The sequence below is a fragment of the Coffea eugenioides genome, chromosome 9, assembly GCF_003713205.1.
Source record: "Coffea eugenioides isolate CCC68of chromosome 9, Ceug_1.0, whole genome shotgun sequence".
Classification (NCBI taxonomy): Eukaryota; Viridiplantae; Streptophyta; class Magnoliopsida; order Gentianales; family Rubiaceae; genus Coffea; species Coffea eugenioides.
In genome coordinates, this window is record NC_040043.1 from 5,879,205 (window position 1) to 5,993,120 (window position 113,916).

General features: G+C 35.3%; 10 protein-coding genes across 15 annotated transcripts; 5 read left to right on the plus strand and 5 right to left on the minus strand.

Annotated features, from left to right (window-relative positions):
- Positions 1 to 10,393: 10,393 nt before the first annotated feature.
- LOC113783541 (phospholipase A(1) LCAT3) lies at positions 10,394 to 21,155 on the plus strand. The gene is made up of 11 exons (XM_027329702.1): positions 10,394 to 10,837; positions 10,967 to 11,058; positions 11,868 to 11,995; positions 12,176 to 12,311; positions 13,506 to 13,557; positions 14,098 to 14,198; positions 14,441 to 14,623; positions 16,064 to 16,221; positions 18,525 to 18,579; positions 19,022 to 19,075; positions 20,763 to 21,155. The coding sequence occupies exons 1-11, from the start codon at positions 10,618 to 10,620 to the stop codon at positions 20,934 to 20,936; spliced, it is 1,353 nt and encodes a 450-aa protein (XP_027185503.1). The 5' UTR covers positions 10,394 to 10,617; the 3' UTR covers positions 20,937 to 21,155.
- A 9,571-nt stretch (positions 21,156 to 30,726) lies between these two features.
- On the plus strand, positions 30,727 to 34,616 carry LOC113782061 (AP2-like ethylene-responsive transcription factor BBM). Its single transcript, XM_027327974.1, has 8 exons — positions 30,727 to 30,973; positions 31,155 to 31,740; positions 31,996 to 32,078; positions 32,408 to 32,496; positions 32,702 to 32,775; positions 32,878 to 32,928; positions 33,425 to 33,501; positions 33,735 to 34,616. The coding sequence occupies exons 1-8, from the start codon at positions 30,727 to 30,729 to the stop codon at positions 34,604 to 34,606; spliced, it is 2,079 nt and encodes a 692-aa protein (XP_027183775.1). The 3' UTR covers positions 34,607 to 34,616.
- A 1,530-nt stretch (positions 34,617 to 36,146) lies between these two features.
- LOC113783093 (ycf20-like protein) lies at positions 36,147 to 38,551 on the minus strand. Of its 5 annotated transcripts, none has more exons than XM_027329126.1 (4): positions 38,377 to 38,551; positions 38,030 to 38,087; positions 37,754 to 37,938; positions 36,147 to 36,650 (listed from the first exon to the last, which is right to left on the minus strand). In XM_027329126.1, exons 2-4 carry the CDS (start codon positions 38,033 to 38,035, stop codon positions 36,206 to 36,208), a joined length of 636 nt encoding a protein of 211 aa, XP_027184927.1. In that variant the 5' UTR covers positions 38,036 to 38,087; positions 38,377 to 38,551; the 3' UTR covers positions 36,147 to 36,205. The 5 variants fall into 5 exon arrangements, with proteins under 5 accessions (XP_027184927.1, XP_027184925.1, XP_027184929.1 ...); XM_027329124.1 differs by having other exon boundaries at positions 38,030 to 38,163; XM_027329128.1 differs by having other exon boundaries at positions 36,147 to 36,635; positions 38,030 to 38,178.
- A 952-nt stretch (positions 38,552 to 39,503) lies between these two features.
- Positions 39,504 to 44,447, plus strand: LOC113748451 (putative metallophosphoesterase At3g03305). 2 transcript variants are annotated; one of them, XM_027292009.1, is made up of 5 exons: positions 39,504 to 39,879; positions 41,017 to 41,258; positions 41,908 to 43,470; positions 43,693 to 43,825; positions 43,916 to 44,447. In XM_027292009.1, exons 1-4 carry the CDS (start codon positions 39,543 to 39,545, stop codon positions 43,807 to 43,809), a joined length of 2,259 nt encoding a protein of 752 aa, XP_027147810.1. In that variant the 5' UTR covers positions 39,504 to 39,542; the 3' UTR covers positions 43,810 to 43,825; positions 43,916 to 44,447. The 2 variants fall into 2 exon arrangements, with proteins under 2 accessions (XP_027147810.1, XP_027147808.1); XM_027292007.1 differs by having other exon boundaries at positions 43,924 to 44,447.
- Positions 44,448 to 45,636: 1,189 nt separating this feature from the next.
- Positions 45,637 to 56,938, minus strand: LOC113783104 (probable E3 ubiquitin-protein ligase ARI8). Its single transcript, XM_027329141.1, has 16 exons — positions 56,869 to 56,938; positions 56,581 to 56,758; positions 53,853 to 53,977; positions 53,613 to 53,715; positions 53,387 to 53,477; positions 52,640 to 52,812; positions 51,717 to 51,821; positions 51,474 to 51,562; positions 50,416 to 50,523; positions 50,024 to 50,114; positions 49,825 to 49,914; positions 48,524 to 48,571; positions 47,170 to 47,241; positions 46,996 to 47,095; positions 46,787 to 46,913; positions 45,637 to 46,439 (listed from the first exon to the last, which is right to left on the minus strand). Exons 2-16 carry the CDS (start codon positions 56,740 to 56,742, stop codon positions 46,166 to 46,168), a joined length of 1,758 nt encoding a protein of 585 aa, XP_027184942.1. The 5' UTR covers positions 56,743 to 56,758; positions 56,869 to 56,938; the 3' UTR covers positions 45,637 to 46,165.
- An 881-nt stretch (positions 56,939 to 57,819) lies between these two features.
- LOC113783555 (gamma-soluble NSF attachment protein) lies at positions 57,820 to 64,801 on the minus strand. Its single transcript, XM_027329720.1, has 9 exons — positions 64,710 to 64,801; positions 63,782 to 63,849; positions 63,589 to 63,673; positions 63,357 to 63,515; positions 62,180 to 62,317; positions 61,122 to 61,200; positions 59,550 to 59,629; positions 58,778 to 58,907; positions 57,820 to 58,368 (listed from the first exon to the last, which is right to left on the minus strand). The coding sequence occupies exons 1-9, from the start codon at positions 64,751 to 64,753 to the stop codon at positions 58,270 to 58,272; spliced, it is 882 nt and encodes a 293-aa protein (XP_027185521.1). The 5' UTR covers positions 64,754 to 64,801; the 3' UTR covers positions 57,820 to 58,269.
- An 829-nt stretch (positions 64,802 to 65,630) lies between these two features.
- LOC113783020 (CMP-sialic acid transporter 4-like) lies at positions 65,631 to 77,302 on the minus strand. The gene is made up of 15 exons (XM_027329026.1): positions 76,735 to 77,302; positions 75,621 to 75,737; positions 74,244 to 74,300; positions 73,764 to 73,841; positions 73,089 to 73,133; positions 72,062 to 72,121; positions 71,730 to 71,852; positions 71,283 to 71,360; positions 70,616 to 70,685; positions 69,574 to 69,681; positions 68,109 to 68,242; positions 67,824 to 67,903; positions 66,776 to 66,824; positions 66,621 to 66,682; positions 65,631 to 66,130 (listed from the first exon to the last, which is right to left on the minus strand). Exons 1-14 carry the CDS (start codon positions 76,909 to 76,911, stop codon positions 66,632 to 66,634), a joined length of 1,227 nt encoding a protein of 408 aa, XP_027184827.1. The 5' UTR covers positions 76,912 to 77,302; the 3' UTR covers positions 65,631 to 66,130; positions 66,621 to 66,631.
- Positions 77,303 to 84,741: 7,439 nt separating this feature from the next.
- Positions 84,742 to 91,450, minus strand: LOC113782886 (phosphoglycolate phosphatase 1B, chloroplastic-like). Its single transcript, XM_027328831.1, has 11 exons — positions 91,072 to 91,450; positions 90,334 to 90,401; positions 90,067 to 90,159; positions 89,926 to 89,997; positions 88,617 to 88,688; positions 87,296 to 87,355; positions 87,068 to 87,120; positions 86,647 to 86,744; positions 85,747 to 85,846; positions 85,226 to 85,329; positions 84,742 to 85,137 (listed from the first exon to the last, which is right to left on the minus strand). Exons 1-11 carry the CDS (start codon positions 91,334 to 91,336, stop codon positions 85,031 to 85,033), a joined length of 1,092 nt encoding a protein of 363 aa, XP_027184632.1. The 5' UTR covers positions 91,337 to 91,450; the 3' UTR covers positions 84,742 to 85,030.
- Positions 91,451 to 93,534: 2,084 nt separating this feature from the next.
- On the plus strand, positions 93,535 to 98,924 carry LOC113783330 (INO80 complex subunit D-like). Its single transcript, XM_027329432.1, has 2 exons — positions 93,535 to 94,246; positions 98,459 to 98,924. Exons 1-2 carry the CDS (start codon positions 93,708 to 93,710, stop codon positions 98,721 to 98,723), a joined length of 804 nt encoding a protein of 267 aa, XP_027185233.1. The 5' UTR covers positions 93,535 to 93,707; the 3' UTR covers positions 98,724 to 98,924.
- Positions 98,925 to 106,844: 7,920 nt separating this feature from the next.
- LOC113783675 (omega-hydroxypalmitate O-feruloyl transferase) lies at positions 106,845 to 110,391 on the plus strand. Its single transcript, XM_027329881.1, has 2 exons — positions 106,845 to 107,348; positions 109,176 to 110,391. Exons 1-2 carry the CDS (start codon positions 106,890 to 106,892, stop codon positions 110,097 to 110,099), a joined length of 1,383 nt encoding a protein of 460 aa, XP_027185682.1. The 5' UTR covers positions 106,845 to 106,889; the 3' UTR covers positions 110,100 to 110,391.
- The last annotated feature ends 3,525 nt before the right edge of the window (positions 110,392 to 113,916 follow it).

Below are 113,916 nucleotides of genomic sequence, written 5' to 3' on the forward strand. Positions count from 1 at the left end.
GAAAATTAATTTCCTACACTAACGTATGCAGTGGCATAATAAGATGAAAAGACGGTTAAGAACATATTAAAAGAATGAATTTGACAGCACAATTTTAAAAAAGCAATGGCATTCTAGTAGTATAATTGTTTAAAATATTTTGGTGCTTTGGTCTCAGTCCTTAAAAAGTTAAAATTAAGAATGATTAATGTTAAGAGGACACCTAATGTGCGTGCAATTAGAAAATAATTAAAATGAATCAATTTTATATAGATTTTATTTGTTACATTAAAAAAAATTACATAAAATTTTCATGAAAGAACTTTGTTTTTATATAATTATAGTAATTTTGTAGTTACAATTCTTGGAATGGTTATGAGTAGTTATATTGGCAAAACATGGGCCCCGTTTGGAAACTGGTTTTTTGGAAGTTTGTCTAAAACTTTACTGTAGATCACTGTAGAAGTTGTAGAAAAAATTTTGTAAGATGAAAAACTTTTTTTCCTTTTCATTTTCTTTCTCTCATTTTCTTTTTTCTTTTTTCTTTTTTCTTTTTTATTTTTTATTTTTTCTTGCTTTTCTTTCCTCCCTTCCCGCTTCTTCCCCTTTCCCTTCCCCCTTCCCTCCCCTGTTCCTCTCTCGAAACTGCATCAAGCAGTCTGCAGCAGAATTTTTTATTTTTATTTTTTTTTTTTGCATTTTCTCTCCCCCATCTCCTACCTGCCACCCCTCTCCTCCCTTTTACCCTTCCCCCTCCCTCTTCCCTCGCCCGGCAGTCAATGGTCAGCAGAAATTTATTTATTTTTTTTGCATTTAATCTCCCCATCTCCTACCTGTCACCCCTCTCCTCCCCTCTGCCCTTCCCCTTCCCTCTTCCCTCGCCCGGCAGTCAAGGCGTAGTCAATGCCCAACAGAAACTTTTTTTTTTGCAATTTTCAGCCTTTCCCTCTCCTCCCCTACCCCGCCACCCTCCCTTTCCCCGCAATCTGGTGCAAAGAAATGACCCCGGTGCGATCTAATCTCGCTACCAGATCAGCTAGAGAAGAAGGAGAAGGGTGGTGGAGGAGGAGTGAGGGAAAGGGAGAGGGAGGAAAAACAATGGGTCATACAAACTGGGTAAAGGGGAGGATGGCGGGTGAGGATGAGGGGGAGAGGGAGAAAGGCAAAAAACAAAAAAGACCCCGACGTCGGAGGTGGTGGCCGGCGACGAAGGTGGTGGTGGGTTGGGATGAGAGAGGAAGAAGAAGAAAAAGGGGAGGGAATTTGTGAGGACATGTAAAATCCCTCATTTTTTTTTTCTTAAAATTCCCTTTTATTTGGAATTTATTCCTTTATAATAGCCTTACTACTCATTCACTCTCTCAATAATTGCAATCAAACATAGAATCAAGGGTTTTTCCTTTCGTTTTCTTGTTATCGTAAATTAGGGTTTTGCTTCTTTTGGTAGAGTGAATAATCGGTGTGGAGTGTGTACTCAATTTGGTGATTAAGAGTGAGTTTTAGATAAGAAAAAGTATATGTTTAGAAGTAATAATCATAAGTGAGTGAATCATAAGTTAAAACCCTAGTACACGCGATTTAAGAAAAATCGATTTGAACCGACGTGTACCGTTCACTACCGATTGAATACACCACTTGAGCACCACTTTATTACTTTGATATCCTTGTTATTATTTCATAAATATCAGCCCTTAATCAGCCTTGAGAGGGCCAAAATTGTTGACTAAAAATAAAGGAAAAAGAAGAAAACTTGAAGACTTAATCTTGGAGTGACAAGTGGCAACCATCCAAGGGTTGTTTGACCAACCAATTTTCTTCATGTTTATCACCAAATTCACTTCATTTCCTCTTCATTTCTGCATATTTTGGCAGAGCTTGAGGAGAGAATAAACAAAGTGAGAAAACTCCAACTTCCACCTTGAATCATCTTAGTTTGAGAGAAATCACCCAATCCAAACCGATTAAACTTTCATTTTAGTACTTAGGAAGCTTTGTGTGGTAAAAGTTGTGGAAGAAAGAGGTGTGGTTCTCACTTACAAGCACTTTTTGGAAGATATCTTGGCTGCCTTTCCTTTTTCTCTTCATAATCTTGCTAAAGTTTGGATACAAACTCTTAATCTTAGTTTATGACGGTTAATTATTGAGTTTTGCATGATATGGTGGAATGTTTAGCTAGGATTTGATATTTTCAGTTGTGATTATTGTTTTTATCTAGTATATGATGTTGATGAGCTTGGATAGGGACTTGGGGTAGTGATTCAAGACATAAATATGATTTTCAAGCATTGAATCATCAAATTTCAGAAATTGTAGGCCAATCTGTCCAGTTTCTGACCTGTATATTCGAGTATGATAGAGGCTGAATCAGGTCTAGATCAAAATATAAAAATTGTAGGGAATTGAGTTATATAGATGCCTGTAAAATTTTAGCTCAATCGGAGCATTGTAACATGTGAAATGATAGAAATACTCCTGACTGCTAAATGCCCTTTTTGAGCGGGCAGTGTTCCGTTTTCTCTGAAATTGCACATTTTAACCTTGAAAATGAATGAATTGGTTGTCGATGTCTTCATAAGACTTGTAGGTCTATGTCTTAGATTCGAAACAACATAAAGTGTACCCCAATCTGATAAACGTAGTTTCAGTTGTGACCAAAATACTATAAGACGTCAAATATGTTGTTTAACTATTTGCCTTTAAAATTAGTTTTCGGTCGCATTGCTAGACTTGTCTTGTAATTGTATGACATTGAGTCTATTTGAAGTGCTATTGTGTTAAAATTATTTATGTGTGAAGTTGGGGTTGAATTGAGGAAAATAATGAAGCAATAAATGACTGAAAAATAACTAAATACAAATGGCGTGCCGCCCAAATTTTCACTCGAGAGTTAGGCGTGTGTACCCGCGACTTGGGCGAAAATTTGAGGACGACTTGAATTTGATTTGTTTAGGGTATTCGACTCTACTTTCGTAGAGATATATAAGTTGGAATTTGACCGAAACTCGTACCCTTGGGAAAAATGAAAGTAACGACCAATAAAAATACGTTATTCTCGTCTTTTTGACTCAAATGGGAATTTCAACGTTTTACTCACTTTATTACCAAAACTAAAAGAACGACCATGAGTTTTCTAGGACATGAAACCAAATGAGTTTCAATTACTTGTTTTTCGTTAAACGAAACGCTTAAGTTTCGAACCTTAGTTGATTTCAAAACTCTTAAACGATGTGTTATCACAAATTTGGACTCCAAACCAAGAGTAATACCTGAACGTAATCCGAAGAAGCACTAAATCTTTGGTGAGTGCTTCCAAATACCTGATTGAATTTAATACTTGTTTTTAATACTTGACCAATGTGATCGAATGATATGTGATTGGTTTGATCGGATAAGGGTGTATTTTATCGCACTTTGCCTAATGTCCTATATTCTTGTTCATTGATTGAAAGTAACTTGATGTATATGCATATGATTCGTATCTTGTCTGGAATTTCAGAAATCCTGTGGCTAGTTAATCGAGTCGAGCCGACCTGGGTTTGGTCGATTCGATATTGAACCCTGGGTCTTGAGTTTTGTCGAGTGGAGTGTTATCTCATCGACTAATCGGTATACTCGAGTATTATCACCAGTGTTTATCTTGGAGTTCGGGTCCGGTAAGAGGTTTGGTTGGTGGACGGAGATTGGAGTTAAGTGGTGTACTACTGGACTAGTTACCTTACTTGAAAGTTGACGGAGTGTCAACTACTATATGATCAAGTTATGGTGGAGCTAGTTTACAAGAGCAACTATATCCTTTTACATGAAATACTGAATATTTAATGTTTGGTCATCCGAAATGTTATTGCTCATTTTCTTGATTTGTTAATGCTCGTTACTTTACTATTATGCTATTGTCACTTGTACTTATTGGTCAACTTGCCATTTGGGATCTCACTAAATTTTAGGTCACTCTATTAGTTTTGTTTTTCTTAGAGGGGGTACGAGCGAAGCGTGAGACTTGTACAGGCTAGCGTAGTATAGTTTTTTGAAATTTTGTAATTGTACTCACACTAGTCATTCGATTAGGGTTGAATGTATTTGGAACTTCAATCTTTCGATGTATTTGGGATTATATGGAAGTTTGAGACAGAAATGAATGTATTTGTATATTTTAAATTTGACAACTGTTGATTTATTTACATTAAGAAGTTGTGAATTATATTATCCGAAATAGTGAGTGAGTCCTGGCAAGAGTTGGGCATGCGGTCTGCTAAACCCTGGGATACACCCTAGGGGAAAGTGGGGTCGTCACATAATTTATTTATTTTTTTGTAAGTTTTGGGTATTTTAAAGTGTGTAGGTTAAAAATTTTGATAAGTTTTTTGACTTCATGTAGCAAAAGTTGTTAAAAAACTAGTAGCATACAAACTTGTGAAAAAACTGAGCTTCCAAACAGGCCCATGATTGGGTGATTAGACTAAAAATTAATTTTTTTAAAGATAAAATTGAAAGTTCAAAAGATGACAAAAATGTTTACACCAACTACTATTATCTAAAAATTATATATTGTATAGATATTAATTCATTTGAAAGCAATTATTTGCAATTCAAACGTTTTTACGCAAAAAAAAAAAACTTCCAATAACTTTTGACAATTCAAAAAACTATCCATTTTGGATTAAATATTTTTTGGGATCTTTTTTGAAATATTTTACTATAGTAGTGTATATGAAAAATTTTTACTATAGATGTTTTTGTGGTGTTTAGGAAGGAGTTTCTGAAATATATTTTGAGATATTTTTAAAAATTAAAAATTTTTTAGAATAATTTTTAAAAATTAATATTACCATTCACCACTATCACCACCCATTCCCTCTTCCTCCTCCTCCCTCCCTCTCTTTCCTTCTTCCTCCTCTCTCTTTTCCCATCCCGCTTCCTCCTCCATTCGCTTCCTTGCAACCCCTACCCCTTCCCTCTCTCTCCCAGGTCTCGACCAGATCGTGGTCGAAACCAGATCTTAGGGGAAGGGAAAGGGTGAGTGGTGGCGGAAAAGGGGAGGGAAGGATAGGAGGAGAGAAGGAAGAAGAAAGATGAGAAAGATGAGAAAGAGGAATGAGGAAGGGAGGGGATTGTGGCAGTGATGGGTAGGGGGGAGATGTGGGTGGTGGTGATAATATGTAGAAGATATTGTAAAATTCATTTTTTTTATATTTGTGACTTATTTTTGATATATTGTTTGGATGAAATATTTTCAAACTTATTTTTGTAAATATTTTTAAAGTTATTTTTATTTATGTATTACTATAATATTATATTTAAAAAATTAGTTTTTTAAAAATAGGTCAAGCAAACGGAGATAATCGATGTGTTATGACAAAGTACAATATAGGTAAAGATATATGACAAATTCGAAGCTTAAGGGAGAGGCAATGGCAATGTGAGTTAATACATCAATGGAAGGAAGGCAACGTGAGTGCGGATTGGCTAGCTAAGAGTGGATTGAATCTGGAGGAGAGGATCCAAGAGTTGGCATCTCCACCAGAGGAGGTGAGGAAATGGTTGGCATATGATGTAATAGGCGTTACAACGCCTAGGTTAGTTGCCATGTAATGGGTCTAAAGCCCTCCTACCAAACCAAAAAAAAGATATATGACAAAGTACAATATCTAAGGAAGGAATGAGAGGATCCGAATCTAATACAAAACTCCTACCTGGTTCAAAGATGTAGGTGAATAGCGAGTATTAGATGCTAAGGCCCATAAAAGAATATGAAAGGCACATCTTAGAGGCCCCATTCTTTGACAAGGGCATATGGTTCATCTTCCCATCAAAGTAATCGATCACTCAAAGATCCTTCTTGCCTCCACCCATGCCCTTTATCTTATAACATTCCCAAGAGTCTTGCATGTATTCACTCAGATCACAAATAAGGTCCAAACTTTAGTGCAAAATGTAGTGGTGGTTATGCGATAAGTTTGTATTATTATTTTTAAGTAATGATTTTATGGTTATTACCAAGGTTTGTAATTGTACTTGTTACTTTCCATGTATCATGTGTGTATGTGTGTGCGTTTTTTTTAATCTTGAAGAACTCCTTTACCAAATTTGAGATAGTATTGTACCTTATCTAGAGAAAAAATATATCATAATGTATAAAAGCAAAAATGAGTTCAATAAATAACCAAGTGTTATACTCAATAAATTTCCCAAATGTTGAGGTCTGAACAATTTGCACCTAAAATTTTTGGTGTGACATTTCCTCTTCTTTTACCAAATCTACTCAACTGATAGGTGAACGCTAGCTCTTAAAAGTAAAACTCGTAAACATGATTAGCATATTAGTCATAAAGAATGAAAGTACCCCCGACTTTATACGGTAATAGATTCGTCAAGTTTCAATAATTGATGTTTAATCGTGAAATTTTATTCTTTAATAATGAATAATTAATCGCTAATTTAAGCCAAAAACATATAAACGTTTATTAGGTACTCAATCATCACACGTACAAAATTATAGCTAGTTTGGAAGATTAGATTTGATAAGAAAAGAAAGGAAATGAGAACAAAAACGTTCTTTCTGCCGTTTGGGAATTTTTGAGAGATAGAAAAGAAAGGAAACCAAAGGATTTGGACGGATGGTATGTTGATGCTATGGTTGTTATACTTTTCCGTCCAAACGTGGCCGAAAAGCAAAAGAAAGTTGAGAAAGCCTAACAAAATTTTTTTAAAATGTTCATTGTGTATTGAACAAATTTTTATTGACATATATATCACGAATCATTCCATTTCTTACCTAAACTTTCAAACAATATTAAAATATTTTTCCTTCTTTTCTCTTCCTTTCTTTTCTTTCATAACTTAACATTTCTTTTCTTTTCCTTCCTATTCTAAACTCCCAAACTAGTTATAGGGACAAAATGTCAACACTTTGAAGGGAAAAGTGAAATTGATTTTGAATTATCCTATTCAGGGAAGGATAAAATCTAGGCCGCATTGTGGCATTGGCCACTAATTCACTCGAATTTTTTTTTTTTTTGAGTGAAAAGATTTGAATTCAACATTTTTTAACTACAACTCTTCATATCTTATCATTCAACCTAATCCTCCCTCCCATTCACTCGGCTTCCAAGAACATCAAACATATCAGAGAAAAGGAAATTAAACTTTTCATAATAAAATGACAAGTGAGAAATACGCGTATTTATTTATCTCAACATATTCTGCACATTTTATGCCAAAACAATACAGTAGTGTTCCTATTTATTGTCTCTCAAGTCCAAATCACAAATTAATTTTTCTTTAATTCATTTTCGGGCTCCAACTAGAACACAGAAAGAGAACATCGAGGATGAAGTCCTCGACAATTTGAGACCACAGAATCAATAATTGATATTGAGCAGTGATTAATTCAGCTCTAGAAAATCTACGAGCGATGGTACCAATTGTCATTGTGGCCGATCTAGCTTGCAACGAATGTCAAAGAAGGTTGAGACCATTCATAACAACATTGTCAGAATGGACGCCAAGCATTCAATGCCACATAATTAAAGCCATGCAAGAAAGTCCATGGCTGGAACTGGATGTCAAGATTCAAGCAACCTTGTTTGAATTGCATTTTTCTAGATATTTTTAGAAAAAAAATTACTGTAGTAATTTGATATATGTGAGATAAAAAGATGATTGGAAAATATGTTCATGAAAACGTAACAATTTTTCTTTGAAAAATTGCTGTCCAAACAAGGCCACTTTACATAATCAACTCAGATAAAAGCCATGCAAGAAAATCCATGGCTGGAAGTTAAAGATTCAACTCAGAAAGTAGCCTGCAAGCACATGGACCTTGACTGGCTCCATGGCAACAGAAATTTGGTTGGTGGAAACCTTTCGTGTGGTTGGCGGATCATTGCACGGACGAAATTTATTCAGTGCACACTCTCGGGTACCAATTGCGAGCTCCTTGTCAACAAAAAAATTAGGTTGGTGGAAAACTTGGTTGCCACATTTCAGTTCTGCCAAAAGTTTCTGGTGGAACGTGAAACATGTTGATAAAGAATTTATGTGAAATAGCACATATTATCTTTGAATGCAAAAAAGCTACCAAAAACTCGGTTGAGGACTTTTGAGCTTGGTTGCCTCTAGCCCTCTACCCATCTGTAAAACTCTGCTTAGCTCAGAAGGTAAAATATATATTCACACAATTGAACATATTTTTTAAAAAAAATCACTTAACAAAAAAAAAGGGAAAAAAAAATACAAACAAAGACAGACACACACACACAAAACAAGACTTAGAAGGTTTAACCAGTCGTACACAAAAAAAAAAAATCTTTTTGCTCAATATCATTAAGGTATAACAAGCAATAACCAAATGCAACTCACAGAGGAGTGGAATGGAATGAATTGTACTGTTACTTGCATGGCTGCATTTGTCGCATGTAGTAAGGTACCAAATATCCTTTTTTTTGGTTTGGAAAATGGTAATTGTTTTTTTTTTATAATAACACTCGCACTATTATTTTTATCATATGATTTTCATTTATTAGATTATATGATAAGACAAATAGTAACAGTACCATTATAAAAAAAAGTAGAGGACAACTAATATTTTCCTTTTCATCATTTTAGTAAATAGTTAGTTCTTAACCCGTTACTTAAACGAGACTACAGATAATTTGTTGAAAGATTTTAGATAAGAAAGACTATAAGTTTGATTGATAAAATTAAATTTAATAAGTCATAATTGATACAAATATATACATATAAAGTTAAAATTAATAAATTGATTGAAAGTTACTATAAATAAAGAATTGAAAAAGGAAGGGAATTAGTAATTGTTATGAAACATATTAAAGAATCAAAAAAATACAAATATTGAAGAGGTCCACGTGATGAAAGATATACAGTTTATTTGGAAGAACGTGGACATGTCTAGCTCGACAAACTATCGTATAAGAATTGAATTCATTTTGCAAATATGTTTTCGAGTGGATGGGATCACCAATATTCTTGATCTTTCTTTAGTTGACGTCCTTTTCTGATTGAAAAGTGAAAACACGAAAGGGCGAAAAAGGATCCCAAAGGATATCCCAACCCTGATGCTTTCCCAGTTTCCACTCGATTAACACATCTTTGTCCTTCAATCAGTATCTACCAAAATGATACTTCAGACCAGGTGGACCTATACAGCGTGCCCATTTGATTGAAGGAATTGAGAAGAAGATGGTAGAAATTCCTTGCACGAAAATGTAACTACCCACCGACCGCCACCACCCTAAAATCAGCCTAATCCTGATTCTTGAGCTTGCTAAAGTTCACGTTTTGCAAGAAAAAGAACAATGACCACAACGGGCAAGACTTCTTGTATGTTCAACCACCATACCTGCTACAAATGTCTTGCAACATTAAATGTCCCATCCCTTCATTAGCACTACCAAAAAAAAAAAAAAAAAGAGTGGCATGATATACTAAACAAAGAACCAATTGGTCACCACTATAGCCTTTTAAGGTTTGGATGTTTGATGGGGTGGAAGGTTAATGATTCAAATCTTGTCTTTTATCAATTGTCACTATATATGACTTGTCACTTTTAATTGTTTAAATCTATACGGGTGCATCCGTCTGGTCCGATGGTAATTCAGTTTCCGTCGGTTCCCCAATAGACCAAGTCGGGCCCTTTTCTTACAATAAGTTAGAATAGAAGTAGGAGTAGATGTAAGGTAGACAAGTGCCAATTAATCAAAAAAAAAAAAAAACTAAACAAAGAGTAGGCATGTTTGTCCATATACCAAAAAAAAAGGAATGCAGAAAAATGGCCAAAAGAAAAACACATCCAACAATTTGTAGTGGCTCATCACCATCACAAGAGTACCAATTACAAATGTTGTTACGTGTTTTCTGTCATTAGTGCAGCTTTCTTTGTCAAGTAAATCCTGACGAACGATTCAAAACTAGTTTATTATTCCAATAATATTGGTTTTTGTTTATTAAAAATGCTATAGCTGAGTTAAACAATTCACATGTAGTCAAACTTGAACCCACAGTCTAAGCTGATTACTGAGTCCAAGAAATTAATTAATTATTTATGTCCTAAAAGCTATATATATATCTGTGACATATTTTATGTATTTTTCAGCTACTAGTGTAGCTTTTTTTTTTTTTGGTTAAGCAAATTATACTGAACCATTTTCAATTATTTTATCAATAATATTGGCTTCTGTTTATTAAAAAAATATATATATATACACTATAGCTAAGTTAAACTTGAACCCACAATCTACTTGATAAATAGTCCAAGAAATTAATTAACTATTTATATCCTGCAAGCCGAAAATTGGATTTGACTTGCTACTAACCATGCAATGAAAAGGAAAGGATCCGTCAAGATCAACAGTGGATAAGGTGACTGAAGAAATCATCACAAAAATTTGGACAGATAAGCAGCAAAATCAAATTTCTCTTCCAAAAAGTCCACCCTGCCCATGCTCTTAGGCACCCATTTTTCAAACTTCCATGATAATACACACTGATCACAGTTCATAACCACATTGCCTACCCTTCCCATTCTTCTTTTAACAACTCCCTCCAAAAATTTCCAGGACCAAACCAGACCCGCCCGAAACATCATCCGCCCGGCTTTCCAACGGCACCGGTCACTGAAACATGCTCGACAGCCCCTTTTGCTGCTGCTTCAATGGCCAGAGATCTGACGACGAGCCTGCCGACCGTGATCCCGTCCTTCTGGTGTCCGGCATTGCTGGCTCCATTCTTCACTCTAAGAAGAAGAACTTCTTCGGGTTCGAGAGCCGTGTCTGGGTCCGTTTACTTCTAGCTGATTTTGAGTTCAGGAAGGAGATTTGGTCCCTTTACAATCCTGAAACCGGTAATAATTCTTTTATTTTTTAAAAATTTTTGGTGGGATTTCATATTCAATGAACATGGCTTTTGTTCTTAAAGTTCTGATTCTGAAACTTTTGCCTCTGTTTTCTTACTCGGGATGATGTTTTTACAGGCTATGTAGAATCTTTGGATGATAGTATTGAAATAGTCGTGCCGGAAGATGATTATGGGCTGTATGCTATTGATATTTTGGACCCTGCACTGGTAAGATTTTGCAAGTTATGGTCGCCTAAGTTGCTTGATTTGAAGGTATTCGTTGCTTGTTTTCAGAACTAAGATTCAGCTATGCTTTATTAACCTGCCTAAAATTGGATATAGCACAATGGCTAAGGTTCATTTAATGCTAACTGAGTTGGTATGCTCAAGTAAGTTACTTGACTCCGGAATCGAATATAACCAACGGTTAAGAACCTTTTTACTGGCTTGGGAACGAGGGTTTAATTCTCGCTGTCTCTGTTCCTTTTTCAGCTCCCTTTCCAAAATATTTTAAAAGGAAAATTTGATCAATTTAGTAATGTTTGTATGTCTTAACAATATTCATATAGTGCTCACTTTGCTTGAAGACTTTTATATTTGTGAGAAAAGAAAAAAAAAAGAAGAAGAAAGATGCTTAAGTGTATTAGTAAAGGAGCTTTTTGGTAGTGCATATGCCTACCTAGAATGCCAGAAAATCAGTATTGGGTCTGATTTCTTTAACCTGGATCATCGAATAGGAAAAAAAGTTTAAAAATTAGTTCTCTTATAGTAAAGTTCCTCTGGATATATAAGAGGACAAAGTGTGGTTTTGCAAAATTATGTGCAAGTTCATTAGGTTAAAACTTATAGTAGTTGTTACCACATTTTAATCATCCTTCCCCAAAATTATTATGAGTAAATGGTAATGAGCTATTGAACTTGGGTAATTCTCGCTGTCACTGTTCCTTTTCATTCATGATTGATTGCCTTTACTGAGTAGTCCAATATAATATGTTACTTGTGTATGTAACTCATATGCAGTTGCTTTACTGTTGCAGTGGGTGAAGATTCTACATTTGACTGAGGTATACCATTTTCATGATATGATTGATATGCTTGTTGAATGTGGGTATAAGAAGGGAACTACATTGTTTGGCCATGGATTCGACTTCCGACAAAGCAATAGGTATCTTTTGTCAGCAAGTGGAAGTTTCAGTTGTCATAAAACTAAGATTGTAAAAGTGTTTTTCAGTTATCTGAGTACTGTAATCAGCCAATTCCAAGATCTTCTGTTTTCAGTTTTCAATTTGTTCTTTTAAAGCTATGTGAATTCTTGCTAAATGCTTCCTTATGTTGTATATTGCAGAATTGACAAGGCAATGGATGGCCTCAAAGCTAAGCTAGAAACTGCTTATGAAGCTTCAGGAGGAAGAAAAGTCAATTTAATTTCACACTCAATGGGTGGATTGCTTGTGACATGTTTCATGTATCTTCATAATGATGTATGTAAAGCTTCCTGGTGTGCTTATTAGCGTAGAGGTTCATTATTTACCTGTCGAATCATAACTTGCATGGAGCGCATGAAAAGATAGCTATCTGTCTAATCCTACACATTAGACAAGAAAAAACTTATATTTCTTCATATGCATTTTTTGCAGCTACAAGAGTGAAAGGGCGTGGAGATATGAATGTTTTATTTCCGTTTTGGTCCACTTTCTTGGATTTCCCCCTTGAACATCATTGTTTTCACATAAAAACCTCGCAATGAAAGGTTGTGGAGATATGAATGTTGTCAACGATCTCTTTTTGTAATCTTTCCTCGAATAAAAAATATAATGGTGCATGCAGTTCGAGTTATCTTAATGTTTACCTGTTCTTCTTTTAACCACTTATGAACCCTTTACTAGGTCTGGATGTTAAATAGTATATCCCATTGTTGTGAATTTTCAAAGTATAGCTAGAAAATCAATAAATAATATATAGAATATTGGTGCTAGTCGTACTGGATAACCATGGGGAGTCTTAGCATCATTAGTACCAAATCTGATGTTGGAGCTTTCAAGCTGACATAATAATGCTGACAGGATTGCAAATTTTGAGATTGGGACAGACCAAGCACTCTCAGAAAGAGGTCTATATGACCAAATGATAACTTTAATCAATTTTCAGCGGTTATCAAAGTATGCATGTATAAAACATGTAAATCTTGTAGTTAGAATGTAAAATATGGTTGGCCAGATTAGGAAGACAAAAATGTTAACTGCATACTTCTTGAAAGTTTGGACTTTCTTCAATATTGTTTTAGTTTCGATACCCTTGAACTTTCTTTTGTTGCATTACTTTGGCTATCATTTTTGGGAAATATGGCTGTCATACATCTAGGGGGAAGGTTTGTGCCAACTTTCAAGAAAAAAGGATAAAGCTGGTTAAAATCCCTGCGGTGAGACCAGGTTAATTTATCATCTGTAAGGACATACAATAGATTTTGTTTGAAGGAAAAAATGAAATGGCCTTTAATGCCAGAACCCTTGAAAATCTCCTAAATGAGATGTTATAGAAACTTGTGGATCATGAATATTCAGTACAAAATTTAATTTCCTGTAATAAATCAATTATATCAGTTTTTTGGCCTATTAGTGATAAATCTGCATTCATATCCTGTCTGCTTATGGAATCTGCTCATATGTATCATGTAGGTGTTTACCAAGTATGTTAATAAGTGGATTACCATTGCAACCCCTTTTCAAGGTGATTTTTTTTACTCTGCTTTTAGGCTTGCTAACTTGCCATATTGCAATTATTTGTCCCTTTCCGATGCTTGTCCTACATTTCTTATGACTGGATTTCAGAGCAATGCCTAGTAAAACCAAACACATCTAGGAATTCAGGTTAAGAAATGGATTAATTGTTTGCTACTTTTTCTGGTTTCTTTGAGTTCTGCCCTTGATCTTCATTTATTATCAGCTTACTCCAAATTGTAAGATTGAAGCTCAAGAGGATAATTGCTTTGTTTTCTTGATGTTCAGAATTTGGATTCCACGGTATATACTTGCAACTACAAGGTCTCTGAAATATTTGGAATTTGTGTATCTAGGATAATCAATTCACATTTCTTCGCTCTAATTGTCACTGATATTAGAGATGGATCTGAACATTTACTCCATAACCCGGAAATATGTAGATCAACTTAACATGTTCTATGGTCTGAATACTATTCAATTTAACTATCTTTTTTTTTTTGGGGCTCTCAAGTCTGCTTGAATACTTACTCTAAAACATGATAAATAGGTGCACCTGGCTGCGTCAATGATTCTCTGTTAACTGGATTGCAGTTTGTTGATGGTTTTAAAAGCTTCTTTTTTGTATCGAGATGGTCGATGCATCAATTGGTAATCTACCTTCCTGGTCTCAAGTCTTCTCCATTAGCACAAGATTTTTAACAACCTCTAAATATTAATAGCTAGACCGGCTAATTTTGCAATTACATCTTTGCCGAAATGTTTTACATTAAACCAATAAATTTGCTGTAAATAAACATCTCCTGATTGAGTTGACATTTCCTGATAATGTTTGGCTACAAGTGTCTGGTTCCCATTAAGATGTAAATTAGAAAAGTTTCTGTCATATATAGGTAGTGGAGTGCCCTTCAATCTATGAGATGTTACCAAACCCATGGTTCAAGTGGAAAAAGCAACCTGAAATTCTGGTTTGGCGATCAAAATCAGAAGAAGGTGGGGAAACTTCAGTAGTTCTGGAATCCTATGGTCCAACTGACAGTATGACTCTTTTTGAGGAAGCATTGAAGCATAATGAGGTAGTTTCATTTGACTTCATTTACCTGCAACAAATTAAATTCTCCTAGATTTAATTTTTTCCCCTTTTTTCCTTAAGTTTCTCGTTTATGTTATTTAGCTTGGAGTTAATTGAAGCTGGAGTCAGAAATAAATAATATAATCTATGTACTGACTAAAAATGTTTTCCAGATCAAAATTGATTGATCTGATGATGAAGAAGAGTCACATTTCAAGCTAATTTAGCGTAAAATACTCTGCACAACAAGATTCATGTCATCAGGACGTTCATCAAACTTTCTTGACTCTAGATGTGACAGACTAGGAATAAAATCTTTAAAGAAAGAAAAAACTGTTTTATTTATAAATGCAACATGTATTAACAAAACCTGATAAGACGTGGTAAGACTTAAAAATGGCATGGCATTATAAGACAATTTCATTAGTCTATGTCATTCAGATATAACATATAACCACTTAATAGTGTCATTTTTTTTTACCAGCTTTTGGCAAGTAAGCATATTGAGATGGTGCGTCGGTTTAAAGTTAAACACACATGCGACAACATTAAATTTACCAAGATTTTGATCTTGTTGATATTTGCAATTGGTAATTTACTTAACTAGTCTTTCATTTTGCCCAACTTCAAAGACTTTTTCATACTACTCGATATCATTTACAACTTGAATTAAGGACTAAGGCTTGTGCTTTGACTCTCTTAAGAGAAATTCTGAGAGTTGGACAATCTGTTGAGGGATCAGGAAACTTGATTGTTTCTTCTCAACCTCTTTTCTGCTTTATTGTCTCCCTTCTTCTCTTATACTCGATCCTTACTAATGCTGCACCAAATTAGTCCTGAAAGCCCATTCTGTATATGCAATTCCTTCCATGATCTTCTACTTGAGATTATTTACCAACTTTATCTCCTAAACAATAATGTCTTTAATCTGTTATATGATTTCTCATATAGGATGTTGTTGTAGGATTGTTTGATATACCAATAGATTGTGTTAAAACTCTTTGCTTTTGCCCTAATTTATGTCAATAAAGTAGATTTGTTAGTTCAAAACTAGTAGGTCCAACATCATTCAAAGACACGCAATCATACTCGTGCCTCTTAGCTGGTTATCTTTCTGAGGCAAAATTTTGGTTTTATAACTGGCGCCTTGATATTGTATGCTAGATTTTACTATTCTATGGAAGTATTCTCTTCTGGAATTGCAAATGATGTTCCATTTCCTAAGTGCTGTTGATGTAGTGATCTGCCAGCCTGGTTGTCATTTTCCTGGCGGTTGTAGTGCCCACTAGTAGAAAGAAACTTTTTTTTTCCCAGTATAATAATTGAACTATACTTATCCTCGAATGGTTTGTGACCTTTGGCACTTGCACTTAGAGCTCATCTATGTGTTTGCTGGCTTGGCAACCTATGAATCATTTACAGAATTCTGTGTTTGACATTGCAGCTTGATTATGAAGGCAAGAAATTTGCTCTACCTTTCAACTTTTCCATTCTTAAATGGGCTAATGGTACTCGCCAAATTCTCAATAGTGCTCAACTTCCAAAAGGCATTGCTTTCTACAACATCTATGGGATATCTAATGACACGCCTCTTGATGTTTGGTATGTGATTCATAGCATCTTCTTTTCCAGTATGAGTGAGATTTTAAAAGATGGAAACTGTTATTTTTTCTTCTTGCTGATATTTAATGTCAGACTTTTATGATTTGCAATGCTGACACCAATAAAGATAAATCTATGGGGTTTGGCTTAGGGCGATTTTCATTTTTTTTTTGAGGGAGACGGGGAAGGATTGCGTTCAATATTGCATTCAGGGAAAGAAGAGCGCTGTGAATTGAGCCCATGATGATGAGTTTTATGGATGGTGCCTTTACTGAGGCTACAGTTTACTCTCTACTCCAACCTACTTCATCATGTTTATATTTCTACCAGCAGATTACTTCTTTACGTGCTAGAGTAAATATAGACTGGATAGATTCGTAATATTTTGATGGTGATATTTCCCACAAATATCTGTTCCATTAGCAGAAATTCTGTTTAAAGCTATTAGCTAGATTGTGTCTGTTCCTTGCAATTTGGTATATGCATTCTGCTTCTCTTTTAATGCTACATATCCAAATTACACCTTACTTAGATAGTCATTTATCTGGGAAGAATGAATTTCCAGGTCATCCAAGTAGTTGTAGAATATGCAGAAGTACGAGTGAGTTCTATGGATTTAGATATTCTTTCAAAAAAATAGCTTGTATTGAACTTATCTTCTGCTGGGCCAATCAAAGAGTAAATGCATCTTTTTCCTAAGATTTCTACATTCTATCAAACTATTGGGATCTCATTAGATTAGTAATTTTGTATCAATGTAATCACTAATATCCACCAGACTAACTTTTAATGCTATTACTAGGACTTGTCTTTGTAAATCCACATTTCTTTACCTATTTACTTGTAACAATAGCAACATGAATTAAATGTAATGGATTTTGTTTATTCATTAATTCAAAAACCGCGAAGAGTAAATAGAAAAGTTAGTTGCACTAATAGAATAGCACACTTTCTGATCCATGATGTTAGATTGTAGGTGTTTGCGCAGACAGTGCACTGCTTCTGGTAGTTACCAGCATTTTTTAATGTGCTCCTATCCTTACTGTATCTAAAGGATTTCCTAGAATGAAGAAAATCAAAACTTCAACGTTGTTATGCAATTAAGAAAACTTTGAAAATTGACATGAAATTCATATTCTCTGACAGCTATTTTATCAACTCTCTCTTGAGAATTTTCAATTTCCAAAATTAAATTCTCAATGGTGTTGTGCACTACAAAAATTTGAAAATAAGTTGAAATTTTATATGAGAAAGTTTGTGTATTAATATGTCACCTAAGCCCAATAAGCTTGTATTAGCTTCCGTAAAATTCTTTAGCATACCAGATAGCAGTATTAAGATAATTCCTCATGCCACATGCTTGATTAGTCTGAAATTCTAAATGAGATTACTTTTAATCAACCTTAGTTGTTCCAATAGGAGAACATCTCTAGCTCAGAATTTTGCTGTTGTCCATCCTCCTCACCAAAAATTAGTATCACTCTTTCTGAGAAAACAGGTTTTATAGGATTGCACTATTAGATTTTGCCCGATATTCTTTTCCAGTTGTTGCATGCATCTCACAGCAAGATCAGCTTGAGAAATGGAAAATTCTCTGCAATAAGTATGTTGCCTAGAACACTCCAAAGTGAAAAATGAAATTCAACTTTTAGCTAGAGAAACTAAAAGCAATGGGGATGCAAATTTGTGACATCCAAGCCTCCCTCAGATACTGATCTCCTCCCAACTAATCCGATGCTTACGGGAATCTTCAGATACACTTCAAAAGACATTGCAAAAATTTGCCCTAAATTGAAAGAAGTGGCGGTGCGTGCAAAGGTATGGGTTGCAAATATGTTTGAATAACATTAAACGACCCCAGGGAAAAACTTATGTTCCAAACTCGGATCTTGCCAAAACCATAATATTAGGAAGCTGAACCAAACAAAAACAAATCTGCATTTCTAAGGAAGCAGCGGAAAGTTGAAAGAAATTTTCTTCGAATTGGTGCTATATCATTATGCTAATATATCATTCATCTGAAGTTTCTCAAGTTAGATGTGAGATCTGTCTGCAAAAGATACCAGCATGTTTTAGAATCCCATCCTCTGTGCTTAAGTAGAATTCCATGCTAGGCTTTTAACTCTTACGTTGTAAAATGCAAACTTCATTTGGTACACCAGAATAAATATTTTCATTATTTTTTGGTTAAAATTAGATAATCTTCATGATGATGAATCATGGCAAAAAGTTCATGGAATTCCATATTTCTGAGACTTATATTGATGAATTTCTTGTGCACATTTGTTTGCATCCTATTGCAGCTATGGTACACAAGATTCTCCAATTGAGGAAATGTCTGAGATATGCCACACATCAGTAAGTGCATCAACAATTTGCTGTGCTGTCTCTTGATAGTCTTTTTTTTTTGAGGGAAATGTCTCTTGATAGTCTGATGCTCAGATTTTGTACCGTTTCTGCACCTTTCTCCAAATCTTAATATAATTGTCGCATAGGTTTATAAAACCTGTAATTTTACTATGATTTAAAGTATAAGAAAGATAAGAAGAGGGGGAAAAAAAAAGAAAACTTGTATCTTAGATCCTTGAAATTCAGGTTTAGCCTTTGTGGTTAACTGGTTTCTTTAATTTATTTTCACTGCGAAAGAGTACCTTTGACCTCCTACCGCGTGGGTTCATCATCACCATAGGCTTAACTTTCATTTTTGGGCCATTAAGTTCATGAAATATGACTTATTTTCTTTCTGCTTCATACTGTTTCTTTATGAATATGTATTTACTTATTTTATATGCCTGTTCAGCCTCAGTACTCGTATGTGGATGGCGATGGAACTGTCCCAGCGGAATCAGCGAAGGTGCAAATTTTTAACTCTTCTATTGATACTTTAAGATCCTGAATTGGACACGGAGATATCCAAGAATCCATGTATCTGTGCATGCGTTCCTCATTGTAGTTTAATCAGTTATTAAACCTCGGAAGGCTTAATTTAACCTAGGTGGGATATGCTGACCTATAGACATAAAGCACATGGAGCTTGAATGTCAAAAACTAATTATGATCCACCTTTAAAGGAAACTGCAGTTTATACGAGTAATCTTCTGAATATTAACCATGGGTAGGGTCAGTAAAACTTAATTTAAGTAAAGATGTGGAAATAATTCTGGCTAACTTAGTTAAGTATGCACAGATCATCCAAATGCAGTATAGGAGGAACTGAAAGAAAGGAACACCTAGAAAACTTGAAGCTAGTGAACAGTCCTCCATCATCATTATGATTGGAAAAGTAATTTATGAATTCTGGTATGAGAAAACTAGTCTATCCTTCATAAACTTAAACTGGACACGCACTTGATTCATCACTGTTCATATGACCACTGCCAATTGTCAAACATGTTTCCAAAAATGAGCATAAATACAAAGCTAAACACATTCCTGCTGCCCCTTTCTTGTCTGACAGAGATAAGCCCTTAATAATTGAATCATAGTCAAGTAAAGATTTCCAATTAGAGAACTTTGGCAGTTCAAAGATTTGTTTCCTTGGCCAGGGGAAGAAGTAGGTGAGACTAAAGAAGAATTATAAAAAACAGAAGTCAAAATGTTTAGGTAACAGAAGCCAAAATGTTAATCTCAAACTGAAACTGAAGATCTTGATGATAAGGTAATTAATCGGTTTTTCCTGAATTACCAACATAAACACTAACAATTATAAGAAAATGAATGTAAATAACTGGATAGGAGAAAGAGAACAATGCAATCTATTGGTTAGTAGTTACACCAGAGGTACCTCTAACAAACAGTCCTGAAATTTTGGCATTTTACCTTACCTCTCCCCATATAACTGCTCCATATTAGAAGATCACAGATGCTGAAATTTCTGCTAATCCTTGACACAACACAGAGATGATAACTGTCAATAATGATTTGGGCTTTTTTTTTGGTGGGGGGGGATGGGGGGGTGGGGCGGGGAAGGGGAAGGGTGGAGGAGGTGAATTTTGAGCTAATCTCCACGTTTTACAATTCTGCAAATGACAACGCATAGGAAGGTCCTGAGTTAAGAAGAAGAGTATTACAGGGACCAAATTCCACATCTCATCCTGTGGATTTATTTTCCTTATATCAGAGGCAATATAAAGCGATGGCTAAATTGCAGAACAACATTCTAGCCAGTATTTACGCCTGAGGGATATTATATGCATGACTAAATTACCAACATGATCAAGCAATATATACTTCCATGCTACAGTCAAAGAAGGCTTTGTTAGGTTAGTAAACTTAGCTCTTGTTTTTGTAATACTTAGTGGTAGTCACGATGATTTGTGTCTCTGAATATGTCCTAGGTTTAGTGGAATTGACCCTTTTGGTTGATAATTAATCAGAAGCAGCTGGCTCACCCAAGTATATTGTGCGTCTAGTGAGACAGCATACAAGCATTTCTTGATTTCTCTATAAAATATAATTCCTTTAATTTCTGCAGCTCATTACTTTTGTGTGTTGGGCACTCTTATCTGCTTCTCTAAACACAAACTTTGTACATCCTGCAGGCAGACAATTTTGAAGCAGTGGAAAGAGTAGGAGTAGCTTCAAGTCACCGGGCATTATTAAGAGATGAAAAGGTATTCGAACTTGTCAAAAAATGGTTAGGAGTAACAGAACAGGTCAAATCACATCCTAAGAAGACATCTAAAGTGATGGATGTTTATCAAAGTGAATGTTAGTATAAAGATCTATTTGTTCCACAATAAAGTGCGACTATCTTGTATGTAGATTACTGTTTCATTTCCTCGTACATCGGATAGCATAGTCTGGAATTCAACTGGGTTTTACAAGTTGAATGCATATGAACTAGAATTTAGAGTACAGAATAGGTGGTGCTTTGGATGAATGTACATGGACGAGTTGTATCCTGCAAATAAATCTAAGAAAGTTTCAAGTAATACTTTTGCCAAAAAGTAACTCGTGTTATTTTCCATCTGTCTTGTAATGTTCCATTCCTCCCATGCCCCAAAAGAGAAAAATAGAAAAAAAGAACAACAAAACAGAAAAAAACGAAAGAAAAACAAATAAAAATGTCCAGGTTGCAATTCAAAAAAGTTTGAAAAGAATGCAGATGGCTAATAAATCTGCCTTAGCTAGCATCTTATGGATGTTCTTTTCAAGAAACGAAACAGTAAGAATTTCCCACAAATTAATAAATTTTTGTGCTTTTTATAAACACATTTTTCAATCATTTTTTTTATTATACATACGTTAAATCATTACACTACACATTTTTTTACGAAAACTCCTAAAAATTGCAATTCAAACAAGTTCTTACATTGCATTGGTTAGTGACCAATACAGTGTAAAGTACATGAGCTTAATTACAGTCTCAACCATTCTCAACTCTAAATGATATTGCTGACGCCCAATCCCATTTTGGCCCCAAAAACCCCAGAATAACTAAGACCAGTCTAGCCTAAAAGCATTAGAGGCCATTGGTGTGCAAAACTGACTTGTGCTCATGGCAACCTCTAAGGAAGGACCTTTGAGTCCAAGTAAGTTAGAGCTCAATAAACAAAAGTAAGAAAGGCATGAAACTCACTCACAAAGTTAAGAAAATACAACTTTTCCATTTTTTTTGGTTGTTTAATTTGTCTCTACATCTCTCTCACTTCTTCATTTATTCCCCCACCCCCCCCCCCCCCCCATCTCCAAAGCAAAAAACAAAATGGGATTGGGAGGTCTGAAAGTCCAAGTCAAAGGGTTTGAATCCCAAGTTAGCATAGTATCCACTCAACCCTCTAGGGTTGGATTATTACAACACAAACCAGAGAGAGAGAGAGAGAGAGAGAGAGAGAGAGAGAGAGAGAGAGAGAGAGAGAGAGAGAGAGAATGAGCATTCCAAGGCCTTTGTTAGCTTATGAGATGATTCGATATTGTGAGAGAATACATTTTGATCACAGATACGCATGCATGGGGCTATGCTCCTTTTTATTTCTTTTGCATTTCTCCTTTATAGTTAAAAAAATATCGAATGAGCTCAAATCCCACTCTCTGCTAGCTAAGCTCGGGGCCGGTTTTTCATTCATCTCATGCAAACCCTAGTTTTTTGCTCATGACGACCACCATTCTCTCTGACATTATTAGACTCTCAGAGCTGAGATATGCAATCACACCTACATTCCCACACACCCATTTGTTTGTAGAATACTAGCTATATATGTACAGCTTCAAGTATACTACTAGCTACTTGTGATATTGCTTGATGCATGTAATTTCTCTTCCATGTATACATGATTTAACCAATCATTAATGTTTCTCATGAGTCATGAGTAGCTTTCCTCATTATTATTATTATTATTATTATTTTGGTACGTCTTAAACTCGGAATCCCAATTTAGATATGAATTTTTTAAGAATAAAATTTTATTTTGTAGAAGAGTTATTATTGTTTCTAAACAACATCAATTTTATTATTGTTATTCACACTCCTCTTCAACATTTTTTTTTCGCTTATTAAATGACAGATATTGAAGAGGAAAGAAAAAGGGTAGTGAGAGGATTGTAAAATAATTTTTGAATTGCTATTAACATTTCTTTTTGTATATATGATGATGAGTTACCACACTCATTGAATATGTGCCTATCCCTACTTCCCCCCCCCCCCCCCCCCCCCACAAAAAAAAAAAAAAAACTTAAAGTTGGTACCTCTATACTTTAACATCATGAAATTCAATAGGACTAGCCGGTGCAAGAAACTCATACGCATTACAACATTTTGTTTCCACATGAGATATACAACTAGTAGATGGCATGCGTAACCCCTTCACTTTTGTTTTTGACCTCTCAGCTCTCTCTTTGATTAATAAAGTTGATGGTACCTCTATACTTTAACAATCTTTTCTTCTTGGAATTCCCTTTGCTATGGCAATTTTTGCATGTAAGACCGTGCAAAAGGGAATTGGCAAGAAAACAAAAAAAAAATGATAATAGTTATACAAGTTAATTAAATACTAGTAGTAGTAGTAGTTAAAGGGTAGTACTAATACTAATATTTATATTTTCACTTACAAAAGGTATTTTTTTTCCAAGAAGGCACGGGTGCTCCGCCGATTTCTCCAAAGCAATCCCAGTTCCCACCATTGTTGCCTTCCTCTCCCTCTGTCTCTTTCCTTTTGAATTCCGTGTGTCTGTGTCTGTAAATAATTATTGTCAAAGTACATATTCTGGTCTTACTACCAGAGATCAGTCTCCCCACATCGCTTCCCGTGCGACACATGACCTTAAGTGATGGTCCTTGTACTCTTATGAATATAGTAATTGCTAGTAACTATGAACGTGAAATCACAAACAACATGTACGTATAAGGGTTCAATTATAATACTAGTAATGTGATCAAGTTATTTATTTGTTCCCATGCACAATTAATTGTGTGAGTTGATCAAGGCCCGGTTTGATAATTCAACTCAATGCCGAAAATTAAAAGACATTTTTTTTAAAAAAAAATGAAAGCATAATATTTGTATGATATTTCAGCTCAGTGATATAATTCAATTAGTTATCAAATACATATAATACCAATTCATCAACTTAATACTTTCAGCACTTAGTTTTTGGACTTCAAATTTCAAATTTGTCGAACAGGGCAGCCCAAGTCATCATGGATATAAGTGATTGAGAAATTTAATTGTTATGGAATGAGGTAGAATCACGCCTCACATAATTTTTTTCTATATATGTGTGTATATACATACATGATACTAAGTGCGTACATTCATCTATTTTATTGAAAAATGTTTTTGCTATACCTCCGAAATCCTCAACAAAGTTTTCCACATATTTGGGGAAGTTTACTTGCAAACAATTTTTTCCCTGAAATATTCAGCTTAATCAATGAGTTTCAATCTTTTTTTAATGTCGGATCATGAATAGAGTATGTTTTTGACTACTTTGATTTTCTGAGAAAATGAATATCATATCCGCTTTTAAATTATGCTTGCCTGTGTTTCTAATTGTTCTTAGCTTTGCCCTCTTAATTAGTTTAAGTACTGAGTAGTAAGTACAGAGGAGATATCCCTTCGCAACATATCTAGTCGTTGGAAGAATGCCCGTTGCTGTGATACTTTTCAAGAATAATTAATAATATCAAGCTCAAGATTTGGCAAAATAATGAACTAATTAAAGGCTTTAATCTTAATCATCCCAGGTATTCAATCTTTTATAGACCCTTTAAATTCTATCTGGGACAGGAATGAGGTCAAAATATTTCTCCTTGTTTAGAGTAATTAAGTGCAGAGATTGTTGTTTCCTCCAGTTTTCATTCTCTCTGGAGAGAAGGCGTGGCAAAAAGCCAAGTACTGAAAATCTGAAACTGTTTTTCTGTCAAATTTTGTTCTCTGAGTTCGTTATAAATAAAGTTTGCTACTCCATAATTGTTCTTCTTTAAACTGGTTTCTTGTTAAAGCTAATGCAACTGTGGTTCATAACTCCACCTCGAAGGAATTCTGATCTTCCTAGTCTTCGGGGTTGGCCACTATCGTTTTCATTATCAACTTCAAGCTTTAGCAAATGTTTTGCAAGAAAGAAGGAATTTGATCTTTGATAAATTCGCTGCACTAACCCCACCAAGTTAAGTGTCTTCATAGTTCCAGAGGTCGAACAAGCCTCTCTAATGCATGAACCTACCTAGGATTATTCCGTCATTTGCTCCTGCTTGTTACCCGGACCATTGTCTTTCTAACTTTTTTTTTTTTACCATACCGAAATCACTTCTTTGTATCCCCCCTCCCTCCATTTTAACTACAAGAAAAAAAAAGGGTTTTTATGCAGTGGATCAGTACATGTATAGGCTTTTAGTTTCCTGCTTGTCTTCTAACCTTTCAGCTTCACACGCCCATTCAATCTTATCCTGAGCCTCAATTTTAACTACATTCCTCATTTTTGTTAGGGTTAATCTTGTATATGCTAACCGTATATATATTATTTTACTTCGTTTCAACTTGAATTTTGATTTTTACGCATATAATATATTGTCATTGTATATAAGATCAGTTCCTCAGATACTTCATTCATTTCTTGATAATGCATGCTTATCCAGCTGGATTTCAGATTCACAGGAATATGCAAATAGGAACAAATTACATCCTGCAAATTAAAGGCAGCGTGATGAGTGAATCGGTGAGGGATTAATGTAATCACCAAATTAGAGTTACATGTGTTAATAAAATGTAAATTTGTACTCAAATTATACCATCTTCTACTAAAAGTTCTACTAAAAATTACACCAATCGATTTGAATTCGACAGATTTCAACTCATGGAACGACCTTGATCCAAGCGGTGAGGACTTGACTAGCTGTCCAGCCTGCATGACATTGAGTGGCCTTTTGCTAGTGGTAATTGGTACGGTTCTCCATGATCTTTGGTGCATGGAATCTGTACATATTTGCTTTAATCAACACTTTCTGGGCAATAAAGGACCATGCATGCATGATCAATGATAATATGTTATGCCCCAATTAATATTCCTCATTTAACTAACAAAATTCATAACATGATTCACATCATTAATACATCCATATCCACAAAATTAACACACTTAAAAAGAATATTAAACTGAGCCCTATACTATACTCCTGAGTTCATGATAGAAAGCATCCATAACTTGTCTCATCTACCACTCCAAGTCAAGACATGCAGCACAATTAGCCTTAGAAAATGCAATACAATACATCAAAGCTAGCTAAGTGAAGTGCTTATAAGGGTAAAAGAAAATTGAGAGCACACAATATAGCAAAGTTATTTAATTGTAAAAACAAAAAAAAATAGTTAACAAATTAATGTGTTCTGGCATTTTTCTGGTTGGAGCTATTGCTCATGGAAACCCATTTTTCTAAGTTTCTCTTTACTTGTGTTGGTGGCATATGGAACCCCATCTCTGTACAACACTTTCTTCCTTCTGGGCTACTCATATATATATATATATAATTTGTAGCAGCAGCTTCTTTCTCCAAATACACAGCACAAGTGGCTGCTTCATTCATTCATACTTTATCACTTATGGTCCTCCTGATCACTTTATCATACCAAATGCACATGCCAGAAGAGAAGGAAGAGGAGAGGGGGGGGGGGGGGGTTAAGCAACATTATTCAAGGGTTGTGGAAAGAATTCTTGCAAAACACGTGGCGTTTTTGGCGAAATATTTTTATGGGTACAAATCCTAAACTGGTTTGTAGCAATCTACACGTGGCATTGGTCAATATTAGAAAACCTAGATACTTGTTCAATTATGGACTATGTGAACTGTGTGAAGATCCAACTCAGCTGATATATATATATATATCTGTGGCAGGGTAGGTGAATCATTAGGGTCATTTGTGTGTGTATGTATCTCCCAATACTAATCAATTTATATAAAGACAAATCAGAACTAATATTATTGAATATAATCAAAGGTGAGGAATGAACCATATAATATAATCAATCTTCCTTTTGATTTGATTTCCAATAGTACGTAGTAGTATATCTCTTGAAGAATAGATCCAAACCAAAAGGGTATGATGCTAGAGCTAGCAATATTAAGGATTTCATACGTACACTAAATTAGAAATATGATTAAGTACATTGTAATCTTACTTTTAGTACTATTTGTCATTGGTTTTACCTAGCAAGACTTGTAAGGTTATAAAACTAACGCTATACAGATTAAATAAAAAAAAAAATAGTAAGCTACGAACAGGGTCTAGGAGAAATTTCTTTTTTGATATTTGGATGAATTATTAACAAACAAAGGTAGGATCTATATATATATATGATTAATCTTCTAATACATTGACAGTGTATACACTTTCACCATGAGATGCATGACACATAATTCGAATTTAGATGTGAAACTCAATTTTTGTATATGTATCGTAAATCTAATCGTGATAGTGTATGCATCGTCAGTATGTATAAAATTTACTCATATATACATATATATATATAATTGTGGTAATAGGGTCAAAAGTCAAGAATTCTCTCCTCCTCTTTCTCACTCAATGACAAACAAAAAACAAGAAAAGAGGAGAGGGCAAATGTTGGGTTGGGGCATGCATGATTATGCTGAGATTACCGAGAGCATTTATTTTCACAGCGGGGAGGCAGGCAGGCTGGCTGGCTTTTAATAATAAATAATAATAATAATATATGAAGAAAAACCTAATAGGGTTGGCCATGTGTACGTTTTACCGTCTTTTGATTCCCTTCTTGACGGTCAAACTTTCCAGTGAGTTTTTGCACCCTTCAAGATACATTCAGCATATACAAATATATACACAATACACAGATGCCTCTCTCTCTCTCTCTCTCTCTCTCCTCCTTTCTGCAACATTACTCCGTAAACTATTCACACTTGCCACCATATCCGTCTTTGCTTCCCTGCATTTGCAATCTTGAACACCATTACCATGTAATGTGTGCATTATTTATTTCTTTTTCTTGATATATATGGATGCTCGGTGATTTACCAACAAGTCCTAATTTTGGTTTTCAAAATTTGGAAAGACTTTTGTAATTTAACCTCACAGGCTAGAATAGTTGTCATGTGGTATAACTATTCATTTATTTATCTAGAATAAAAAGACCACAAGTATTACTTAGTACTCCCATAAAGAGTGTAAACATGATTTCACTCGTGGTCATCAGTCAAATCTCAAGCATGGTTTTTAGTTCCAGTTAGAGCTTTTGATGGCAAAAAAACAGGTGAATTCACTGACAAAACTTTTGATTACTTTTGACTTTGAAAATTTGCTGTAACCCTTCATGCATTAATTAATTAAGTTCCCATAGGCAACGACATTAAGATTTAAGGACGGAGATAAAATCAAACATGAATAGATCCTTTGCTAATTCATAGTAGTAGTTAGGGCATGATCATCGTATAATAATCAACTATATGTTTGGAGCACTTGATCATTCTCCAAAATTGGTTGTACTATTTATATTTTCAACTCATTATTTGTCATGGCCTAATTCGTTTTTATACATTTGACTTCGATACTTGAATTTAAGACATTACAATCTTAGAAACGACTTTATTTATTATCGCTAAACTTTAGTTTATTGGTCGGCATAAACTAGTCAGGGACTTGACTAGTTTTCACAAATATATATATATTTTTGTAGAGAAAAAAAATATGGAGATGGATGGGAGAGTGGACATTGGTGTTATAAAAGAGTTTTTGGCTATAACAAATAAAGATTAAAAAAAAAGGAGAAAAGCTTTTGCATAGTGAATATATAGTAGCTTGGATATAAAGATTTTCATCCAATCTGTCCCAAAATCTTGAGAATGAAATAAACCCCCCCTAAGACCCGGAAGACAAGGGTTAGTGTCCTCGTACAGGGGCACAAACAGCAAACCTATCTCTCCATTAAACACATAATTAATTTCTTGTCTTTTCAATTAAGCTCATGACATACATAAAGTCATATACTCTCCTGTATATGAAGCTAGGAGGATCCTCCCTCTCAATCAACTTTGCCTACAGTGAAAAGCAAGTGTCAGTCATGCATGGACGAATTATTGTTGTTGCGTTACATACAGATCGTACAGTAGACAATGAGAGCTCTAGCTCTTTTGGACGCACACGCACGGGGAGAGAGAAACAATACTTAATCAAATCACCATCCAAATATTCATTAGTATTATTCACTAACATGAAGCAAGGCAAAAGCCAAGTAAAAAGAACAAGAAAGGAAAAGAAAGGGAGTACTGGTACTAGTTGCAGTACAGGTAGTCCCCCGTTTGTAGCGGGGGAGCAGTTTGATGATTAGGATTGTAAGATAATAGTAGAATATAAGAGAATGGATGGATGGAATGTGAAGAAGTTATGGGTTCTTGAAGGCCGCCTGAGCCTGAGGGGTCTGTGGGGGGTAGCGAAATCTAAGCAGGAGAGACTAGTAAAGGAGTGTGAGATGAGCAGGAGGGATGATAATGAATGGAAGGGGGGAAAGAGGGGGTTGGGGTTGGTTAAGGGTTGTGGCAGAGGAGAGCAGATATCTGACACTGATATGACTTATTTCCAACTGGGCATATGATCAATTATGAATGGAAAAAAATTATGAATGGAATAAATTCCAGCCCATGAATAAATGGGTGTGGACTGTTGGGGGGGTTTTTACTGAATTAAGAGCTTTTCTTCACACTTTTTGTCAGACTCATCAGATTTTATATCTTCCTTTTCTCAGGTGTCTTTATCTACAATGTCTATACATCAAGATTGAGACTCTTTCTTTCACGTATCATGAATGTTTGGAGAACTTCAAGAAAGGAGAGAATGTTGTTGGTAAATTTATAGGAGCAACTATTACCTCATCATCAAACGAGCAAATAACTGTGTAATATTTTTTCTCTTAGCAAAGAGACTTGACTTATCACGACTCATATACTTCTCTAAACTGTGTAATATTTCTCTTTAAAAAGTTGGTTCGAAATACTGTACATGTAATCTATTTCCTTAACAAAAAAGATGATAAATTACGTTAAAATGGTGTTAAAAGGTCTAGTACCTAAATATGCAATGTAAGAAATACTACTTTAAGCAACGGTACAATAAGTAGGAGTTGTAATTATTTTAGTGTCAAATATCTTTGGCAGTTCAAACTTGAAAGGAGAATTCAGCTTGTTTTAAGGTTAAGGAACCGCATGCTGCTAGGGTTATGACCATGTCTTAGGGCCAATAACCTACCATTTCTACAGTAAGTAGTAATAGTAATATACTAGCACAAACTGTCCAGGGCATGAAGATAAGTTCAACTTTGAAATTGCTAGCTGCCTATTCTTGGATAGAAACGAAGAACTTTTATTACTATTGCTCCACAATCATACAGCAGGCCACAGCGCACGGTTTTTATATTCGCTCCCCGTGTACTTTTTGTTCTTTTTTAGTAACTGTGTGGTCTGGACTTTAGTTAGCTCTAAGCTAGAGTTTCCAAAGCAAAAGATACTAATAGAATACTGGAAAAAATCGGTGCTCTGGGCAGGAGAAATGATATTCGTCTACTTAGACGGGAAGGAAGAATATACTCAAAATCCAAGTACACTACTTCTACTAGTACATAGTACTATACTATTTTCCAACTCTACAACCTATTTTTTGGGCACACGATGAAGTTACAAAACCGCCCCGCATCAACCCTCAATTTGCTCCTCGTTGAAATCATATATTTTTTTGGGATTAGAGTCGTGACTGCCCTTTGGAGTAGAGGGCACCCCATTTATGACCAAAGAGATGGAGAGAGGTTTCATATAAATCTTGATTTTGCCTTGAAAGAACTGATTTCTCTTCCTCTTTTCCAGAGTTAGACCTTTCCTATTCTGCTTCTTCTTCTTCTTCTTCTCCATCAAAGGACTTGTTTGGGTTTTTTCACTTCACAGTCCCTCCTCATGCATGCACTTCTTTTTACTAGTTCTGTTTAACTTCTCTATCAAACCAGCAGAGTGAAGTTAAAATATTGTAATCTCTACATACAATTTAACTTCTTATGGCTTCCATGAACAACTGGCTTGGCTTCTCTTTATCACCTCAAGAAATCCCTTCACAACCTCATCAAGATCACTCCCAAAACACTGTCCCTCGTCTTGATACTTTTAGCTCAGAAGAACTCTCGGGTACAGATGTCTCGGGAGATTGCTTTGATCTTAGTTCTCATGCCTCAACCATCCCTTCTCTTAATCTCCCTGCCCCTTTTGGCATATTAGAAGCTTTCAACCGAAATAACCAATCACAAGGTACGCATCCTAAACTGGTTTTAACTTAGTTTTGGTTAAGTTCTTGAATTTCCTTGTATAGAACAAAAACTTGTTTGAGGACCTTTTTTTAGGAGGAAAAAAAATTCATTCACCTTCATGCAATTCAAAAATACTCATTTTTATTTTCTTTTGGGGGTGTCCCTTTTCACTCTTTTTGCAGATTGGAGTTTCAAGGAACTGAACATGAACTCTAACACAAGCTACAAAACCGCCGGTTCGGAGATGTCTATGTTGATGGGAAGGGCTTGCAACAACAACAATCACAACCTTGAAAACCAAGAACCAAAACTAGAAAACTTCCTAGGAGTTGGTGGACAAAACTCCTTGCACCTTCCTTCACAAACTGTTGAGGCTTCTTCTTCCAATGGTAATGGTACCATAGGTCTCTCAATGATCAAGAACTGGTTGAGGAATAATCCCAGTACATCCCAGCCTGAGAACAAGATCATCAATGGAAATGATGGGGTTGTGGTGTGCTCTAATAATGCTCAAAACTTGTCACTTTCTATGAGTACGGGGTCACAATCAACATCTGCTTTGCCCCTCTTGACTGCAGCAAGTTGCTCAGATGGTGAAGGAGGTGGTGGGGAGAGTTCCACTTCTGATAATACCAATACTAATAAGCAGCAAAACGGTGGGATTGGGATAACTAGTCTTGACAGCCAAAGCGGTGCAATTGAAGCGGTGCCTCGAAAGTCTATCGATACTTTTGGCCAAAGGACTTCTATCTACCGTGGTGTAACAAGGTACTTTATAGCATATCTCTAACAAGTTACACAAAAATATTCTTTACATTTTTTCCCTTTGAAATTCTTAATGATAAATTCTTAACATTCGTGCTATATGAAAGAATAGCTTGCCTTCTTTTTCTCATTCATTCATTCTTTCTTTCTTTCTTTTCTTTCCTTTTCTTTATTTTTATGGACACAAAATTTTTTTTTCCATATTTATTCTACAATGGCGGATGAGATTTAATGCTTTAGGGGTTTTTGTCAGTGCAGGCATAGATGGACTGGAAGATACGAGGCACATCTTTGGGATAATAGTTGTAGAAGAGAGGGACAAACTCGGAAGGGAAGGCAAGGTATGGTGATATATTGTCTGCCATTATTAGTTACTATTTCATTGCTTTTCATCTTTTTGTTAAACTTGAGTCTCTTAGTTCTAACTATTTTTTTCCTTGTCTCCCATTTTGCATATGTTTTGATGGGTGGCGGATACAATTGTTTTGCAGTTTATTTGGGTGAGTGGAAAGTGTCTTTTTCCATGGCTTTTCGTCTATTGCATGTTGCCTTTCCCATTTTAATTTAAGTGCCTAAAGGGCAATTTTGTGCATGGGATTAAAGCTATTGTTTCTTATGTTTGTTTCATTGTGGGCACTCTTGATTTTTATTGTTGGGGAAAAAAAATCAGGGGGTTATGACAAGGAAGAAAAGGCAGCTCGAGCTTATGATTTAGCAGCATTGAAGTATTGGGGTACTACTACCACTACAAATTTTCCAGTGAGTGTCTTGCACCATTTCGACTTTGTTTTTTGAATATTCTAAAGTGGTACAAAATTACATGACGACTAAATAATTTTAGAGATCGATCTCAAAGAGTGATAACTACTAAAAAAAATTAATAATATATAAGTATTCCTTCACTCCAGAAATTGAAGCATAAATAGCTCGAATAACTAATAATTTATCTTTTCAAACTTCTTAGATTAGCAACTACGAAAAAGAAATAGAAGAAATGAAACACATGACGAGGCAGGAATATGTTGCATCTTTACGAAGGTACTCTCCTGCAAATCTGCAATAGAATGAGTTATTCGTTGAGACAAAAATGATTATTAATACATGCGAATGCTGATGGCCTGGATTCTTTACTGAACTCAGGAAGAGTAGTGGGTTTTCCCGTGGTGCATCCATCTATCGAGGAGTGACAAGGTAATTCTTTTTCTTCTGTCTTTTGCTTTGATGGGGGTACTTCGGAATGTCGGTGGAAGGAAAGTTTTGAACCATTTTATTTTATGCCTTATCATGAGGCAATTATTTCATTTCATTATTAGGGGGTTTGAAACTTTTCAGTGGAGTATTTGATGTCTTTTATATGTTCAACAAATTCTTGGGTACTACCAAGGTTCAATTGTCACGCTTTGTTAGACTTATCAATAAGATAATGGCATATGGTGTTACTGTTTGACATGCTTGATTGATTATTGTCTTGAACTACCATCGTAACCAACAAGCACATCACCAGTGAGGAACTAATGCCTTTGTTTACTTACTATAAGATTGGAAAATATGTCGTTTCATAGGATCATGTTTATGTTGATCAAAATGGCAATTGAATCTAGGCTTCTTCTGCGTTAGTAAATGCTGATCAATGACTCCGTTTCTTGCCACTCTTCTTAAATTATATGGTTGCTGTCTTTGCTAACAGACACCATCAGCATGGAAGATGGCAAGCAAGAATTGGAAGAGTTGCTGGAAACAAGGATCTCTACTTGGGAACTTTCAGTAAGTCATCAATTTCAACTTTTTGTTCTCTGCGATACCGCGACATTAGGCTAGAGATCAATTACTCATGTCATGTACCTTGAATGAATGCACATAAAATTTTTTTACTTGGTTTAATTTTCAGTGGCTGTTCCACTAACCGTTCCAATGAAACTATGTTGTTGGCATATCTTTAGTGATTGTGACTCTTTTATTCCTCTATTCTCAATTCTGTGGCTTAATAAATTCTTTAGGCACACAAGAGGAAGCAGCAGAAGCCTACGACATTGCAGCAATTAAATTTCGTGGACTGAATGCAGTTACTAATTTTGAGATTAGTCGATATGATGTCAAGAGCATACTTGAGAGCAGCACTTTACCAATAGGTGGAGCTGCTAAGCGTTTGAAGGATGCTGAACAAGCTGAAATGGCTTTGGATGCTCATAGAACAAATAATGATAACTTAAGTTCACATTTAACAGATGGAATGAGTAGCTATGGAGCTCAGCATGCCTGGCCTACAATTGCATTCCAGCAAGCCCAGCCATTAACCATGCATTACCCTTATGGTCAACAGCAAAGGTTATGGTGCAAGCAAGAAAATGATTCGGATGTCAGCCACAGCTTTCATGATTTGCATCAACTTCAATTGGGGAACACACACAATTTCCTTCAACCTTCTGTACTTCACAACCTCATGAGCTTGGATTCTTCATCCATGGAACACAGTTCTAGCTGTAACTCTGTCATCTACAGCAATGGCTCGAATGACAATGCTGCCTATCAAGGCGTTGGATATGGAAGCAGTAGTAGCTATCTGCTGCCAATGAGTACTACAGTTATTGCTGAAGAAGGTAGTCAGAATCAGGGAAATGGCTTTGGAGAGAATGGGGTAAAAGCAATTGGCTATGAAAACATGTTTGGCTCAAGTGATCCCTACCAAACAAGGAACTTCTATTATCATCCCCTACCATCATCAAATGGGACATTGAGGGCTGGTCTTTATGATCAGGGCTCATCTTGTAACACTTGGGTGCCCACTGGAGTTCCAACTCTAGTAGCAAGGACTAACAATATGGCTGTTTGTCATGGATCTTCTACTTTTACAGTGGGGAATGACACATAGAATTTGTCCTGAATCAGAAGATGGGGGGCATAAAAGATGGTGTGGCTCAGGGAAAAAGTATGGATGTATACATAACATTACTGATTTTTTTTTCTCCTTTTTCTTTTCCTTATCTTTCAGTTTTCCTGATCAACCATATTGACTGAAATTCAAGATAGGTGGTCTTAAACTAGCTTTTTTCTTTTCCCTTTGATTTGCTTGCTTGATGCATGCATGCAAATTTATTAGGATATGGCTAAAGTTCGTCAATAGCATGTGAATTCTCAGCGTTTGTCACCTGCTATGAATTTTGGAACTTTGGTCTAATGCATCCTCGCGGAAAGTAGCATACCAGGCTTTGTAGTTTTTGAATAACATTAATACAAAGAATGGGAGTATTCTCTATTTCTCTTGTTTTATAACCCAAAAATGCCAGTGTTCGGTGTAATATTTGGTGGCTGCACATCCGAAACATCAGGCTTCTCCTCTTATGTTCTCAAGTAAAAGCAACCTCAAGACTCCATTTGAGGATAGTTTCCAGGAGATTGCCTCCAGTTTGGTTTTTCTGATGTAATATGCCTCCAGGACATGGTAGACTGTTGGAGGAGGATTCTTGTGGACTTTGTACTCCACAGCTTATAACAGACTGATTATCAATTTATGCTACTACTTTTCTTGAAAAGCCCAGGCCAGGAACTTGTAATACCATCTTCACCAAAATGCGCAAAACATAACAAGCCTCCATCACCCCCTAAAGTGAATTAAACAATAGATTACTATTCCCAAATTCTTCCAACTTCTTGTTCCCTTCCACCTTCCATATTCCTCCATGTCATTGGCACAAACTTCATCCACACCTCCGGTTACTACTATAAAACTTTTCTACCAGGAAAAATTTTCTCCAAGGACATACTACTGCTACTACTACCACTACCACTAGTCTCCACCGTCTCCTTCCTCATCCCATCCACCTTAATATAGCTATGCACATCCTTCATCTTTTCCTCTAGCATTCTACTATTAATCATCGCCAAGCTATTAACCTTCCCCACCACCACCACCACCACCGCATCTTCTGTACCACTTTATTACCATCCATAAACTGTCCAAGACCACCATCACCAATTCCCATCTCAGTCAACCACCTTCAACAGCTCCACCTTTTTTAACGTACAAATCTCCAATATGGAGATTGGTATCATTTCCACCATATATTTTTGAAATACATTCATCTATAATCATCTAAACAGACTCCACGACTCTAAAATGTACAACCCTGTTGACCATCTGCCGAGAATGAATGAGCATTTACAAATATTATAATTGAAGGTTTGCAATTGCTTCATGTTTTAAACCGGTCGGGTGTAGGCACAGGCAAGAAAGTTTGTTAGGGTTATAACGCCATTTATGACACAAAAGGATCAGTTGACTTGATAAATCTAGATTATTTCATAATAACCAATAAAAGAATATACTTCACTAAGTTTTATTGCTTACATTCTCGCCTCTCAAAAGGAAGCACCAGAATTGAAGTACGACAGGCCAAGGGGACCAGCAAAGAAAAGCTCAATGGACACTATAAATTATTGGGTTTAAGAAATTATGTGCAGGTTCAAGAAGTCAACTACCTAGTTTGAAAGCATCCACAAAGAGGCCCAAGCAAATACCTGCTTTCCAATAGTTTATCATCACCACAAGAGATTGCAGCCTTCCCCTGGACATAGAGGAAGGCTTTCTATACATTAGCATACCTATACCCTCTATTGCAGCAACAACCACCCCAGCCACCAGTACATCCCAGTCACCAGTTTGCCCAAGAATTGTAGCCAAGGCATTAGCTGTGTAGAATCCCAGGAGGAGGAGAAATATCTTCATCGGGAAATTCTTCCTAGCTGAATTAAGCTTCCCCAAAAGCTGCCTACCTGCTGCACTTACTATGCGGCCCAAACGAGTTCCACCAAGGCCAGCGCCAAAATTGTTAAAGCTGTCTTGGTCATCGTTATCTGGAAGTCCACCTGTGTCTAAAGCAAATGCCGTTCTCCAACCACGTCTAATTGGTTGAGGACTATTTCAAACAAGACCATAAAAAATTCACATCTCAAATAGCATTAATACGCATTTGGAGGCATTTAGATAGAGATAAACAGAAGAACAAAATACAATTACATCTTTATTAGACTACCAAAGCTAAGAAAACTGATCAATTGCTGTCATCTTTTCATCTCACAGTCAACAACATTGTAAAGCAAATTCCAACTGCAATAGCTCCTTTACTGGTTATATTGCAGATTTTCTCTAGACTTACATACGACTTGCCTTTTTGAGAATAGTCAAGTTATTTCCGTCGGTTTAAGAGACACTTAATCTCTTTTTCAATAAAAATATAACTGATAAGTAATCAGATTGCCCTACCAACAGCTTTGCCACATTAATGCATTATCCAATTTTGAAGCTAAATCATCACAAATGTGTCATTTGAATGTCTTGAACAAGTTTTCCAGTACAAATTTGTTGTATATGATAGCTAAACTAGTAACATATACAATTTTCTATGGCTTCTGTCATCAGGATACTATTAGGTAAAAGTGTGTCAATTCCACATCAAAGCACAAAAGACTACTCTACATGTTCATTTTTACAACATGTAGCCCAAAAAAAAAAAAAATCTGGATAGAATTCAGCAACTGAAGTAACATTAAAACAAAATATTGAGAAGTACAGCTTTAAATTGTATCCTAACTCCAGAATATATTGGATAAGGTTAATATCACAGGGTACATGGCAGGTCATAGAAAAAACTATGAAAATTCCAAAATAAATATTGCATTTGGTATCAATGATTCAGATTCAACAAAAAACCTAAGATCAAAAGCTTATATAAGATTATGTTGTAGGATATACAATTTGTACAAACTGGATTCAAGTGCTTACCAGAGGTTCACGTGGACCACAAAGGGAATTTTACTTATGAGTATACATGTACATCTCCATCCCTCAAGTTTAGTCTATCTTACACGTTTTTCCATCAAGTTTTTCCTTAGACAAACAGATCCCTTAACAAATACTGCCACCAACCACATAGATCCTAACAAAATTTTACATCTACAAGTTCCATAAATTTTCAGGAAGAGTGGTTATAACTAAAACACAAGCAAGCTGAAATCCTACCTCTTTATTTGAGAACTTGCATACTTTGTAGCAACCACTGCAATATGCACAACTAAATTCTGTTTGTCATTCCACTCCGAGAGAGCATTACAATTCTTAAAATCTGTAGATGATCTTTCAAAACATGCATTTTCAATCACGGACAAACTTCGTGGTATGATGATGTCCATTCTAGCAGCCATAAACTGCGGAACACATCTAAAAAGACCAAGTGAATTCTATAATACTTCCCCAAAAAAAAAAAATAATAATAAGGAGAGAGGAGAGGAACTTTGCCTTCATTTAAGTGGTTTCACATATGAAAAGCTAACCACCCATTGCACCAGAAAAGCATCTGATTAGGGAAATTTCAACAATAAGCCAAGAACTCCATTTGCCTTCTTCGAAAACTGAAGTTTTGACTACTGCCTCTATCAAACAGCCCACTACAAATATTACAACAGATTCAGTCTTGAACTGAATCTAAAAAACTTTTTAATTGCCAAAAAACGAAAAGGGTTCGCTGGAAAAATGCATATCAACACACCCATTTAGCAGTTTAATTGTATAGATAACTGTATTGGTAAAACAGAACAAAAATGTATTCAATTAATTTTACCTCATAAAGATGACATTTTTATTACCTTAGCCTGTTGGTGGTGGAGAGCTGAAAGCAGCAAGCTGAGAATTGTGGCTGAGGAGGCCGAGAGAGGCGGTTTATGAGGTGGGTTTCCCGGTTTTGTTGGATGAGTGTCCGAGTAAAGGATGGCGGGTGATGGAGGTTGCTGCTCAGGGGCTGGAGGAACATAGGAGAAATAGGTGGCACCCAATGGAGGTGGGAAAGTTGCTGTACTAGTCCTGTAGTTTTTGAAAGATCTTGCCGTAGTTTCTTAGATTTAAACTTTATTCAAATTGCTCTTTGACATTTTAAGAATCTTCCAGTTAAGTCCTAAGTTCGGTACTTTCAAGACTTCAACCACCATGTCATCAAAAATTGGATTAAATGTTCTTTTTATTTTTTGGTAAGAACATTGGATATCTGTACTTGTTAGTTGTTACTATCATTTGTAAATACTTTAGTTGTTGAATATTCAATCAAAGTCGTGTTATACTTAATATTCATATATTAGAATTTCTTCAGACATCGATTCAAATTCAAGTTTTTCAGCCATGCATGGATTATAATCAGGCATGCATGGATATCTATAAACATATTTATCAAAATATTATACATGGAATAATCTAGTTATCATGCCCTTTTCTATTTTATTCCAAAAAGGCAAACATTTTTCATTATGCAATAGGTTGACCTACATAATATTGACATATTCTTGAATTAAAGGATCCAAAGATCAAACATTTCAATACCAATCAAAATGTATAGATTACGACATTGCATAAGATAACTTACTTATTCCGTAATTTTATTTACTTAAATAAAATACTAACTTTTGTCTCATTAGATATGGGTTGACATACACAATGTCGACATATAATTAAATTGAAGATTGTAAAGTCTATTTAATATATTCCTATACTTAATATATAACTAAAGGGAAATTCATGAAAGATAAGTATCTAAAATACTACTCTATCGTTGAACTCAAAAAACTTATAACATAAGAGACCCAAAGTATAAAACGTGCAACTTGAGTGACTTGTTGAAACTAATCCAGGACATCAGGGACCAAAAGTAAAATCTTCCCAGTAAAACTATTCCGCAACCCCACAAAATTTCCAATTGACCGAAAACCCAATAGACAAGCAGACCAACAGACAAGACGGAAGGAAGGAAGGAAGGAAGGAAGAAATGGGTAGTAGTAGTCGCCTGAGAATTCCAATTCTGGTTTTTGGCTTGCTCTTATGCTTCATAATCCTAGTACCTTGTTGCTCCTCTGATAATCCAAACAAAACTGACAATGGTGATGAAAATAACCGGAACAAGAATAATGTTAAGGAAATTGTTGATGAAGGGCAGTTTATAGAAGTGAAGAGTGCGCCAGAGGATGTGGTGTGGGTGGTGCAGCTCTCTGATCTCCACTTCAGTGTACACAATCCTGAGAGGGCTCAAGATTTCAAGTCTATTGTGGGCCCTACTCTCTCCATGATCAACCCTTCTTTGGTTCTTATTACTGGTGATCTCACTGGTAAGTTTTGTTTGTTTTATTTCTTTTCTCTTCTTGGTCAAATTTGTATCTTTGCTGCTCTTAATTTTTCTAATTGCTAGGGCAATGCTTAAATCATCCTAGTTGATGTGTACTTAAATGGGTCTTGTGTTTTGTTGCTATTCTTTTTTTCTTTATTTGTGCTGTCAATGGCGTGTGATAAAGATTCTTTTTTGTTTGTTTGTTTATTTTTTCCTAATCTTTTGGTTCTTGCACCCACAACTAAGGTGTAAGTTGCTTGGTGTTTATAAAGTTGTTGAATTTGTTGGCAGCTCAGGTTTCCGGTTTAGTCCTTCAAAGGATTATTCTCAGGACGAGGAATGGTTTGTTATGAGGATAATAGAGAGGGAAAACGCTGGTCAAATCACACAAACACACACAAATCACACAAAGAGCATGAGATTGAATTACTTTAGCTTTCACATTCACATTGCAGCGAGGTCGAGGGCTAACATTTGGCTTTTATCAATCGATGAAATTTCATTTACTTTGCTGTTTTGCTAGTTTTTTAAAGCTTGGACGATGACAGCTGTCCTTGTAAGATTATGCTTGGAACTCAAGTGGGCATTCTTTCTCTTTGTGTTTTCATGTCAGCGACAGACCGATGAATCTACTTTTCTTTATGGTATCATTAGTAGAAATAGCCTATTCTGCGTGCAATATGTTTGAACAACTAATTTATTACCTTGAGAATATGATAGTTTTTCTGAAGAAAACATTTGTAAGGGTGGTAGTTTTGACTGTTAATTGGCTGTTGGAAGTGATTTTGTTGATAAACTGATTGAGAATTAAAATTCTGTCAATTATATTGCAGAACGCATGCAGTTGAAACATGAATAAATTGGTTCTGACATCCCTGTTAAGTGATTGAAGGTGTTGGATTTTCTATTTTATTTTGATAAAGCTTACGTTAGGTCCATCTTCCAAAAAAGGATGTCAAAGTCCCGTTCATGAGCCATTTCTTTCATTTAAGCTAGAGTTCAGAAATGAAGTCTTCATATGCTATTTAGCTGCCCTAGTTGAGATTGTGATTCAATAATCTCTTGAATTGAGTAGAACAATGCAACTCTTTATGCTAGTATGGCGACTTATTTACTTCTTATGCGTGAATTTTGTTAGATGGGAAAAGCAAAGATTTACTAACAACGAAGCAAGATAAAGAAGAGTGGATTGAATACCAGAATATCATGGAAGATGTTGTCAGAAGAAGTGGACTTAACAAGAGCATCTTCCATGACCTTAGAGGGAATCACGACAATTTTGGTGTATCATCTTTTGGTGGCCCATCCGATTTCTTCTCTAAATATAGCCTCAACGGGCAACTGGGGAGAAATGGGCCAGTTGATAGCATCATCATTCAGGTAATTATCTGTCACCATTCTACTGCTGCAGCTTGCATGCCATCTTCCTTGTAATCATATTTTGTAGATAATGTCCTTTATATATGTCATGTCATGTTTGCTTCATGTTAATACTGGTTGTTCCTGGGACATATAGTGGGATTTTGAGGCCTGGATCTCTTATTCTATATTCTTACTATCCCTTACAGTGTCAAAGCAGGTGTGTCATATAAATTCTTTCAGTCTGCAAAGGCAAAACTTATAATTTTTGAGGATTGAGAAGTTTAGATTTTTTAATAAACCAGGAAATTGGAGATTAGTAATCTAATTTTTGAGATGGTTCGATAAACCAGTAAAATTTTTAATGTGCAGATGGCTGCTCCGTACTATATTTTTTCCAATTGCAGATCCTAAGAAGTAAGCATAAATGATAATTTTCTTCTCAGTTTGTCATTCTTAAATATACACTCACTTTTCTACTACTCATTTTATCAGTGATCATCTACTTCATATGTCATTCATTTTCCAAATGTCAATGAAAGGTTTGGGGCTAGGTGATATCTATGTTGGTTTACTCTTTTGTAGTAGTGCTAGCATGCCATTGAGATAGGTTACTTTTATTGCCTTTTACTGTATTCTCATAACTTTCATGGCGCATGTAATCATCCAGACTGGTGAAAGAAAGCTTCTTTTTGTTGGGATTGACACCACATCATCTTCAGGATTGCGAGGCCCAACTAACTTTTTTGGCCATCCAACGGATGAATTATTGAGTCAACTAAGTTCTGCACTCAGAAAGTGGGATTCTCAGTCTGCCGAACCAATAACCAAGATTTCCTTTGGTCATTTTCCCCTTTCTTTTTCTGCAGCCTCGTCTTCTGGAAAGACATTAGAGGATGTGTTTTTACTGCACTCCTTATCAGCTTACATATGTGGCCATCTGCATACAAAATTTGGTAAGAATTTAAAACGGCGTCATGAATCCATTCATCCTTTATACCCTCATAAAATGATCCAGTTCAATGCAAATACAATACCTTCCGATAATAGAAAAGATTGTTCAGATGGATTGACATCTGTGGAAGAATTTTGGGAGTGGGAAATGGGTGACTGGAGGAAGAGTAGAGCCATGCGCATCTTGGCCATTGATAGAGGTCATATATCATTTATTGACATTGACTATAAGTTGGGGGCTAAAAACACTATCATACTGCCAACATTTCCACTGGACTCACGCTTTATGGCAGCATCATATCACAAGCATAATTGTGACTCAATGGATCTTTCATTATATGAGACTATTAGAGTTCTGGTATTTTCTGCTTCTCCAATTGTGTCAGTTGTGGCTAGGATCTATGATTCAAGGCCTGGATATCTTCTTGAGGTGGTGGAGACATCTCTTAGAAAGTTGGAGAGTACCTCTTCTAGGGGAGATCTGTACTTTGCCCCTTGGAATTTTAAGGCTTTTGAGGATCCATCTCCTGAGAGATATTTGCTGCAAATAGAGGCTATAGATAATTTGGGTAGATCAACTTTGAGTGAACTGAGACCATTCTCTATAAATGGTCTTCATGCCAAGCTTTCGTGGAGCTGGAAAGAGTTTATCCTGATGGGTTGTCATTGGGCTGCGCTCTATTTCCCGATATTCTGGTCCTTCTATTTTCTTGTTCTGTCTACCATTCTTGTTCCAAAAATTTTACTCTTTTTCTCTAGAAGGCACTACAGTTACAAGCATTACATAGCCAATAGAGGATTCTTAAATTGTCTGGCTTGGATTTTCACGGAGCTGTATAATATTCCAATCCTGTGGGGCTGTTTGGTGGCTTACTTGTTTTACCTCATATTATGTCCTTGGCTTTTTGGCCAAGTGTTTACAGATGGCAAAGAAAGGGGGTACATGACTTACAAAGGCTGGGTTTTGAAACCCAACAAGAATGGGAATTTAGAATTTCTTGGGTTTCCAGACATAATGGTTGTCGTTCTTCCACATCTGTTTTTTGTGGTCCTGCCTGCAATAGTGGTAATTGGGGGATTGGCTGCTGAAAGGGGAAGATATCGTGATTATCTTCTTTCACTCTCAGGAAAGAAAAAAGATGAAAATCAATCAGAAATAAGGGGATATGCACCATCTAGTGATGGCAGACATAACAGATCACACTTCCTTTCCTCAGAGAGGTGGACTAGAAACGTACTCCTGGTAGTTTCTTTGGCAATTTGTTGGGTGCATTTTAAGGCAAGTCTTCTCTAATCAGCTGTCGGGGGTTTCTTTTTATTCCTTTGTCCTATTAATTAAGTTACATATTCGCATACCCCTTTTGCTTGATAAATGCAGTTCTTCTCTTGATACAAAAGCTTAACTGATGCATACCATGTTTAGTTTAATTTAACCAACCCTAGATGGTATGAGAAATTAGAACTCATAAATTCTCTGCTTCTTTTTACTTCTAAAATACAGAGTTGTAGAGTTCTCATGAAAGCATACGAGATGAATCCTATCATTCATTTCCCTTTATATAGCCTCCTGATTCCTCTGATGCTGGCTTATACTATATACAAAACTGGGAACATTTAAGAAGCAGTATAAAGAAGTAAGCTTCAATCCCTTTTCAAGCTACATTTTGTTGTTGCCTCTTAAAATTGCTTCGAAAATTTTTATGCAGTTACTAAAACGATTGTAGTTTTGCAGGATGCTGGAACAACAAAGCACTAACTTCATTTTATGTGGCAAACATTTGGCATGTCTTGGTCCTGCAGCATCAGTTATTTTCAAAATAGCACATTTGGGCCCTGCTATAATGCTGAAGGAAAAGGTAAGGCAAGGCTTGCAGAATGGATACTAATGTATTTCTACTCCCTAAGATAAAACAATGATGGCCATACACAACAGAATTTCTGTCCCTTTCTCGAAGCATTTGGAAGGAGCTCCTTCAGAATAGGATAAAAAAGGATACTAACAGCTCTGTATTGTACTCAGTCATTAATAGAATAGTCAGTTTTTGCATAAAGAAAAAGTTTGGAAGTTTTACTCCCCATCGGAAAAACAGTTTTTCTTTTTGAGAATTTTGATAACTGAGATAAACTATAACAGATGATGAAGTCTTCTCTGTATTGGATATAAAGGAATGAAAGGTACCTGGAGTAGGATCTGAACGGAAATGTACATTTCTTGGTACCTTACTTGGAAAATGTGACATGTTGAAACCTTTGTTATGATGCTTGTGCGTATGGAACTGTCCCGAAAAGTGCGTATTAAAATTATTTTCACCGCACTCATCCATTCCTTTACTTCTAGGCAAGCTCGTTTATCAGCCAGAATTTAGATGTGGATTTCTTTTTCTTTTTTTATTTAAAACAAAACCCATGGTTAAGTTTTTGATGAAATCAACAAATTTTAACAAATGAAAAATTTTGTATTAACATTTTGAATGTTGTTTGCTATAACATTTTGAATGTTATTTTTCCTTCCTAAGACAAACAAAAAATGCAATTGTACAATTAGAATGAATTAATTATTTAAGCATGAAATATATGAACCGTGCTCGTATCTAAATTCACATGAATATTTAATTGTTCTATTTTATATCTTTCTAGTTAACTTTTCAACTTCTTTTGTTTTGTAATGTTGAATTGAATAATGCGAGATGCATTGTTTTATTTACATTTTTTCTAAGTGTTATTGTCATGAATAAAGAATGTAAATGATTTATATTGCTCAATTAGATTGGCTATCTAGTTGTCAATTGACATTCAATTATAGTAGGAGTAAAGTGTGATGAATTGTAAGTAAGAGATTTTGGGATCGAGACTTTTCACTTAAAAAATAAATAAATAAATAATTGTAGAAATAGTTGGATTCTTTTGTTTTTTTACTTTTCTTGTAGTATTTTTTCATACCAATAAAAAGTACATAATTATATATCTATCGCACGATATTCATATCAAAATTCTTCAAATGAATATGAATTTTTTTCTTCTAATATATTTCTCTTTCGTTTCAAGAACATCTATTCTTTTGATACTAATATATTTTTTTTACAATCTTAAAATTGTTGTAACGCAATTGATTACACCATTTCAAGTAAGAAATTGCTTCAGGTGCACATAAGAATTAAAGGTGAAATTTGAGAGTTGCTAAATAGTTTTAATAGGGAGTTTTTTATTCTAATTACTATTATTATTGAGATTTAATCATTCGGAATGTTTCATATTTTTAATTACTACCTATATTAAAATGCAATAACTCTAGTTGAAAGTTGAGGGTAATATGGGCACAACAAAAAACTAAAATGATAAAAAAAAAATGCTTACAGCTTACAATAATGTCAAGACTCATCACAATTTTAATATAGTAATAACAATAATATAATATAGGAATAGATAGATAGGGAAGCACAAGAAGTTCGACCAAACTCAAAAAGTATATTGTAACTTTCATCAAGAGGAATACAGTTTGTTTGTAGCCAAAAGTGCTTCAATAGATGTAGAAAACAAAGGAGATCTTGAATGACACACATGAGAACACTTGGGAGTCCTCCGGGGCCCAAATATGGAAAGTTGAAATCGAAGGGCTTACTGCCGCCGGTAATTGCAGCAATTTACAGTCCATACAAACATACAACAGGCTATCCCCCTAGCAATAGAATCAAAGAGCACAAGGTCAATTTGTGCCTGCTGACCTTGCTAAGACGTTACAAGACTTCACAAGACAACAAATTATTTACAATTGTAATCGATGAAACCAAAGCCCTTCCATATAGAGGGTTTCCTCTCTCTCATTTTCTACCCCAAACTGGTGCTTCATGGTCAGCACATTAGCCAGTTGGGAAGGCGGAGTATTAGCTTCCGCCAACATGGCTCCACTTTTCACCACCAGCCATGTTACCCAACCCCAGATATTTCTTATCCAATAGCCACTCTGAAAAATCAGCTCAACGGCATTGCTGGCACATTTGGCACACGGTAGCTGACTTGACATTGGCAAATGTGCAGTAGTCACATGACCAGTGTCCTGAATCATCAATATTTCTAGAATTACTACTTGACCTGGACCCGATTCCCTTCCCTCTAATTCCCTTAAGTTTAATGCTCCCACTTCCCAAACTTTTTGAGCTAGCTGCTCGGCTGCAAGCTCCATGAGAGTCAACATCTGCAAGACCATTTTCTAAAGCTCGGACCAAATTCTCAAAGTAATTCCTTGTAACGCTGCAAATTAGACGAGGTAGGTATCAAAAGACAATGTATCTGCTTGTCTGAATCTGATCTTTTGTAGCGAAAGGAAGCAATGCATGAGATCCAAGTTTAGGCACGAAGCAAGTCAAAACAGGTTCAAAGAATAGGGCAGAAAGGAGCGAAGAGAGCACAGAATATGAGACCGAAGCACCAGATAATGCTAAGAGAAAATGCAAAATACTGCCTTGGATAGTAGTGGAAAAAAGAGGACTAGTAGTTTCAGAAAAAAAAGAGAGATAGGAAATCTTGGCCTCGACTCTACACCAGAATTCCTGAACTTTGAGATGAGAACATCATCAGAGACACTATCAGTTTATTACCTGGTAAGTCCTGCAAGCTTTGTGCGGAACTCATTGAATTCTTTTGACGGACCCTCAGCTTCAAAGTACCCTTGTAGTTCCTTCTCAGCACATTGATGAAGTCTTTCCAATCCTGCCTCAGCTTCACCTACAGTATACAATAACTCAGACTCAGAAAAGCAACCAACACATACTGAGAAATCTGCTTCCAGAACCTAGAAAATGTAGACCTTGTAAGTACTCAAAGAACTGTCTTTTGGCATGTTCATACTCCGGTAAATAATATCCATAAGCATAGGTCCATTTCAGCACCCGCCTACATTCCACTATCTGCAAATTGCAAATGCAGGTCTTAACAACAGCAGAGCATAAATATACTTCAATAGAGCTAAAATTAGGCTTACCTGTAGCCAGGCCTCTATAATAAACTTGAGCTGTGACTCTGGTTGACACTGTTTGTCACTTAGCTTCTCAAGCTGCAAATAGTATCAATTAATGTAATCATGCTGCATGCATTTCTGATTCAATCAAAAACAAGGAAAAAGCAACCCAAAAAAAAAAAGATACAAAAGGAAAAGCTTGATGTAAACAACATTATACGACTCTCAGACTTGAAACAGTTATCTGGCATTCATTCAGGGCCACACAATCTAGAATAAACATGACAAGAAGCATATTGTGCAGGAACCTATATCCAAAAAATGGAACAAAATAAAGCAACTGTAATATCAAGATATGCAGCAAGTAGAAAATAGCATGGTTAGGATAAGTATCAACAGAACTAGAAATTGTGGGTAGTCAATGAGACTGAAGAAAGCTGGAAGGCCAAAACTATCCATGATAACTTGATTTTCTATTGCTGAAACAGCACACACCAAGGGAGAAAATAGTATTATCCATAGCTCATGAACATTTTTGTTGAACACAACTATGATCCATGAACATGAACAGCTTTTGAGAAATTATTCATGATGGCAGACTAGTTTTGAACAAAACGCATAGAAGTAGACCCTAGGATGCACATTTCAGAAAAGTGTGCTTAAGCTGATAATAGCTTTCTGGAATATATTGTACTTCTTAGATCATAACAGCCATTGTTTACAGTTTGAATTTAAAAATAACGAAGTTTAGGGAAATAGACAGCATGTCTCAGTGGGTTGCATCCCTTGGTGGCTCATCTTATTTCTATACTAAACAGACATACCTTCTCAACCAAAATCAGTGATAACAATAACAAATAAAAACAAAAATAAAAGACGTAGTAGACACTAAGTTCTAACCATGTGGAAAACTGCATGGTCAGGCCTAAAAATCAAAAAAGAAGATAGAAAGATAAGAATGGTGAACATTAACAAAAATATAAAAAGAGAGAAAATTTTGTAAATTACTTGGTTGTGAACAAATAGAGGCTGTATAGGGTATGCAACAGTAATCTTAAAGGATATGACACGAAATGTTTTTTTTTTTTTTTTCTTTTATGGGTGCTAGCATTGCGGACATCATTTTCTCCCTTAAGCTATAAAACTGATCTTTTCTAACATCATCTATGTTAACCTATTAAAGTAGCTACACCGAATTCAATGATGGAGAGAGATGAGAAAGGGAAACTTTTAACTGGCAAGATGTCCAATTCATAAGTGGCAGACAGCATCATTTGGTAGGAGACTTCTATATGTGGCAGACATGTATTGTTATCAATCAGCAAATTTAAGAAAGATATTAAGAAGAGTACAGGACTAAGCAAATAATTTCACTCACTTGAACAGCTTGCATCTGGTGTAGATCTGCAAGAGCTTTTTGCCTAGACTGCAGAAGAGACAGAAATAAAGTAATTGTGGGCAATCGCACTCAACTAGAAGGTTTAGAAACAGTTTAATACAGATAAAAGAGTTCCTCCTAGAAACAATTTTATGATTATTGACTAAAAAAGCACATGGCTCAAATTTCTACCAAAAGGAAACGTAAGCACCACATATAAAAGAGAAGAATCTAAATCCTCCACAACCCCCCGCCCAACAAAAAAAAAAAAAAATCAATTTTCAAGCTATTCAAATGGTTCTCCAATTGCTTTAAAGAGAGTCAAATATCGATATTAACAGCCCATCAGTTGTATTTTTCAAACACTGCGTCTATCTGAATTGTGCCATTTCTATCATGAGAAAAAAGACCCATAAACGCACAAGCAAAACATTAAAAAGCACTTACACTAGGAAGTGCTGGATTACCTATCTTTTAAAGAAATTTCCTCTGGCATGAAGTATCATCCATTTGTAAGTCAATTGAATTTTGATTTTGGAGAGATATACTGGTACTTGTAACTCTTGTAAAGCCAGGTATATAGAAAATGAAAAGTGACATTAAAATTGTTGCACAAGAATCAAGTAGCGCATTCTAACACATGCAGGTTTTAGCTTACTGGAAAAGGCCATAAAAATAAGTCCTGAGGCAATAGTTTTGAAACCAACCACTTCTATAGTTCTATAATCTAATTGGCACCTGGTTCTAGAATTTATTTAAAACCTATTGACCCAGCTTTAATGAATTTTTGAGATCAAAAGCCCATGCATCCACATGATAGCAAGACAAAGAAGAGAATGCTGCATAGAATCCTGTCATTGAACAAATATTTCACTATACCCTAACCAGTCATTGCAGCCGAATTGCAAGTCCTTAGTAGATTACACTTCATTAAGTTGATTCTTTCTGAAGTAAGTTGATACTTCACAAGCTTTATTACCAATGCAAAATAAAAATCACTATTACATTTTACATGAAATCTAGCCAACTTCTCAGAATCCAATTCCTACTCTCCATGACATGCTTCTTAGATGAAATTCAACAAATGAATCAATCAGTCAGCTGGCAACCAAGTAAAATGCTAAGTGACATACAGAAGGAGCAAGAATATTGTTTTTTGGTGGCAATGGATTGATTATAGTTTTTTTTTTTTTTTTTTGGCAATAAAAATTTCCCCAAGTTCAACCATTAATTTCATGTTACTGGATCAAGCTTATATGTACTATTGAGGAGAAAGTAGACGGTAAAGAAACTGTACCTACCAATTGGTTGGTGGCCCATCTTTCATAGTAATGAGTGTATCGTTCTAAGGAGTTCTTAGCCATTTCCCTTCGCTTTTCAGCGTCATCATACTGTACCAACATATTTTATAAAATAAAAAAGGTAAATGATTTCAAAACTGTATGCAACTCCAATTGGACATTATACAAAAGAGCCACTGCACAAACTAGCTAATCTTACCACACCCTCTTGCTTGGCTGCCTCATAACGGTTGCATGCATAAAAACCACCAGTTCTTTCACCGTGATCTGACCATGCACCTAGACAAAGCCTGGAAAAACATCCTAATTGAGGATAGGAACTAATAATAGCAAAAATTTCAGATTATATTGTTCTTCAATCAATCAAGAACAATTGGTTTGTCTAAAATGAAAAAAATGTTGTTTCTCATTTAGATTGCTGGCTTCCACAACATGACTCTGAGAGAGAGGTTTTTCTGAAGAAACAGCAACAAATAGAAAAACAAATAAGCAGATTTGTGCATGAGAAAAATCAACTAATTCTTCTACACAGGATGTGAAGAGATACGAGTAAAGTACATCTATGCACAAAAACAAACTAATTCAACCTACCAGCAAAACTCATATTTACATGGTGGAGTACATGTGATATGCATGCAGCCTTGATTCTTCTCAATTGGTCGCTTGCACTTTGGACAAGGCTTTGAATTAGCTAATATCCTGAAAAGACATCACATCAATAAAAGTTTACCGTTAGCACAAAATAAAGAACCATATATTGCAGAGATTTAGGTTCAATCTATTAAATGAGACCATTTTATTTTCCCCCATGACTACAACAAGTTCAGCACATGGTTAACCAGATAACAGAGGAAATCATGCTTCTTAAATGTTTTTTTTTTTAGTTTCTGGAAGTTAAAAGTGAACGACGGTAATTCTAGTGTACTAGTGTGGTTATTTTATAATGAAGGGGCTCTAAACTGTACCTAAGACAAACTGTTGCAAATGCAACAACAAATACTACAGAAACATTAACATACTGAATAAAGACTTCTTTAAGGGCCATAAAGTAAGGATATTCAAGGGCTGGAGAAAGAACTTATTTGTTACAATGCAACACTATCACTGTTACCACAAAAATAAAAAGGATCCACTATGTAGAAACATACTAGATCTATTTGACTACCAATTCTCAATTCTCTGAATACTCTCCAAATTTTTTGTTTCACAAATCAATCTTCTTATTTATTTTTCAAGTCTGTACAATCATTGACTCGTCAGAGAATAAAAATTTCCCCATTCTTAGATCCAGAAACGCCAAAGCAGCTAGCTTTTACCCCTCAATGAATCTGGGGTCAACAATTTAATATTGCATGTTTGCAGAGAGCACCTCACAAAGACAAAAATCTGGCAAAGAAAACCAAGAAAGTATGAAATAGCATTATATATGCTCCAAGAAAATAATTAGTGATATAGGCCTTCAACTGTCACATGATTTAGCTAAAACTCTTATACATCTTTCCCAAGGCATTCCCAAATATCTGCTCCACCATCATACTAGCCAACTCGATGCGTATCATCAGGTTTTTCTTGAAATTATAACTCCAACAAATATTTTATTTCATCTTTCTTTTGGTGAAATCTCTAAGTTATAATGTTAAGGTCAATACCAGTTCATATTTTCAGACTCGGCGCTATTCTTCAAAATCCATCTGGCTACAGTTCCACAATCAACGGGACGGTGAGCTTCCTCAGTGCACTGCAAGTTCATATTCAGATAAGAAAACTTTGATGTGGCAAAAAAAACAAAGTTAAGATATGAGATAAGATTGAAAACAAAGAAACAATCGAGAGAGAAGAGGACTTCTGTACGTACATGTCCAGAAAACTGAACATTTATATATAATACTTACATTCCAACAGAAACTATATGAACAGCCGCATGTCACATCATAGCTTCCACTGCCAACAATGAAATCCACAGCGTACTCACATCCTGGTGCTGGACACCATTTGGTCTACAGATAACAATAGAAAACACTCTGGGTTTAAGGAGGTGAAATATAGACCAATATTTTTCAATAACATAGCTTTTGGAAATAGCAAGGTGCACAATCAGTATTTATAAAATTTTTATTAATTCTTCATGTAAAAACCAGCCAAACAAAAAGAATACTAGAGTTAGGTGAAGAATGTTTGTCAAGTTGCTTGACACGCATAACAACTTTTTATTTTTGGCTAAACAAAGCAACTCATACTATTATCATATCATGAACACATTAAAAATCAAAGAGAATTAGTATAAATTTTGTCAATCTGAGGCGATTTCACTCTCAAGACCTTGGACAATTTCAAATGCTCTCCAAGTTGCACAAGAGGCAAGTAAGACCCACAGCTATATGACATCTTATAAACAATAAGCGGAAGAACTTTCTACCACAAGATGACATGAAGACATCGACTCGCTTGACATGCATCTAGCTTAAGATTAATACTGGCACCCTAATTTCCATTGACATTAATCAGCAATTTTGTTTATAACCTAAAAAATCACACTCAAGTGGAATAAATGAACTGCTTTGGTTGAAGTGATTATAATGAATATCCTAGAATTTTACATGATTATCCAAACTTTCACCGCCCAAAACTACTCCAATGAAAATAATAGTATACTACCAAACAAAACCTTGTCTGAGCACTTGAAGTTTAGAATCAATTATGGAAAAATAGCTTATAAAATCCAACCAACAATTTTGGCAAATATTGCTGGAAAATTTCCAGTCATACTAGCCAAGTACGAGGTCATATTCCACAAAATCTTCTTCCATGTAATTACCTTCCTGTTGTCTTCAATGAAGGATCTAAGGAAGTAGCGTTTATATTTCTCTTTATCCTCCCTTAAAGCCAATAAATTTATCATATCTTGACCAACAGCAGCACAACAAGATGGATCAGGACATCGCAACATCAAACAACCAGGACCATCATTTATTGAAGTATTCATATATCCTGCACCAAGAAAAGTCAAAATCAGAATTACAGAGATAGGCCAGTGCTGATGTCCCATTTCACGCTTGTGTCTACTGCCAATCTCTCCATCATTTCAACTAATAGATTAAACAAAAAATCTTCACTTAGCTCATAAACCATTCAGCTTTCATAGGGATCTATAGCCCCGATGTTATCAATTTGAAGGAAAGCAGCCAATTAATATTTTCATTTACTCTGAATTATCAATATTTTCAGTAGATCTTGACAACATTTACAAATGCACTCAAAAACTACCCTTGAAGATTTTTCCCAAAAATCACTTCATTTGAACTTTTAGTGAACCATGTCAATTTGATAAGAAGTTTCCAGAACAGCAGAAGAATTAATTTTTCAGTTTTTCTGGTTCATTAATCTTGAACAGCCATGCACTAATTGCAAGTCATGCCAGTAGAGACAACATAGGTCGTTCACCCTAAGAATTCATTCTCTTGGCCGCTTGCCCAATGACAACATGATATTACTTCATATTTTCTTTTCCCAAAAACTAGACAAAGCCATAATTTCCAGAAAAAAAAAAAACAAACAAACCTACCTTGCCAACACTCAACACAGAAAGGATGACCACAGGCAGCAGAACTCATCCTATCAGAAGGATATGTCTCAAAGCAGATCCCACAAGTCAGCTGTAAATAAATGAGACACAAATGAAGTTAAGGACTCCAATTAAATATTAATTCCCAGAAAATTAAACCTAGCCACAGAAATTTTTTTAATCTGGAATGGTTGAAACTTTGGCTTTGCATAAAGAATTCAGTCACCTCTTTGGCATCAGGAAGTGGGATAGGATCCTCCAACAATCCAACAATCCTCCGGACCCTTTCTTCATCTGCAAACCACTCATCGTTCACTTTACTAACACTCCTATTAATCAAAACATAGTTGGGCTTCTTTAGGAGGTTGATAAAACTGACATCTCAAAGAAGAGAACACAGAAAAATGCTCTAAAAATTACTTTTAACACAAATAGGAATACGGAAACCAATAGAAAGATAGCTCACCAATTATAGTGGCGCAGCAGAATACTAGCATCAATTCTTGATATTGAAAGCACCGTAGATATCTGTGTGATATTTTCCTCTTGACGCTGACATATATCGGCTTCAGTCAAAACGGTATAGTTTGGCTGCAACAGAATTTGAAAATTAACTTCAAAGTCCAATCATGCAACACATGAAACTTATATTTAGAGGCACAATTCAAATTAAAATAACAGGACAAAACAGTAGGTCAAGGCAAACAAGCAGGCAGAACAGAAAGCAAGGACTCAGAACTGCCAGCACATGCATACAAGTATCAAGCTCCTTGAGTCATGGCTCAGTCTCAATAATCACAAAGATAACCATACAAAGAGTAAAGATTAGCAATGAGTCCTTGATTATTTAGTAGATGTTTACCATTGAACTCTCAAAGTATAAGTACTATTTTACCCATTTTATGTTGCAGATTAGGTGAATTTTCTACAGAAAGATTAAGAAGTAGTCAGCAGCGAAGCAGAATTGGGTAAAATTCTGGCTGGTTTATTGACCACCAGATTTCAGGATGCCATAAGGGCAGGGGAATGTGCTAATCTAGTGGAATGTCATAAGGTGAGAGAATGCAACACTTCTAAGAGTCTCCTCTTATTAGCAGCTACTTGACAAACTTCAGGAGTAGTACTTCATTAAGCTTTTCCAACCAAAGCTAGACAAAATGATGCAATCAAATTCTCTTTCTAAAATGGCTAACACTACTTCTCTAACACAGGATTGAGAAACATTGATAAAAATTACATGCTCATGGATAGTGTGTGTATCATCAAACCAAAGTCCATGGGTCTAGAACATATGTTAGCTTGATAACAGCAGGGGAAAAGTATTAAGCTTATGCAGGCATATGAACTTACTCCATTTAAGCACGAAGATGTTCCAAAAATTGAACTCATCTTTACCCAAGTTTGCCTCTTTCAACTTATCATGAACAACAAACCTCAGCAATACTACTAGAAATTCTTTTTCTTCTTCTAATCCATTAGACAAATGCATTCACCCACAACGGAAGCTTGCTAGATAATCAGAAAATGCCTTTTTTACATGCAAGAACCACCCAAATCAATTTCATACATATCCTGGATAATTGAGCCCTCAAAAACATCTTATCTGATATAACAATAGTCACTTCAATTATTTGACACCCAGATTTAGAGTTCATGCATTTTTATGAGACGGCATTACCCTGCCAATCTATCATTCAATCTAGAAATATGCTCTTTGGAGACTGCCGCGTTGGATCCGTCACTTATATAAAGCATATATCACAAAGCAATCACTGAGGTACAATTCTCAAAAATATTATACACAATAGTGATGAAAGCACAATAAAGATCAATTATAAGTAAAACTGAGTGCTTCATCAATTTGAATTCTGTCATTTCTTAACAAAATTCAAACTTATCAGAACAGAATAATACAGTTCACAGAAGTTGTTCAGTCAATAAACATTGACCATGTTAGGAGTCTAAATTACACCGAAACATATCTTGTAAAAAGATGAAGAAACTAAAGAATGAAAATTTCAGGATGCGCACATGTAGAATGTTGGAAGGTACAATAGGTGAGGTACAATGTGAAGGCTCAACTTCACACAAGCAGCAAAACAAATATTTCATCTCACTTTGTCCATAAACTCAATACCTATCTTTTGCTTAACAGAACAAGAAGATAAGAAAGGAAAGGAATAAGAGATTAAGTTCATTGTCCTTTGATTATTTTAAAGAGGGTAAGAAAGCACAGAAAAACGAAGCAGATGGAGGTCAAATAATGGATGCTATCAGCAATTCTGTTTTGTCCAAAAGTGGTAACAAATGGAAGGAAGAATCCTAGTTCACTGTATTTTCTTTCTTTTTTTTTTTTCCTTTTTTTGGAAAAGTTATAAAAATACCCCAGGTTTAAAAGAGATTTTGATGATTTCATTTGTTTCTCGATAATGTCCAACCATTCCTTTGACTCCTCCAATACAGGCTATGCTTTAAACTTGTATAATCATCAAGTTCCCTGTCAAGTTGATTTAATAGATGAACAACTCAGCAAATTAGTAATGCTAATCCCTGAGACTCAGCATTCCTTTGTGTTAATTTTCAGTCAAAATCAGGTTAGACAGAGAAACAAGTCAAAGAGCAACTTTTTCAACTTTTTAGGTCTAAGTTAACCCACATTATTCTTAATTATAGAGTAACAAAGAACGAAAGAAATTTTAAGAAAGTTATAAGCTAAGTGGCTCCAACCGATCTCCTCGAATGTAAAACGCATTTACATATCCAAGCACAAAACTCATAATGCCACAGCCGGAAACCAAGCGTAAAAAGAAGCTGAATGTTCCAGACATCAGTTTGCAACAATAAGCGAAATACAGCTCATCAAGCTGATGGTATCTTTTCTTACTTCTAAGCTTCTATCAAATACACTAACACTGAATTCAACTAAATTCAAACTACCCGGTTTCATTTCTCAATCATTTTCCAGAGATACGATCATGAAGTAGCCCAGATGAAGAAAAACCATGATCCAGCCCTCAGGGGAAAAAATCAGCTTTTCAAACAGCTGAATCGTATTAAAATTACCAGCAAATTAACAGCTAACATGCAAATTCATACCTAAGCTGATCGATCGTCCAACCATATATATATATATCGTTATAAAAAAAAATTTACAGGAGAACATGACGGTGACCATGATGAAAAGAAAATGATACCTGAAAGCGGTGGTGGGAGGGAAGCTCATCGGAATCATCGGAGTCATTATCCATGAAGTCGTAATACATGATTACGTCGGCGTCATCGGAGTCGTCGCCGCTGTAAAAGTCATCGTCTAAGGACTCGGCGTCGTGCATCAACATTGCGCCCTCGGAATCCATTTCTCTGTCTCTCCGGCTGTAAACCTCAAAAGCCAGCAACTCTTAAGGCCACCCAGGAACTAATAACCTAACCCTCAACGCCCCCTTTGATCGATGTGGGATTCTTGTGGGCGAAATGACGAGTACCTCAACTCGTATTTGTTTGGTCGATGAGAGAGAAAGAGAAAGAGGACTTTGTTATTTATAGCTTTATGGGTGGAGGACAGGGAAGGTGGGAAGAGACGTAGACGAAAAAGCAATGTAGGAACAGTCTCGAGTTACTGATGTCGTCATTATTGAAAATTTATGGAATTACTAAAATGACCCTAAAATCTTTTTCACAATCCTTCTGTTCCTTACTTTCATGCTTTGAACTAAAGCAATGCATTTTTCAAGATTTACACGTGTAGTTAGACTAATTAGTCTTCATATTTAATACCCTTTTCCAAAAAAAAAAAGTTAAAAGGCATGTATGTGGAGCAAATCGTGATATCAAATTAGAGTTGCAAACGAACCCAACCGCTCGTAAGCGTGATATTAAAATTTAGAACAATAGACCTACCATAATAATCACATCATATTTCAAATTATATGAAATATCGTTATTTAATGAAATAATCGTTATTCATACTCGTTTGAATTACTAACTTTTGAAATTTTTAAAAAAAATTATAATGTAATTATTTGACATATATATATATATAATAAAATAATAATTAAAAAATACGTTCACGAAAAATGTAAACAAATTTTCTCCAAAAATTCCAATTCTCCAATTCAAAGTTTTAACTTAAATTATCAAAATCATATTAAAAGCTATTGTGCGTGTCATGACTAACTTCTTCATTTTTTTAAAAAAAAATTTTTGGAGCGAATTAGTAGCCTTGTAGCGTAAGGGCGTTTAATGTACGAAGGACATCAAAACGATAGTTGATGATACTACTGACATTTAATGGTTGATTACAACTTGACAAAGTAGGATCATTGAAATGTAAGAGATCGAAATGAAAAAAGGCGGTAAAGACTTCCGAAACGTAACAAGTCGATCAGCACTAGGCACCTGAAGCAAGTCACCGAAGGGGCCGGTGGACCTAAACAAACATGTACCGATGACTCTCATTTGGATAAACGAGTTCGCTTTCAACAACACAATATCAGTCAGAAGCATTAGATATGAACAAGGAATATGTAATGGAGAACATACCACCAGAAAATAGAGGCACTAAGTTTGCAAATGGCTGTTACAAAGAAAAACGAAAATATGTCTCCTCTTCATTTTTCATTGGCTACAAATTCTTCTTCTCCCTTTGGATAGGTTCAGCAGGTGAGATGTGAAAAGAAACAAGCTGGAAAAGAAGGGGGTATTGGAAACCATGGAGTTCGAACCCTCGTGATCATGTAAAGACCCTTGACCATTCTACTTCGCACAATTTAATCTGAAAATACACTTGAAAATGAGAGGGCATCAACTTCTTATCTTCAAATCAAATGCACATAATGAAAATATATTCACACACACTCAGAAGCTATGTCAATCAATGTGAGAGGCTAGGTAAGATCATCTTCATCTAAGGGCTCTTCTTCTGGGGCAGCACCCTTCAACGAAGTTACATCACCCATCGGCAATTTCCGAGCATGCCTGATGATCTGCAGCAGTAACACTGTCAAAAAGTTCTTCCAAACCTCTATATCCACACAACAATAAGACCATGTAAAAAATTGCATGATTTTTTCAAATAGCAAATTAATGTTTATGTCATTTGCTGTACCAATAATTTCTACCCCCAGTTCCTTTCTTACTTGTCGATACAAGTACCATGACATCCAACAAATGAGGACACACCAATGAAGTATATATAAATGCATAAAAATAACCATGGGAGTGGGAGAGTTTGAATCCTAATTATTCTTTCTAAACACCACACCTAACCGTCCATGAAAAATCAAGGCTAATATATTCCATCATTTTGAAGTAGACAAAGACGTTTTGGTGATTTTACAGGCCAATGCATAGACACCATCAGATGGTGCTGAATAGACTGAAAAGATAGATTACCGCGTGGTCTAGATTGGAAATAGTGCTTGATTGAGCCACCCGTTTGATTTCCTCCACATCCCCATCAGAATAAGCAGAAAGAAGTTTATTGGCACAACGATTTTGATCACTGTTCAAGAAAGCTTCAATCCTGCAAAAGAAGAGCCAATAATGACAAGTTCATGAGAAAATTCCGCTAAAGGACTGCTAAGAAAGGATTGGGTTCTCTTTGGTATTGATGAAATGTACAAACATTTAAAAAGGCTCAAATCCTTCATATTAGGAGTTTAAGAGTTAATCCAACAAAGGAAAATCTTATAAGCACAATACTTTCTCCCACCCCAGTCTGCAGTTTATCTGACCAGGTAAAACAAATCCAGCCCACACAGGAGAGGCCAATACAAGATATATAATAATGTGAATTCTCTGTCCTATATGAGCTAAACCTTTCTGATAAAATCGTGATTGAAGAGATCTTAATTCATATTAAATGGTGTACATGCGTGCAATTACTTGAAGAAAATTGACAACTCTGAATGTCTGATTCTTCTATTCTGTTAGTTTCCTTTTCTAACCATTTATTCCTTTACCGTTTTACCTGTTCTTTCTTTCTTTGGCATGCATGTCAGCTAAACAGTCATAAAAGAGAATGTGCTACTTGAAAAACTGAAAGCTAAGAAAAGAAGAAAACTCTTAACTAAGAAATTTTAAAAATAGAAAGGAAAAAAAAACTTGTTCTATGCCAGGATTTGAGGTGTCGTGAATGATGAAAAAAATTAGAATTTGAACGTACTGGCAACAATCATTGTGGCACTTCTCTGCTTGCTGGAAGTCATGAGCATAAAGGTATACAATGATGGCACTGAGATAAGCCTAGAACCAAATCAGACATGTCAACTTCAATTCTAAAAGTGGAACACAAGCCTTTACACAAATTCAAATACAAATTTTAGATGCACAAGTGCGACTTCAAGTTACAAGATATAGCAAAATTCAGGAACACACAAGATATTCACAAAATTTAGCAATTTTTAAAGCTATGCAAGTAATTAGTCATCATCAAACATTTAATGACACCCAAAAAAAAAAAGGAAAACAGATTTACTTGGGTTCACAAATGACGAAAGCCTTTGACAGTCTGGAATCAAGTAATTAGTAAAGCTGCCAATATGTGCATGCATGGGATCAATAGCCTAGGGATCTCTTTATCAAGACCAGCCATTTGTGCCAGTAATCCCTCAAAAGTTTACAAATAAGAACCTAAATTTTTATATCCTTCTCTACCTCAGACCCAAAGACAATCTGTCATAGGAATGTCACTGAGGATTATTAAAGAGAAACGTTATAGGAACCATGTTCTGTTTTTGCTTGTATATATCTTGTTTGACTTTGATACTTTATGCTAACAATATGAGCAACCAGTTAACTACTACAGCATTGTCCACACAATAAAATAGGCCGAGAACATCTCCCCTGTTTCACAAAGAAACACTAAAAGCATTAGATTTTCCATGACTTCACTGAGATATAAGATGGTATTCAGGGAAAGATCATGCTTTCTGCATATCACAAGATTGCTGATGATGTAAATGGTATCAGCATCGTCGCTAAAGAATAAGAGTTAAATATGTAACTATACATGCAGATCAGGTTGAAATTAGCCTATGGGAATCAACAGGCCACAGCACCACCTTTAGGATGAAGATCACCCAGACCTAAAGGAACCTTGACCCTCAACAAAACAGCTAGATAATCCAAGTATTAGGGCTACCTTCAAACTTAATGTCTTCGATTCTGAGCTCACATCATCTAAGGAAACCTAAGGATCTGCAAGATGGTGGCTCGAATTAAATGGCATCAACTCATTGAAGAAAAGCATGCTTCAACCACGAAAAAATTGAGGAAAAGAAGTTGGTGAGCACCCCAGACTTAGGATAACTTTTGTCTTCACAACCACTATATATGCATACACCTCTTTTAGAAAAACTGAGATTGCTCTTTCCCCAATATTATGTTTTAGGTGCCTGGCTTTCACACTTCAATTTCTTCTCAATCTCAGCCACCCTTCAAAGATCACATAACACCCAAATGGCTAACCTCTTCCTAACTCATTATTAGAAATTTACATTTATACGAGATTAATAGATGACATTATCAAAGAAGGATTAACTGGAACATCAGGACTCGCAAAAGACAAGAGAAAATGGTTAATTGTATTATTTAAAAAAGAACATACACTTGCAAAGATGTTTGACGCAAACAATCAATTGACAGTTGACACAAAATGTCTAAAGTTTCACAGAGTAAAAGCAAGAAATATGCATGGTGTCTAGAGGTGAAAGGTAAATGCTAAAAACCTTCATACCTTGCATTGACTATGAGTTGCATTACATTTATCTGCTGCCAATGCCCATCTCAACAGAACAGTTGCTGCATCTGTATACCTGTGGAAGATGAGAGAAGACGAATTACTTGCACATATAATCCTTGGATAAAAGTCGTGTTAATAAGTATGGTTATGAGTTATGACACAATAACTACTAAAATGTTTAATTATGTTGTTATGTGATAAATGCTTCAGACCTTTGAGGCTTAACTCATGACGTTCTTGAGAATCTTGATTTTCTTTTGTATTCTTCTACTACCAACTATTTTCACTTAGTAGTACAACTTTCAAACCTTCAATGACTTACGTTCGCTTATAATTGCTTACTACCTTAGAAACTTTTAACTTTTCATCATCATGTCTACATAGTTTCAAAATCAGTTGTCAGGGTTCCACATGTTCCCTACTTTGCCACACATTCCCAATTTGTATTCAAGTAGTACATGTTTTCACAACTCACCAAACTTCCACGTCAAGATGACGGGAATAAACAATTAGCTCAAAGATTTAAAGCAACACCATCATCTGCTATCCATCTTAAAGATGAGGGAAAAAAAAAAGACTAACTTCTCAAATTTGTAAAAACCTAACAAGGCCTCTAGGAGTTTATGTTCAGAAACATCCCCCATTCAAGTTTTTTCAGGTTCTATGGAGTAAAATGGCAAGTTTTACTTAAACTAAATGAATCCTCCCCAAAAATGTTATAAAATTTATTTACTTATCATTTAAACTTCATATAGTCACATGATGACAGAAGAGGTTGCATGAGAGGAACCAAAATAGAGGTGTCAGGAATGTATTTTGCTATGGCGAAAATGCAACACACCTTATATTTGCCAAAAGTCACTGTTTCCATTCATAAATTAACAGCATACACCAACAAATAATTCGAAAAGAAAAGGATTAACTTAAAAGTTTCAGATTTGGTATCACTTAGTGCTTAGACATGAGAACTAAAAAAAGAGTTGAAGAGAGACTCAACAATCAACAGTTATCACTCAGATTTATTAACTTAAAATGAATGAAAGGCCTCTTACATTTCAAGTTTCAAATAGACACTAGCAGCGGCACGATATAAGTCAAAGGCCATTTGTTCCTTCCCGTCCTCCTCAAGAGTTTCACAAGCATCAATATATAGCTTGACAGCATCCTCAGGCAGAGCATCTTCTAAAGCACTGACATAAATTTACCTTTCTTTAAACTGTGCAAAAAGGTTACTAAATATGAAAAAAAAAAAAAAAGAAAAGAGGCACAAAAAGGAAAAGGAAAAGGATGAAGAAAAGGATATCATCCTCCAAGTAGCTAGTCGTGTATATTTGACTCCGGGAGAATTACAAGGAAATTGCTCTTTTGAATAGCCATACATTTGTAAGAGTTGCTTCTTTCTCAAAGAACTCTCACAGAAAGTACCAAACCATGCAATAAATCCTTCTACATGTTAAATGCAACAAATGCCTCAAAATCAAGGGTAGAAGATAAAGTTGCAGAAGCAATAGAAGAAACGAAAGTTGTTACGCAAGGTTTGCAGAAAAGAAAGATACGAGCCAAAGCATCCATTAAAGTAAGAACTTCTAGTGCGTGATCAAGCATCACTTCCCCGAACTCTACTCCTACCTCCCTTTTTTCTCCTTCCTGGTGATTCTAACATGACCACCTACTCAATATGATCCCTGGTATCTAACATGACCAGCCACCCAATATGAAAACAATCCATAATGATCAGGATAGATTTGAAGGAAGATGGGCTCGGATCTGTATCCAAAATAACATATAGCTAGGTCAATCCATAAGTTGACCCATATGACAAAGCCAATTTCCTACACCAGTGAAATGTAATACCACTCTTAAGTATTTCAGCTAGATTGAACAAAAGAAAAAAATGAAACACATAGTTAGCTTCTTCTAGTGTTATTGGATTGTGGCATAACATAAAAGGACCAAGTTCTGAAGTATAAATTTCAACTATAACTCTGTACAGCTATGAATATCCATCACTTTTTAGCACGTTCAACTTGAAACAGCTGCAGAAATGCAACTATATTAGAGTACACAACAAAAGACCCCCCCCCCCGGGGGGCAAATATGCAATACATGAAGGAGACACTTTGAACAGTATGTTTAATTTATTATGAGAAAAAAATCCATGAAAAATGAAAATAAGTATACCTAACAAAGTAGAAAAAAATTATAGTCCAGCAAGAAATCATTGCTTACCGAGCACCCTTAGCAAGTGCATCTGATGCAGGTTGTGACCGTCCACATTCAATGTATAACTCAGATGCACGTCTATAAAAGTCAGCAACTTCACGCCAGTTTCCTAGTTCCTTAGCCACAGTAGCAGCAGATTCCATATGTTTAGCAGCATCCCAAGGTCTAATTTACTAGTCAAGGAAGCACAATGTAAAAAAATATGAAATTTCAGAAATAGTAGTCATAGACAGGATACGAAGATAACATCTCCTGTCCCTTGGAAGCTTTCTCAAATGCCTCTTTTGCTTTCTCGTGCTTTTTTGACAGCCTAAATGCATTAGCTACAAAAAAAAACAAAAACAAAGTAAACATCCAGAAAACACACGACAAGTAACTAGTATTTAAACTTCTCACTATGGCAGTAATGATAGTTAAAATTGGAAAACTACCTGCCTGCTCATACAAAACTGTGGCACTTTTCCAATCAGCACTCCATCTAGTTAAACTAAGTTTTGTTCTACAAAATCCGTATGCAAGTAAGTTAGATTGCAAAAAATGTCCATTATACATATAACTTAAAAATAATATCTCCATTCTGACATGAGAATCATAAAATCAAACATTGAGTTTGACATACAATATAAGCAACGCGATTCATATACAGTTCGTATATAAAATATTGTAAATTTTTTTTCTTCATTTCCATCTCCAAGAAATCCCGTATGAGCTGAGAATTCTCATATAGAAGAGTCTCTAGCTGAGCATATTATGTATCATGAAGAATCAAATTCAGTACTAGTGCTATTTTTCTGCAATCGGAAACATCCGCCATAAATGTTTGAAATTGACATTTCCTAAAATGTAAATTTCCTAATTCCACCCTTCAAATTTATTTACATGGAATCGAGATCGGAAAATGCACAAACTCCAAAAACCAAAAAGCAGTATTAAAAACAGCTCATGATTTCCAGTCACTACAAATTACGATTCAGAAGATGTTCACTGGTCACGATAGAATTCCTACTCCTAATCCACAAAGTTCGCGTCCAAATACTCGCATTATCCATCTCAGGAACATTTCAACTAGTCCAGTAGCCAAACCACATAAAAATCCCGAAATCGGCAACATTATCATTCTCGTCCCAAAAAACTTAGATCAGCTTCAAGAAGACCACACAAAATAATAATAATAATAATAATAACAGAATTCTCCCTCGTTTCTCAATCATTCTCCGATGAATTGAGAAATGTCAGGATATCAAATTCAGCTGTAAATATTCGAGAATCACATCACCCGTATCTGTATTTCGTTGAGTAACAAACTTTTTCTGCAAATACAAATATAAATGCTAGGGAGAGAGGGGTTTGGAGACTGACAGTTTATCGGCTTTTGCGATCAACTTGTCGGGATCGGAAGACATGGCTGGGTTTGGCTGGTTGCTGCCGAGTCCTGCTTCCGTCAGAATTTAATAACCGCTGCCTTTAAATATTGAATGATGATGGAATCTAGCGTATTATTCATTCTTTCCTCTTTTTTTTTTTTTTTTTTTTTTTTGGTTGACTGCTGTATTTTACATTTTTACTACCAGTCAATCCAGCTAGGAAAATTTTAGGGAGTGGTTACCGGGAAGGGAAAACCAAAGTGAAGGCGTCATGCTGTATTACCGCAACAGATCACGCCTTCAGATTTAGTGGTCAAACCACCTCCTGCAGTCACGACGGCATGCAGATGATTAGAAGTAGTAAAATGAAGGCGTGCCCGTTTGTTAAAGTAAATGTGTCACGCCTCTTTGGTAGCCTAACCTCTAATTCTTTTTTTTGGGGGGGGGGGGGGGGGGCGGGTTTTTGGGTGCATGGTGGCTCCCCAAAAACAGCTTTGTGTGTCCGTCTAGTTTTGTAACCATTGTGCTTAACCTAGTCGGTGGAGCGGGGCGGAGGGTGGTGTTTTGCGCATGGTGCCGCAAATATGGCAAGATGCATCCCTCTTACCATAGCAACTCTAAATGAACTGAATCTGCAATTGAATCAAACTTCAAATTGTACCTTAAAGAAACAGCATGTGTACTTCAATGTAGCTTTATCACTTAGGCTTTAGAATTATTTTTATCATAACTTACATACCATTGAAGTTTATTTAGCCACGCATCTAAGAATCGAGGCTTTAAAAGCGTGCTATCACGTACATTTTCTTTTAATCATGAGTTCGCTACACTTTTGAGCAACAATGAGGAATTTAACAAAAAACGACCGATTTTTTTTTTTGGTTTAATGTTAACAAAAAGAGAGAGAGATGCAAAATATAGCAAATATGGGATTCACCAAGTAATATTAGATTTCGTCCATTGTGCTAATTGAAATCTAATCATGTATCAATATGACAGCTTGCGTAATATGAGGACATTCGCGGTAGCATTTCTCAGATCAGATGTACATCAATTGGTTCAGCTGCCTAAAGGACACAAAATTTGTAAATGATACTCGTAATAAAATTGAACGAATGCATATTGATAACAATTTGACTGTCCCTTGTGCAGATGAGTCACAGCAGTGTTTTTACTAATAAACGATCCGGGCACATTACCATGGAATCAAGACATCCATCCTTGTATGTATATTTCAGTGTGCTTTGATGCTGCACGTCTTTCAACAACTGGGCGGACTCTCACGGAACAGAATCCTAGCAGCTTTCCAAAGGGAAGAAGAGAAAATCCCTGTTATCTTTGTACTAAAATCTATTGACCGGTCCAATTCTCAACTCTAGTGTCAACAACCAATGAATGTTGCTCCCAGTAGTATTCCTGAGGCACAAGAAAAAAGAAACATGTAGTTCCATTCATTCAAAAGTACAAATGCCTTCTGGGAAGGGCAGCAGCTTTACGTAATAAAAGTGACAATTCCATTGATATTTTCTTTAGAAAACAAAAAAGAAAGTATACATATAATGCCTTCACTACTGTTAGTACCCAGGAGATTGATTTGTTGAACGAGGGAAAGTAGTAGGGCAAGCAATGATGAAAGCAGCAAAGCTGCAGCTCAATATCCACAAAACCAAGTTGGAGTGCACATAACAGCGCATGATTTGGCATACAATAATCACGGTGTTTCTCCTGAGGGCTCTCAGTGACCATAAACAACTTTCTTTCTCAGAGAAAAAAAAAATCAATTTTTTAACTTAAAATGAAGCAATTTATTAACTGAAACATAATGTAGTATGTAGGCCTATGGCAGCCAGACAAAATGATAGATATGTTCAATGCTGTCTTATTTGAGACAGTTAAGAAGTATTACCTATAAGTACTCTATAGTGGAAGGAGAGGGGTTCTTTCATCATGTTCCACTCGATGGCTAGCCTGTAAAATTGATAAGAGAGAAATCACATGTGCATGTAATAAGTGAATCCATATATATACGTAAATTCTAAGCATGCAGTAGTGGAGTCTTACCTCGTCATGAGCCCCAGCTGCCATGTCCACAAAGGATGCATCCTTAGACCTGGAAACATTACCGTGTCAAACCATTTTCTAAAATAGTAGAGAAACAACAGAAACATACAGCCATGTCATCAGCGCATAAAGCATGTCTACCAAAAGGAGCAACCGGTTAAGAAAAGATGCCATGGACATTCTGAAATGTCAGTTTCCTATCCAGTATGATTCTGCCATTGACTTAGCTGTTTTTATTTTCAAGAAAGTTATGGTTAGACTCAAGTTATTATAATCTTGTAATACATTCTGGCATATCCTTTATTTCAGATCCATCTAACTTTACAGGTAAAAGGTCAATCCAATTATCTCATGGTAATCTAAAGACCTGCGTGCAACATGGAACTTCAGCATTTTCATTTTTGCATTTCCTCCCATATTTACAGAGAAGTTTAGCAGCACAAAGCACAAAACTTGTCAAAATCTTCTTAGACAATCACTGAGGCAAATGTCCAATCCACCAACACCACATATATACTCATGAAAGGTGTATCTATGGAAGCCGATAACTGAAATCAAGCCTGCAAAAAAGTGTAACTTTTCAAAAGTTACTTGTTCTACAGAATGAATCGGAATGGATGAAGAACAATACTGTTAGCCTTACTGATGTCTCATAGATATAAAGGTTTCTTACAAAGGCGAATGTCTCGCTTTCATCATGAGGACCACTATTGCTTTTGTGCCCTACTTTGGCTCACAATCAACTGGATAGCTATTGACTTTTTCAATCCAGTACCCTATCTCTTCCCAGGCTTGCTTAGCCTAAAAATCCAGCCCCAAGCACTAATTTATGTAGAAAGACTACTAATGACATTACACCGGAACAGTAAAGAACTGCCTTTGTTTAAAGAGGAGGAGTGTAGGCCACAGAAACCTACTTTTTACCACAGTTCCGTGTGTATCTAACCAAGAGATAACATGTAATAGCATTTTCCAGAGCTTAAGAGTTTATTAAACAAGAATACTCATCATATGCTTCCCAAGGCGAAAAATAATGATAATCTCATACCTAAAGTTATGTTGAGTTTTCATCATTTCCATACCACCATTCTGTACTTCATCCTTGACCTTTGAAAGGGGTGAAAAAAACTGGAAATAGAATAATAATGTAAGACGAATTTACAAGAGAGACATTAGATCATATATTCTTCAACCTCAAGCAGTTCAACATAATAAAGTAGAATAGATGATAAAAGGGATTTAGATTATCAAACATGAAAATAAGAGGGAAAAAAAAAGTAAGAAATCCATTGAGAGAATATAAACCTAATTGTACTGCCTTCTGCTGAGTTACCTGATGCATGGAGATAAACACAATGGAGATTCCTAAGATGAAGTTTATTGTCAAAGTATGACCAAACAATGCTGCAGATGCAATCCCAGTAAAAATTGTTGCAACAGTTGACGAATACTTCTTCAAAATTGTATCTACACAATTAAAGACAATCCAAATCAAGGCCTTGCACGTGGTGAACATAAGAATGGTATACAGCTGTTTATGGCAGCACTATAGTCAGTAACATAACATTTCCTATTTTGAGCATTGATGTATTTTACTGCGTACTTAGACATAAGTCAGCATCATGTAACAACCAGTTGAAATCTGCCATATGCCTAATTAAAATAACCCATTGCCAACAGATTGGTTTCAGACACATCCGAATTTGGATTTCAGATATCTGCCAAGTATGTACCAAGAAAATTGAAGCAGTATTCAGGTTCCGACGATCCCGACTTGTGCTCCTGAAAGTTTCCTCACTTTGACTTCCTTAGGAGAGAAGATTTTCCTAACATAGTGACTGAGATTAACTTCGTCCAATTTTCAACTTGATTAAAAACAGCTTCACCTACCATCTCAGGCAGAGTAAATTATCTAAACCATATATTTCGTCCCTACCAAAATTTCTCATTAGCAAATACATTTCAACAAGCACTCAAGTTTCAGGTGAAACCAACAAAAGAAACACAACCAAAAACGAAATTAACAGGAAGTTTTTGTTAAACTCAGCACAACAAATTTCATGTTAAAATGAATAATAAAAGAAGGAAAGATCAAAGCCAAAACATACAATGGAAACAGTTCGAATTTCTTTCAGTATGGATGATAAAATAAGTGTCGTAGGATGAACTATGATATGTGGATAATGAGACAGACAGGTACAGTTTGTTAATGTATGTAAAGGGCAAAAAATGTATGTACAGGAGCAAAGGAGCACATGCATAACTGTGTAAGCAGCTAGTACAAAATGTACATCAATTTTAGATCATGATGAGACAAACTTTAAAACATGCACAGCAGGACACTTGATGCCCAGGAACAAATGCGAGAAACACTTGGAAAGATAAATCAACAAACATAAATGAGGTCATCATATTTTGGGTTTAAAGCAGTTTGGGTGACATCCCCTGAACAACGTATCTTAAAGCAACAAAGAAAAGGATCTAGATAAACTCTACAACCCTTCGAGGATTAATCCCTTTATAACTGGTCATTCATGTTTAACTAATCTACTACATTAAGTTCCATCAGTGACCCAAACGTGGGTTGTTCCATTCTTACCTATTCTTTCAAAATGCGCAAAAGATAAAGAGGTCCACAAAACACAAGAAGGCAAAAGAATTTGTTGGAAAAGACAGCACAAGAAACGGATCACAAAATTGTCTGTAAGTTCTACCAATCCACAAACCTATTTGCATATTAACTACTAGACAGGACCTTTAATACGGAACTTGATTAATATTTAAGAAATGATAGATACCTGCATATTTGAAGAAAAATGAGGATAAGATCCCTTGAGCTGCATTGTTGCATATTAAAAAAATAGTTGCCTTTGAATGTCCCCGCAAGATATCCAGGTTATCAGGTCCTAAAGTACAATTAAGTAGAAGGATTAGTCAGAAGCACAGTACAGGAGAAAAGAAAAACTTTTCCAATCATTTTCAAGCAATAATACATATTTGCTATGACAAATATAGAATGACTATTAAAAGCAAAAAAACCATGTGAGCGTTCAGATTCATAAAACACAACCACATATTCAACTCAAATAGTCATTTTTTAAAGCCTGGAAAGTTTGATAGAACTTCATGACAGCCTGTAATAAGTATGAACCGACATCTGGCAGTGGTTGCCACCTATATCCTCTCCTCTCAAACTTTACTATGCTTTAAGATTCCATGTTTTGACCATACCTATAAACATACAGCCTCTGATCTGACATCATGCAAACATTTGGTAGGAAGTACTAAACAATGAAAAAAAGCGTGATTTCCGGTGACCATTCAATCCAACGATACATGTTATATTGACCACTGAGAATGTCTCTGGAAACACAACTTGCAAAAAGTAGATAATGCACTTCATAGACTCCTCGGAGTGAATATACTCTAGTTTATTCAGACAAACTCAAACGTCCTGTAGTTTCTCATCCTGCTCCATGGATAACTGCTAAACTATCCATTTTTAGAAAAATTCTGTCATCTCGGTCTACCACTCTCAACCAGTGTAGCGTGAAAGTGGGATGAAGGTCCCAGTATTTCAGTGCCAAGGTTCTGCACATTTGTTTTTATCTATGTCGGATGTATGGGTATAAAACTAGGAGCAAATTGAGTACAGTAAATTCTTCAAAGCAAAATAAATTACTCACCAGTCCAAAATACTGTAATTAGCATTTAAAGCAAAACAATTAATTTGTAATCATATCAAGATAACTGGTTACAAAACTTGACAACTCAGCCTCGAACAATTGATCTTTACAGGCTAGAACTGCTGCATCCTAGGAAAATATGATGTTTTAATACCTTTGAAAATGGCAGCCCCAAGTATTCCAAGAAAGTTGAATATTGCACCATAACCATACAGAAATAGATTCTGCAAACAATCATAAAATATTTATTGAGGAATTGGAACATGATAACAATAACAAGGTCCATACAGTAGACCCATACAACAGAAACAAATATCTGAATACCAAGTAAAACAGTGTAAATCTCATCATTATCCAGGAGTAAGACAAATAAACTGGGCTGAAAATCGAAATAGAAAGATAAATCTAGGAATGTGCTCAAAGTCAAAGGAAGAAGACCAACTATTAATTAGCTTAACCACAACTACAGTCAAAGTACTTCTGCGTTTCATTTCACTACTGGTAAGCAGATATTCTCATGCAAATCCATGCTTTACCTTACAAAAAATCATCCAATTTGGTTGATGTCCTCTCTGTGCCTCTCTGTCTTTGTCCACATTTATAAACATACATATGCTTGCATACGTACATAGAGACATGTAAATGCACATATACATACATATATGCACACATAAATATCAGGCCTTCTGTGAATTAATTTCTGTTTGGGGACTGCTAGGGGCTGAAGTGGGCAAGGTCTTAGGGCAGGCAATTTCATGTACTAAGAATCCAAGGAAGAAGTCAGACTTTGGATTAATTAACTGCAAACAGTTAAAACTCACCTGAAGATAAATGCTAGTCTCAAATTGGCTCTTCAAAGCATACTCATTGTAGACTGAAGCCAATGAAGGAACAGTTACCTGAAATATAGATTATAGTGTTGGCAACTAACTTCATGGTGCCTTACCCCAAAATAAATAAATAAATTTATACACAATACATAAAAGGCGTCTAGTACCTAACATTGCTATGTAGTTCTATCTAGTAAATACAGTCCGTTCTTAACATGGCAGTCACTTATAGCAGTAAAGCTGTGAGTGTAAAATAAGAATGAGTGCAAGTATTATTTAGCGAGTAGTCTGATAACATTTCACCACTTAATGAGCTTTATACACCAAAATGGGAGGATCGAAGCAACTTCAAGTCACCCAGAAACTGAGCACAATAAAAGCAGACAAGGAAAAAGCAATTCAAGGAATCAAATAGCAAATTATTTCCAAAGGACTTACAAAAATTAATGTGTATAAATAAGCAGCTGTTGCCACTGGAAGACCCATAGCGCTAGTACCCTCTGGTAGAGAGCGCAGGTGATTGACTGAAATTCCAATAAGCAACAGTGCAAGAGCCTCCCACTGAAGCAAACGAAAAGGCACAATCACATACAGAGAACAGATTTTATAATCAACCATCCAGACATTAAAGGCTCATAACAACTCCCCGAAGAAAAGGAGGGAAAAGAAGAATAAGAAGAAGAAACAGTGGAACAGATATGCATGTTTGCTTAATGAAATTTCAATTGATAGAATGCCCACTAAATTATTTAAAAATACAAACTACAAACCTGAATTATGGAAAAGCGACGTCTCATTATTATCTTTAACAAAACTGCGATAACCAAAACCTGCAAAGGTACAATACAAATTTTAAAGACAATAAAACAAAATCTAGAAAAAATTATGGAAGCCATAAGTCAATAATGCTGGCATAGAATTAGTCATGGAACAGCCATTTCTTTTAAGAAACCCAGGCATATTCTTTAGCATGTATTCATTCTTCCGTGAAAGGGCCTTCAGAAAATGTCTCGAAGAGTTCCATGAACTATTTGACAACTTAGTTAACAGAAATAGTGTCAAGACGCAACTGGAGGGTAAATTTTTGGTAATATTCTTCAGGCACCACCAATCAGAAAGACATAATGACCATATTCTTAAAGCTCCACAAATATGCAGGATTAGTGCGGAACAGAAATCCTTGGCTTGAGATTTCCAGTAGAGATGAATTGATCAATATCTGAATCTTTCTCAACTGGTTTCAAGGAGCCCTTGAAAAAAGAAGCTCCGATTCCCAAAGTAGGACATGATAAACAGAATGAAATTTTTGCACAGGAGGATACTTGGAGGTGCAAATGAAGCAAAATAGGATTTTCCAGCATTTTTTGGGCTTCAAGGCATGATTTTGGCTCATTAAGAGGTTAAAAACGTCAACCCAAAGAGCACAAGTTGATCATTTGATAATTTTGCTTGATGCAAGAGAGCTGTCAAAGCATCAAAATCGCTCCATAGGAACCAAAGAGCAGAAAATTATGTGCCTTAGTTGAGTCACAGCCTATATCCACTTCAATAGATTCAACATGGACTTTTTTTCCAACTACAGTACCATCTGCTGGCGTGCACACCATCTTACATCAGGAGTTACTTCTTGAACATAAATTATGCAATTCAGAACATACACCTAATGCAGGCTGGAAATTGTAATGCAGAGAAATGGAGTCAAGCATCAGAAGCAGGACAAGAATGGATGAAAACGGAACATTGCTACATGAAATATAGAAGTCCAGCTTTTACCACTAAAACTTAACCAGTAAATACCTTCAGGTTACTCAGCATCTTAACTGTTGCAGGAGTGAAATATAGCTGCAAGCAGAAAACCATGCATTAGGACTGTCTGATTGTCACACATTCAACATGATGACATCAAACATTTCAAACTCTGATAAGTGTACAGATACATAAATGTGTGTGCGTGTAGGCCCAATTTATGGCAAGTCACGTGACATTCAAGTGCTTCTCTTTCACAAAAATGGCAGAGCCATGCTCATCCAGCTTGTATACACAAAGCACCTTCCCTGGCCCAACCCACATTTACATAATAAAAGTGCTCCAAAACACCTTAAAACACTCATAAGTGCTGTAGCCTATGAAGTCACAACTCACAGCCATACACATATATGGTTGGGCTGTCTGGTGGGCGTTTTAAGACATTCATCACCCAAATTCAAGTTCGAAGCGCACACCCCCCCCCCCCCCAAAAAAAAAAAAAACCCCGTCAAGTCAACCAACCTGCTAGAGGGCTACAATACATCTAAAATGAACAAAAGATTACTAAGCCATAAAAATAAAACTCCAACAGTGGAATAACACTACTAGTCAAAATTCAAGAATAACACTCCAACAATTGAAAACAGTACTAATCCATAAGCAATGAAAAATGACCTTCCCAACTAAATGCAGATAAGAAAACGAAAGTGAAAGTTGAGGTTTTACCTGCATGGTAAACTTCAGATAGTTGTTTATAGCATAAAGCAGAGCAGGAACAGCCAGAAGCATATTATTACGAGCAGCCTGATGGCAGCAAAAGGAAACAAAACGAACATTAATCATTACAATCTCTTAAAATGCCATAGCGAACAATCTAATCAATGACAAATAGCCATGAAAGAAGCCAAACAAGTAGGAATAATGGACAAAAGTTCATCACAAGTCCCTGTAACTGGGAACAAAGAATTGACACCTTTCATTATCAGTTGAGAAATTTCAATAAAGCGTTTGACAGGAATTACTCCTTTCCCAACAATGGCTACTTATTCCAGTTTGCATTTTGTTCCAAACTAAAAGGGCAACAAGTTTCAACAATAAAAAATTTCTAATGTTTTTAAAAGGTGCCCTCTAGTAAATTCTTGTGCAAGCTAAAATCTGATTAAACACTCAAGAACTACAACCATGATAAGCACCAGAAACTCTTACCTGGAAAAATATAGAGACAGAGAGCAAGGGTTTCTCTCCCACTTTTTGACGCCGTGCCTGCAAAAATAGACGGATAAGATATGGTGACTCTGAGCATTTACCAGTGAAAATGCTCTAAAACAACTTTCCACCAACTTAATGTTAAATACAAGCTAGATAATGCTTCCACAACCACAAAAATATTTCTAGGATATATTACTGTCCTTTGTATGCAGAATTATAGAGTAAAAGAAATCTTCACATGCATAAACCATCATACTGGATACCAAACGACTAGTTTTTTAGTTCGATTAAAGTGAAATTTCTTCAGAACTAAAATTTTTAACCTGAATATGGAATTTTACGATAAAGAAGAAAAATGTAACTTTCTACTGTAGTTTGATAACTTCAAACTCAAACTAGTGTGGAGTGTCACAAACATAAGCAGCAGCAATTAGTTTCTTCTTGGAGTCAGGAATTGCAGTATCTGTCAATTTTGTACTGCATGACTTGTGGTTTAGTTCACAGGCCTTATAGGCCTTTTCATATGGTCTAACTCTGACCTAAGCAGCCACAAACTTTTCCTTTCCCTCTTTTACCATCATTCCAAGGGCAACTTAGTGCCCCTTTCTATGAATTTAAGTACTTGAACCCATGACACTTTTTTCTGCAAACCAGGAGATAATTTCCTGGAAAGCTCCTCCATTTTTTTTTTTTTTGTGGAAAGTTCGAGAGTCTCTATTTGTAGATTAAACCAAGTCCAGATAAGTAAGAAAGGCAAAATTATCGGACATTTACCAAACATCTTCCTAAAAGTCAATTGCAAAGAGAAATTCAGAATCTTGATATCAATATATTTCACAGATACTTCTGACAGTCAGACAGATATCTCCCTACTTATGCATTCACAAAGCTTAACATGTGTACATATCTTATTAGCATCAATTCATGTTTCTTATGCGGGCAGAAACCATCATCATGCTTGTCCTTGTATAAATCAGCATTTTGCGGCTCTACTGCAACTATATTTCTCTTAGCGTTGCAATAACAGTATGATATCACTTACACATTCCAGTGTCCATTTTTCTTTTCTTTTTTTGAGAGGGGGTTGAGTACTTTGCTGCACTGCCATAAAGATTAAAGATTTAGTACTTTTAGCTTGCAAACAGAATCACATTATTTGTTGGACGTGGACATTTGACTTTTTGTTGTTACGCAATCCTTCCATGGTCAGAAAACAAGTACACAAACTTTTCTGCTGCAAGAATCCCAATTCTTTTCTCCTCAGTTAAAAAAGGGTATCCCGTCTTAACAAATATGCGCCAAAAACATGTATATGCATACAGGTACAACAGAAGACATTGCACATAATACTCCAAATGCTAAAAACTAAGCTACCTGAAAACAGAGCATGAGAACTGCAAAGACGACTTTTGTAACCTCAGTCAGGAAGTTCACACTAATTGGACTGAACTTGAAACTCCCATCGACTTTTGACATATACACCAATATAGGCTGCAAAAGAGGGGAAAAATAAATAAAATATCTTCTGCTGTCTTAACTGATAGCTATGATGCCAATTTGACTAAATTAAAGCCACAATCACCAGTCACAAACAAAATGCAAGTATTGAGGCTTGAACTGTGCAGGGTTAAGCAAATTCTCAAAATGGCTATAAATGTAAATATCTGTGATTAGATTAGATGGGAGATCCATTCAGAAAGAAAAGACTACCTTTCATCCTACAAGACACAGACAAAAAGGCATACTTCCTTATCAAAACCTTCCACAAGGTCTGCATGTCTAATACTTTAGAAAGCCTTGCACTAATTTCAGTTTCTTCTTTCTAACAAGTATATCAAAGAGATAGGTAGATATATAGTACATTTTCTATAATCATAAGAAGCATTTTTCGTGTTATAATCTCTCTGACTTGGGTATCTAGATTAACATTACCAGGGATTACAGAGCCAAATTACGTAACGAAAAAGATACTTCCAATTGCATTCAGCATAAATCTAACATTACTTCATAAGCGCACAATTATTCCAGAGATTTGAGTAGCATACCCATAGTTAGTAATGTATGTCAGCCAAAAAATAAAAATAACGCTTGTAATGAAACTGTAACACGTCTGCCCCAGAACACAGCACGTTCCTATAAATAATTATGTTAATATAAAATAAATAAATAAAAGCATTCCTTTTGTTTGCCTCTTAATAAACCTCAATAACATTCTATTGGATAAATATTACCTCGTAAAATCAATATTTTTCGGAATTTTAATTAGAAAATCTAACTCCGGTGATCAAGTCAGGCATCAGTATACCTCAATTTGCAGTAGAACTAGTAATAAAGAAACAGCAAGATTTATAATATCGCAACTATCAAAGTAATCATCATAAATTCTTCCATTTCTCCAGATGAGCACACCAAACCAGCTAAAATTTCAGCTGAAAAAAATCAGTGATCAGCCAAAAAATCACCTGACTAATTAAAGAGAAAAACTCACCTGTAAGCCGACTAAAACGCAATCGCCACCAACTAGGAAGATGTTAAAGGCGCGAGTTTTCAGCGAAACATCATTCCGGTGGCGATCGTACGCCTTAGACACTGTTTTAGCGCTCGGAGACACCAATTTGGAATGGCAGACGCTGCATTCCACCATTCCATTCATATTCGTCTTCATTTAAAACTGAAAAAATTAATCTAACTAAAAAAATCTCTATATACACACACACAAAAAAAAGAAAATCAGGTGTGGATGGAAGAAAATCAGCTGATAAATCTGTAGATATGGATAAAGAGAGATCAACGCAGGAGGAGGAATGTAAATTGAGCTGATGATTGGATCTGATAAACTAGAATTCAATTGGACTGAGAATTGAATTCAAGTGCCGCAAGAGAGAGAAAGAAAGAGATAGAGAGAGAGAGAGAGCTTGTGTGTGTGTGTGTGTGTGTGTTGGTATATTTTTGGTTTTTAGAGAAGGTTTGGATCTGAAATCTGTGTGTTGCTGTTGTAACGTCGCTGCCTCTACACTACGCGCCTTCCGCCTTAATTTTTCTTCCCAAACAAAAAAAATAAAGGGGGGTTTTTGACAGGGGCGAAGACTTTAGACTTTTGAGTTCAGACACTCGAGGGATTTGGACTCGGCAGCTGAGCCAGCAGGGAAAATGGGAAATGTTAACTCAACTACGGTTAATTAAAAAAATTTGATGCCTATTCATCTATTGTTTGCATCTACTTTTTATGATCAAACTACATCACTTCGTCGAATTTTGCTCTTAATTTATAAAATATAGAAGTGGCAAAATGGATTCATATCCATCAATCCATCCATATAAACCAACCTTAAATGGATTTGGATGATCCATATAAATTCAATGGTTTTAAATGGATAACCATTTAAATCCAATTATGTTGGTGGATTTAAATGAATTATCCATCTTATCCATATACATCCATTTAACTTAAAAAATAGAAAACACATTTATAAAAATGTGAGATAAAATCTTGTGGAACCATCTATTCTTTTCTTCATAACTTCCTCATATGTCAAATTAATTTTGTGGGATCACCTATTCTTTCCTTCATAACTTCCTCACATGCCAAGTTGCCAATAACATTAATTGCATTTTATTTGCTTCTAGTTCCTAGACTTCTTTCATCCTTTTCAAAATTATATTTTAGTCTCTACTCTTGTTTTTTTTTTAAATTAAACTCTCATGTAGTAATGATTGCAAACATTTATATTCTTAAGTAAAGAAAAAGCGAGAATGCATCATGCAGTGTCAAAATAATTTTTATTTTTTTAATTCTTTTATTTATAAAAAAAAAATTTCTAACGAGTGTCCCCGCAACATTGGTTAAGATATGTAAATGACAACTTTTTTTTTCCATATCCTCATACTTGCAATCTCTCTCCCCTTATCACCTAACCCAACTATCCAAAAAAAAAGACACCTAATTTATTAAATAATATAAGGTAGCTTGTATATCAATGGTATAATAAGGAGTTTCATACATTTTTAGGTACGACGTGCACATGTGATGAAAATATTTTACTTGTCAATTAATATAAGATTTCTTGTTAGAACTCCACTTTTATTCAAGACATCACTCTTGAACAGGAGTGCAAAAAATTGGAAATCTAAACTTTTTTTCACTGTAAAACCGTATTCAATTCATTCAAAAGTTATAAAAATGTAGTCAAATTCTTAATTGTTCATTACTTTACAAAATGATACTTAAAGTAATGGCGAAAGGTTAAATTGACCATAACAGTTAAATTTTCTTGGAACTAAACTAATTTTATGAAGTACTGAAATAGAGTAGTAGTACAAGTATTTGTTATTACCAAAAGGTTTTAGATGATTTAAGAATAGAACTTTGGGGATCTGTATTTTTTGGAAAAAAACATTTGGATCTTAAATTTAGAATTTGGGAGAGTAAATGGATAAATGGATGGATCATGGTTTACACTATCCATTTAAATAACATTCATTTAGATCCATTTTATTAAATGGTTTTAATTGGATTGGATCAATTTGATCCACTATCCATTTAACTAAAACCATTTATCAACCACATATCCATTTTGCCACTTCTAGTAAAATAAACCAAACACGTGCAAATTACGTATCAAACTATTTTTGATCTCAATCCAGCTACTCAACTAACTAATTAGCATACTTGTAGTCATTTCGTCGAATTTTACTATTAATTTACGAAATAAACAAAACACGAGCAATTTTCGTGTCAAAATCTAAGGGTAAATATATTCATTGAACTTCTCAATCAAAACCTAAAAACTCCGATGGCCACAAACTAATTCATTCATACATTTTTTAACACTCAAATATTTGTTGTTTCAATATAGTCATTGATAGAGGTGTAAATAAATCTAATCAAGGCAAACGCCCTTGTGTTCACATTTGTTTGATTATTTTAAGGGTTAATCGCACTTTATCCCCTTTAAGTATAGGCCATTTCTTATTTTACCCCACAATGTTTGTTTTTTCTCAGTTTACTCCCTCCGTCAGCAATTGCACGTTAAAAACTTCAAGATGCCGAAATTGTCATTGGGTAGTTAATAGGGCTCCGTAGTTATTGCAAATTGATTTTGAGTTGGATGTGTGCATTTTTCATGAGCAGTTCAAGGTGGTGCATGGTTTTCTAATTGATAATATTTCTGTTGAATTCACTTTCATAGTCTCTTAAGTATTTCCTTCCTCCAGCACCTAGTTACCCTCACTTTTTCAATTTCATCAGTTGAACACTTAAAAAGTTGCTTAGCACTTTTTCCTCTTTAAAAGAGATTTTTTTCTTCCAAAGATTCAGACCATCACTTTTTGAATAAACATAAAAAGTTTGATTTCAAAGAACTGCAGAGTGAATTAGCTATCTGACATACTGTGAACTTTAACTAATCCTCAGGCTAACATGACAGTTCAAAGCCTTCAGAAACAGTTTGGATTATTCTAACAGACCCACGAGTACTAATCCAACAGAGCAAAGCAGAATATGAGCAAAAAAGTTACAGAGGAGGAAATTATCCATTAGGAAATCACAGATGTTTCAAACTAACCTAAGTATCAGCCAGTAAACGTGCAAGAAGCTTTCTCACCAACATAAAATTCAAAAAATTATATGCTTCTTCTTTTTCCTCCTCTGCTTCTTCTGCTAAGAAGCGCAAATTCAAATTCCACTCCAATAGTAAGGCCTACGTCCAGTACCACACCCTCGTCGCCGAGGAGGGCTCCAATGTCCCTCTCCGCGAGTACATCAATGCCGAATTCCTCAACCCTGTGCCTCCTCCTGACCCTCTTTCTTCTGAACCCTATTTCGACCTAGGCGACGTCGTCGCCTGCCTACTATAGGGACGGCTGGTGGACTGGTGTCGTCACCGCTCTTCTTCTTCAGCACCACGACGCCGACCGCCACTACCACCACAAGCAGCCCCAGTCCCCCTCTCTTCTGAGGTTCGTCGTCACCTTTCACAATCCACCCAACGAACTTCACTTTCCTCCTTCCCAATTGAGATTTCACCACCGATGGGTCAATTGCACCTGGGTCCGACCCGCCAAGCAGGTGCCGTTTCTATTTCTGGTGTCGTTTCATGTTCTTTAATGGAGGTTTTGCTAGGAATACAGAAGAAGAAAGAGGCTGATAGAGGGGAGAGAGACTTGACCGACAATGACAAAAAGGAAGGAAACCTTTTGTCTTCTGGTTTCCCTTTTCTTGTCCCATGTGCCCGATGGAGGGAAATTTCCTCCTCCATTGTTCCAGGGCAATTTTGGAAATTTGTTTTTATCCGTTTCATAAACCTTTGACATATGGGTATTTTGGGTTGTTCATTATTTTCTTAAGGGTATTACTGTCTTTTCATTATTCTGTTAATCTCCGTTAGAGTTGACTGTTAGTATTTGGGATAAACTGAAGAAAAACAAACGTTGGGAGGTAAAGTGAAAAATGACCCATACTTAAAGGGGATAAAGTGCGATTAACCCTTATTTTAATGACCTTAAAATTTTGTTCAAGTTTGGTTTTTTTTTCAACAAGCTTTTTATCAATTTGAATGTTATCAAATATAAAACGTTGTTCAAATATGACTTGATTAGTTACTAAACCAAATTTAAACGTGTTCTTACCAAGTCGAATTCGATTCGAGTATCAAATAATTTAATTCATTTTTCAACCCTAATCACTAAATTCTTAATTAAGGAAGCCAAAAGGTTTGCTTTATAATCTAATCCTTATCCTTAATTAAGCTAATTTCTTGAAAAGTCTTTGAATTGCATTTGTTAGCATTAACTGTGATATGCTGTAATTTATAGCTAACTTTAAACGTGATGACGATTGACAAATTTTCTCTTAGAATTCTTTTTTTAAAACCAAACATATATGTAGTCACAAAGTATAAAAAACTAGATAAGTAGATGTATTTCCCATTGTGCTTTGTTTGCGTTTTGATAGGTATAATTTTAAATTTTAGAAAATTTGTACTTGAGAGCTGAGGGTTAAGGACTCGAGATGTGGGATTTTCGTGTTTTATTTATATTTCCCTCTGCCGAGGAGGGCATTTACTCAACTTTATGTTACTTATCTTGTTAACATAAATACCAAATGGCAATTTGAGTAAGATTAGGATAATTAACTGAAAGTTGTCACTAAAGGCAGGGCAACAATGAATTGGCCATTTAAAAATTTTTGGGTTTCTTGATTCATCATATGAACTCATGTTTTCTTTTCTTCAAATTATCTCGTTTGGATTGCGATTTTCCTCAGAAAAATTGATACGTTTTCCGTGAACACATTTCCCTATCACCTTTTTACCTTACATATATCAATCGCTACAGTATTTTTTCTACAAAAAATTCAGAAAAATGCAATCCAAACGGGGTCGTTTATGAATAAAAGTTATTATTCAAATTCATAGTAATATAGATAAGATGATGATTGGAATGTAATATATTTTAGATGCCACTTTGAATAATTTCGGTAAGTTTAGATAGCATATTGGAGAGTTATCCAATCGGTTAGGTTTAGAGATTGGAATAAGAAAGATGTGGGGAGGGTATAAAAGGAAAAGTAACTTTTGCCCCTAAAGGAAGGCTATTTTGATAATATTGGGTTTTACTCGTCTCCAATAACTTTTTTTTTAATGCAATTTTCAATTTCAAAATTTAGAAAGGTTGAACTCACATAAGTTTATTCTAAATTCATAATTTATTAATTGACAAGCCACTAATTTCTTTCTCTAATACAAGACTAATTAAGAATAATTTATGTAATTTTAAAATACTCTATTACACAGCAAGACAAAAAAAAGGAATTTTTTTAAAAAAGTAACCTCAATTCCCTCATTTTCTGAACAAATTCTTTCTATTTATTTACTTTGTCAAGAAATCTGTGGTGGTCTATGTATAGACATGATAACTTAAGTGTTTTTCTTTTCTATTTTTTTTTGGGGAACATTCATATTTAATTGCTAGGGTGCTTCCTAAACTTTCTTTTCGACTTCTAAAATTAAAATGATCCAATATTGCCTAACATTGTAAATGTATATAAGTTACCCTCACATATTTTTCTTGACTCCCCACTTTGGTATAGGGGTGTGAATCGAAATCGAAATCGGTAATTCAGAACTTTGAAATCGAAATTTTTCAGAATTTTCGACCGATTTTGATTTCGAATTCACCAATTCCGAATTGAATTCGGAATTCGGTAAATTTCGATTTCACCGAATTCATGAATATAAAAATGATGATTATTATTATATAAATATTATATTACATATATATAAAAAATATTATATATATGTGTGAAAATGAAATTGAAATCGAAATAGGAATTCCGATTTCACCGAATTCATGAATATTAAAATTATTATTATAATATAAATGTTATATTATATATATATGAAAAACATATTTGAAATCGAAATAGGAATTTCGAATTCCGATTTCGATTTCAAATTGTGAATTCGAAATTGGAATTTCCGATTTGAAAAATTTCATTACTGAATTCGACCAATTCGAAATAGAATATTCCAATTTCCATTCCGAATTACTGAATTCGAAATTCCGAATTCAATTCGAATTCGGTCGGTAAATCGAAATTTTTTGATTTTGCACACCCTTACTTTGGTAGTTGGAACTTAACCTTGTTTGGATTGCAATTCCTTTTAAAAAAAATTTATATTTTTTCTGAACACATTTCTCAATCATTTTTTTATATCATATATATCAAATTTTTATAGTAATTTTTTTTTTTTACAAAAAAACTCTAAAAGATAGCAATCCAGATGGGATATAAAATTTATACTTTGAGTAAAACTACCAAACAAGGCTTCCTACTCAATAATTCTGCAGGAAAACCTTGTCGGTTGTCACTCTTCGTCTCAAACATAAAAGAAATGTGACGGGTTGATCATCGTTAGACCGTTGCCGACAAAAAATATGCAACTCTTATATGAAGGGTTTTTTTTTTTTTTTTTTTTTTGAGGGTACTTTCTTTCGAAGTCATCTTATAAGAAGGTTATTTTCTCTTTTCTTTCGAAGAAGTCGGTGCCCTTAAAACACAATCTGAGAAAAGAATAAAAAAAAAAACAGGTAATGACGATCTTAAACCACATGATATTGCTGTTTCGCCTTTTGTTAGGTATGTGTTTCGGTTGAAATCTCAAGTATTTGACTAAATTGATGCAGAAGGCACACGTTTTTGGCATATTCTTCGAGAGAAGCATCAACTAATAAATTATTGCAAGGTAACAACTTGGTGACGTGGTCCTCTCCTTTCTATTATTGTTGGACGATTTCTGTGGTCGGAAATCGAGATAGCTTAGTTTGATGTAAACTCTACTTATTTGGTTAAACAATCTCATCACAAACTCGTGACTTGAGGTCAACTGAAAGCGTCGTTTCCAATTGAAAGGTTAAAATGAATATCGTGTATTTGAATCTACGGACGTTGATTTACATCCTATTCCTTTCGTTCCCCCTCTCTTTTGGACGATATTAGCATTGTCAAGGATGAATGTAACTAACGCAATTCTTAATTGTGTGTTGGTTGCTTATTTAAACAAGGAAAATCATGGGAATGAATTGAAAAAACATCCTTTATCGATTATTAGGCTTTCGTGTAGGATGAGAAAAAACATTGAGCCTTTTAAATGGAATATCACACGTTTTGAGTTTCAAGACTAAAATAGTAGAGGGATAATTTCATAAACCTCCCCTTACGTTTTTAGCTATTTCACTTAGTTCCCTTGACATTTTAAAATTACACTTACGTCCCTTGATTTGACATTTTGGTAACCAAATCTTAAAATAGAGTGAAAATTTTAATGAATATCCTAAAATGCCCTTATCTTATAAAGTTTAATTTGTTCTTCTAAACAATTGTAAAGTAATTTAGCACAAATATGAAAAAAAAAGAGGGTCAAGTTCTTCATACGAATATTTGTTATTTAATAATCAACTATGACAATAAATCTTTTGCTATAATAGGCTTTTTTTTTTTTTTTATAGAACTTTACTGGGGCGGGCATATAGATTCTTTTTTCAATAGAGAAGAAAGCGTTATCTTTTTTTTTTTTTTTTTTGAAAGTTTGTGGACAACTTTTTTTAATAAAAGTTTATGGGCCGGCTTAGTAATAGAACTACTATAGTTTGGTAATGATTTTGGGCCATTTGTTTGTCATTATTCTTGATTTATTCTTGATTTTGATACAAAAAAGAAGTAACAAAAAAAAACGGATGATGTTAAAAATTATCAAAAAAATTCATAGTTTAACATTTGATTTGGATAGATATTAAGGATAACATTGATAATTCTTCTATGCTTCTAATCAAATATAAGAGAAATGAATAAGAAGGGAAAAGGGAAAAAAAATTATAAAATCCATCATTTGCATAAACATGGCAACAAAAGAGTTTTATTAAAATTTTAAGGTTAGTATTATCATTTTAAATGGATAAGGGGTAGGTGTAATTTTTGAAACCTTAGGGGAGTCAAGTGAAATTATCAAAAACCTCAGGGGAGGTTTCTGAAATTATCCCAAAATAGTAGGAAACACAACAAGAATTGGCACAACTGTATCTATTTGTAATTCTTGTTCACTAACTACACTAATGAGATCTACATTTAGCTAGAGTAGCTTCCTGCCGTAGTTGCCCACTTTTGTTTCCTGCCCTCCGTAAACAGAAAGGGGTAAACAAATGGGATATACTTGAAAAGTGAAAATGCCAAAGTTTGACATTAAAGAATGAGATGGGCTGTTCAAGAACACAAAACATCTTGTTGGTTATACAGCTGCAGCTTTGAGGGATAGAAAATCTGAAATCTTGTTGGTGTAAAAATCTGGCTGTACGGAATTCTTTGGATCTTGGAGCATTGGCAAAGTTGTCACACCTAATATGCAGAATAAATGTCATTAAAGTCAAGTAAAACTTGTGGAACTCTGTTACTTCAGAATGGATTTCTAACTGCATGTGGTTACCTGAGAGGACTAGAAGAGTTTTGCACCCACCATTTTGCCCGAAAAGGATGTCAGTATCCAATCTGTCACCAACCATGCATATCTGGGATTTCAGGATGCCGAACCTATGGATGTTTGAGTTCGAGTTAATTCTTCTCTAACAGACGAATCAGTTGAATAATCCATGCTATCAAATTATTCAGTTGGGTGGTTTATAATGCAGCTCGATTTCTACATATACAGGAGATGCAAATGCTTTCATCAAGGATAATGGCAGCTGTCAATTATCACTCTCCAATCATAACCAGAAGAACGATAGACAAAACAAAAAGGATGGAGAAAGAATGAGAGCATAATCTACCTAGACATTTTCCCCCCAAACCATAACCACATAAAAGACGGAGAGAGAAAACTAAAGGATGATAAGAAAAAAGGTTAGTAATCAGGAGAGGGATTGGCATAATTCAGTTGGCCAAATGATTAGATATGCATAATGTGATTTGCCATACAGCAGAGAGTGAAACCAGGGTTTAGCCACATACTTCTTTGCCAGGTAGTCCATCATGAATGTGGAAGGCTTCCCAACGACAAGGGGCTCGCGCTTTGTAGAACCCCAGATGGCTCCGACCATTGAACCGCCACCTGAATGCAAGAGAGGATGTATCAAAACTTTGTCATGATATATGTTTGTAGTGTAATGATGCTAGGTTACCAAGAATAATGATGTTGTTAATGGCTACATAATACTGATTAACAGGATAGATTTGCACAGCATAATTCCTCTTCAAATTCCTCAAGATTCTACAGTGCGATTTGTCACATAAATTCTTTTAAGACATTCCACAGGCTTGTGACTCAAAACTATATATGTGCTTTTATTTTTTTTTCTTATGCATGTGCATGTTTGGCATAAAAGAGATCCCATAATTTTCTCATTCTTCATTTAATTTAGTCAGGTGTGTCAAAAAAAATTTACTTGATGTCACATTATCAGTCCTTCAAATCTGTTAGCAAGGTATTTTAAAAATTAGTTAGCCTATCTTATTAAGTGGCTTTTAGAAAAATGGAATAAGATCAGGACAACAAATTTTTGGCCAAAAACTTGTACAGATCTTTCATAGATAACACATGAATGTTAAGGAAAGCTTTTCCAGCCAAATACAAATCACAGTGCCTACTTAGAGTTTGAGTAAGTTCATGCATCAGAAGTTGATAGAGTTTTGAGACTCCACAAGCATAGCCACTTTACCCCAAAAAAGACACATCTTGACGACAGAATTTTGCAATTTCAAGCTTTAGTTAAAGGTGGAAACTGTTTCATTCCCCAGAGCATCAATTTGATGCTCCATGGTTATTCTGCACAGTATTGACTTAAATTATCTTCAAGTAGTAAATATGGATATGAAAGAGAAAAAAAATTATTAAGTCAGAAAGAAGTAAACCTGCCCATTCCTGAGCATCTGTTAGATGAGTGACAGCATCACGGTTGGTGGCAATGAACAGACATCCTGGGTTTTCACGTATACATAGGGTTGCGTACCTTCATTTGAGCGGTGATCAGTTATAGGACAATCAGCATATATTAGAAAAGAATGGATACCCGAATCAAAGATAGACTTCTCTCTTGCTTCAATTTGTCCGAGTCTGTGTATATTTTAATCTCTTGCTTCCATTTGTCCAAGTCTGTGTATATTTTAATGGTTTTCTCTGCATGTCTAGGGTTTTTATTTGTAGGAGTGGCTGAAGTGTTCATGTTTGAGGGTGAGAGGGGAGAAGGAAAGAGTTTCATTCAAGTTCTAATTTACTAAACTGATCAGAAATGCTAAACAATGAAGAGAAAGCCGCAATATTTAAAGAACTTACTGAACTTTGTAATAGTTGAAATAGCGATCAAATCCAACGACGACTGCCCCAACCTGAACGAAAAGATAAAACATCTTTAATGTAAAAGGGAACGGGAAATATCCCAACATGAAATTATACAGAAACTCTTTGGCTAACATTAAGCTGAATACTAATACACATGGTATAAATGGTAACATTAAAAGCAGAAACTTTTTTTTGGCTAAGGAGGAGAAAGTAGGACCATACATCCTTGTCATGCTCCATCATGAACCCGGGCTTGAGCTCTATCTTTTTTTCACCATCTTCCTGAGGAAACACAAAAGATCCAAAATAAGCATGGATGGGAACTTCAAGCTACAGAGTAGATCGTTTTTGTTCTTATAAACTATGAGATGTAAACATTTGAAAGAGAAAATCAAACATGAAAAACTTGAGCAACTAATGGTTATAATTGCTGCAATTATCTTCTGATATAGCAGGAAAACACTAGTCAGGTACTTCATGGACAGCAGAATCTAACAGATTCATCACTCTTTGGAGAGAATATTATTACTTTACAGTGCAAAACCGGCCTTTAGATTTCATGTAACTGCACAAACTGCTCTCTAAGAATTCAAAGGCATACTTGTACAAGCTTCTCTTAAGCTAAGGTCCAAATATGTATTTGTGGTTTGAAAAATAAAGAAAATGACTTGGTGATTGAAATGACCTCAGCAATGTCATTGACATAACTAGATGGAGTCATATGCCTTCACAGAATCATTTGATGACAATTGAGGAAACTTTGGAAAGTAGGGGTGAAATTCAAGCTTTTCAATTCTTGAGTTTCATGCTTTGATTCTCATGATTGACTCTTGATGACTTTGCCTTGATTTAGTTACGCATTGTATAATGTTAGGCTACAGTCAAATTATCAAGCAACTTCAATCACAGAAAACCCTCAACTGTTTCAGGCTGCATATTCTCTGACCCATCTAAAGCATTACAAGCTGTCACAATGTCTACTTCAAAATGGACCCAGGAGTGGTTGTGTATTATAAGAAAAATAGATATCAATAAGTGACTTCTCAGGACAGAAACTGGGTACCAAATGTTCCATATTCATAAAAAAACTAAACCAGTATTCCATTTCCCTGCAGGCTTCAGGTTCGTTACTGAAGAAGGATTGCAAAGGAAGAAGAAAGCAGTTGTGCTGCACTGGCCTTTTTCTCTTTGAGCACTTCGAATCCTCTATTTAGTTCTTCTTGCTCTTTCTACTGATAAATTTCTTTTCTACCTACATCTACACAACTTTTCAGAACATGATTCGGGAAATGCATATTTTTACAGAACCTAAAATGTCTTAACAAACAGAAGCATTTTAGAATTAAATCTACATAGCTCTACCCAATCTCTGACCTTTAGCATATAACATGCAATATCAATTTTGAGAGTACAACTAAACCTCCATTTACCTAAACTGTTAAAAAGAATAGGGTAAAAGATAACACAATCTTCTAAACTCTGTACAGATTACTGAGACTTTGAGAAGTTTGCGAGGCCATCTAATCATGGAAAATACACATACCGGGCCTCCAAGATACTGAATCCCAGCTAACTCAAGCTCTTTTAAGATTCCATCTTCACCTATAACATATACCTTGAAAATATGCAACAAAAGGTCATTAAAGATTCCATGACAATAACAGCTTTGCATGACAAAAGAAAAACCCAGATTGGATTTCACAACAACAATGAACTTATTCTAGAAGTTCCACTGAAGCTGGTGATATCCATAAATGTGAAGGCTAATGAATACCAGGAAACCAAGCTATCACAGAAAAAGACTACCAGATCATAAAACATAAGGCTAGTATTCTTAAGATACAACCAAGTTCTTCATAAGTTACAGAACTTAATTTCTTTGTTGTTCTTCCAGGAGATCGTGATATGTAATTGTTTAAGAAGTAAGACCAACACTACTATTCAACAAAGCAAATGGTTAGACATTCCTATTATCTACCTTTGAGATTTTGGGGATAAATAGCACATCATACTGCTACAGGTGATGGACAAGCAGACAGAAACATGAATAGCTTCTGTGGAATATAAGGATACATTTTGTACAGCTATAGGAACTGCCTTTTACTAAATTATTTATTAAAAAATCAACTTTTAGATAAAAATATTAGCAAGAGAGCACACGTGAATCCAGATAATGGACTAGATTGGCCGTTAGCCATTTCCTTTTCTTTCCACACAGTTTTGCAAGGTAGAGGCTACTTCCCACAACCCCACCCCAGATCAACTGATGAACAAGCTCCTTTGGTTGAAGGCATCAAAAGGTGATATTGGACTATTTTTGAGCAACACATTTTGATATTGGGCTTGGTCATGCAACACCACTTCTATATGCTTTATTCTGGGTATTCGTACTAAATTATTTACCAGTTCCATAATGTCAACCAATTAGCAGTATTACGAATCAACTGCATAAGAAAAAACCATCCTTGAGCACTCTTCCCATTGTGCTAGGAGAAAGAAACCTCTAAATTTGTACGAGTCTTATTGTGATCTCCTGATCTTTTCTTGTTCTTAGCTGGTATTGCCCCTGGACACTTGTTTTGGTCATCTTGACCAGACTATACATAGATTCTCTTTTGTATGCAATTAACTTGTGGTGGCTTCTTCTTGAATTATTTTCTGGTTTTTCAAAAAAATGCTAACATAATAACTGCAGTGTGCATTTTCGAACTTCTTGCATGCTGGGCATTGATCAAGAAATTCCCTTAAAAGACGATGTTGTCATACTCTTTAGATGCAGAAAAGACAGCATCATCATTGCAGAAATGAACCAGTATTATCTATTGAGTAATAGAATGATGCTTGCTGCATACCTTTTTGTCTTTTGGGAATTCAATCGACTTCAAGTAAGCAGCAGCAGCAAAAGATGATGCAAAAATCTCCTCCTGAGAAGTGCTTGCTCTGAGTGTGGATGCCACAATTGCCAGAATTCAGAAAGAGAAGAGAAGACTAACCTCGCTGACACTCAGACCAAGAGTTTCAAACTTTTTACCATATTGTTTTCTAGACTTCGTTGAGTTATTGGTAACAAAGACCAATCTCTTTCCCTGAAAAGAGCAGGACATGAAAATGGTTCTCAACCCATGACAAAAAAGAACACGGACTTGCATTTCATCCTAAAAACTAATTAGATAACTGTAAAAGAAATTAAGTGCTGTTTGACTGACACTTTCATCACAAGGCTACATAACAGTAAAGAAACAAAATCGAATAATACAAACCTTTGAGCGAAACAGGTCAAGAGTCTCTGGGACCCCATCAATCAATTTATCCCCCTTCCAGATAACACCTACAAAATTCAAACAGTAAGCATTTCTTGAAGCGTAAGGACCACCCTCCTACAACAAAATGAATGCCTTTAATCGGTCACTCGTTCTCATACTTCATGTGAAACATTCCAGCAAATCCATCTCTATTTCGAAAACTTTCAAAGTGCAGGTTCATTCATAAAAGAAGATGTAGTTTTCAAAGTGCGCTTCTTCATTCAACTACTAATCTGTGAAAATACAGATAACCTTTCCACCCCTTCAGTCTACTAGATGTGATGTTAATCAAGTAAAACACAAACAGAAGTAACATTTTTTGCTGTAATTAAAGAGACAAATAGGTACAGTTTATGCTCTTATTCGTTCTAGCAAAAGAAAAAAAAACTGATTTATGCATGTATCTCATTCTTTAAACGAAATAGCAGTCCAAATTCCAATTATTTCATCATACAACAACATTTTGACTAATTCAGACAACTAAAAGCGGTGACACGCCAATGAATTGAGGACAACTGAATTCACCATCAAGAAAAGATAAAAATTTGGCTTGATCAGAGCCCATTACAGATTGATGAACAGTAAAGAGGTCTCGAATCCCATTTACAATCCGGAAAAGAATTGACCATCAACTTTCTTACTAGAAACAGCAAAAATAGATAAAATGAGATGATAAACCATCTGTAAAGATGATACCGTCACAATCAAAGATGAAGGTTTCAACAGAATCAATGAGTTCATCGGGATTCTTGAGGGGTTGTGCAGAGGCCCGAGTGACCAGTCTTGAAGCAGAGTTCTCCATTCTTGAATTCCTATAATTCCATTTAATGGGCCTCAAAGAATTGTTGCATAATGGGTTTGAAATGTACGTGAAATTTTTGCAGAGCAGGTGTTTAGAGCTTGAAAAAAGAGCAGTTGCAGAAGAAACTGCTGCTACTCTACAGCTGCTGCTGCTGAGCATTGTCTTTTGTTTCTCTGTTTTCGATCAGTTATTATCCTTCGAGGGCGTGCTGGCTAGAAAGTGTCCTGATTATTGGGAATGGGTTCGTTGGACTTGAGGTCGTTAGTTGTTGGGTACTGCTGTGGCAAATTGAGTGGATGGTTCTTGGTTTATCCAATTTAAGAAAATGGTCGGTTGAGGAGTTTGTTTCACTTGTGTCTAGCATATATGTATATGTTTGTAAATTGGGAGCAAGGAACCACGTAAATCTTTGACTTTTTTCTTTTTCTTTTTCTTTTTTGTTAGTACATTTTTAGTTTTGAAAGAAATTTTTTTTTGGGTTCAAGGACACTCTAAAACATACAAAAATTTTTTGTTTGTGAATTGTGAGCAAGGAACCACGTAAATCTTTGACTTTTTTTTTCTTTTTCTTTTTCTTTCCTTCCTCTTCTTCTTTTTTGTTAGTACATTTTTAGTTGGGTTAATTCCACTTTGTCCCCCCAAACTTTGGACGATTACCCACTTAAGTCCCTAAACTTCAAAATGGGACACTTAAGTCCCTAAACTTATAAATACCTCCCACTTAAGGAAAATTGTTAACAAATCCTGAATGCCGTTGGTGGTCGAAGTGTCCCATTTTATGAGGGTTTAGGGATTAAAGTGTCCCATTTTATAAGTTCAGGGACTTAAGTGGGAGATATTTATAAGTTTAAGGACTTAAGTGTCCCATTTTGAAGTTTAGAGACTTAAGTGGATAATCGTCCAAAGTTTAGGGGGACAAAGTGGAATTAACCCTTTTTAGTTTTGAAAGAATTTTTTTTTTTTGGGTTCAAGGACACTCTAAAACTTATAAAAAAAAGAAATGAAAGGGATTGAAATTCGAAACAAGAATATCACTTGCTATCTAGTAGGGCGAGGAGGACTTGGTCTAGTGATTAAGGTTGATACCTCATAAAGAAAAAAAATACTAGCTCAAATCTCCAACACTGTTCTTGCATCTTAAAATCCCACCTGTCACTGAAAATTTTTTTTTAAGAAAGATCTGATAATATTTGTAGCTCTTGAATTTGATTTTGAGGGCATATTGATATTTATATACAAATTTAATTTTTGAATAATTTAGAAAATGTTGTAGGGTAAGAGTTAGTAAGTTAGTTTGTCTTTCTTTATTGGAAAATAAGTATAGTAAAAAATATCAGTCCAGTATGAAAATTTTTTTTATTCTTTTCTAAAACTACGGAATTTTTTTTTTACTTTTTTCTTAAAACTACTGATTTTTGGTTTACAAGTGAAACAAATTCTTAAAATTTGGGAATACATTTTTATGCTTCCAGGGATTCTCATTCATAAATTAGTATAAGATGAAGAATTTTCATAAATTTGACCTTAGCATTTTGAAAGCAATAGAGTCTTGTCCAAGAAAGAGATGAAACTATTACTTGCCTAGTGAGGTAATTGTACTTGAATTTTATCAGTTTGGGTTAGTTACCTTGCTAAATGGTTGTTTGGATAGAGTATTATTTGAAATAATTACTGTAGCATTTTTTTGTGATGTGATGTATGTGAAATAAAAAAATAATTGGAAATATAAGAAGGTGAGTTGGGAAATGTGTTTATGGTGCAAGTGAAATATTATTTGACATATTTGTGCTATCCTGAGTCAAAGGATTTTGACATAATATTATTCATTAACCCTTAAAAATTGAAAAAAGGATACAAAGAAACTCACTCATAAAATGATAAACTACTAATTGGCACTTCTTTCATCTCTTAAATTTTTTGTCTACTAAAGTTTACCTCAAACACAAATGCTCTTGCATTTACCATCAATTCAAATGGAACTTCCCAAATTTTTCGAACAAAAAATTTTTTTTTCTTCCCAACACAATAAGTTCTATTTTGCTTGATTATTTCAATTAGGGTTTTTAGTTTGATAATTTTTTGTTAGGAATTTTAGTGACATTTGTGTGCCACTATATTGGGCAGGGCAATGGTGTCTTTTTCGCCTCTGAAATTAGCATCAAGAATCTAAGGCGTTGTGGCAAAAAAGTGACTTGTGACGGATGTTAGGACTAAAATTGCAGTATATTGAAGCTGAGGACTCAAAATGAAACAAACTCAAAGTATGAGGACTATGTGTGAAATTTACCCTTTTGCTTTTTATTCCAATCCTGCTTTGCTTACTGTTCGCTGTATACTAGACTAGTCTCACTGCTTATTAAATTCACCGGGAAATTCACCGGCTCTTTTTGGCACTTTTCTCACCACCACCATCACCACCGTCACCGCCGCCACAGACAACCACCTCCTCCGGAACAAAAGTTCAATAGTTCCACCTAATTCACTAGCCCTACTGCCACCATAGCGACGCCGCCTCCGTAGTTCCTCCGACATGCCGGACCCAATCCCCAACGCCAATAACCAAAATAACCGCCCCTCTTCATCTTCCTCCGCGCCATCACCTATGGAAATCGACGGGTACGAAGAGGACTTAATGTTATCGAAGTCGGAGTTCTTGACCCGGTACGAGGTATTAAAACGCCGGTCGCGTCGGCTCAAGCAACTCGCGAAAATCTATAGGGACCATTACTGGGCACTGATGGAGGATTTGAAGCTCAAGTATAGAGAGTACTATTGGGAGTATGGTAAAAGCCCTTTTCAAGAAGATGATGAGAATAATAACAATTTGGTTAGTAGTAATGGCAGTAATCATAATAATGTGAATATTAAGGGAGAAAATGGGGAGGCGAATATTCAAGGAAACGCAGATAATTGTCATGGAAACGTTGGCGGAAGTAGGATTTGTGGAAATAGGTGTGGAGTTCATGGCTGTAAATCGAAGGCTATGGCGTTAACGAGGTTCTGCCAGATGCATATTCTGTCTGATAACAAACAGAAGCTCTACAAGGCCTGCAATTATGCTATTAAAAGGTTCGCATTTCATTCTCTCATTTTATGTCGCAAATTGTATGTCTGTATACATGGTTGCGTTGAGATGTCATAATCGTTTTGTTTGCTGTATTGTACATGTGATCGTCTGTGCATTGCCAGAGTTTGTTATGGTGGTGCTTTTAGCTAAGGTTTTATGCATAGTAGTAGGGTGTGATTTTTGGAATGCTGTAACTGGAAAATTCAAATTTCTGTGTGATAGAGATCCCTTCTTGTAGAGTTATGTCTGTAAGTGGGTTCTGCATGCTTAGCCAAACGAGTTGTTTGTCTGAATGGGGGTTGATCTCTTTAGTAAGTGATAATGGATTTGGCCTTTTAGGATACAAAAAAATAAAACTTGCAAGTTCTGGTGCACCTTGGCTTTGCTTTGTCATTTGTAGTAGGATGTTTTATTATTGTTGTGCAGCATTGGCTCTTCAGTTGGTCCTCTTACTCACTAGTGTTATCTTCAATTTCCATTGCTATTTGGGGTTCCCATATTATTGATTTTTTTCATTATGTTCCTTTCTTTGTTTGCTTCTTTAAGAAACATATGCCAAACATGATCATCATGGTATTGTGACATTGTATATTGCTAATAATAGCATATAAAATTTCCCATTTAATGCAAGAATTTAACCTGGAGCTATTATCTTCAAATCGATTAGCTTCCTTATTTAAGAGGTCTATATGTCTGGCTATGGCAAAACAGAAAAATTTGCCCCGTAGATGAAGATTTTGCTTCATGAAGGATACAAGTTTTACAGAGGAACAACATAAAAAGATGGAAGAAGGGAGTGTGAAACTGAATTTGGTGCTTTCTCTTTCTAATTTGTCCCTAGTTGCCAGCATCAGGCACAGGTTCAGGGTATGGAATTCAAGTGTTTAGATAAAGCCCAACAGGGGATTTGTAGAATTGATACTTTTGTCTCATCCTTGGAGTAGTTTTAGCATAGAATTCCCACAGTGCAATAGTGGACCAATATTGTATGGTACATTTCTTAGATTTTTGTGGGGGTGGTTGGCATGCGATAAAAGTGGTCATGTAAAAACTATGCTATGTCTTTTGGGTGAGGAACTTCTGCAAGACACAATGGTGTTTCCTAGGAATCTTGGGACAGGTGGGAATTGTTGAATTCCTTCATCAGAATGGGAATAAAGGCATAACCATCAGCTTAGAAGAAGAAAGCATGGCTGGAAAAATTAAAATGTGGATGTACTGAAAAAATAATCTTGGCTTGGTATTCCAGTATTCTTGTCATTCAATAGGAATGCAATTTTCTTAGAGAGAATCACATTTAGGTTGTGACTTGAGGAGTTCAAGAGGTTTTTTCATGAACAGCATTTGAGGTTTTTGGCTTCTGTTAATAACTAGGTTCTACTATACTTGCTAATGAAACCCACCAGTTGTGCTTATGTAAACATTTTCCCTTTTCTCGTTATTTAGTTGTTAATTTTTTTATTTGGCTGGTGCAAGCGCGTTTCTTCAACACCTGTTGAGTACTTGTAAAGACCAGAAAACAATATTTTTCTTTTTGAAAATAAGATTTTTAGACCTCGCCTCAATGTAGGAGCTAGTGCTGGCCTCTCCGGCCTACTGTGGGGTTAGGATGAGTGGTTAAATCAACCAGGGGATTGATGCTATCGAATAGGGTCTTCGGGGGGTTTGTTAAAGTAAAGTGGCAATTTTTTCCATGCTTGAACTACGGGACAGACAGACTACTGGAATAAAGGCTGCCTTTTTCTCTGGGTTGCTCAGATAAACGTTCTCATAGACTAGATTGAGGAGTAAGGAAAGGGCTTCCATGTTTTAGTTTTTTCCTGGAGGCATTCTAAAATTTTGATTTGCTGTAGTATTCTATATTGTTTTTATTCTGTAGTCCTAGAGTAGATCCACAGAAAGCTCAATTTACAATGCCTTTTCCCCCGTATGCATGTGTATCTTAAGTTTTGATGGGTCTTTGACTGTAGTTCTATGTCCTTTTTGGGTGTTTAAATGCCTCGTTTTGCCCTGCCCCTTCCTTTTTTCTTTGAGGTACAAAAAGGGATTGGTAAGTTACGAGATGCTTTGCAGCTATTGATGGGGAACATTTAGTTTGTGTTAAACCTTTTGGGGCATAACTTTTGGTGAAGTAGCTATTGTTGCTGTGGATGTTCCACCCGTTCTAGGGTGTTTTAAGGAGTCTTGAACTGTTGACATTGTGGGACTAGTTCATTACTATGCTAACCCAGCATCAGTTCTTCATTAGTACCTCATTTTGCCTTATTATAGTGAGTTATCAGGCTGATGCTTCCAGATCTACAGGATCATCATTTGAAGCCTTTCTGGTATTTAGAGACCCTAAAAAACCTTAAATTGTTGTATATCATAATTCAAAGTGCTTTTGTATTTTGACTTGAGGAATAAAATTTACTTGTAATTTTTCCCTGGTCCATGGGGTTTAGAGCCTTTTCATCTGCATTGTACACTCAAACCAACCTTAAAATGGTCTGAGGCTTGCAAATCAAATCATAACAGGTTTCTGTTGAGGCCTCTCTTTCTGTCTGTGAGGATTGTTTTCATGGTTGCAATAGTATCTGTAATTTTGATTTTCTTCTATATAGTATCCTGTGGTGGAACAGTATATGCTGTCCAACTGCATTTTGACTGGGACTTCTATGTAATGACTTCTGTAATGCTCTGGAAATAGTGGTGTTTCATGTATCACAGTTCAAATTAAAATCTAATACAAATTAAAGAGGTTGTAGTTGTGACTCAGTGCCATAGTTGTCGGAAGTGGTCGGAGACTCATTGCAGCTTATTTATGCTGAAGCATACAAGAAAAAGGGATGGTACTGACATAGAGGTTATATATGTCTGTTTCCTCACAGGAAGAGCTTTCCAGGGATAAGGTGTTGAATTGAATATCCATTTAGGTTAAGGGGGTGCCGTTGATTATTCCCATCCCCCCTCCCTGGGTTTTGGTTTTTCTTTCATTTATTCTCAGAAACTGTGAAAACATGAAAATATATTATTCTCTTGGGTTCTTTCTGTATAAAAGGAAAACCTGTTTTGTGGGGGTTCTTTCTGTATAAAAGGAAAACCTGTTTTGTGGAGGTACTTTTTTGGCTTATTTTTTAGGCCTCGAATTTTATGGTGTTTGCTCATGTCTTGTGCAATAAAAAGGGAAAAACAAGAGTAAATAACATGGCTTCCAAATTGCTCCCAACTAACCTGTGGTTGACTCCTTTAAAACCCTTTTTTGGGGGGGGGGGGGGGTGCGGATTTTTCTATAGGATCAAGGAATTTATCTTATTGTAGCATGAGACGTCAGTTTCTTTATGCACCTAGCTAGCTTTTATTGCTGCATGAGCCTGCCTGTGCATCAAGCACAATGAACTTGGCCACCTTTGAAATTCAACTCCAACTTCAGTGCTAGTGGCTTTGCCTCATATTTTCCAGAAGACTGCCCCCCCAGGTTGTTGCAATTTATAACCAGAACCACCTTCCCAGCAGAGGTTACAGCATCCACTCCGTTCCATTTTTTCTACCCTGTGCATCTGTTGTATTGTAGGACTAAACAGTTAAGAGTTTTGATTTGTTAGCATGGATAACTGGTTTAATTTTAAGCAATCATGATGTTGATTTGAGTGAATTCTTTTGGTTTTTGGGTGGTTTGGTGTTCCTTGTTCTTGGATTGATTGGAGTTCAATTGAAAGCTATGCTTAGACTGAATATAGTATCTTCATCTTATTGGAGAGGCGAAAATTATTTGTGAACTTCCACTCTTATTTTAGATGGGAAAAGGAATGCGTAAAATTTGACAAAGAACATATAGTGTTCCTCTCTTTTGCCTAGTTAGTGCCTTGGGGAGATAAAATTGTCTATTATTTATTTCTTTAAAGGACTATCTCCTGCGTTTTCTGTGATGAAAATTTTCAGATGAAATGATTTAGTTAACAATTCATATTAGAATGGGGCCACAGGTGCAAAACTTGTTCGATTATTTAGTTTTCATGCTGCCTTGTTTACTTTGTCCTCTTCTGTTGCAACTATTTCACAAGTTTTAGCTAGCTTCCTGTGTGATTTTAATGCATATTGCTACAGTTAAACCAAGAATTCTCTGTCTAAGCACTTGCTGCAAGAGCTGATATGATTTTCTCGATTCTTGTGTTACTTCTCTTCCTTGGGAAAAATGAACTTCAAAGTTTTGTTCTGTAATTTTGTTTTTACAGTCCACCAACAGGACCGATCCTCTGTGGAAAGCCAATCCTGAGGTCCACTGTCCCTTCTTACTGCGCTCTTCATTTCCAGAAGGCTGAAAAGCACGTGGCAAGGGCTCTTAAGAAGGCTGGTCTTAATGTCTCTTCTACAAGCAAGCTTGCTCCCAAGTTCCATGTTGTAGTTGCAGAATACATCCGCCAGATTCAAAATAAAAGAAGAGCTGCCCAAAAGGCTCTTTCAGAAAATGCTGACGTGAAGGAGGATATAAGCTGTTAATACTTTAGATCATGCAGAGATGTTTTCCTTCGAACAGATGTTATATAAAACGTTTGGATGGCTGAAAGTCGGGCTAACTCCCCTATTTCTTGTTTGACGCTTGGCTATAAAGTTCTGAATCTAAATTTTTTTTCCTACCAGATGGATGGTTTGAGCTCTAGCAGCAGTATAGCATAAATATAATTGTCGTGTTTGTTGATCCGGGTTAGTGCGTTTGGTTTGGAAAAGCACACCTCTCCTCTATTAAGTGCAACAGAGCGATTCTTTCCTGTCGTAGTCTTTAGGGATGTAATCGAGTTAAGTCGAACTTGAGTATAGCATACAAAAAGGGTGCTTGAGCGAGAGCGAGAGCGAGTAATATTATTAGAGCTAGAGTTCGAGATTGATGCTTGCTCACAGAACTCGAGCTCGAATCGCATGGGTTCGAGTCAATGCGAGTCTTATCGGGCTTCAGTTAGAAAGTTTCATTTTCTTGATAATTTTTGAGCGAAAGACATTATTGTCCTTTAGAAATTTTTATACGACCTGAAATATTTTGTAAATTCAACAATTTTTTTGGATATAAGAGTAATTTTATAATAATAAAAAATTAAAATTAAAAAATTCGATAAGGCTCGACGAGCTTTCGAGTATTATTTTTGGATATTCAAACTCGACTCGCTCGCTTTATCAAGGCATTCAAACTCGGTCAATCAGAGTTCAAGTCAAATTTTTGATCAAACTGCTCGCGAGCTACTCGATTCAATTACAGTACTAATCTGTACATCGGGAAGTAAATATTATGTGGAGTTATTTGGTAACAGGTCTAGTTACTGTTTGCGTGTGACCAAGTCAACCCTTCGTCTCTGAAGCATCGAAATGTGAGCTTGCTACTGATTGATCTTCTGTTCAATCGGGAAATAAATGGCTTCCTCCATACATGTTGATGAGGTTGAAACTTGAAAGGAATGGGCAAGTTCATGTATCAAAGGAATGGGTCCAGCCACCGTAAGGAGTACAATACTGTCAGAATGAACCCTTAAAATACTGCGCCAGTAAGCTGTAGCATGAGATGTGATCCAGCTCTCCTGTCTCTTTTAAGACTGGACTGGCATGGGTGCAGGTGCAGAGAAAACTGGAAACCTTTGGCCGCTCTGTTTGGATGAGAGTGTTTTTTAAAAATTAGTTTTTTAAATATAATAAAAAATTTTAAAAAGTAATTTTAAAAATAATATAAAAATTAGTTTAAATTTTTTTAAAATTTTAAAAAATATTTCAAAATATATTCTAGAAATTCTTCTACTCTTAAATATTTCAAAATATTTTTTGAAAATATTCCAAAATATAATCTAAAAACTCTGCTACTGCAAAATTTTTCAAAAACACTCCCAAAAACAGCTAATATAAATGGAGCGTTAGTGATCATGCATCTTAATTTTTTAAATATTACAAAAAATTTTAAAAAATAATCTAAAAAATAGTTTAAATATTTTTAATATTTCAAAATAATTTTTAAAAACTCTACTACTTTTAAATATTTCAAAATTTTTTTAAAAAATATCTAAAAATATATTTTAAAAATTCTGTTACAGTAACATTTTTTAAAAATATCTCCAAAAATAGCTAATTCAAACGGAACCTCAAGTTTATCCAACAAACAACCCTGTATTCTACATCTTGACCACTCTCTCTTTCTGGCTTAGCATCACTCACAAGTTCAAAATAGATGATTAACCTTGTTTGAAAAGCAATTTGTCTTCAAAAAAATTTTTTATTTTTTTCGTGAACATTCAATAATTTTTTTTATCTCACATATATATATATAGCATATTTTTCCTATAAAAACTCCAAAAACAATAGCAATTCAAACGGGGACACATGAAGGAGAGATTTGAGATCGTCCCCACTGACCAGGCTGTTGACAATTGCAGCCGGGCATTAAAAATGGAGTTAAAGAGCCTATATAGTAGCAATGGGATGAAGCATGGCGACAAAGTAACCACAGGGTATCGGCCTTCTTGACTTGACGCTTGCCCCCACCTCTGCAACAATGCAGCTGGATCAGTACGGCTACCATTTATCACCAAATCTTTCCGGAGTCGGTAGTTTGGAAATGGTGAAAGGACTTCTTTACTCTGAGTCTTTCCTTTCCGCGAGTCTCATAGATTTCTTTTACGCTTCCTCAAGACTTCCTTTCAGTGGTCCTTCCCTCCTCTTATGTATTGGTAGCGGTATACACCAAAATCAAATGAATAGTTGAAAACAAAGTTTCTAAGCCTTGGGTTTGGCTCGGATAACTTTGGGATCGCCTAGCTTGGTTTTGAGGTTGTGTGTTCGAATCACCTCTTTATTACTTGTATATTTTTGGAGGGCTAGATGTACAAGCACAGGAAGATTAATCCAGCAAAAACTTGGGATATTTCCTGTGTTGACGGACAAAAAAAATGGATACAAAGTTTCTGATCTTTTTCTTCCGTCCAATAACATTCAAGAGTTTTACTTTTCCATATCGGAGATCTGTCCATGAACATTGTTGGAATACCATTTTTGGTGCTAAATTTAATTTATTCTTATTAATTAATGAACACTCATCAGGAATTTACGTTGTAGAAATGACTGAATAAACACTAGATTTGATCCTACTGACAGTTCATTAACTGCTCTTTTCATATTAATTAATGAACATTTTTAAGCAGTGTTTCAGCAATCTTTTCTTGCCATTGCTTTTAACAACTAAGGGTTTTTATCATTGCACCGACTATACGCCCTAAAAAGGTTATTCAACATACATTGCACATCAAAAAGGATCATAATTTTGGAAGCCAGAGTCTGTTGGTTTAGTGAGACCGGAAATTTAAGACCATGTGAGGAGGGAAGACTTAAGCACAAGTGGGATGCTGGAATTGATGGTGAAAGATGCTAAAAATAAATCTATTTTATGTTTTGGAAATTAGCATTGGGTGTCACTGACTCGCTAATCACAAGTTGAAGCTAAGGCAAGATGTCCTCCTTGTTCATCATTAATGGTGGTAGTTTTCATCTATATGGTGTCATTTCTGACTTGTGAAGTTCTCATCTCATGAACACTTGGTCTACCATCAATCTATCAAGAAAAAGAAGAAGAAGAAGAAGAGGAAAAAAGGGAAAAAAACTTATTTTAATTTTTTTATTTTGACAGAGATGAAAGATGGGATTTAAGAAGCGAGAAGAATGAACGAAGATTCAATGGCTGCTATAACTCATGAGAGTATGAATATGATCAAGCTTTGGCTAATTTTGATATTAGCTTGTTTGTTGTCACTCGTCAGGGAATCATATCACTGGGGGATAGTTTCTTTGATTGACAACCGTTTTATTCTGCATATGGGCATTCCATGAATCCAGGCCACAAGCATTTGGAGCTTCTATTCAAGTTTTAACTATTTTATTTGGGTTATTCTTGTCATATCAAATCAATTATTCTTATCATATCAAATCAATTTATTTGGGTTATTCTTGTCATATCAAAACTATCATTTTCTAAGTGCTTAATTAGGAATAGGGCCTAGATTTACAACCTATTAAAGGAAAGAACTGAGTATAGCTGCCGTGCTTTCTATTTAGGGTTCTCTATGGCATCATTATAAATTCTGTGGTCAAGATGTATGCACTGAAATGCGAAAGAAACCAGAAACAAGAGAATATAATACAAATAATCTTTTCATCCCTAAACTTAGGATGCGTTTGATGAAATTGAAATTTGAATTCTAAAATTTAAAATCTAAAAAATATGAATCTTTTAAGTTACTGTATTGCCAATTACCGAAATCTTAATATTTGAATATATTTTACATTAAATGATAAGCAAACAATTTATCATTTATTTTTTTTTAAATAAGTTTTGTCTAAACAATTCAGAGACACTTGATTAATTAAGATGTTCTATTTTTTATTATCAGACATATCTGAACATATTAAGGTCTGAATCTATTAAATTTAAGCGCTAAATTAGATTATCAAACAAGGTTTAGTAAGACTAGCATTTTGTTTGCATGAGCTACCCTAGATTTTACCACCTTCAAGAATTTTTTTTTTTTTTGATAAATTATAATTGCATTTATATCGCAGGAAATGTTTGGCAACTTCTGGGGCACATATTTGACGTTGTTAATGTCAAAACCCTATTCATATCTCTATTTATGGACTGCGTAAAGGTCCTCATCTAGTCTATTCAACCTCTTAAATTTCCTGCATATGTGTCATAAAGTTGTTTGACTTGTGATTGGTTATGTACTAATTGCAACAACAAAGAAGACTAAAAAAAGTTTATTTGGTTGGATATCACTTGTATAACATGTTTTGTCTCCCATTAGACCAAATTTTGACAACAATTATAACAACGTAATTAATAGTTTCCATGTTTGTTGAAACTTGACACTCAGGTCAGGTATTCAAATCCTGGTACCTGTAATTAAATTTAAAGGACGTACAATGACATACCTCTTAGATTCAGAGAGGTGAGTTTTTCTCCCTCTAACCTTTCATGGATCAGTTGGAACTCCCTAATATAAATTAAAATAGCAATCATGTGTAAACGGGGGAGAGGGATGAGTTGGGTGATACGGGAAAAGGAAAAAAATGTAAATGTTGTCAATTGATAAGAAAAAAAACGTTAATACCAAGAGAAGATTGTACACGTGGTAGTATATCTTGTTCTATTGCAATAATATGTTTCAAGAGAAGATATGTGAAGTGATAAATGTAACTCCCATTTTTAATCTAAATCCCTCCCTTTTCATCTTTTTAATTCTTATTAAAAGACTAAAAGACTCCATAATAATGTTGAAAAATTTATTTGCAGGGTTGCAATTTAATTGCACAAGCTATTGTATGGGCTTTGTTGTCAGTTTACTAGTAATAGGTATTCTAACAGCGGGCACTCATTAACATGCCTAACATTCATTTAATCTACTCTATATATATATATATATATATATATATATACTAATAATTATTACTTTCCCTTGTATTTATATACTTTTTCTATTTAGTCTTACTTATCCTCCCTCATATTTATTTACTTTCCCTAATTAATCATATATTTTCAAACACATGACATTTGAAATATATTTTAGCAAGTACTTAATGGATACTAGTTAGACAAATCCTATTACTAATAAGATGAGAAGAAAGTAAAGTCAATTTGCCACTTCGAATAGGATAAATATGTGGTAATTTCTGTTAGATAGGGAATGATTCTTCTTGGATTAACACTAACAGCTAGGCTTATCGTTTTTGAGAAGGATAGATATTTCTTCCACCATCAGTGTATATATATTAGTAAATATTATCAGTACTGACAGATTTATTTCATGTGTAAATTTTGAAGTTAAAATTCAAATATTGCACGAGTCACGAATCCAAATTTACTAGTGTCATATATCCAAACCTACTCGTGTATACAACAATGATAGAAAAATTAATCCCAACTTCATTGCCCCTTGAAGCATAGCATAGCATTTGTAATGGGATTCGATAATAGCAAATATTCCTTAAAAAAAAAACAAATATATTCATAGCCCAACTTAATCCCAACTTCATCGCCCCTTGAAGCAAATATATTCCTTAAAAAAAAAAAATAGCAAATATTTCTTTCAAGCAAGCTGCGTGAATGGGCATATATGGAAGTAAGTATTGCGGACGAAACATTTACTTTAAAAGTACATAAGATGTTATACTTTTCATTTATCAGAAAGAAAGTGCCATTGGTTATAAATGACTTTTCCTCCCAAAATAAGATGCACAAGTCATTCCAGACTTTCAAGTTTTTCCATCCATAGCAAAACTCTACGTTGGCATCACCTGGCAATGGATGGAAACACGTTCACCCGTGAAAAATATTCTTCCCATCAAAGAAAAAGACGTTTAACCTCAAGTACAATAATGTTTTCAGAAGAGATTTAAAAATCTTTGATCTTACAACATTGTAATGGCCCCTCGGGGGTCGGCACCGGCTGGTGCTGGATTGCCTCGTCAGGTTCTGGCACTGTATGGTCGCGGTTCGATTCTTTCTACCGTCTGGTGTATCTTGGGGACGGATGCACAGGCGCAGGGAGATTAGTCCGCAAGGGATACTCCCCGTGATGGCAAAAAAAAAAAAAAAAATTACAACATTGTAATGTACAAGCATCAATTGGAGAAGGGAGCAAATGGTCACAAATAAAATAAACAAACTTGAGGTTTATCACCGTTGAAAAGATGCCATTCATCACATTTATCCGAACGGCATTCACAATGGATTACAGTCAATAGAGCGTAATTCATATGGCACACTATTACTTTATTATTTTCTCTTTAATTACACCATCTCTCGCTCTAAATTACGTTCTATAGATGTAGAATATAATAGTATGGACTCACAATCAAATTACATATTTATTTTAATAATTTACAATACACATCCCATAAAATTTTAAAACTTTTTAAATTATCAAATGAGACCCACAACCAATCTATTCTGCGTGTAACAGTCATGATGATACGCATCATGATTATTACACTCCCACTATACTCCCATAATGAGAGATAATAGATTACACTCTATATTATAATAGCATGTATCCACAATCAAATCACATATTTATTTTAATAATTCATAATACATATCCTATAAAATTTAAAGCTTTTCAAATTATTAAATGGAACCCACAACCAACCTATTATGCCACTAATAGCCATGATACTCATCCCCGTTATTACAATCCCACTATGGGAGAAGGTGTATCATGTGTGGTTAGGTGTAATAAAGGGTATTACACTACACCCCATCGTGGATGCCCTAGTGGTAATTGATTTTTCAAATGCTTTTACTTGATTTGGACTCCATTCTAAGCAGCCCTTTTTCCTTATTAAAATGCATCATAATTGCCGAGACCAGGTAGCGGTCCAATAGTCCCGATAGGCGTGCAATGGAATTAAAAGCACCCTTGTAATCACATTAATTGCTTTGTTAAATATTGTTGGATTTCCCCATCATTGAGAGCCTTCTCATCTCATATGCATACAAGGATATCTGAAGGATTTTTTTTTTAAAATCAAACGTCAATAATCTACGTCTGCACCTACTCTTATTTTTACATTATGAAAAGGGATAGATTTAACTGAATCATTAACAATAAAAAAAGATTAAATCACCTTCGAATCAGACGAGTGGCCATGACACCTGCTAAATTTGTGGAGAAGCTAGTATGTATGGATATCTGAAGGACCATAATGACTTCATGGAAAAATCTTGGTTTCTATATCGAATCTGGTGTAAAAGATAGCACTCAGGCGTACATGCATGTCAAAGATACTATACAGACATATAACGACGACCGAAAGATATGAAGTTCTGCCAAAAATTACAAAGTTGAGAGTTTAACATAATTGTCTGGCCGTTCAATACACCTGCATGCCCCTTTCATCTCAAAATTAAATCATCCCAACGACTTACCTAAATGATAGGGGTCAATTCAATTCCCATGTAACAAACAGCATCATGGATCAGGATGGACACACCCACACAACACAGCCACCATGCACAACATAATATTTGCTATTACTATACATCCAAGAAATTCTTTTCCTTGAACAATATGCAAAGGGTCATTTTCAGGAAAAGAAAGATAAAGATATATATGTGTGTGTGTATATACACACACACAGAGTGAGTAATCTACATGTAACACACAATATTACTGTAATATTTTTTTGTGATGTGATGTATGTGAGATAAAAAGGTGATTGAGAATATAAAAAGATGGATTGAAAAATATATTTATGATGCAAGCGAAATATCGTTTAAAAAAATTTGCTATCCAAACACTTCCATTATATTTTTTCTTCATGAAGGAGATCCTGATCCCACGAAAAGGAAGGAGGAAATGAGAGGATTTGAGAGCCAAACTCGAACATTCTAATTTCGACTTTTCTAGTTAATATATTTACTATCTAAGATTTTTTTAAAAAAATATTAGCTTGACCAATAAAACAGCAACAAGTGTCACACTGTAAAATACATCCAGCTCAATCTACGTGCAACCTCAGGTCATTCTAGCTATTTCCCCAGCTAAATTCGCAGCTCATTTCAGTATAAAAGGCACACAATCCTCCCAACTGGAAATTCATCATCACATCTCTCGTTCACAAGCAACAAACTTAGCAAATATGGGTACTCTCTACCAAGGTCCCCCTGATACAGCCATACATGATCTTAAGGTCACCATCCAAGAATCCCAGCTAGTTTTTCCGGCACAAGAAACACAAAGCAAATCCATGTTCTTGTCAAATATAGATCAGGTCCTCAACTTCAACGTCCAAACCGTCCATTTCTTCCCCGCCAACCTTGAATTTCCACCAAAAATTGTGGCAGATAGGTTGAGAACAGCACTAAGCAATGTGTTAGTGCCATATGATTTCTTGGCTGGAAGGATAAAGTTGAATCCTCAATCAGGTCGCCTGGAGATAGATTGCAATTCTGCAGGTGCCGTTTTCGCGGTGGCTTCTAGCGAGTTTGCTCTGGATGACATTGGAGATGTGGTGTATCCAAACCCTGCTTTCGGGCAACTTATAGTCCAGAAAGTAGACGCCATTGGATCAGATGATCAGCCACTCTGCATTATTCAGGTATATCTATTCCTTCAAATGGAGTAGCGCATCAAAATTGAAACCCAAAAATTAAATTATTTGACCTTTCTTTTGACACACCATTCCAGTGCTCAATGCATTCGCCTAAATTTGTCCTTCAAAAAGAATGGGAAGGTTTAACTCGGCCATCCTAATGCTATATATGCTCACAAAAACATTAACACTCAATGGTCCACAGGATTATATTTTTTTTCTATGACATGGCCAAGTTATTTTTATAGTTATTGGATAATTATTCTACCAAATGGGTGAATTCCTCCTCTATATTTTTCAAGTAACCAGTTTTCTTCACAAGACATGCAGAACAAAACTAACTTTCTTTTTTTTTTTTTTTTTGGAAAAAGAAACACAAATATTTTATGCTATTTAATGCCCTTAATAGTTTCCAACTAAGTCTCGTGTCAGCGAAACAGCAATACTTACACGGATGTGATTGTCATAATGAAGAGCTATGGTAGATGAGATGACCGCCTTAGTAGGTATGTACAGTCCGTGAAAATGATGTACTAACATATTGCATTAATACTAGTAGTTAGTCCGTCTGGATGTTATTTGAAATATTATTTGTAATAATTACTGTACTATCCGTGAAAATGATGTACTAACATATTGTATTAATACTAGTAGTTAGTCCGTCTGGATGTTATTTGAAATATTATTTGTAATAATTACTGTAGTATTTTTTTATGATTTGATGTATGTAAGATAAAAAAATGATTGAACATATAAAAGGATAGATTGAAAAATGTATTTATGATGTAAGTAAAATATTATTTAAAAAAATAGGGTATCCAAACAGACTCAATCCCAACTGAACAATTTTGCTTAATTTTAGATCAAAGCATTGGATACAAAATTAAATTTGGATGAATAATGTCCTCACTAATCCACCGGCACCATACACTGCAATTTCAGGGGGAGAATGAAAAAAAAAATAAGGATCTAATCTCAATTTGCAGAGCCCAAAAATTTGGAAAGAAAAAGATAAGTTTCTTTAATGTAAGTTTCAAAGTTTTATCTTTTAAATTAACTAAAAGTTATTCTACTTCTTCCTTCAGGGGGGGAAAATGAGGGAAAATAAGAACGGAATATTGACATTTTTTCCCTATATCATACAAATTGATTTTTTTTTTTAAGGATGAACTAGCCTTGCAGATAAAAGATGGGCCATATTTTGCTTTTTTTTTTTTCCTAAACTTATTGAAGAAAAATTTCCTAAACTTTTTGTTTTTTTCCACTTCATTGTCTGTCCAAACAAGACTCGTCGGCTATTAAATGCCTAGTTCATTTAATTTATCCACTGTTAATCTGATTAGACAGGTACGAAATGGCTAAATTACGGTGGTAGTGGTAACTTGAATGTAAAGTGGTAACTAAGGCAAATGTGGAAAGCCAATTAAGACAAAAAAAATTTTTTAACTATGATAAGCCTCTTTTTTTTTTTTGGTGTTGAAATAACTAATCAAGAAACTTAAAAAGTCATTAATATAGTCCCCTTTATTTTTCATCTTAGTCTTCGTTAGTATGGTCCACAGCAATTAATTAAGCTATGTAACTCTGTTATTGTGGATCCCTCTTCTTCTTTCCTTTCCTTTTCAAGTATGTATTTTCCACCTAAGTTTGTTCTACCAATACAAGAAGTCAAGCATGCAAGAATGACTCCCAAGAATATTTGAGTCCCTAATCATATTTCTTCTTAAAAAACTGATTAAAAAATATAATCACGAAAAATGTAAAAACTTTTCTTTGCAAAAATTGCAATTCAAACACAACATTATCACTCTCTTTTCTTTCCTTCTTGTGCAGCTAACATCATTTAAATGCGGTGGTTTTGCAATGGGCGTGTCCACCAACCATGCCATGCTTGATGGTCTGAGCTTCAAAACCTTCCTACAAAATTTAGCCTCACAAGCTTTTGACGACAAACCCATGGCAATTGTACCATACAATGATCGTACCGTGCTAGCAGCAAGATCACCGCCTCAAGTCACATTCCCTCATCCAGAATTGCTCAAACTCAAGATTCCAATTGGCGAAGAACCAAGCCATCCAACCTTTGACTGCCCACAAGAGGAACTTGCCTTCAAAATCTTCCGGCTCAGCTCAGACCACATCAGTTACTTGAAGGAGAAGGCAAAAGCTAGCGGGCCCGCCGCCGCAGCCACCGCGACAACAAATTACAAGATCACTGGCTTTAACGTCGTAACAGCTCATGTTTGGAGGTGCAAAGCATTGTCATGCGACTCAGAGGAGGGTCTAGAGAGGTTGTCCACCGTGCTTTACGCGGTCGATATCCGTCCACGGATGAAGCCGCCGCTTCCCGCTTCATACACGGGCAATGCGGTGCTGACCGCCTACGCCACAGCGAAATGCAGGGAGCTGGAGGAAGGGCCGTTTTCGAAGCTGGTGGCGATGGTGTCGGAGGGGGCTGCAAGGATGACCGATGAGTATGCGAGGTCTGCCATCGACTGGGGAGAGGTTTACAAAGGGTTCCCGCACGGGGAGTTTCTGATATCATCATGGTGGAGGTTAGGCTTTGCTGAAATGGAATATCCGTGGGGGAAACCAAGGTATAGCTGCCCGGTGGTGCATCACAGGAAAGATATCATTTTGCTCTTCCCTGATATTGATGCTGCCAATGCTAATGCAGTCAATGTTTTGGTTGCTCTTCCTGGGAAGGAGATGGAGAAGTTTCAAGCACTCTTTCACAAATTATTGGAGGATAATTGAACAAGGAAAGTGTGATGAATTGTCGGAATTAATGTATGATATATATTGGGGTGTATGTATAGCATAATACTAGAAGAATCTTATTATGGATTTGGAGAATTTTGTTCAAAGGAATGATGCATGATGAACTAAATGTATGGTTTGCATTTGTATTTCGTGATTTGCAAACTCAAAAGATGAAAGAAAATAAAAAAAAAAAAAAGAAGAAGCATATGTACTTGAAAAGGATATGTCCATTCCTGTTCGGACTCTATCTATAAATGGATTTCCTTCTCTTGCAATTTTAGGATCATCAATGGTAGTAACTGAATTGTAGTAGGTAACTTGTGTTTTTTTTTTCATCTTCTGTTGAATCAACTGAGGCTTGTAGGATATTTCATTTCTTTACAATTTTAATCAATGGCAACCAACACAAGAAAATAGATTTTTTGCTTTTTTTTTTTAAAGGTGAAAACAGAGACAAAACATTTTGCAACATCGTACATGTATTTTATGGATATTCTCCCATACTTGATTGTAATTTACTTTAATTAAACAACTTGTTCAATTTTCCGAATTCAATCTTATTTTCCCTTACTTCTTCCTTAAATTCTAGGCGTATATTGTAACTCTCAAACCTTATTTTGTAAGAATCCACCACGTGGTCTTGTAATCCATATTCTTTCTCCACTTTTTTTTTTAAAAATCTTAAACTCTTTCAACTTTTAAAATGGTTACATTATGAAAAACTGTTGAATTTTTTGATGAGCATTAAAAAGTAGGATAAATAACTACAAACAAGTAAGAACTACAAACAAGGAGGAGGGGAAGGCGGGAGGGAAAGAAAGCAGGATAGTTGCTTGTCGACGCGAAGGAAATTAAACCAAGCTATTTTAGTATTAATTGTTTTTGGTGTCTTTGTTTGTTTGGTTTTCATATTAGTTTAAGAAATTTCAAATCATTTTTCAAGTAATTAAGTTCAGTTTATAATTATATTTGTTCAGAAAGTTTAGTAGTTTATAAATACTATTAAGGCAGTAGATTATTACTTAACGAGGGAATGTGGGTAGACAAATATTATGAGACGAGACAAATATTATGGGTAGACAAATATTTTTATATCCTACTTTTACAATTTTCTTTTGACAAACTTAATAATTGAGCTTCTACCAATAATTCATCTTAAATAATTTATTAACTATTTTTAAGCAAGGCAAATTATGCAATAAACGTAAATGATGACCAAAACAAGTTCAATGATTAAATTATTCGAATTAAATAGAAAAGAATAGTCAGAATCTATCATGGCCAAAAGTCAATTGGGACTCAAATTGGGCCTCACAGTATAACGCAGCTATTGGGCTTAGTACGCTAGCTTTTTGTTGGTCTATTTCAACACAGCCGATTTCTGTTAGTTAAGTGAAAAAATCCCTCATTTCCTCATTGATTGGAAAGAAACAACTTCTAATCACATGCGAGCCTCAAAGACTGCTAGAATATTTTCATTTACTAAGATTTTATTGACTGTCTAACATGTGTTGTAGAGCACGAAATATTTCAGGTGTTATATTTTTAAAAATATAAAATTAATTAGAAAAAATATATAAATATAAGAAAGAATAATAATTGTTACTATGTATGTATATACATATATAAATATATGTATATATGTGTGTGTATATATATGTATATATGTATATCTATCTATGCATGCTAAGTTAAACGAATATTAGATTAGATGTGTTTATTAAAAAAAAAAAGACCAAGATTTTATAGTAGATGTGACATGCGACAAGATTGCTAGAATATTTTCATTTAACAAAGATTTTACTGTCTGCATAACATGTGTTATAGAACAAGATATATTTCAGGTATTATATTTTTAAAAATATAAAATATATTAGAAAAAATATACAAATATAAGGAAGAATAATAATTATTAATATATATATATGTATATATACGCATGTGTATATATGTATGTATGCATGCTAAGTTAATTAAACGAACATTAGATGTGTACATTCAATAAAAAAAAAAACCAAGATTTTATAGTAGATGTGACATGCGACAAGAAATTTCGAACCAACTATAGAGATTGGTTGATAGGGCTGCTTTCCAAAATTTCGCAAGAGCCTTTCCTGTAACGTTGATTGCGGTTATTCATCAAGAAAGGAAACTCTCCCCTGTAAAGCCAAGCATTTATTGAGTGATCCAAAATGAGAATCAAAGTGACTTATGATATCAATGCTTATCAACTTTTATATGACTTCTTGTCAATCTTTTCAGCTGGATTGGGAGTAAAAAGGCTGCAAAATAAAGGAGATTTCGTGCGCGGTCATCAGTGCCATTTAGACCAATGCCATTGTATGGTGCTTCTCGTCCCCAAAAATATAGAGAAGAAAAAAGGAAAGAATCAATTGGAGTGGTATTATACCAAGATTGGCCAAAATATATTATTAGGAAAAGATGTGACGAAAATGAAAAGGTTGTCTTTTTGGCATTTTTGTCTAGACAGATTAAGTGCTGACAAAAAGTTCAGGAAATGTAGACGTGTGAGACGTAAACTTCCGGGTAATGCTGCATTCTACCATCATTCAGTGGCTGACGAATCCGAGGTGCAAACTTTCACTTTTCTATTCTCAAAATAATGTGTAATTTGGATTTCTATCACATTTGACGCAATTTTTTTTTTTTTTTTTTTTACTTTTTCTTACTGAAAGCTCAAAGATTGCATCGTTAAAAATCTCAAGGGTTTTTTATATTCTCAATCTGTATTGCATTTTCTTGAAAAAAGAATATGCCATGAAATTTTTGTTGACAACGTAACATTAAATTGATATCCAGTGTTTGGCTTTTCTTGCCTCGCGAGGGAGTCCAATTTGCTCAGCACTAGAAGCAGATTTTGTTCTATGATTTCTCTCGATCAGACAATAGAGGAAACAAAACATATTTAAGTGCATGGTTAGAATCATCATGTTCATGGGTCGAATCGAAATAGTTCACTGCCATAAAAGAATAAATAAATACAAAGAAAAAGAAATTCTAAATAGGATTTTTTACTTTCTTTCCAAGAAATTGGAAGATTACGCACTTGTGAAAGTGAAAAGAAGATACATCATTGTAGCGAAGATTTGGTTCCTTTTGAGAAAGAAGTGGAGGATTCTTTTCTCTCAAGGGTAATCATCCCCTTTTTTTTCCCTATGCTTGTTGTACAGGCGAGGACTAGCGAGTTGAACTGAGGCTAAATGCAAGACGAGCTCACCTGTAAAATAAGAAGTGGCTGGGATTAAATCTCCCGATTTCATTCCGATGCTTAAATCAAAAGTTATCAAAAGTTATATTCAGTGAATTGGATTGCATACGTCTCCCGTGAATAAGGTGCTGATATTTATACCAGATGAGATAGGGAGTAGAATGATAGGGTCTGCTGATAGTCTGACTTCATAGAATAAGACATGGCGACGATGTCAATAGTAGGATTGAATTATAGATTAGCTGTCTGTCACATCAATCATATCAATTACTAGTCATATCATCGTAACGAGTCAAGATTTTTGATATCTCGATTAGATGGATCATTCCGAGATAAGTTCTTGGCAAAAGACAGTTAGGTTGAGATATCCTATGGACCAGGTTAACAGAGATGTTTTCTTAATCGAGATATCCACACTTGTTATTATCATGAATATACTATTTTTTCCGTCCATTTATATTTTCCAGAATTTGTGATGCCTTCTTATCTCAAAGTAATTCATTTGTTTTTCGACTTTTCAATTAGACAATCTCAGAAATCCTGTACAAAGTTCACTTCCCTCTTTCATAGCCCCCAAAAAAC

Coding starts and splice junctions, on each gene's coding strand:
- LOC113783541 (XM_027329702.1), top strand. CDS start 10,618: ATGCTCGACAGCCCCTTTTGCTGCTGCTTCAATGGCCAGAGATCTGAC. Junction 11,996..12,175: donor GACTTCCGACAAAGCAATAG/GTATCTTTTGTC, acceptor TGTATATTGCAG/AATTGACAAGGCAATGGATG. Junction 14,624..16,063: donor AAGCATTGAAGCATAATGAG/GTAGTTTCATTT, acceptor TTGACATTGCAG/CTTGATTATGAAGGCAAGAA.
- LOC113782061 (XM_027327974.1), top strand. CDS start 30,727: ATGGCTTCCATGAACAACTGGCTTGGCTTCTCTTTATCACCTCAAGAA. Junction 31,741..31,995: donor ATCTACCGTGGTGTAACAAG/GTACTTTATAGC, acceptor TTGTCAGTGCAG/GCATAGATGGACTGGAAGAT. Junction 32,497..32,701: donor CTACCACTACAAATTTTCCA/GTGAGTGTCTTG, acceptor CAAACTTCTTAG/ATTAGCAACTACGAAAAAGA.
- LOC113783093 (XM_027329126.1), bottom strand. Junction 36,651..37,753: donor GCAAGTTCTCAAATAAAGAG/GTAGGATTTCAG, acceptor TGTTTGAAATAG/TCCTCAACCAATTAGACGTG.
- LOC113748451 (XM_027292009.1), top strand. CDS start 39,543: ATGGGTAGTAGTAGTCGCCTGAGAATTCCAATTCTGGTTTTTGGCTTG. Junction 39,880..41,016: donor TATTACTGGTGATCTCACTG/GTAAGTTTTGTT, acceptor GAATTTTGTTAG/ATGGGAAAAGCAAAGATTTA. Junction 43,471..43,692: donor TTTGTTGGGTGCATTTTAAG/GCAAGTCTTCTC, acceptor TCTAAAATACAG/AGTTGTAGAGTTCTCATGAA.
- LOC113783104 (XM_027329141.1), bottom strand. CDS start 56,742: ATGGATTCCGAGGGCGCAATGTTGATGCACGACGCCGAGTCCTTAGAC. Junction 53,716..53,852: donor CTGCTGCGCCACTATAATTG/GTGAGCTATCTT, acceptor TTTGATTAATAG/GAGTGTTAGTAAAGTGAACG. Junction 51,822..52,639: donor TCATTGAAGACAACAGGAAG/GTAATTACATGG, acceptor TGTTATCTGTAG/ACCAAATGGTGTCCAGCACC.
- LOC113783555 (XM_027329720.1), bottom strand. CDS start 64,753: ATGTCTTCCGATCCCGACAAGTTGATCGCAAAAGCCGATAAACT. Junction 63,850..64,709: donor ATCGCAAAAGCCGATAAACT/GTCAGTCTCCAA, acceptor CGGATTTTGTAG/AACAAAACTTAGTTTAACTA. Junction 58,369..58,777: donor TTTCCAATCTAGACCACGCG/GTAATCTATCTT, acceptor TTACTGCTGCAG/ATCATCAGGCATGCTCGGAA.
- LOC113783020 (XM_027329026.1), bottom strand. CDS start 76,911: ATGAAGACGAATATGAATGGAATGGTGGAATGCAGCGTCTGCCATTCC. Junction 70,686..71,282: donor AGACTAGCATTTATCTTCAG/GTGAGTTTTAAC, acceptor GATTGTTTGCAG/AATCTATTTCTGTATGGTTA. Junction 66,825..67,823: donor AAAACTCAACATAACTTTAG/GTATGAGATTAT, acceptor TAATGTTTCCAG/GTCTAAGGATGCATCCTTTG.
- LOC113782886 (XM_027328831.1), bottom strand. CDS start 91,336: ATGCTCAGCAGCAGCAGCTGTAGAGTAGCAGCAGTTTCTTCTGCAACT. Junction 88,689..89,925: donor AATTCCCAAAAGACAAAAAG/GTATGCAGCAAG, acceptor CATATTTTCAAG/GTATATGTTATAGGTGAAGA. Junction 87,356..88,616: donor TTCAGTATCTTGGAGGCCCG/GTATGTGTATTT, acceptor GTGTTTCCTCAG/GAAGATGGTGAAAAAAAGAT.
- LOC113783330 (XM_027329432.1), top strand. CDS start 93,708: ATGCCGGACCCAATCCCCAACGCCAATAACCAAAATAACCGCCCCTCT. Junction 94,247..98,458: donor TGCAATTATGCTATTAAAAG/GTTCGCATTTCA, acceptor TTGTTTTTACAG/TCCACCAACAGGACCGATCC.
- LOC113783675 (XM_027329881.1), top strand. CDS start 106,890: ATGGGTACTCTCTACCAAGGTCCCCCTGATACAGCCATACATGATCTT. Junction 107,349..109,175: donor AGCCACTCTGCATTATTCAG/GTATATCTATTC, acceptor CTTCTTGTGCAG/CTAACATCATTTAAATGCGG.